Consider the following 120,482-nt stretch of genomic DNA (forward strand, 5'->3'; position numbering starts at 1 on the left):
ACTTCAACTAAGGACTGATGTTTTCAACATTAAGTGGACACCGGTAATACTACAGCTATCGAGACTGACTAAGGACACAACTTCTCCGTAATCTTAGTGGAGGAGAGGAGTTCGACTGGTGCCGTCTACATGTAATTGGAGTCACGTATACAGATGTGACTGTGATTGTGTATAAGTGCATGTATAGTGATGGTACAGTGACAAACTATTTGAGATCTCTCCTGACCCTCTCTTCTTTAAGATCCAGAGTTTCCCAACGGGCATATGAAGAAGTGTATGGTTAAACATATGGGTGATTACATACTGATTAGAACAAGGTTAATTGGGTGCCTATGTCTGTGATGCCTCTTTGAATAGAACCGGAATAAGATAGGTCGATGCGATGCTTACATTTGTTATGTGATTTATGTATCATGTTTGTATGTTCACTTCTATATGATTGCATATGGAAATAAAGGTTAAGTGCAAAAAAAAAAAAAAAATCTTTACATTTCCAGGCACTTCCTTGTTTTCTTCTTCAGTGGTCATAACTTCAACAGTTGAACTTTATGGCACGTACTGCCACCACACGGCCGAAACAGGAAATGACAGTATAGACATGGTGAAAACTTGGCGCCATAGCCTTTATATCTGGTTATGTTGCACAACACAGCACAGTGCCTTTTGCAGTGTTGATAAACATGAGCTATATTCTATGCAAAAAAGGTGTGATTCACAATTTTTTATTCAAGTACAATAAAAAAAAAAAAAAAAGTATATATATGTTTTTAAAGATGTTCAACATCTGATGATTGGCACCTGTGTAGTATACATAACAAAACTAAAGACATTAAAGTCACTGTAGGCTTCCAGTAAGTTTGTTTTAGATCCCACTAAAATTTAATGAAACTGATCAGTGGGTCTTGACCTCTTTGGCCTGTGACCAACAAAATTATAACTTGTAATATCCTGATGTGTGCTTGAACAGAGTGATGAATTGATTATTTTATAAAAAAGTAAGCATTGGTATAAGACTGAGACATGATAATACAGCTCAATATAAGAAATATGATGTATGCATCCCATAAATCATTCCTCTTTCAGGCCTGTTGATTTGTTTTAACATTACGTATCTAGCATCAATGCGCTCTCATTCTGGACTTCAGATTTCTCATCCTGCTTGTCCTCTTTGCTGGTGTTGGTACTCGTTAATGTTAGTTGCTGTGGTGGCCGCTGGGTTTTCACTTTGAATACGTCCCACCTCCCAGGGATCAGCCCGTTGTTGAAGAGCAGTGAAGCCAGCCAGGAGAACGTCAGAGTAGCGAAGATGGTAGACAGCATGCAGATGGTCCTGATGGGGGAGTGCTGGACGTAAACACCGTCCTCCAGAGTGCACCCTGGGAAGTGGAGGACGGTCGGTAGCCCTAGAAACGGATCCCCGCACAACACTCTCAGCGACACCCCGATCAGAAAGCCCATGACGGAGCCGTAGCCGTTGGAGATGCTGAAGAAGAGGACGCAGACGAGTTGAGGGAACATGATGGTGTAGGTTATGTCTGAGCCCAGGATCCAGAACACCATGATGCTGTTGTCTAGGAAGGTGAGCGCCGTGCCGGCCAAGCCCACCAATACCACCGTGACTCGGATCACCCACTGGAGCTCCCTGTCTGATGCCTGGAGGGAAGGGAGACACAGGGACAAAAACACCTGGAGGCTTTTCTCTCACCTTCTGATCTCTCTCAGACACGGTAAATTACCCCTGGACCATCTTACCTTGGTCCTCACGATGTTCTTGTAGATGTTGGTGGAGAAGATGGAAGTGGCCGACAACAGAGCAGAGTCTGTCGACGACATCGCCGCGGCGGCTACAGCTCCGATACCGATGATGGCGATGTAGTTTGGGGTGAGGTGCTGCAGAGCGATGGGCAGGACCAGACCGGCCTCCCCACGCTCGTACGGAGAAGGGGAGCCGTACGAGGTCAAGTTCCAGTCTGAGACCCAAACATACAACTGGGACATCAGGCAAAATAGCAAGTCCAGGGCCTAGCGTGTAAGCTTAGTGTGTGGACACACTTTCACTATCTAAGGTGGGGAAGAAAGAATGTTTAAAAAATGAGGATGGTTACACTATTCTGTTCTGTTCTGTTCTACTGTAATAAATCCATTGTACCTGTTGATGCTGCGACTGCTCCGATCAACACTGAAGGGATTCCGAAGATGAAGATGACAGCAGCTGCAGTGAAGCAGGTGATCCTGGCTGTGGCTGAAGACGAGGCTGACAGGGTCCGCTGGTGGAAGTCCTGATAGCCCAGGTTACCAAAAGCCTCATAAAAAAAAACAGTGGAAACCACTGTTACTACATTTGCTTTGAGCCATATTATTCACTTTCCAAATTAAAAGAAAGGATTGGACTGAAGGAGTGGCCCCCAAAACATCCATCCTCACAACTCCAAAAGTCCTTGCAACTCAAAAAGCATGTACGTTTTTGAAGGGTTGCATGTAGTGTCTGAAATTAACTTTTTGGCTCACCTGTCAAGAACTGATAAACGAAAAAGCAATTATTTGCCAAGAATAATTTTTACCAGACAAAATAATTAATTAACATGTTTTCATAGAAATGTGTCATCCTACCCATTGTCAATGCTATTTTATGTATAGAATGTTAACTGAAATTTTTTTTGCATGTGTGCAGGCCTATTCCTATATGTGGCAATGTCTATAAATCTCTGTGTGAGAATGAATACTAGGTATATGTAATGAAGTGAAAATAACTTGCTGGCAGATAATCTAACTGCAGTAAAGTGAAAAGTAGATCTCATATCAAAAAGACTTGCTACTCCTAGATTATCTGCAGTGCTCATGGACGTTTGCATGTGTCCCGACCTGAAAACTGAAGCATGTAAGCCTTACCAGCAGTAAGAAATTATCAATCCACCTCCAGGCTCTTTCTGCTTCCAATGTACCGACCCAGGGGGCCTGGAAGGTAAAGTTGAATGCAGTCTTGGTGATGTCAGCTGATGAGGGGTTCATCAGGATGAAAGGGACACACAGCCACTGCATGAAACACAAGGAACCACTGACATAAACATTTGGGGGGGAAATGCACTTGATATACTCTGCTACATGATGAGTTTTGGTAAAAAGACATTCTTCCCTTGCTGAGTGTGAAACCTGCTTCTGTGACTTGTTACCAAACGCCCAATCGTGCAATTTTAGCATGAGACCGTCATATTTGGTGAAGACATCAGAATAACTCACCATACTGATGAATATGAGAATTAGTTGTATGATGTCTGTGTAGGCTACAGAGTAGAGGCCTCCCAGCAGTGTATACACAATGGCTACTGCAGCGGAGATCCAGATGCAAACAGTGTAGGGCAAATCCAGAATCACACTCATGGTCGCACCTACAAAGGTAATTCAGAAACAAGTCAGCATGTTTCCTATGAAAAGAAAAATGATCAGAAAACCAGCAAGATGGCTGACTTGAGGTGACAGTTGAGTGCTTTTCCCTAAGGATAACTGTTTGACAGTGGTTGGTTCGTGGCAGAGCACCCAGTCAAAGTTGGGAGAGGTATATTTGTTTAATACCATGTATGCTGAAAAATCTGTATACGAATATAAATGAGTACAATCACTGAATATCTGTCATCTCCTTTTGTATAGGCTATATCTGTGTTTTGGACGCATGCGGTCTAGAGTTTTGTGTATTTGACTCTGTCGCCATGAAAACAAAGTACTGTCTGTAAGCAGCACACTTCAGCCTGCTTCAACACTTCACTGGCTGATATGCTCAGAATTCTTCCTGCAATTCTGCACAGACGGAAAGACATTCACTGCTGCCTCTTAAAATCACAAATGGCGGTAATGAATGCAGCACACATAGGATGATAAGACACAGCTTGGGCTTCCTAGAAGTAGGACTATCATACTACAAAAGGGAATTCATAATCAGCGGCGCCTTGTGCCAGTTTTTTAGGCTAATTTTCTCTCGCCCTCTGGCTACTTTCCTGGTTGGATTGAACAAACATTGAAACAGGATTCCTTTTTATGTAAAACAACTAAAAGCAAAGAGACAAGTTATGTAGACAGAAACGCTTACAAGTGCACTCATTTATGATTCAAATAATTTATTTATTAATCAATAACTAATAGTGTTGTAGCCAATTTTGATGTGTGCTATATGTTGTGTGTGTGGTAAGTTGTGTAAATGTTGTTGTTGCTACTTCACCTGCGCACTAGAGGGCATAGGCAGGTAATCACAGTAGTCACATAGCCTACAGGTAGTCACAGGTGAACAGCTGCAGGGAGTTAGGAACTGAGGAAGCCACACAGTTTTTCAACCGTGTGTGGGCGCCTGTGCTTTTTTGTTTTGTTTCATATCGAGCTTGTTTTTATATCACTCATTCAGTGCACCCGGCCTTTGTAGGTGACTTTAGATATATATATATATATATATATATATATATATATATATATATATATATATAAATAAAGTGTCAAACGCATATTCCATGGCAGACCTCATTTTTTGCACCACCACGCGTTGAAAATGCCTTCAAATTCCCTCAAGTGGCCTTTTTTGTTGTTCGATTGCCACTATAAATAGTATACACTGCATGGAGAATTAAACAGTCCATGAATATGCATTACAAGTGAGAAGGCCAGTAGCTCGCTGTAAAGCTGAATGACAGGCGGAGATTTCTTTTTCTATTGATGAGACAGGGTTTATCCATGAAGAGTATTTTTCTGCTAAATGCATGCAACCCTTCAATAGCAAACATACAGTCTTAAGTCTTTTACCAATATGAAAACAATTTACCAAAAAACGTGCTCAACCCTCTGTTATTTATGTGGGTGCTGAATCCTCAAAAAATTTGTAACGAAATACTCCAGGACAGCACTCCAATTAATTAATTTATATTTTTTGCCACTCAGACATTTTGGGCAAGACGCCCTTCTTCAGTGCGCTTTTTAGGCAAACAAACTGAATCGGTCACTCGCAGGTGACTCTTATTGGTAATCAGGCTGACGCAGCAGCTTCCAAAAAAATCACAAATTAGTTATATCATTTTTTAGATGTACTAACAACAACACTCAGAGGACATAAGGTGTAATCGTAACAACACTCAGGGACATGAAACAACCTCTAGGCTATTCCAACAATAAGCAAATATTTATGTAGTCCTATACGTTGCAAAATAGCCTAATTAATTAATTTTCTTCATCCATGCATAGCCTAAACATGATCTAGGTTAGGCATACCTACATGTTTTAACATAACAGAAAAATATCACAAAAAAAACTCACAAAAAACAAGATAAAGACAACTCTTCATTGAGTCCCCTTGGCTCCAGTGTATCAAGAAAATGTATCCAAAAACATTCCTTTTCAAGAAGGATTCTTTTCCTTTTAATATAGGTTACATGGGCATTTTAATAGATATACAACAAATTTAGTATTGCATGTTATTCTGCCTCTAACATTTACAGCAGTTCCAGTCTTAGGATGGGGAAAGTGATTACCTCTAATCAGACCATGACACTGAACACAATTAAAACAGGGAAAGTTCCCACTTGGGATACTAGACAAGAAGTGAGAAGACCTCTTTGGTGAATCAGATCTCACCAGGTAGTTACGCAGATTAGACTGCCTTTTATAGAAAAATCTTGTTGTGTTCAATCCGCAATCATGATGTAAAATCATCGGTTGCTAGGCGTTTCAACAGCCACCACCACACAACAGGAGATCTCAGATACATGGGCATTGAGACTGTTAAAACTCCACCTAGAGGTGGGGATCGGGAAAGAATCCTTCTTCAAAAGGAATGTTTTTGGATACATTTTCTTGATACACTGGAGCCAAGGGGACTCAATGAAGAGTTGTCTTTATCTTGTTTTTTGTGAGTTTTTTTTGTGATATTTTTCTGTTATGTTAAAACATGTAGGTATGCCTAACCTAGATCATGTTTAGGCTATGCATGGATGAAGAAAATTAATTAATTAGGCTATTTTGCAATGTATAGGACTACATAAATATTTGCTTATTATTGGAATAGCCTAGAGGTTGTTTCATGTCCCTGAGTATTGTTAGGATTACACCTTATGTCCTCTGAGTGTTGTTGTTAGTACATCTAAAAAATGATATAACTAATTTGTGATTTTTTTGGAAGCTGCTGCGTCAGCCTGATTACCAATAAGAGTCACCTGCGATTTACCAGTATGAGACATGACAGAACCGATCAATATGGTGTAATTTATGTGTAATTTCATGTGAGATGCAAAATAACTTAATAACTGTATCTTTTTGCACATTTACATTTTATATTTACACCATGGCATTATTGCTACAGTGCATGGTCAAAGAAGAGAGGCAAATTCAGGTCAGTCAGTCAGGGATGAGACACGTCACTCCTCAAACTTCATGGTCACTTTCTACAAATCATATCTGTTTAGAAGGAAGTACAAGTTCTACTATTGTGAAACTTTACCTTTAAAACTTTATCTTTGATGTCAATGTCACTTACCTAAGCCGATCAGAGTTCCAGTCACCCAGATGATATCAGATATAAGCGGCGCCACAGACAGGACTCCACTCAGGACCTTCCCATACTTGATCTGGAACGGGTCCATCATGGTCACATATTTTTTGTCTCGCATTGGTTTGGCAAAGAAAAGTCCACCTTTATAATTCAACCACAGAAAGCAAAATAGATTTGCATTGGTGTGGCTGTCACTACGACACAACATCACAGACAAATATTTGGTGCAGAAACCTCATATCTCCAAATTTTTCCAAACCCCCCCCCCCCCCCCCCCCCCCCCGAGTAATACGTCACTGTGATCACGCCCAGAATATGACCTTATTGACTGGCAGGATGGCAGGCAATTAGTGTAAAATGTATCACTCCTGTCAAATTGTTTGGCTAATATGATTTGCAGGATGGGTCTATTTGAATTCCAATATCTCCAATTCTGTATAGTAATTCTCATCAAAGAAGTCAGCATGGGCCTTACATTTTCTCTTCATAATGCATTAGTGAATTACCTCAGCAGGTGGATGAGGCCGTGCAGCTAGGTGGAGCAACAGAGCCACAGGTGAGATCTCAAACAGGCTATATGGCATTTTCCTGCACTGGGCCATGTTTCTGTTAGTGCAGTAAAAACTTTGGTTTTCCAGATCTGAGGCATCTGATCCACAGACTTGTTTTGAATTTCCTTGCACTGCATGCTTTTAAAGGCATTCCAACAACCATTTAGACTGTGCAGGACATTGTGGAATGCATGATATGTTTCATATTTTGATCGATGTTTGTCCTTCAGATCAGAGATTTGGTGCAGTTTTGACCAATAATTCCCCTCACTCTCTCTGATTCCTGCATACTTTGCTCATATAAATTTGTATTTTTTTCAAATTCATTTCAGATTCAATCTTGCTGATGAAGTGAGAGAAAGCAGAGTTGCATTTAGGCTGCTACTAAGGATGTCAGTGTGATTTGCTGTCCAGTTGAAATGAAACCTACACCATTGCTGATGATTGACTTTTCATTGCACAGTATTCAGTTATTGACTTCTTGTCTCATCCTATGAACTGATGTTTGTCCGTATAGTATCTCCCGTACTCGTCAATAAAGTGCTAGTCTTAATAGCTTCTCAGAATTGATAACTATTTAGATTCTAACTACTTATCAAACTGGTATTGTCATTAAAAGCTCGTCTTACCCACAGTGAAAGACAGGGCTGCTGTTACTGGCATGACAGCCCAGGTCAGTCCCATACTAGGAGTGTAAACTGCTTCTGTCAGACCAAGGATGAAGCCCCCTCCGACAAATGTAGCTGTAGGAAGCACAATGCGCGCATGCACACACACACACACACACACACACACACACACACACACACACACACACACACACACACACACACACACACACACAGATTAATGCAAAACTCAGTTCTCCCTCTGAAGTTACATCTGTGAGATAAATTTTCTGCAGCATATACAAACCACCAATGGTCAAGTTGTAGCTGCTTACGGCCGAAATACATGGGACACGGACGCGGCGCGACACGTCTGCGGCAGAATGCCCGCAGCTGAGCGCGTCCAGTATAATCAACTGAAGCTGCTACACTGACCACGGAAGCCGCGCGCACCCGCGCGGGCATCGCGTGGCTCATCTCTAGTTTTGCGCGTCTGGTCTATTTTTTCCCCTCTACGCGTGGCTACGCGGCCCTCAAACAGGTAAAAACTCCATAGAACTGTGTAAAAAACGAGTACAATCTGTTTAAAAATGATTAAAATAAATACCTCATTGTACCAGAGGCAATGTGACGCAGCAGAGCAACCTTGTGGGTGTTTTTACATTGCACATTAAAATAAATCAATCAAATCAATGTGTATCCATGATCCTGTAGTTAAAACGATCTAGTTAATTAATTCAGTACCAGTTAATATAGCCTACACTTCCAAACCCTGCATAACCAACTGCATTATCACTTGGCAAAACTCAACTTGATATCTCCTCAAACCACGGCTGGCATGCAACCACACCTACAAAGACGAAGTCTGTGTAGCAGGTAAAGACCCTGCTCCGTCCGATTTCGGCCGTAAGCTGACTGGAGATAACCAAAACATTGTAAATATATTATAGCAGAATACAGAACTCTTCCATTTCCCTGAGTGATTCAAAGTTGTTTCCTACATCGTTGTATTTGCTCACACTGATGTGTATCCCTCATGAAAAAGACCTAATATTAATCCAATTCTACACAGACATCACAGCAAAACCACAGGCCTACACTAAGTCCCTATATGAAGATTATATACCATAGGAGATAAAAATGCCATAAAGTATGTCCAATAAGGTCACTATACACTATAGGTTCCTATACAAATACGATTCTTTTGGTTAAGGGCATTTCATTGTTCTGTGGACCCAGGTAGGGTAGCTAATGGTGATATTTCCACACTAATACAAATCAAATATATCCAACAGGTGTAGGCTACTGTATGTGCAGCCATAATAAATCATTTCAGTCACAACAGTCGCCCTACTGTAGATTGCACTGGTCCAATCCGACACCATGCAGCTTCTATACTCACCTGTCATGGTGAAGATTCCCACCACCAAGCTGATCCCACGGTTCCCCAGCAGAGTCATCTCGGTCCGGTCTCCCTGGCTCCTCTCCTCCACCCGCCTGGACTGGACCGAGGCCCAGATGCCGGTGCCCAGCACCAGCAGGTAGAAGAGCACCATCACCACCAGTCCTGGGATGTTCAGGCTCATGTTGGCAGAGTCTGACTGACTGCCTCACTGGCTCACTGGAGGAAACACACGATTAGCTACGTTGGAACAAGAAGAACCAGTTTCCACTGAAAAAAAATAACCACTTACTAGGTTTCCACTCTCCATTTTATCAATACCTGCAAGGGAAATCAGGGCTTATGTTTTTTTATTTTTATTTTTATTTTTTTTAGCGTGAATCTATCTTCGAACAATTGTTGACGCTACAGAAGTGAGTGATGAAAAACTACGAGGCTGTTATATCAAGGCCAGGACTACGGAAAAGGATTAGGGCCATATTCTGAGTTAAAGTCAGAATTCTGAATTTAAAATCAGAACTGAAATACATTTTTAAAATATGGCCCTAATCCTCTTCCATACAGGTGTAGCACTCGTGTCACTGTATCACAGGCAACTATAATAAACTTTATTTATATAGTAACTATAAGCCACTGGACCAGTTCTAGGTTCGAAGGAGTGATTGAGTTAAATAAAATAGTAGACCAGAGACCAGAGACCAGAGACTCACATTTTGATTGGATCGCGCCCCTTGTTACGTATGAAAGTCATTTTTAATCCCACAACCACAAAAAACGGTTCCTAAATTCATTGTCAGAGTTTAGTGACGTTTTCACACTCAAAGATGACAAAAATAGCCATTTTAATGAGTGATTGAATATCATCACTGTCAGGTGTTTGTATTGCCAAAATGTCAACTTTTCAGGTTCTAAGAAAAACAGCCATGGTTTAACTAGATAACAACGCATTTTGACATTATCCGATGGGTTTTAAAAGGGTCTCATAAGTGCAGGAGGTCGGGGAATTTTCTCAACCCATAGAGAAGCATGGAACCCTTCGACTGAAGTGAAAATATTAAAATCACCAAAATTTGGGTTACAAGGTTTTTATATGACAACAGTGATATTTTCGCCCCTCCTGTTATGTTAGCAAATCTGTTGCATCTCTTTATCTCTTGACCCGGAATGGCTGAACCAGCTCAGCAGTCACAATACATATTTTATTCCCCAATAGTAATTTACCTTATTTAACCCAACTCGTCACCCATCGGTTTTTTGTATTTCATAGTCCATACAGACTGTATTTCCTTTATGATACATCACTCATTTTCATTAGAAAACACACATTTTGCAGCATCTTATTGATTATATTGACTGTAATAGATGTAGGATGCATATTTCGTATTTGACTATGTCTAGTATGTGTGCACTTTACAGATATTTTGTCTTGATATAATTGACTTGACATAATCGAGGCATACACAACATTTATGCTACAGAGGTGTGTGTCTGTGTGCGTGTGTGTATACAACCTGAACCATGTGTTCACAGGAGACAATATTTGTTTTGTGTGTGTGTGTGTGTGTGTGTGTGTGCTTGACCCATCTGGACAATGATTCACATGAGAAAGTTTGCATATCCAAATTTCTTGACCAATGGGTCAAATTTGACCTCTAGTATAATCTTTGGACCCACATGGTGTAGAGACTTTATAAAATTATTTATGTGGACAATGTTTCACTTTTTGTAATGGGGTGGCCACTCAAAATTTCATGCAGAAAAAATAAAATATATGGGGTTTTCACTGCTGTTTAAGTCAGAAACTGACTGAAACAAACTAACTTTTGTTAATGTCTCATTAAATTATTGCATCAGAGCTACGAGTGTGCGGCTACTTTCACCATTTTTATGCTTGTTTTCGCTGGCCAGCACCTCATCACTACAGGTGTGCGTTTCACCTACTTTAAGTCAGAAACTGATCAATTTTGACCCTGACATAATAGGAGGGTTAAGACACAAAATGCTGTGCTCACATTCAAAACTTTAAATCACATGCTCAAATGTCAGAATGCAACCACCTCAGATACAATACAATGTTCAAATGCTTCTTACCAGATATGCAGATAGCTCAGTCAATGCAACATGTGTTTTCAGTCATGCCTCATTACTTCGGTTGTGTTACATTTCTTAATATTATGACTATTCCATGATGAGCCCGCAGTACTTGTCCTAGTGATAACCTATCTGTCACAAACACATCTTCATAGTGTCAGCTGTGTCAGTGCCAGCCTTAATCAACACTGCCCTTCACGGTCTCCTCTGCTGTGTCAGTTGCACATCGGCTCCTTGCTCTGTAGTTGTATGATTTACTCAAACACCCCGTCATTCACAAACACTAATCCTAGTGCACATATGTACACGTAGCCACAAATACACACACGCACCCAAACATACACACATTACATCATCAGCTATCTTCCATCACTCAGCCCTCAGACACTGTTTCCAAGCTATATTTGTTCTTGTCCTATTACTACATGAGCACAAAACGGTATGCTAGCTTATCTTTGTTTAATATATAAGTCAGTGTTACAACTCCTCTGTGTGCATGTATGTACCTTTCTGTGAAAACGTCATCTTCCATTAAAACTTTGGTCAACTTTCATGCTGCTTCCTGTTCCTCATCCTGACCACATTTGTACAGTTACATTCTCATTACCATTTTTCATCTTTTAGTGATCCCACCTTCTCCCTAACTTAGCGAGCAACTTCCTAATACTGTGATAAAAATGGGTCATATAATGGATCCTCAGAGAAGAGAATTAGTTTGACTCGTGGGCTCAATGAACCTTCAACACAATGTCACAACAGGTGTGTTTTTTATGCTGTAAAGCTAGTCCTACCCACAGTGAAGTACAGGGCTTTTGTTAATGGCATGTGTAGAAAAGGCTCTGGCAGAGCACCCGTTAACGAGCCAATAAATCGCCATAGCAACCCCAGCCCAGGCAGGCTCTGAAAATCCCCCGTGCCACGCAGCAGACAGCCTCTTCAGATGGTCACTTCAAGGACTTAAAACTGAGTAAACTTTACCTGTTGTGTGCATAGATGACCAAATGTAAGTAGAATGTGTCAGTTAACAGTTATGGAAATTGGTGTAAGGTTAAATTGATGTTAAGGAGATAATTATATTGAGTTGGACCCACATTGCCTGTTTGTTGCTTGGTGTTTGCTTGCGCTAGTCTGAGCTATGGTTAGAGAGCCTTGTTAAGTTTAATAACTAAGCTATGTGGAACTTGTTAGCCTTCATGTTGCACACCCAGTATTTTGATGAGAGATGTATCCATGTTGTGTGGACTTTTCCCTCACCGCTACCTACTGAGAGTTACTTTATGTTTTTCATGCTGATTACCTTATTACTATTTGGATAGTAATTCTCGTGCATTCCTTGTTTAATTCCATTAGTAATGATAATTACTCTCCTGTTTTAGACCACACACAAACCCACCATCACATCCCTGTATTGTGGCATGCCGATGGATAGGATGGAGAGACTATAAGCAATTGTTGTGCCTATGTACCTGATGCCTTAAACCTTCAGTAAAGTTCTATGCATCGAAGTCCAGTCTCCGTGTCCTGACCCGACACCCAATATTGGTGAACACTCCTGAGCCAGCTAAATAGTTCAGTACAGCATGACAGCCCAGGTCAGACTGCCTCTATCACACCAACATTAGTCATGTTGAAAACCTCTTGTTCATTGCTCTTTGGGTAATTTGAGATATTCTGTTTTGATGAGATTGTTTTTTTGTTTGTTGACATGATTAGATAATAACTACTTTAGTATTGAATTTTGCATTAACAGTTTTGCACATTGAAATTCAAATTACAGTTTTTTGATATCAAGTTGATATAGACCCAAATAACAGTATGAAATGGAGTAGCTAATATAAAGATTTTTGTTACCATGTTGATGCTCATGTCTGTTCGGTCTCTCTGGCTCCTCTTCTCTTCCAGGAACCCACAGGTAGAAATCTTTGCCTGGCAGACTGCCAGAGAAGATAAATATATGGAAGACATGCTGGACAGTAATGTTATTTATGACAGTGTGAATGTGACTTATACTGTATGCTCCATTTGTTTTCTAGATTGCCCAGGTATTTTGACCCGCCCTTACCTATCCACTTTATTTAAACTTTGCTGTTCACACAAACACATGGACTAGGGGTTTGACCAGTATGGGGTTTTTGAAGGCTGATACTGATATTTTGACACCTAAAAATTACAAGTAATCCAGTGTGTCCCCCAGAATTGTATTCTTGTCAGGGTGGAAAAGCCTCTGAAGCAGCATGTAGACCATCATGGGACACTAAAACTCCATTGAAACCCAGGCTGTTTAAATAATTTTAGGGTTAGCAGCTCTTTAAGGCAGAGGCAGCTCTTTAAATGGCATATTGATAAGTAATATGCATTTCTGAAGCTGAAACATTTGTTTATTTTTCATTAGAGTGGTCCATTGGAAGTTGGATCCATTTTCCTTGACTTGACATTTGCTTTAGCACTGGCTCTGGGAAATCCAATGCAGTGGGAAATTTCATATATAAGGATGATGAATGAAAAATGCAGATTATTTTGTTTTACCTCACTTTTTTCATCTTATATCAGCATCTTGACTATTTTCAAGTACAGTTGGATGTTCTAACTGAAATGAAACAATGAACTGTTGCTGATTTATCAATGCAATCTATCAATCCATCTAACCCTGACATGTCATGCCATGTATAATATAAGATTTTATCTCCTCCTGTTGAGTCAGGTAAGGTATTTACAAAGGTCCATCAGCTACAGCTAATGTGCATCCATCAGAAGCTTGTCAGACTGTCGTCATTGGCAGACATGTCAGGTTGTCATTGCACTGGGTAATTACTCCACCTTGAGTAATCCATTCCAGTTTTACTAGGTAAGCATCCCTATCCTACACAGCCTGCCTCAGTTTTCATCCTTCATCACTATATCTGCGACTTGTAAATGTCACAGATTTGTGAAAGGATCCAAAATTCTGGCACTCATCAGTCAGCTCCAGGCTTGTCTCAACCAACAGAGCATGGGCAGGTGACCAACAGCCTCTGGTGTATTCAGGAAACATCGCTGGCATTGTATTTACCGCATTCCTTCTTTTGACAGTCAGGGCTATACCGCTATCTACAATCACTGTAGACTTACCCTGACCCAGTGGTTGTCAATGCTGGTCTTCAGCACCCAGGGTGCTGCTGCTTTTCTATCCTACCAGGTAGTTAATTGCAGTCACCTGGTGTCCCAGGTGTAAATCAGTCCCTGATTAGATGGGTAGAATGAAAACCAGCAGGACTCTAGGTCCTGAGGACGAGGACTGAGAACCAATGTCTAGGCCTGTGCCAATATGAAAATTTCATAGTACGATTATCTTGGCCAAAATTATCTCAATATACAATATTATCTCGATAATTATTGAAAACCTTAAAAACAGTACTATATGCTTCAATTACTTAAAAACGAATTTGTCATATCAATCACAAGACATTTTAATCTAGAACATGTAGCAGAACCAGGTCTCCACAGCACAAAATGGACCCTTGAGTAACATTCTTTCCCAGGAACAAAAATGACCCTTCACCTTTAAAGCTACAAAAGTGTCACCTTGACGCTGACCAAGTCTAAGGGGGATCTCCTCCACCAATCAGACAACTCTTCTGAAATGTACAAGTTTTATCTACAAGCCACATCAGACTGCAGACCAGGATCTCCCTCAGACACACAGACTCACACAAAATAAGATTTCTTTTTATCTGGACCAGAAGACAGAGTTCTATTGAAATGATGTTGGACAATTAGTCACATTAGATAATTAAATACATTTTGTTACCAAAAGGATCAGGAATTGCTTTCTCCCTTCTCTTTTTAGTTCTGTAGGAAACCCCACCTTTCTGGATAGAGCCATAAAAGTCGTAAATCCATAAATTCTTTTCATTCTTGTATTTCCTAATGTCTCCAATGAGTTTTTAGAATAGTGTGAATTATATACTAAATTGGTTAATCATATGCTTAAGTTTTTTAATTATCCTCCCAATAGTTGGACCCAGTTATTCCCCTGGGACACACTGCTACCTAAGGTCTGATTATATTTACCCATTCTTGGCCCCCACATCGATAATTATATTTCTATTTCTATTATGTTCTATTTCACCAAAGTTACTATGTATTTGTGATTTAAATATTAAGATTATAAAGAATGTATCTAGGCTATTCTGCTAAAGCAACTCAGTTCACTGCAAAGTTTGAACAGTAAAAGTTTTATTGTCTAATCATGTTTCATGTAATGGTTTTATGCAATCCATAAGTGTTTGTTTACAGGTTTCATAATGTTCACCGATTGACAACAGTAATTGGTTGAGTATGTAAAATCCAAACGCGTTATTCTAAATCTTTATCATTACATAGGCTAGTTACTAAAGTACCGTAGTTGAGAGAGATATCCTCTTGTGTCACGGGCGTTGCCTGTCTCCAGAACAAAGAAATGTAGGCGGAATCTCCAAAACCGCGCGAAGCATCTTTTTACACTGCAAAACCCCGCCTTGGAATTCGGAAAAACTGTAAAACTCTGAGTTCTTTGTCACCTTGGGCGCTTCATGCCTCGAGCTTCATGCCGAAAGCTACGATGCCGATCCAAACTTAGAGAACTAAGTGCTTCACGCCCTAATTTAATGAATATATTAAGACTCTCAAACTTATAAACACAAAAAAAATCGTATTCTTGTTTCTTTGTATACTACTATGCTGAGCACATGTCTGCAGTGTTTGTATATTTGAATGTTTTTTTCAATAAAGATAAAAAATAAAAAATAAAAATAAAAAGTGCTTCACGCCCCGAGCTCTATGCCGGAGGCCACGAACGCCGACACCAACGCCAAGACTTAGCAGGAGCGGAGATTCAGATCTCGCTGCCTTGTAGCTACTCTGTCACTAATGTGATCCTGCTTTTTTACAAGCCGTTCATACTAGGAAGTTGAGCCTCGCTTTTTAATAGATATCATCACCAGAACCGCGAAGACTGTTACAAAGTTATTTTAAGAACGAGTTGTTAATCCGTTAATTAGTAAAAGTTAGAGAAGCCAGAAGCTCCAGTCAACTCTCTCAGCTGACCACCGACCAGCCTGCCGAAGCCTCCTGCTCCATCCTGCCTGGAGTCCGGTCGACAGCGGAAAGCCAGTCGCAAGGACATCCACCTGAAAGAGCGTCTTTTTCAGAAGACCCGCTCCCACTCCATCGTTTGCCGTTGCCAGGCGACCCGACTATTGCCGAGTTTACCAGACTCGCTGATCTTCGGGAAACCTGATTCTACACGGTCGAAACCTCCTGATGGACCCGGCAAGTAGGCTGAAACATTTTCCATGTCTTTCTGCTGAGAGTTGATGCAAAAGCTTTACTAAAATTAGGCTATCACTTAATCCAATCAGGAAAGTTAGTATAGTCTGATTGATCCCTTAGAGCGACCCGCCTCGTTTCTCCGGTTTATTGATCTAAATTGACATAACACTATTTACTGTTGCCAATAATTCTCATTTCATTTTCATTCCAATATTCCTTTCCTTCTCATTTTATTTTCATTTCATTCTCATTTCATTATTCAACCTATAGTTTAGTGTTTTATTCTGGTATCATCTGTCCATTTGTCACACATTTCCCCCGTTTCATGTATTAGATGGTTTGTTTGTTTGTCTATCTAGTAGGTAGTTAATAAATATATTCATTCACTATAAAGTTGGTTGTTCTGTATTTCCTTCTCTGCAGAGAAAAGTAATCCCTGAACTGAAAAGATCTCATGATCTTCAGATTGATGACTGATTAGTATAGCCAAGTAAAGGTCTGTTTTTCCTTCATCTATGAAGGTGGTGCCCCTACGAGTGTAGTTTGATATCTTGATCAAAGTTTCATATTTCCATACCTTTACTAAATTCGATATTTTCGACTCTACACGCTACAAACATATGTAAAATATTGATGTAAAATAAGTGGCCAAAACCACGGGTGAATTTTGAAGCCAATAAGGAAAAGTGGCTGAAAGCTGCAGTTCCTCTACCGTCCACTAGGGTCGGCTCCAAAAAGACTCGCCTAACTCCATTCATGTCTATGGGACCACGGCACAACTTCTCACTCAAAATATAAAGTCAATAATTTTTTTCGACAAGAGGTTGTGGTCTCAGTAGCTAATTTCACTTCTTCTAATATGTGTTCATTTGGCGATTTTCAAAATAACTGCGTCATTAACGGGATATAACGGTTATAAAACGGGGTAATTTTCCGAGTGACTGACAGGTCGCCTGTCCAGTGATCGCGCAGCTCGCCGATCACGGACCAATAGCAGGCGGCGCTGGTTGGGTGACGTCACACTAACTACGTCCATATTTTTTTTTACAGTCAAATGTAAAATATGTATGATGTAATTATGATGTAAAATATTTGACTTTTTTTCTTAAAAACAAAATTATAAAATGCTGGTTTAGCTTATAAAAACTATAAGGATAGTTTTAAACAACATATAAAAATCAAATTAACAGCATCTAAAATAAAGTCAAATGAGTCTCAAAAAAAGTTACCAGCCTGCATCCAACCGAGGGGGGTCTGGCTGCAGACCTCCACTGTCAGGCCAATCTCCGCTGTCAGGCCAGCTCCTCAGGTCTCTTCGTCAGTTATTTTGAACTCCCAGTACCCTCTCAAGCTGAAGTTCTGTGAAACTCGCCACAATTTCATTTCCAGCCTTGTCGTCTAAGCGCATTTTCTTTTCAAAATAAAAGCCCCGCGAGGCTGCCACAAAAAACACGGTTGTGAGTTGTGAAATCTCCCCAATTAATGATTTGGCAAAATGTTTAGGGGGACAACGTAGGCTATATCATGACTCTCTTATGATTTGGGGATAGTGCTAACCGGGAGAGATGAAATATCAGAACAATAGAAGTTGCAGATATCTTATCCTTCCCCTCCGTTTCTAGCTGATGTTTTCATTAATTTTGTTTACTGCTTGTTTTCATTCATTCATGCATTCGCTTAATTATTCACACGTACAAAAAAAATGCATTAGACACATCATTTCAAACAAAAACATTGATTAACCGACCTACAACAACGTCGGAAAAAGACAGTAGTGGCCATAGAGATATAACACCTCTATGGTAGTGGCATTGTCCTGACAGCGGAGGTAAAGAGAGCAATTAAAATAACCAACGATGAAGAAGAATGTTGGGCTGCGTCATTAGAATGAGAGAAGAAGAGACCTGAGCGTGGAGCTGGCTTGACTCCTTGGCCTGACCATGGATGTATTAAACTAGGGCCTGACAGCGGAGGTTAGCTTGACAGTGGAGGTCTGCAGCCAGACCCTTTTTGGGGGGGTGATCCAACCAGCAACATGAATATAACAACTATAACAAAGAGCGATTAGTCTTCTCAGACACAAAGATAAAGGCTTTAGTTCCGTAAGGATTGCCTGAAGAGCACAGACTTGTACAGATTCTTGATGTCTCAAACCTGCTGACTTTCAAGTTAGTTGTCAGGGCGACCAAATCCATATCATGCCTCAATATTTTCATAAGGCAAATTTAATGAACACATTTCAAGGTGAAATGTTGAGCAATGGAATATAGCGATACTGTCTCAGGCATTCATCAGTTTTTCATTGGATTGAACTAATTAGATGACTGTGTTGGGTAAAGTAGTTTCGTTCTGGACAATACATGATGCTGTTTTATCAACTAATGACAGTTCAATGGGATTACATCTTGGGAAGGACTGTGGCCTTTCAAAGACGTTGTGCTTTGTTAGAGTCAGTTAAAGATTGCATCATTGTAAACAAAATGGCTCTTGTGTCTCCAGTCTGCCAGCTGGTTAGTCAATCAGTTCCTGAAGTCCGGTCTTGTCAGGCTCATCCTCCCATTCAACTCGATTTGTTTGACCTGCTGAACACTATTTGCATAAAAACTGCTTCCCTCCACATGAAACATCTGTAACATTTCAGCTTCAATCCTTAAAGTCGAGATGAAATGAAAAATGCCTTTTTAACCCTTTTAGATCACATCCCCGGTCATATTGTGCACCTATTTAACAATATATGCCAAAAAAAATACAAAAAATCAATTTCTTTGTGTTCTTATATCAAAATTCAATCATGTTTTCTTCCTGTAAAACAAAATATGCCGTGTGCTTACGTAAGCATGCCCATAACCAATTTCAACCAATAATATCATGACATCCACCCATCAATCAATCTTCAACTTTTAGCGCACAGAGCTAAGAGGCTAAGATTCATTAGTTAGCTAGCTAGCAACAGCATGGTACTTCGGTGTGTCTTCGGGTGTTATGACACACCCACTTTTCAACGTTCAAATCAAATTCCTCCCAACGTTATGTCCCGCCTGTCTTTCCTGTTTCACTCGGAAATACGTCACGATACGGAAGTTAGATACTCTCGAAATGCCGTTTCACCTCGACTTTAAATGTGAGGAAATGTGTCTAAAAAATGAAACTTTGAATTTGTGCCTCTCTATATTTTACTAATGCAATAGATGAGGCTTTTCACCCAGGCCATGGCATCATGATTTGCTACGGTTACTGCAGCTATGATGTAGCATGGGAAAATATCAGAGGAGAGTAGCAGTCTTCAACAGACAAGAGCATCTGCTGTCTGTAGCGGAGTGACCTAGTCTCAACAAGAAGGTGAAGACAGAACATGTATAGAGAGACAGAAGGGCAATGTGCGTATTTATCCCAGGAGAGGATGTGCACTGCCTCAGGGACAGGTACATCATGACATAAGTTGTTGGCAACAGACCTTGAGCACATGAACTGTGTTGAGGTTACTACCACTTAAAGTCTTTTTCTCAAGAGAAAAGAAATGCTGTTAACACATGCAGTACATAATGTCTCTGTGGATTTGTCATTTTCATAGACCCTGTGCAAGTGTATTGTAGGTATTCCAGTAATCTCCTCTCGTAGACTTAAAGTCAGATATCTTTGCGATTACATGTGTCAAGAGTCTGGTGGAAGTTTCTGCCTACATTCCTATAGACCGGGGTAAACGCAGGTGTAATTAATAACATTAATGATGGTTCCATTCCGTAGCTGTTCCAGTGCCATTCCAATGAGCCAGCATGCACAATAGCAGGGCCCTGGCACTTGAACACCTAAATGGAACCATCATTAATGTTGTTAGTTACACCTGTGTTTACCCTGCTATGACACATCAAAATGGCTGCTGTGACAAAGGTCTATTGTCTGTGCTGAAAGTCTGAACACAGTTGGGATAAAAGTGCTTGGAACTCCCTAAAAAAAAAAAAAGTGAAACTGGATCACCTATAGTATCACTTAGGGAATTTAAAAACCTCATCAAGGGCCTTGAGGCAAATTTCTTTTTAAACTGTTCCTGCTTTTTATAGGCTATATTGAGTATTTATTTTATTTCTGTAATTTTGTATGTCAGTGTATTTTGGTTTGATGTTGGTTGTCTGCATCTTTTATGTACAGTTTTGTGCTGCTGTTTTTGGCCAGTGTGGAAGAAATTAAGCTTTAATCATTTATATATGCGTTAAGTAGGCTATATCATTCTTTCTTTAGTGTGTAACGAAGGCGCACTTCGTTACTAATCCTTTGCACTATTTGCACATTTGTATTGTACACTTATTGAATAGTTTGCACAGCGTAATTTGCACAGCATTAATAATTGCACAGTCATGATTTTAGTGAATATACATTTTACTAAACATTTTAAGTTTAGTTGTGTGAGTTATTTTATCTTGTCCTGCTGGATCAGCTACTCAGCATGGGCAACGATAATCTCCACCTGTAGAAGCAAACAAATGTTCAGTACTTCAGAACTTTTCATTGTTTGGTTGAATGTCATGATTTGGTATGGGCAAGTGCAATACTACACTGGTGCAATGTAAGGGTTTTAATTGTTGGTTCATGCAATCACTTACCTGTGCTGTCTTGTCTGTGTTCCAGGGTGTCCGAGCACCTATATATAGTCCGGGAGGGACCATATGATGGGATAGCAGAGGGGGGTTGTTGTGTGTTTGTTTGGACTAAAATGTATATTGTTTATATGTTGCAGTATTTATTGTTTGAGAGCAACATCTGTTTAATTGTACAGTATGTATTAGATAGATATGTAAAATGGTATTTTAAAGGGGAAGTATATTGAATTGTTGAATGTCATTAAGTACACCCCTATAGTTGGCAGCATCCAGGTTAATTACCTAAGGCAGAGTATAAAAGGCTGCCAGTGTTTATCTGACTCTGCTGTTGGTAGGACCCTGGAGAGCTGCTCGCAGCTATGCCTCTCATTTTTGCTAACTAGTTTTGTTTTTGTCTTGTTATGTCATCTTTGTGGGTGAATAAACACCTTTTGGTTGCACCGTACCACCGCCTCTTTTGCTGTGAATCCAGCCGCTAATCGGGTCAAGCCTAACAGTGTGTATCTGTTCAGAGTAGAAAACTACTGAATCTCTCATTTAACTTGTTTACCAGCTGTTAGTGCTCCGGTCCTGTCTCCAGAAGACAGTCAAGGACACAGGACTGATAAGACGGTGCCCTTATATCATTTTCTCTGCTTCTCTATTTAGAGAGCAAACGTATAAAGTTACTCAACTACAAGAGAACTGGAACTCAGCGGGTTTATTGTAAGTTTAGTTTTATTTGTCATATGTAGGTTAACACAGGGTCAACAATACAATGAAAAGTACTGGACGAGAGTCAGGTCAGCTCAGCAGATAAGGCGACACGATAAGCAAAAAAAAATAATTTGACAAAATATAAGCAAAATATTAACAGAATATATACAAAATACAAAAATAGCAAAATATTAACAAAATATATATGCAGCAACCTTGGTGTTGCAGGAACAACAGTGCATTTGCGTGTGTGTGAGTGTTTGTGTATGTGTGCAATGTCGTTTGGAAAGTTGGTGAGTATGGGGGAGGAGGAGTAGGAGGAAATCCCTGACCTGGGCCTTTCACTCCTGCTTTTTCCTTCCCCTTTGTTTTGAGATATGTACATAAAAATGACAGTGTATTGCACAGAGGGTATGTATCAGTCCTGGTTGAATAGCAGCAGTCCGTGGAATAGTGCAATTATTATCTAAATAGTGCAGACAAGCAGAAATGCAATGAGGGGTACCAATTTTATGAGTTCAGAAGTCTGATGGCCTGGTGGTAAAAACTGTTTTTAAGTCTGGTGGTGCGTGCAGCCATGCTCCAGTATCGTCTGCCAGACGGTAGCAAGGAGAACAGTCTGTGTGCTGGGTGGCTGTGGTCCTTGATGATATTGTGTGCCTTCCGCAGGCACCGCTGGTGGAAGATGTCCTGAATGGCAGGGAGTCCGTTGCCAGTGATGTGCTGTGCCGCTTTCACTACTCTCTGTAGTGATTTGCGACTGTGGGCAGAACAGTTTCCATACCACACTGTGATGCAGCCGGTCAGCAAGCTCTCGATGGTGCTTCTGTAGAAGTTTGTGAGGATGTTGGCGTTCATACCAGACTTCCTCAGGAAATACAGCTGCTGGCGAGCTTTCTTGACAACGGTGTCTGTGTGTAGGTTCCAGGAGAGGTCCTCAGAGATGTGAACTCCGAGGAACTTGAAGCTGCTGACCCTTTCAATTGATAACCCTGACTGGTTATCAATAAACCCAGGTCTCTCTTGTAAAAGAGATTTTTAATCTCAATGGAACTTCCTGGTTGAATAAAGACTAATATAATATATTACAATATATATATATATATATACACTCACCGGCCACTTCATTAGGTACACCTTACTAATACTGGGTAGGTATCAGCTTTCAGCTCAGTGTCAACCGGCTACCAAAGTGACATCTGCCTCAAGGTTGGACGTGTTGCATTCTGAGATGCTTTTCTGCTCACCACAGTTGTAAAGAGGTTATCTGAGTTACTGTTGCCTTTCTATCAGCTCGAACCAGTCTGGCCATTCTCCTCTGACCTCTGCCATCAACAAGGCATTTTTGCCCAGAGAACTGCCGCTCACTGGATATTTTCTCTTTTTCGGACCGTTCTCTGTAAACCCTAGAGATGGTTGTGCGTGAAAATCCCAGTAGATCAGCAGTTTCTGAATTACTCAAACCAGCCCGTCTGGCACCAACAACCATGCCACGTTCAAAGTCACTTAAATCACCTTTCTTCCCCATTCTGATGCTTGGTTTGAACTTCAGCAGATCGTCTTGACCATGTCTACATGCCTAAATGCATTGAGTTGCTGCCACGTGATTGGCTGATTAGATAGTTGTGTTAACAAGCAGTTGAACAGATGTACCTAATGAAGTGGCCAGTGAGTGTATATATATATATATATATATATATATATATATATATATATTGAGTTAGTGAAATATAAAGAGGCACAACCTTTGATTAAATTTGACAGAGATAAGGAGTGATCAACACATACTACCATATATCATATAGCCTTCAAAGTTTTATATATTCATTGATAGCTGTCTCTCTTAATCCTTTTCACAACCTGGACTGACAAACAAGTGATGACAGACGAAGAGATGAGGGGGAGGAGAGACAAAAGAGGCAAGAGAAGAATTCAGAACAGGTGGAGAGAGAAGAGAGACAGACAGCACACTACAATATATCACTGTAGGCCTGTATACAGACTGCTGTTTCATTTACAATGTTTGTGTTTTACTATGTATGTTAACATCAAAGAGCACCAGACTGATCCAACCTGACTGCTACTATTTTTCAGAAATGTTAGGTGAGCAAAACCATGCTCATTTCTCATTGAATTGTATTTCCTGAGATGGTTAGAAGAGAAAAATGTAGACAGCCCTTTTTCTGAATCTATATTCTAATTGTAGATGTTTACAGGGAAGTGACAACCAACCAACTCAGGCAATGCAATGTGATGATTTCATAGAATTGGATTTTCCTTGATCTTGTAAGCTCATTTCTTCAAAATAACGTGAAAGAAAAAAATCTTGGTAAAATTTTGAAAATGTCCTCTTTTGTAGAATAATGTCAAAGTAAAGTTTTGGTGAATTTTGGTGATTGCCACTCAAACAGCAGTCAAATTTAATCACCATAAATGTTAAATGGAAAAATTTGAGAGAGAGAGAGAGAGAGAGAGAGAGAGAGAGAGAGAGAGAGAGAGAGAGAGAGAGAGAGAGAGAGAGAGAGAGAGAGAGAGAGAGAGAGAGAGAGAGAGGGAGAGGGAGAGGGAGAGGGAGAGGGAGAGATCACATTTGCCGAGATGAGATCATCTGTAGCTAGGCAGCCTTGGCTTGCACTAAAACGCTACTTTTATTCTGAAAAGGTGACTGTGGAACGTGATGGCAGTTGTGCGCAGCCGCAGTGGCACTTCACACAACTGCATCAAGCAAACATGGCGGCGGCCGTCGACAGTGTTGTGAAAGTGTAAGTTTACCTTTATTTACTGGAAGAGTACAAACACGCAGTAGCCATACAGTGGCGAATGTTGAATTGGTTAATTAACATGGTAGTGTAAAGTGCAGAAAAATGTAAACGCATCATCCACAATCTTGAAGATAATATTTGTCCCCAGAGAATAACGTTATCCACTGAGCTAGCTAGCTAGCTTTGGTCAGATATGAATGAGGCTACCTCAATGTGGACATGTATTGTCTTTCCCCACTTACTCGACCAGTCAGCCCGGCAGGGGTGTGTTTTGATGATATAATATACAATATCACCAAATTGTTGCCACTTAGTCGCTCAAAGATGAAGGGGAGACTTAATTTATCAGTTATTTGCCAGCTTGGCGGGCGCATTGTTGAGACGAGAGGCTTGCTAACAATCAACCTTTTGTTCTGATACCCGTCCATCGGCACTGTTGCGTTAGTTATCACAGTGAATCAGACTTAGTTATCCGTGTCCTATTATAAATGCTGAGATCGCATGGGCAAAACTTCACTCTCTGATTTGTTGATACAACAATACGACAAAATTGGTTATATATGGAGCCGAAAATACACATTATAGAACTGAGGAATTGGAAGGGCACTCACTCGTATATCATGGTAATATTTCATCTTGGCTACACCTAAGATGGCTGCCATATAATTGTCGCGAGAATGTTGTAATATGCAACAAAACATCATTGCAGTACACTTCCAAATCATGCTTTTGTAATGGTTACATTTCACTTTTGTGGTATACTTCCGCCAAAGCCAATTTCCATGATTGCATATGAAAGTTGCAATCACAGCTGTCTGAGCAGTGCCAGCCGCAATCGCCATTCAGGAAAATGTATTTTAGGCTAATTGTAATATCTTCCATTTTTTCAGATTCTGCTGTGTACACACACATATACACATACACACACACACACCCTCTTCATTATCATCATCTTTGGGCGACACTACAGCCATGCACATTATCATTGTCACTGTATAAGACAAGATAAGATGAAACTTTATTGATCCCCATGGTGAAATGAGGTCATTGCAGCAGCAAAAGCAATAGGATTCAGCAGGGCAAAGAAAATAGAATATAAGCATACAAATAGAATATAAAATAAGCAAAGAAAAGAAATATTAAAAAAATACAAAAACAAATAAGCAATACAATAAAATAAAAAAAATTGTAGAGTAATTTAAACATATGCTGCTGACAGTTTCAACACCTTAGGTTGACTGGAAGAGCGGGAAGTATGGGAAAGAGCATGGATTACTTACATGTAGGGATTTACTTACAGATATTACTTACAAATATTATTAGCTCTGCACAATATTTATTCAGCAGCGATCATTAACAATTTGTTCCTCTTTGACTTGTTGGTATCCACCTTCCACATTTCAGGCTGGGAGAGCAGTATTACAAAGATGCTATGGAGCAGTGCCATAGCTACAATGCCCGTCTGTGTGCCGAGCGCAGCATCCTCATGCCTTTCCTGGACTCTCAGACCGGCGTGGCCCAGTCCAACTGCTACATCTGGATGGAGAAGAGACACAGGAGCGCAGGTCTGGATCAGTAGTAGGGCTGGTGTAGAAACATTGCTAGAAGCGTTCATATTTCCATGTGACATTCAGGCATTTTTCCCTAACCAATTTTGACTTGGATTTACTTCAACTGGGTGAAGCATTCAAAACATAGGCTGCACAATACACATTTTACAACTCTCTATCCGACTGGTCAGGCATACTCCTTTGTCTGTTCAAAACTCCATAGGATTATTGGCTTCTGATTGGTCAGCAAGTTAAAATTGTGCATACACGCTGTGAAAGACAGACATTTCTGTCCAGGAAGTGTAATTGATAATGTCTAAAATGGCAGATAACAATTTTCAGCTTTTAACTGCACAAATACCAATTTTATTTTTATTTGGATGTATTGTGCCACCGTAACAGCAGCATTGCGTCATCTTTCCAGAACCTACACCATAGACGATACCAAAAGCCCTTTGTGAACATTTGTTTTCACAGTTTTAAGTGTGCTCACGCCAAAACCTACTTAACTTGTTCATTCTTCCATTTGCATTTGTGTGTGTCATCAGGGGTAGCACCAGGACAGCTCTACACCTACCCAGCCCGTCGCTGGAGGAAGAAACGGCGTGCCCACCCCCCCGAGGATCCCCGCCTGGCCTTCCCCCCCCTCAAAGCAGGTACCAGAGCCATCCAGCGGCCCGTCTAGTCGGACAACAACTTGTTTCCCCACCAGGAAAACAGTTTCTGGGTTGATAGAGCTGTGCACTTGTCTTTTCTTTGCGTCTGTGAAACATTGTGCCCGTGTTGATCTTATTGATCAACCATAAATTGTTGCTCACCCTTGCACAGGCACGCTAAACTACTGGTTATCACCAAAGTGAACCCATCATTCATTTAGTTAATGAACATTCTAAAAACCATGTTCCAAACGCATCCATTGCTTTTACTGAACATTGTAGACTTAAACCATTGGTTTTGCGGTCATTACACAGTTAAAGACATCTAAGATCATTCTCTGTGTGAAAGAAGGAAGAAAAACAAGTTGCTTTGCTATGATTTCTGACAAGTTGCATATGGTGTCGTATTTTAGCACTGTGGAAATTATCCAATAAAAATACGCTGTTTTTTGCTTGGTATCAGCCTGATGTCTCACACATACTGTACATTCCTAGGTGACAGTGTGCGATATCAGCTGAGAGTGTAAGGGCTTGTTTGGACGGGATGCGGAACGGCAGCGCAGTGCGATTTACACACGCGAGTCGCAGCTGGGCTGTTTAGACCCGAAGCGTATTTGTAATGCACTAAATGGAGGAGAAATACCCCGTGACAATAGGCTGTACTTATATTGTACTTACAGCCGAAGCAACTACATTCCAAGCCTCATCTTTTTTCACTGTTGTCTGTGTAGAAACAAAGCTGACGCTTCTCCCTTTCTCCACAGACTTTCGTGTTTTGACTTGCATCAAAACACATTTATTTGTTGAGGATCTTTCTCAGCCAGTGTCGTGACTTGTGATTAGGCAATCTTTGGGCAAGCCTAAGTGTCTCTCTCTCTCGCCCAAATATTTACAAAACATTTCATTCATTTGACATGTGATATTTCAAAAGCAGATGCATCATCTGCTTACAATGAATTTGATGTTTGTGTGTGTCTGTGTTTTCATGTGACATGTCCGCATGGTTCTCTTTCAACTGTGCGTGTGTTGATGTGCATGTCTCATTGTCCACCTTGGTGTGTGTAGCAGATCTGGAACTGGGTCTGAAGCGTGATGCCTTGGGGGCGGTGGACGGCAGCAGCTTGGAGGCGCTGCTCAAGGGCGAGCCCCTGGACAGGAGGGGCGGTGTGTCGGACGCCCGCGGCCCCGAGGACGACCCGGCCACAGCGGAGCCCGCCGCCGCTTCCGCGTCCAGCCACACCTCCTCCGGACGGATCCGCAAGGTCAGGCTCGGGGCCGGCCGGCCACTCCCGTGTTTTCTGCCAGTGCGATTGACAGATCTAGCGCGATAGAACTAATCAGATTTTCACAAAAGGGCAAATCCCACCCAGCCGTCGCTCCAGGCAGGCTGAAGCAAACCCTCAGTGTCTCTGAAAGGATTTCAATTAATGACCCAGGTCCTTCATGAATGAACACAGATTCAGATGTCTACAGTTGGTTTGTTTTTATAGAGTTGCCTCTGGCTTAGCAGAGGAAATGAGCAGAAGGAGTAAAGAATGCAGGTTTTGCTCAATATGCACCAATCGGATTAACCAGTTCTTCCATGTAGTTTTGCTCATCTCTAGTGTAGCGAACAGACAATTGAAGTTAGTTTTCACTAGAACCATCACTTTTCTCAACAAGCAGAAGTAGTTAGATCGGCACATGGTAATGAGTGCCTGCTGTTTTTACTGCCTATGTGATTTTCGATGATATTTGCATTCAGTACAAATAACTTCTGAATGAAGCTATCAAAAAACAGCCACAAAAAGCTCAACAACATGAATGAATAAATTACCAAGCAGTGGCACTATAGCACCCATGGATGTTGGATGCTCAAAAGTATGGAAGTATTTATATATAAAAGACAGTTAGTCAGTGTCCCTGTCCTAACCCCACCCACCCACCCCTGCAGAGAGTCCTGGACCATGACGACTACCTGGATGACCTGGACGACGAGGACTTCGAGGACGAGACCCCCAAGAGACGAGGCAAGAGCAAGTCCAAGGTGAGTATCATACTGTGTCTAATCCCTCAAAGGATCCCAGGAGATCAGCGCGTGAGGGGAAAACACAGCAATATTATCCAAATCCCTTTCCCACTGGCTGGTTCCCATAGTGGCTAAACTGTGTAGTGTTGCCGCTGCAGTAGCGTTATCCATCTCAACCGTCGCCGCTTCTCCATGGGTTCCCCAGGGTCGCAGTGAGAGGAATGGCAAGAAGAAGACGGAGGCGGCGGCTGCAGCGCTGGAGGAGAGGGACAAGCCGTACGCCTGCGACAGTGAGTACCGGCTTCCCTAGAGAACGTCCGCTGGTGTGCGTGTTGCATGTCAGAAAGAGAGGCGGTTGTGTTTTTAATATCTTTTTTTTTTTTCTTTACGTGAAAGCGTAAGATGTGTGCGCCCGTGAAAGAGAAACCTGCCGCCGTGCATGCTTTGACCCGAAAGACCCCATCTGGAACTGAAGTCCGACAACATAGAAATTGGAAAAGTTGCTGGATGTTTTTCTTTTTTTTTTCTTTTTTTTTTCTTTTTAAATACCACTCTGTGTGCTCAGTAACTCCCTGCTCCCTGCACAGCTCCGCGGTATGAGTTTGCGAGTGGCGTTTTCGGATGAAAAATAAACGTAAAAACAAAACAACAACAACAAAAAACGTAAACAAAGCCGGTTGTGGGACGATGAGTGGCGCTGTTTACCGGTTCCACCTTGGGCCTTTTTGGACGGTAGTCGTAGTTGGTAGCCGCCAGTTGCTGTAACACTTTTGTATCACCGTGTGTGTGTGTGTGTCAGTCTGTGGGAAGCGCTACAAGAACCGTCCGGGCCTGAGCTACCACTACACACACTCTCACCTGGCCGAGGAGGAGGGCGAGGACCGAGAGGAGATCGAGGCACCACCCACTCCTCGCCAGCCTGAGGAGCAGAAGAGTGAGTCACACTCTACTGGCGAGAGAGAGAGAGAGAGAGGGGCGGGGGGGTTTGGGTGCATGCGTACTAGTGTGTGTGCGCTTGTACAAGGGCAGTCTCTCTCATTCTTTTTCTTTTTTTCCCCCCTTTTTTTCATTTTTTTGATTTTCCAAATCATTTTCAGTCACCCTACAGAAGTTTAATGGGAAATGAGACTCGATGTTCCTGCACAGTTGGGATCCCCGGCGTTCATTCAGCATCTCATCCATGATATTGTTTTTCAACACATCCATCACATTGCTTCTGTTTTCTTTGGTGCACACAGCACTGTGGCAGTAAATGCTTCGAATCAGAGCGAATTGCCAATTGACACGCTTTCATTAGTTCCGACTGTACTTTACAGCGTAGTTTCAGCAGACTAGCTGAAATAAGGCAGTGTATTTGGTTGATATGGTTTGCAGAGGTTTGTAGGACTTAACTTACAAGGCAATTTTGATTTCTTAACTCTTAATTTAGCACATTTCCCTTGATAACAAAATCTTTTAATAAAGTGACTGTCACTAGCATACACTGAACGGTTTCTTCCACCATAGCACCTAAGAAGGGTCCCAACGGACTGGCCCTGCCCAACGACTACTGTGACTTCTGCCTGGGAGACTCCACCCTAAACCAGAAGACTGGCCAGTCAGAAGAACTGGTATCCTGCTCAGACTGTGGACGCTCAGGTACGGACCAATCACGTCTCCCTCTATCGCTAATTGCGCTAGAAAGCCTAAGCATTATTTTGACACCCTCAGCCGGTGTTATGTTTTAGTTATCTTTTTGATTGCATTTCTCCCCGTGTTCTGATGTTCTCCGTCTTTCCCCCCAGGCCACCCGACATGCCTGCAGTTCACAGCAGTGATGATGGCTGCGGTGAAGACCTACCGCTGGCAGTGCATTGAGTGCAAGTGCTGCAACGTCTGCGGCACCTCAGAGAACGACGTGAGCACCTCTACCATATTTACTGCACCCCTGGCCCTCAGTGTTTTCTGCATATTCATGTCGCAGTGGAGTGTCACGATGGCAAAAAAGTTGACACTACTGCCAACACGCAAACGTGTAGGCCCAGCGTTTAGAAATAATCCTTTTAAAGAGAACCACTGCAACAAAAATGATCCAGGAAATCTAGATCTTTTACTTCTAGTGTCTCTCTCCTGACTCACTGGTCGTTGACGTGAATCAGACGATTACATATCTGATTATGTATTTCCTGTTGAAGCGATAAGTAAGGTGTAGTTTCACTTTGCAACTAAAACACTGACGATACTACAGACCTCTTGGTTTGAAAGAATTTTTGCGATGTTGCATATTGCAAGCTATACAGATTTACAGTTTGCTTTTGCAGCAGTCCAAGAACCAAGTGAGAAATTTGGTCTCTTGTCCTGGTGCCCATTGTCATTTAAACATATTGGATGTTTTGTCTTGTGGAATCTGTCAACAATAGGCCCACAGCCCCTTGTGAGTCATTACCCAGGGTTAAATATCTTGATGACAGCTTTGTCTGTTGCGTTTACCAGGTGTGGGCCTGTTGTTGATGACAGCTTTGTCTATTTTTGTGAACCGTCATCCAAAATTTTCCCCTATAGCATCAGAGAAATACACTCACTCTCATGACGTGAATGTTCAACATGTAGCAAAGCCTGCTACACCCGTCAAAGAAAGTTGACTAAGTTACAAGTGCTGGGAAAACACCAAGCCTTAGACTAATTTTGTTTGGGAACTGTCTTACTTTCTTTGCTTGTCCAGTTGCTAGACTGCACCTCATGCCATTTCGCTGTGTTTCCACAGGACCAGCTGCTGTTCTGCGATGACTGCGACCGAGGCTACCACATGTACTGTCTCAGCCCCCCCATGACTGAACCCCCAGAGGGTAAGCTGACACTGAAGACTCCCAAGTGAATTAGAAATTCAGAAACTGAAGGGACACGCATGCAGCTGTATGGCCCAGAAAGCCTCACTGTGCTGGGTCGGGTGTTGCTGCCAGGCCAGTCGCCTAGTGAGCGGGTTCGGCCTGATTTGTTGCCTTGTTCTCTAATCAATCAAGCACAGAAGTGTGAAAGCTCAGCACAATACTACATGCTCTGCAGTCCCACGGTGCAGCTGTAGTTTTGCAGGCTGCGGCTAGAATCTCAAAACACATGGTAAAAGGTATCAGCCAAAATCCATATCAGACAGGGTTCTGAATTTCAATCGAGAAGTCCAAGCTTTTGGTAAAAAACAGAAATCAGATTTTTCCTCAGATGTTGATTTGAGTAATCAAAGATGGAGTAGATGGAATTGTAGGACTGCAGGAGTTGTGAAAATTCCAAGCTAAGTTGTGAGGATATAGTTTAAGTGAAATTTTAACAATAATAGAACTTTTACATCCTTTTATTACATAGATGCTGCTCAAGAAACAACAGACATGATCTGTAGTCAGTTATTTTCTGAAAATCAGCTGTAAATCATAGTGAAGTTTGTGAGTCGCAGTGGGAAAAACATTAGACTAAAAGCTGTGTCTTTGTGTGTGTGTGTTTTCCAGGGAGCTGGAGCTGCCACCTGTGCCTGGCTCTGCTGAAGGATAAAGCCTCCATATACCAGCAGAACCAGAGCTCCACCCCCGAGTGACGTCCACAACGCCAAGCCCCGCCCCCTCGGCAACGGGACCCCACCCCCTCCCACTCCGGCGCTGCAGGGCTCTGTCCGGACGCGGCAGAGCCGGAGCGCAGATCAGCTATAGTAGCACTGTTTGTATCTACAGCATCAAAGGGGGATCCTCCCAAAACGGACCCCAGATCAGTCAACACGGGGATCAAAGTTACTCATTTGATCATCACTACCAACCTGCCAGCCAAGTCCCCAAGGCTTGCTTTCAAACACACATACATATATATGCACACACCCACACACTCCTCTGGACTGTTACACACCCTAGATAAAGAGACAGAGCGCATGCAGTTACCATAGCAACCGCTGTCTCCATGGGAGCTCCCAGGAGCAAATGGATTAGCATCACAGCTAATTTATCTGTACCCTTATACACTCAGAGACGCAGTGTGGACTGTTAAGACAGTTTGTTTTTTTCCTGCCAAATTATCTATTTTTGCTCCCTGGATGGGGAGAACAGCATCACACATATTTCAAAATGAATCCCGTTGTCGAGGGATATTATTATTGTTATTATTATTATTGTTCTTATTACTAGTGGACTTTTGTAGTGGCATTTGTCTGTGTACTTCTGTCTGATCTATTAGAGCATTTATCTATTGAAGAGGTTTCCCTGTGGGGAACCAGTCAGTGCCAAGGTCCATCATCACACGAAATACACACGTCATGTCATGACCCCTACCCATCGCTCCGCTCAACAGAGTTCCTCAGAAGCATTCAGGCCATCTTTGTTTCATTCTGAATCAATGGGACAAAGACGGTCTGAAGAAGCCTTTCGGGGAAGCCGACCCTTAATTTTAGAGCTAGACTCAACAGTTTGAAAGAGCTAGTAACATGGACTCTTCCTCTACACTATAGTGACACACGACTATTCCTGCCACCAACAAGATTATGGCTTTGAGTCGTTATTAGCACAAACTTGTAATCTACAGAGAGATGCACCAAAACCAAGTCTTCATCGCTGTACTAAACTCTGCTGATACAGAGTACCCATCGGATCAATTACTTTTACCAAACGGTATACGGCTAGACAAATAGTTTGGAGTCATAAGAGCAAAATGAATTTATTATAATCCCATTACTCTCCATTAGAGCTAACATCCCTTAATGTGGACAAAGGCAGAAAATCCAGTTGCTTTGTTTTGATTTCTGTTATGTCAGATGTTGCTGTTGGTATCAGATTTTAGTATTGGAAAAGTTCTGTGATACAAATACCCCATTTTAGCCTGATCTGGGTCCAATATATGAAACATTAATGGTGCATCTTTTTCCGGAAGATGTCTTGTGCTAGCTTTTTAGGAACAATTTGGCAGTGACATCATCCTTTACAACCCCTTCATACCAATTGCTGTCAAACTGATTAGTCTATCCTCAACTGTTCTCAGCTGTCACATGGAATCGATTACAAACTGTAGCTGCTTTTATCATTTGTCACACTGAGGCAGATTTGCATGCAAATTGCACCTGTATGAATGCACACACACTTCACAATTCTGTTTTTTGTTTGTATTTTTTTTTTTTTTACATTTTGTATACAGTATATTACTTGATATTCCATTGGTATTGGGAGTTTTTTCTAGTAGAATTTTGTAAAGTATACGGTATAGCTAACAGTTCAAGTACAGCTACTAATGCATCGTATGTATTGTATTGACTTTTTCTATTTTGTTATGACTGTGACATTTTTGAATTTCTTTGGTGATTATTCTGATATGTCATAGACCTCCATTATGAGTATTTGTAAAATGATGTACTTTGTTGTACTATTTTTTTTACATTTCTTTGGTATTGAAGCTGATTTAGCCCGACTGAAATAAAAATGTCCATGTATTTGAGTTACATGTCTGTAATTAATACTTTGACATTCATAAAACCATTCACATTTAAAGGGAAATGTTTAAAACAATTATTGATCGCATGTATTACACCCCCCCCCCCCCAACCCATTTATAAGTCCCATTTAGCTTTGTGCCTGTCAATCTAAATACTGTGAAATGTATAACAGATTTTATGATTTTATTTTATGGCCTTGGACACTTTAATTAGTGTTTATGAACATGAACAATTCCCTTGCAAAGCCTGAGTCCAGTCTGTGATATTATGTGACCTCTTCTTCCATTGGGAATGAGAGGCAGGTTAGAGAATGTTTGAGCTGTTATGAGTTTTATTTCACAGCAGCGCTAAAGGCTCTGAATCAGAAAATGCACCATATTCTAAGAAAATCACCCTGGCTGCAGTCACACTGTTTACAAAACTGTCTCTTTTTCATCATCAAAAGAGCAGCTTTAAGTGTCAGTAAGCTTTAAGTGGACATTAAATAATCTATTACCTCTATTGGCAACCAGTAGGAATTGCATTGAACATTAATAAAACTTGAGGCAGTAAAAATCTTACTAATTACCCCTTTAATTATGAAAAAGTAGAGTCTTGAGTCTCTCTTTTTCTATCTTTGGATGAGATTTATTCAAATACCCAAACCCCTAAATTAAAATATCCAAGACAACAGATCTAATCTGAATCATGTTTGAGGATGGATTCTCAGAAATATGGAGTTTTTAATATTTTGCCTGGAGTGGAATGCACCAATACCAATTTCTCATTGATAATACTGATTCTGATTACTAAACCTGCATCGGTGGATACCGAGCTCCCTGATCCATTACTATTACCGAACACTATACAGTTACAGCACTAGTTTGGGAGTCATCAGATAAAAACGAGTTGAAATCCATTATTCTCCATTAGAAAGATCTAACATCCCTGTGTGGAAAATGCTGTCAATAAGACTGCTTTGGTTTGACTTCTAATATCTTGCTCTTGGTATCAGATTTCAGTATTGGAGAAGTTCTCTGAAAACCTATTTACAATTTACAATTTCCCATTTGGCAGACGCTTTTATCCAAAGCGACGTACATATGAGATTTTAATACCTGGCATTGGCCCCATATCTAAAACTACTGTCAGTATTGGTGCATCAATACTTTTTCTGCAGGTAGAATAGGGAGTTTGTTGGAAACTTATTTGTGAACACAAACCAAATCATCCAAGATCGTAGATATAACATGAATGATAATGTAGTGTGGATTTGCTCAGAAATGTGCAGCTTATCTCCAGGAAGTGAGAAGAAAACGTCTCTAATTGACAATCATGCATTTTTGAGATTATACTATGCATTTTGAGTTGGTTTTTTTGTCTTTAATTGATTTTAGGACACAAAGTCCCATATAAACTTTTAGTTGTGTAGAAATTTTTCAAAAACATCACAATTGAACTTATGAAGTTTCTTCACAAAAGCAGCAGCTTATATGAGCAATAATTGTATTTATATATCAAACCGTCAGACTGTCAAATGTGAAAAGTAGAAGAAAAAGATCTCACAGAACACGGTACTTTATTGCACTCAACAACATACACTCAGATTTCTCTCCAAACACAGACGTTCAAATTTCACCCCCCCCAAAAAAACCCTTAGCATACAGCCGACTTTGTCCCACTGTGATCCGGCACAAAAACATCATCTTTGTGCTAAGAAGCTTTTAGCTATATTATTTACAAGGCCAAAGACAACAGTGGCTTAGTGCAATCATCTGGAGCGTGTAGATCAGCCATGCTATATATCATATACGACTACACACACACAGGCGTGATGAGAAGTCTACATTAAAACCAATACGAAAAACAAGCGCACTGACTGAGAAGCGACTATATGCTGAATAAACCTACACTGATGATCATCTGGTCACTGAGGTTACTTGCGGCAGTCGTAAAAGTAATACACTTTGGGGGTTTCCTTACACAATTTTCTTGGTTTCCAAACAACACCCTCGCGGTACAAGGAAAGTTAAGTGTAGCTACAATACAAATTCAATACTTTATAAATTTGTGGCGTGGACGCAGTGCATTGTCAGGTGACGGTGGGGCCAATATCACAAAATCTGGGCCGGAGGTGCTCGGTATAAAACGATGTAAAATTCTCGTCGGTTATCAAAGGTAAACCATGTAGCTTTCAGGCAGCCGATGTCGTTGTAATGCCGCAATGAAACGCAAACTCGCCTGTCCGTACACGCTCGATCGATAATGGCAGCAGTGAATGCGGAAAACAAATCGGACCGTTTGGCGTCCATTTGTATCACTCTATATACTGTATATAAGTGTGTGTGTGTGTGTGTGTGTGTCCTCTACAGCCTTTCGAAGCCGATGGAGCAGAGGAGGAAGATGGCATACAGCAGTATGAGACAGAGGCCCAGCCTGCGGTCCAGCCTCCAGCGGTTCAGATGGACACTCAGGACCTGGGGAGCGGGTGAGAGAGGGTGTCGTGTCAGGGTGTCATATACTGCGGTGAGTACAATCAAGGCGGAGAGCGGAGGTCTACTCACGGTGAGCGTGACCGAGGCCAGCAGCAGGATCACCGAGTACACCAGGCCCTTGCTGTTGATGTACACCTACAACACACAGGCAGCAAAACCTGAACGCACCGATTGCACCGTCACTTCAAGGAAAACAGTGTGAAAAGGCAGAGAACCACTGCTGTATGGGATGTATATGGGATTATTAGGCTAGTAGCCGGTGTTACCACTGATCCATAGTTGACGATGAGAGTCCTCAGGGCCCAGGGGAAGCCCAGGCCCAGCAGCACATCAAAGATATTACTGCCGATGGAGTTGGACACGGCCATGTCCCCCATGCCTGCAACAACACACATGAAGACACACAAAACAAAATTCATGTGAAAATACATACTGAAAAGAGGGCATCACAGTGACATTAGAGGTCATGTTATAGAGTATAGAGGGTTCACTATCCAGTCCCTTTTTCTGTCCGTTTTCTTCATTGACCTCCATAGTAAAATTAGAGAAGAGAAAGATAATGCACCCGCTATTCTTTTATAGTGATGAAGGAATGATAGTTTTTTTTTCTTTGAGACCTCAGAAACCGACACTAAATGTCACCCATAAGTGGCAAAGATTTTCCCACACTGCTCCAGTATTGTGAAGCAAAAAACACCCTACAACCTAAATTCCCATTAAGATGTATTGAAGGGACTTGGGATAATACTTTCTGGCAAGAGTCAAATATTGAAATTTTGAAAACAAACTGTTATTCAAAATGTCTACCTAGAAGATGGATGAATGAATAATACATATTATGAAATGTTTTGCCAGAGAAACAATATAGCCCAAGAGAGTAAAGGGGTTGAATGCTTTTGCAAACTACATTTTCCCGTTATTGGAATTTTATGGTTTGACATAAATATCTTGAATTTCTGTTTCTACTTGGATAGAAAGGACTGCTTGAATAAATCTAAAACACCCCAAATGTCATATAAATGTATTTTGAAGAAATATTGTAGTAAATACTTCTTATAGCCACTGTACATATGTGGAGACGGGGATATATATACACACACACCCACACACCTTGGCGGGCGACGATGAGGCTGGCCATGCAGTCCGGAACGCTGGTGCCGGCTGCCAGGAAGGTGATGCCCATGATGACCTCCGGGATTCCAAGTGTGAAGCTGATTATGGTCACCTAGACAGAGGCAGGGAGGTAAGAGGCTGTCCGTGTGTGTGTGTCTGTCTACGTGTGTGTGTGTGTGTGTGTTTCGTACCATCCAGACCATGAGGTAGGAGAAGAGGGCTATCCAGAGAGTGGAGGACAGGAAGGTGAGCAGGTACCAGCGCTCCCACTGGGGCAGGGTGCAGTCGGGCACGCTGCAGTGGAGCAGCACGCTCACAGGCCAGGAAACCAGCCACTTCAGACGAGCACACCAAGAATCTGAGGAAACACACACACACACGCACGCACACACACACACACCCAAATTACCCAATTTCCCCGCAGGGATCATTAAAGTTTCATCTAAGCTCCTAAATTATCCATGTGGTAAGGCTTGTGTGCGTTTGTGAGTGTGTGTGTGTGTGTGTGTGTGTGTGTGTGTCTACTGGAATTAATATTATCCTTTTTAATTAGCTCCAGCAGTGCATCCATCTATCATGCTGGCAAACAGGAGGCTCGTGTGGAAGAAATAGGAGGCAGTAATGTTTTAGTTACACACAGTGTTACCAACTCTCTACCAAAGGGAAACAGCTGTTGCTAGAAGTTGCGAAATGTATATATACATATACTAATTTGCATATCAACATATTCTGGTGGTTCTTTGGCTCCGCCCATCGAGGTTTAACCCAGCCGATGCGATTATTTCTAGTATAGTAAAACTCCAATCTGCATCTGTGTGTGTGTGTGTGTGTGTGTGCGCTCGCATTGGCCCCTCACCTGGAAAGACAAAGGGTTTGAAAGGGGACTTGTCGTCCTCCTCCTCCTCTTGCTCCTCCTCCTCTTCCTCCTCCTCTTTAGGCTGCGCTCCCCCTCCTCCCGTCTCCCCCCCCACCTCCTTCTCCCTCTCCCTCTCTCCCTCCGGCGGCGGCCTGTCTCCCTCGGCCGCCGCCCCGTTCTCCCTGCCCCACGGCCCGCCGGCGCCCGCCCCGCCCTCCTCCCCGGTACCCCCCGCCTCCTCCGGGCCCCCCCGAGCCCGGATCAGCCTCTGCCTCTGTGGGGGGGGGGGAGGGGGAGGGGGAGGGGGATGGGGGATGGGGGTGCAGTCGGAGAAAAGCAAGCAAGAGAGAAAGACAGAAAGAGGAAGAAGACATGACTCGTAACAATATGAGCACTGGCAGCAGGAGTGATCTGACAGCCAGGCATGTGTTCAGATACACCTGGAGGCATTTGGAGCAGACGTGCGGGGCACAGGGGGCATGGCAGAGAGCAGGGGACAGCACTGGCATCGGCAAAGGCATGCAAACATGCAACAGAGCCCAGAGTGAGGGAGCAGATTTGAGGATTGGGTTGCTGTGTGCTTTCGTGTCCAGGATAATATCATGCATTACGCCAAGCAGTGGTCTGTATGTGTGTGTGTGTGTCTGATTATTGTCGTCTCCACGAGGACAAGCTATTGTGTAATATGGCAATACGTATCTGTCTCTCTCTTTCTGTTTGCCTGCCTGTCCTGCCAACCTACGTAAAGGTGCTTTGTGCAGTATTTTAACATCAATAAATCATTACCACATTCATTTTGAGACATTAGGAACATTTCTGTAAACAAATGAGACCACCGCAGAGAAGATTGGCAGCCTCTACCGGCCTCTACACTGCATTTTACATTGTGTGACACTGAGTCAGATTTGGCGGGAAATCTGCTGGATTGCTTTATGGCACAAAACAGGAAGAGGGTGCTGAAGAGGGTACAAATTAAGCTAAAGCTTTCAGAGTTTCTGGCAATGGCAGATAATGGAAGGAGTGAAAGGCAGATGGAAAAATCACTTCCAACATGTTTATCCTCTTCAGAAAAGCAAAAGAAAAACAAACAAACAGAGCGATGCCAGGGAGGTGGAGGGGAGACGTGCGTTGTACCTCGTTGATGACCATGCGTCCTGCCATGCGCAGGCGGGTGAAGGGGGGGAAATGCGGGGTGATGAGAAGGCGGAGGCTTGCCTCTGAGAAGGAGAGCTGGTGGGGGTGCAGGCTCAGCAGCTCGTCCACCATCACCACCCCCGAGTCCTGGCCCGCCACCACACACGAGTCTGGGGAGGGGAGGTGGAGGGAGGGCAGGATGGAGAGGGAGAGAGGTATTGAGGCATTGAGTAGTAGAGTGATAGATAGAGGGATGAATAGAAGGTTGGGAAGATGGGGGTTAAGAAAGAAGGCGGCAGAGATGGAGATATACAGAGATGGAAATATTGATGGTAGACGGACAGATGGATGATAAAGGATGGATGGATGAATGGATGAATAGACAGATGGATGTTAAGTCAAAGGGTTTGGAATAGGCGAGGAGGAGTTGGCAGCAGAAGAGAGAAAAGTGGAAAGGAGACGACAGTTAAATGAGAGAAACAGCATGATAAAGAAAAAAGACAAAAGGAAAGAGGAAAGAGAAAGCGAGAGAAGGGCTATGCCAAGAAATGGAGGAGAGAGTGAGGGAGAGAAAAGCTTGTCCATCAAGGTGGACTAGTTCTATTTCAGCTTGTTGGAAATCCACAGGGGAACAGAAATGGGTTTGACTGGCAGTCTAAACTGTGTCACCAGGACTGTCTGACATGCTTCAAAAACTGAGAGGAGTTTTAGATGTTTTAGATGTGCGCGCACACACACACACACACACACACACACACACACACACATTTAATGTTTCTGTTTTGCTACTCTCTATCACTGATTGATATAACACAGTAGTGATTCAACCTATAGACTTATGTCTCTCTCTCTCTCTCTCTCCTTCTCTCTCTCCTTCTCTCTCTCTCTCTCCTTCTCTCTCTCTCTCTCTCTCTCTCTCACACACACACACGCAAACACATGTACCTGGCTTCAGCGGCACCATGTCGGTGTCACAGTCTCCAATATGTCCGACAGCGGTGGTGCGTCGCAGGCTGCTCAGGCATGGCTGACCTCCTCTGCTGCAGTGTCTCTCCACCCAGCTACACAGAGACCTGTTGAACCTGCACGCACACACACACACACACACACACACACACACACACACACAAAGAGCTACAGTGTATGTGGTGGTTTGATACAGTTAGGCAAAACAACATGGGAAAGTGCCATTGACAGAACACAGAGAGAGAGAGAGAGAGAGAGAGAGACTCACTTCATGATGAGGATGTAGATTCCATACATAGAGATCAGGAGGATGGTCTCCCACCTGCAACATGCGCACAAACACACACACACACACACACATTCACAAATATCACATTCGTCACACTGAAAATCAGCTATCTTTCAAGCTGGTCTAGTATCCAAGCAACAGTTGCTGCTGAGCTATAAAAAGGGTTTTCTCATGATCTTACCATATGACTTTCTCATCATAAATCACCTGCAAATCAAATCAAAATATACTTTGATTATACTTCAAAAAAGTACACATGAACTTTTTCCATGTCTGATCAAAGGAACATCAAGGAACATCAATCTCAGATTCATAAGATTGAGATTTATCAAATGTATAAAGTGGCTAGGTCCTCACTGGCAGTAACAGAATGTAGCTTGCTGTCCTGCAGTTCTAAATCAAACCATGCTTCTACTTCTTCTAGGTAATTATTGATTAAAATAACCTCCATTTAATTTGCTTTAGTCTTCCTGGTGTGACTAGTAGGCAGAAGTTGCACTTCAGGAGGAAAACAAATTGGTTCCTTTGTGCCAATGTAACATGACATGATACTGTGTGATACATTGTGATATAGCTGTTTTAGCAAAATGACTGCTGTACACAAATACTCCCACTTCCCCCACTTGAAATGGCAGATCAGATATGACGGTGCATATTCAACATTTGTGGTCACGGTGCTGAGTGGAGGGCTCATAATTAAAGCTGAGTCATTTCAAGGCTGAGTGCTGAGCGTCAAGTGCCTGCCAGCGGCCGCAGACCGGCAGTTACACAACGAGACATCGATCAATCCTAGGAAGTCTATCGGCTTTTTGAATCCGTGTCAAACAGTGAGAGGAGCCCGGCCTGAGTGTTGCTATAGTTTTACTGTAGGGTTTCTCACCAGGATAAGCACCACGATGGACAGGATGTAGAAGACAGAATCGCGGAACAGAGGCCACCAGCTCAGAGAGATGGGCTAGGGGCGTGGACACACACACACACACACACACACACACACACACACACACACACACACACAATTAGATCAAGTGAAAGATTAAAATTTGGTCTATTTCAGCTCAGTAGAGTGAGGTTGGTCCTGGTTGTCTCCTGTCTGGACACAGTAAGTGTGTGTACCTGTCCAGAGAAGATGCCACAAATGCCAATGATGACCAGGATGTTAAAGACAGCTGATCCTACGATGGTTCCCACACCCAGGTCTCCCTTGGTGATAAACACTCCTAGAGAGAGAGAGAGAGAGAGAGAGAGAGAGAGTAAGAATCATCAGTAGAGATGGTATGTAACAAGCCTTCTTCTGTCTAAATTTCACCATGGAAATTTTTTATCTTGTTGATTATCTTACACAAGGAAAATTGCAGTAGCCTATTGTATGTCCAAATCCATACCAGTAAACTGCCAGTATGTGTAGTATGTGACAGTGGTAAAATGCTAGCATTCCTTCTCCATTCAGTGGAATTATACACAAGGCAGCTGGCCGGTCAACTGAGCAGCTTTGACCTACATACACTTGACTTTCCTCAGTCCTAATCAGGTGGAGATCCATATGATTGCAGGTGATGATGGAGCAATCAATGAGGTTGATTGGACTGATTAGACAAGTGTCATACTGACCAATCAGGGAGGTGAAGAGCTCGGGGGCGGAGCTCCCAGCTGCCATGAAGGTTGCCCCGGCAACATCCTCACTCAGTTGAAGGTTCTAGAGAGAGAGAGAGAGAGAGAGAGAGAGAGAGAGAGAGAGAGAGAGATAAAACTCTGAAGATTGAGATTAGGAGATTCAGAAAACACATTACTGCTGTGGTAAATGCTCAGTAAGCACCTGCAGAACATGGAGAGAACATGAAATATTGACTCCCACATTCTCAAAAACCACAAAATGTAGACTCAAAAAACAAAGCAAAGCACAAAACTATATTTTAATTTATTTTAATTCATTTATAACCACTTTAGGTCATACCTCAGAGATCTTTTCCAGTGACGGCACAAAGTAAACGTCACACACAATGGCCAGGGCGTGAAACATGTAGACGGCCTAGGAAGTACAGGAGACAGCTTATTGGCCAGATGGCTTAACTTTGTATGTTTGTGTGTGGTGTGTGTTTTTTGTGTCTTTGTGTGTGTGTGTGTGTGTGTGTGTGTGCTTGTGTGCCACAATGCAAGCATATAAGCAGAGCCATTACTCACACAGAGAACATGAAGGAGTACCGCTCCCTGTCTCCTCTGCTTCAGAGTAAAGACATCCTGTGGAAACTCATGGATAGCTGGGAAAAAGAGAGAGGGAGAGAGAGAGAGAGAGAGAGAAAGAGAGAGAGAGAGACTCACTTCATGATGGGGTAGAGGTGTGTGAAATGAGGGAAGGTTAAATCATTTAAACAAGAGACATTAGCCCCTGAAACTCCAGTCATTGAGGTGTGTGTGTGTGTGTGTGTGTGTGTGTATGATTGTGTGGGATGTGGGTCCTGCTGTATCCCTTAGCAACAAGGACCCAGGCGGCTTGAGGTTAAAGTGGTGCCACTGTCACGTGACCCAGCCAGCTCAGTTCCATTACAATAAGACTTTTTCCTCTTCTCATTACTTTACACTATTCCTTGTGGCATCTACATCTCGTTATCTGAGTTACATTAATACTGTTTTCCCCTACTTTTCCAGAAGCCATTGATTCCTATTAAATCCTACGCAGTATAAAAACAACTTTCAGAGGCATCTAATTTGGCTGAGTTGGGTGATCCATCACCATCAGCCCCTTTCCAACTGCAGGGAAGTGTTTTGCCAGACGGAGCTTTCAGCCGTCTCGCGCCGCTTCACAATAAAAGTTCAAACAAATGCCACGACACGCTGTGCGCCTCTGCAAAGCTTTTATTATGAGGCGGCGCGACGCAACAGTCGGGGCCGGCCGCTCCACCGTGCAGCTGGCGGAAGGCTGGCGACTTCACAAGTGATTTTCGCTCATGTGGTTTCTGCTTTTTTTTTTTTTTTTTCTAAAACTGCCACCGAGGATGAGGGGTCATTAGAGGCTGAAAAGCGGAGTGGAAAAAGTGTAGGAGGACAAAGAAGGGGAGGTGGGAGATGCGTCAGAGGCAAAAATGCACAAGAGTAACATTGAGCAGAGGGCTGATATTGTTTTGATACACTGATACCAGGCATCTACAGCATATTTTTATTTCCAAGGATGAGATTATTTTATTTTATAAAGGGATGCTCTTAACACGGTCCTTTAAAGAGAGCTTGAATGTCTGGAAGGCCCTGAAGTTCATCTCATAATTGATTCATGGCTTTTTACCTATAAGTGTGAGTGACTTTGTCTCTTTATTTCCCTGAGGCAGTAGGTCAGGAAAACCTTTTTTTTTCCATCTGAGCTGCCTCTCCTTCCCCATGCAATATTCATGACAAATAACATCCAGTACAATCACACTGAAATCACTGAAATACATACAGTATGTTCAGTGTAATTGGCTACAAATTCTCCTTATCACACTGTGGACACTGCAAAATATTATGAATTGCATTTATTATCGTAGCTGTGTATCATGATAGAGGCAATTCCAACCACTCCCATGTATTAATATACACAGACAAGCTCTCTCGTTCTCTCTCTCTCTCTCAAATACATGCAAGCGACACGAGTGATGAGAGTGCTGCTGATGAGAGTGTACTAATCAGTAGGTCATTACGACCGGCCGGGCACTTTGAACGGCTCCAGATGCACACGGCGTCCAACCAGAAACTCGGCATTCAGTTTCCTAGCAACCAGGTCCTCAAAGGCCTAACTGTGTTTAAGCATCTATGTGCAGACTTTAAAGAAATCAAGACAGACAGAGCGAGGCTGACTGCTGAGGTAGATCGATGCACGGATGAGAGAGAGCGGGATTAAACAGATTAATAGAGACGGGGCCCACACACACTCTTCCCATGCCCCTAGTCCTCTCACACACACACGTCCTGGTGTTGCTATACTTGTGCGGGCAAGAAAGTAAAAACAGTCTTCTCTCTCTCTCTCCCCCTCTCCCTCTCTCTCACACACACACACACACATAAGGGCAACATGTCCCACCAGCTCTAGAAGGAGTGTTGGAGGTCTGGTTGTCCTCTCCGCTCTCCTGGTTGAGCTCTCTCTTGGACCAGAGTGACACACCATCCACAGTGGGTCCATGGGAGCCTACACAGGAGGGATTAACATAAATACATAGATATATGTAAATATACTGATTTTTTTTATTCATGCATGGAGATCCATTACAGATTGAGCTTCATTGTCACCATTTTGATTGATTGCTGTGCAAATAAGCTTCATCCTGGACCAAGATAGGTAATCCACATTGTTTGGGGCTTAACCCAAACAATAAAACACCATATTTCCATATTACCATAGGGAAGAGTGTCGGTGGAAGTCAATAATGAGTTTAGTATGACCTTACTTCGTGGTATTTTTTTTTAAAAAATCTCCTATGATATCACTATAATATTCCTATAGGGAGTCTATAGTATCCTTTAGTTTTATCATTATAGGTTAAGCTAGTTCTTTTTCGTAATTTATATGGCTAATCCATAGTCAACACAGGTAATCGATCAGCCTAAAGATGAAATCAAGATAGTTTTATCTGATTTTTTTTTTTTGGGAGGCACCTGTGACATCAAGGAAGTGCACGATCCAGGCGGCTGCAAGCAGACCGACTCCACAGACGCAGAACCGCGGGAGGAGCCGCGTCCTCCTCGGTCTCCTCGGCGCCTTCATCCCGCCACCCGCCGCCGCTCTCCGGGTCTCCGCTCAGAACATGTCGCCGCTGGTCCTCACGCCGGTCCGGCTCCCTGGTTAATAGACTGGATAGGTTGTTGTTGTTGTTGTTGTTGTTGTTGTTGTTTTAAGTTATTGCCTTTCAGCTGTTCTGGCAGTGGGCTCCATCCACGTACAGGAGGCAGTCGGAGGTTATCACCAGCATCTCAGCATCTAGTCCATCAGCACCAACGCAGCATCCTCCTCCAAAGCGCGCCGCTCAGGAACGAATTACAATAGACGCGCACGGAAAACGAACCACCGACCAGCCAGTGGCTCCAATATACAAAATTAATCCTCGATTCAGACCTTCGTCGCACCCCCTCTGCCCTAAATCTGATTCCCGTTGCCGTCTCTCCGGCCGGGAGGGGGGGTGTTTTCCTGGTGTCGCTCACAAGACCACCAGGGAGCGCCTTTGGGTGGGGCGCCCAAGTGTGTTGTCTCTGTTTAAGAGACTGGCATCACGGGAAGGCTTCAGCCATGGGGAAATGTAAATAGATGCACTTTAACAGATGCTTTATTGCTATCATCATCCATCCAGCTGGAACTGACTGTCATCCCACCACTACTGTGACAGTCTAGTTACATAATGCCTGGTGTCGTTTGCACCATCTTGCTCTACTTATAATGTCTGCACAAGTCTTTAAACACGAAGCCACTTTAACCTCAGGAACTACTGCATGTCCACACTGATCAGAACTTATCCCATGCATTTCCATCCCGCTTGGCTGGATGGAAATGCATAGCACAAGCAGTTGAATGACCTGACCATAAGGATGTAATGGCTAGTAGAACTAGGATTAAGTGTAGGTTATTTTACACTGATGCTGCTGTGACAAGGGGAAACTGAGGATGTCTTTTAGTTTTATTAAATATACATTGAAAATATTAGGGGCATTTGCTCGTTTCATGAAGTGTATAGATGAGGTGAATCCAGGTTTAAGCCATTATCCCTTATTGATTTCTCTTACTAAAGGGATAAATCACTTCTGACAATTCCTCTTTTAAGGCTTGCTTATCTTAAACACTGGCTTCTGAATTCTTTTATGTTTTTGTATTATTTTGCTTTGCTTTTACATGAACAGCGGCGTTTGAAGTCTTGTTTCCTTATCTCGCTCCACTTCTGCTTTTAATTATTGTCATATTTTTTCCTTCTCTTGTTGGATTTCAAACTTTTTTGTGAAGTACTTTGTAAGTGTGTTTTGATAAGTGCTATATAAATGAAGTTTATTATTATTATTATTATAAATCTCTACCAATCACAGCGGAGGAGATGTAGATAAAGAGAAGCAGATGAGAAGAATGTTTAAGCTTTGAGATAATTGTGATGTGGATTGTACAAAGGGGTTGAAACTCAAAATTGGGAAGATGTACCTAAAATACTTTCAGTGTGAGTGGTGCTGTGGTTCATTTGAGCTTTGTAGCACTAAGGACATCCTTGGTGGATGAGAAGTGATGCTAGTAGTGCAAGTACCAGGTATTTTGGAAATGATCAGGTAGTAAAATAAATAACTCCATAAGTTAAACACTGGATTTGCATAGTTTTTTGTAAATCCTTAACAGAAATAAAGACAAAACAAGGAGTATAATATTGAGCTCACATCTAAGTCTCAGGATCTTTATGGTAAAATATGGTACAGCATATTTTGTACAAATGCTTTAAGTGCCTGATTATAGGTGGTAGGCTGTGATGAATGCTGGCTGAGGTGATGCTATCAGGACGTCTATCACACTGTGACACTACTGACACTGATGGCACTGAGGAAGCTGTATCTCTGTAATATTTTACTCAATAAAGATTTCAAAGTGATGGATTGTGGTCATTGCTAGCGGGTGTTTTTGTTGTTCCTGTATCAGCTCAAACACTAGTGATGAATGGAGAATTTGAATGGAAAACTAGATTTAATACAAAATGTTCTTTTTACGTTTCAGGGGGTGGCAGCAGATACCTGTACAACAGCTACATCACTGTTAGAGCAAAAGAGTGTATTGATACCCAAATACCTACAGAGCTCATTGAAAGTTGGCAGTCCTATAACAGTTTCATGGTAAAATGATGTAGGCTCCATTCACTACAAATAAAGAACATCCAAGGCATACCATCAATCAAATCTAATCTAAATTAAATGAAATGATGGGGCAATGGCCAGACAGGTTCTCGAGGCGACAGTGAGCCTTTGGCGGAATGGGGTCAGTGGGTTTGGGGCTTCTGCTTCTAGCAAGGATCCTCTTGAGAGATGAGAAGAAAGACAGTTCTGACCGAGTGATACAGTTGTCTGCTAGTTCCATTCTGATGACCTTTCTGTCTAATGTGTATTTAAAATGTGCAAATAAATACCAGATTAAAGCTTTAAGAATCAAATAAAACCATGCTCCGACCAGTGAGATGCATGTACATTTTATTGGATAATAAAGCTGACGGAGGATGAGCGAGTGGCTCCTATCAGTTAGGTGGGAGGTGAGCCCACATAGTGCACGCTGCAGTAAGGAAGCAGTAAATACTGTGTGCTGCTCCAGAGGGAGTTGATGGAGAAAAAGTCAGAGTTTCCTCCAAAGCTTCCAGACGCCACAGAGACTAAAACACCAAGAGAGACGAGGAAGCCCAGGGTGAAAGTTCCTGCTTTCAGGACTCCTCCTGCCAGGCTGTCTGCACGACTACACCACCATCTGAACACACACACACACGCACACACACACACACACACACACACACACACACACACACACACACACACACACACACACACACACACACACACACACACACGCATGAAGACAAGATGGAGATACCAGAAGAAGAAGAAAGTGTGAATAAGATTCATAGCCCATTCAGTAAAAGGAAAATCTAATCTTCTGACAGTAGATCTTGTCCCAAAGCCTATCAGAGCTTCTCATCATGTGAAACCTCAGTACCTTTTGGTGTGAACCTTGACAGCTGGACTCTCCAGCTCCAGGTCTGGTTGCTCCTCAGCCTCGGTGCTCTCCTGAGTGGACAGAGGTCTGCAGTACAGATCTGATCTAGTTCACAACACATCTACAGCCACACAGCAGCTTCCTGACAAGACCTGAACCTGGGGCCCGGGCTGTATGTGGGGCGCTCTAGTGGTCACTTGTGGAAGTACAAGGTAATCACAGTAACACAACTATCATTAGTTCTGCATTCTTTCTGGTTCAATGGTCTAAAAACAGGGTGAGACAGTTCAATACATGTGTTGTATCTACAATGTCTACTATTCTACCTCAACCACAATTTGTGCTGATCAAATGAAAAAGCAGGTCACAAGACATTAACTTTATTTCCATAACAACGTCAGATACATGATTCACCTGGTGGTAACGTGATGTTTTTGTTTTGTTTTTGTCAAATAAATGTAGGTTATATAAACAAACAATAGATAGATGCATGCATGTTTCATGTACCACTGGTTTGGGTTTCTGTGTATTTTAGAGAAGAGTGCCTGCCTCCGCTTTGTTGTGATTGGCTGACCATGTCAGGTGTGATCTACTAAAACAAACATTTCTCAGCTTTATAAAGCGCGGCTGTTCTCTGGTATAATTAAAGTACAAAAGTGAAGACATCCTGACTCACCACAGCTGCAGAGGCCAGCAGCTCCACTTCCTCTGCAAAGGACAGCGGGCGTCCAGGTGATCCATAGTTTCCTGCCATAAAGTCTTCCAGCCCAGCACTGGAAACCAGTAGCAGACATATGAGTGAAAACAGAGGAGTCAGCGTAAATCATTAAATTTAGCTATAAGATGAAGAATCACTGATATAAAAAGCGTTTGTCTTACCATGAGGCGTCATCCTGCCTGACCTCCAGCTGGTTCTTGAGGTCCTGGATCCTCAGCCTGAGGTCCTGGAGGAGACGAGAGATCAGACAGCTGGGTCACTACCTGGTTACTACATGCATGGAAACATAACCATGATGCACATTTCCACCCTGAATATTGTTCCTGCACTGGACTGTGCATTTGTAAATCTGTAAGCTGCAAACATCTGAAATCTGTCATTAGTCAACAGAGTGAGAATTCTTTCAAGCCAACAGGAGCTTTGTATTGCTTTGATCTTCTTCACACATCATCATGACATCATCTTCAATATGTTCTACTTGTATTTGTATCTATATTTTATTCTTTGCATTCTTTGAATAAGTTTAATGAGTCCAGGACCTACAAACCTGTTCAGAATGGATCCTATAATGTCAAATGAATGGCAGTGAATCTAACAACACAGCTGCTTTTCTTCAAGTCTGAAATGTGACTTTTGGGAGATTTTTTGTGCTGAATGCATCTGAATGTCCGCACCCTTATGATGTTGGAAGACTCTTCTGTTGATTCCTCCAAGTGCCTCAATTGCAGGTTTTGCTTCCAGACACACACACACACACACACACACACACACCAAACATTGTTTAAAATGTTGAAAGATATTAAAACATTCACTGACTTCTGATGATCTGAATGCTAAAATATGAAGAGAAAAACTTAATTTCTATCAGAATATATATAGTTTATATAATTTTTGATGAAGCATTGCTTGTCACTTGCGTCTGGCTCCTCTTTCCTACCTGATGGATGACATCGTCCCTCAGCTTCAGCTCTAGCTGAGTCTCTTCCATTTCAGACTGAAGAAACACAACATAACAAATCAGAAACTGACTGATGTTAAATGATGTTCAGATAACCAGAGAGGGAGAGAGAGAGAGAGAGAGAGAGAGAGAGAGAGAAAGAAGACTTGGTTTTACCTGAAGAGTTTGCAGTGCAGCTCTGAGGCTGCAGATGTTGATCTTGTCTTCGTCTCTCTGGTGCTGCAGGCTGTTCAGCTGAAGACAACCAGGTCAGAATGAGGAGAGAACACACAGTTTTTACATTTCTGTCACATTTCTGATCTCAACTACTGAACTACTGAACTACTGAACTACTGAACTACTGAACTGCCACACAGCTGGTAAACAAGTGCTGCTCAGAATAAGATTCATGTTTTCAAAACCCATGACTGCATCCCTTGTTGTGAGAGGTGAAGCTGACCAAGTGGTGAAAACAGAAGAACACTGAAGGACAGTTCATCAGTGGCCCAGGTTTCCATTCAAAGACCTAAGTGAGTGTTACTGTGCCTCAGTGGGATCCTGGTGTTTCACCACTTGATGGCTACATCCTTCCAGTGAGGAAGACAGGGGGAACAGACAGATGAACCAACTCAACCTGCTAACAGAGAGTTTCACTTCTGAAAGCTAACAGACTTCATACCTCAGCAGTGAGCTTCTCAGTCTGCTGCCTCAGGATGTTTTGTTCGTTCTCCTGCACAAAACAAAAACAAGATGAAGGGTCATCAGCAAATAGTTTGAATTACAATGGTATGACACCTACATTACTGGCTGAAGTTGGACTGTGTGTCTACCACAGATCTATCTTAAAATCCCCGGTGTCAGTATTTCCCAGTGAAAATGATGAGGAGGAAAACAAAGCATTCAATGAAAAATAACAGAAATCATAAAAGTTGCTGCTGCTTCAAGGCACTGCCACTGAGAGCAGAGCAAAATATTTGAACTCAGGCTACAGTCTTTGAAGCAGATTTTCAGTAGCAACACTGTCATGAGAAACTCTTCCTCATGCTTCTGCTGAGAGCTGCAGCTTCAACAAGAAGACACAAGGCCTTTCTCTGGGTAAGAGTTTGACTAATGTGCCAGATTGATGAGTATGCAGCAGAATGTGACTCATTTTCTTTACCATGAGAGTCATGAAAGGACAAGATAAGGCAGTGAGGAAATGTCTGGTCACCCACCCATTGCTGGATCTCCTTCTCACAGCGTCTCTTCATCTCCTGTTGCTCAGCCAGGAGGCTCCTGACCCTGCAGAGCTCTGCTTCAGCCAGTTCTGCATCGCTGATGGACTTCTCCAGGCTGGAGACAAACACACAGGTCTACTAGCTCCGGACAGTTTATCCACCACAGTGTTCAGCCACTGGACCCACAGCACTAACCACTGTGTGGGACCGGTAATGTGGAGTTTGATAGTCAGAGTACAGATACACCTACTGCTAAGGAAAACAGAGGGATTGATGTGTGACTGGTTACGTTTTCACTTGGTTTGAGAGCGCAGCGTTCTCCAAGCGCAGCTTCGCCACTTCATCATCTGCTACTTCCAGCCACTGCCTCATCTCAGCATTCAGTTTCTTAAGCTGGTTCTGGCTGTGCTCAAGCTCAGCTATTCTTTCAAACGTCTCCTTTAATTCCCTACACACACACACACACACACACACACACACACACACCAGAGAAGTTTCATAAATATTGCTGCCAAGACTCCCTGGTTTCCTTTGTTGAGTTCAATTTTAATTGTATTTCCATCCTTTTCAAGAGCTCTTAGGAAAAACTAAATTATTTTCACTAATCAGGTTTGGTTTTGATCAAAATCAACAGATACAGATCTATATTGCAAAAAAAAAAAAAAAAAAAGTTCATCAACCAAATGTATACTGAAACCACAGTGTGGGTTCAGTGAACCACACTCACATGTTTTCTTCTTCTGCTTGGTTTTCTTCCATCCTGCTTGGTTCCTCCTCCTTTAGGACTGTCCAAATGATCATAAAACACAACTTACACACAGCTATAAAGGTTTATTTTTCCACCCTCCTAACTTATTTACTTCCAGAAAAAAAACACATTTAGCCTATGCATGATATGAAAACACTATATCCAGTGTCACGGCAATAAGGTGATGCAGTGCCAATGGGAAGTTATTTTGTCTACAGTGGGATTCTCTGCATTAATAACGAGACATTAAATGTGGAAATAAATGAGCAACATTGTAAACTATCACAAAGGGGGTAAATATTTTCTCACGGCACTGTATGTGATTTCTCTTATCACTACTACCCGCAAACCAAAGGGTTAAAAACACATACACACTCAGAAAATGCCATGAGAATATTATATGCTCCCCAGAAAGAAACCAGGCAGAATAGTAGCCTATGAAATATCCTCATTAATGTTTAAGCTAATAATTTTAATGTAAGCGTATAACTGGCCTAGCTACATGACAGGATTCAGAAGCCATAATGTATGAGCAAGACGATAATTTTATGAATAGGTTAGTTGTTAATAGATGTAGGCAACAAATAATGTTACTGCAGAGACTCATCGCACCTGAGGAGCATTTTTTTCAGCGTTTCTATTGTTAAAAACAAAGTTCCCATCACACTAAACTCACCTCCCACTGCTGCTTGTAAAGTTTGTTCATCTGAAACAGTCAACATTAGCTAGAGATGAGTAGCCTCTGAAAATTAAGCTAACATGGACCGTAGTAGTGTAACTCAGCAAAGCGGAACTCACTGTGTCCCTTTGCTTTTCCTCTCTTTCCTTTCTTTCTTTTCTCTTCTGATGCCAGATTGTGAACTTTTTAAGATTTTCCATTTCTGATGTGACAGAGTTGCTGCTCCCGCCGGGAAGACACTGCCGTCGACCTAAAAAATAACACTGCTGACACAAAACATTTTAATGATGATGCAGGTCTTTGATAACTGTGAAAAGGTAACGACAAATTATTTACATCATATACATTTCACATAAATTATCAGAATACAGAAAAAACACAGAAAATGTTTAGTTTTTGTTTTGCCCATAGAAATACAGCGGGGCATAGCGCTTGTGGCCTGTTTGGAATCTTTCGAATCTTGCCAACTTTTCTCAACCAATTGGCTTTCACGCTGCCTGATGACGTCGTTTTTTTTATGACGCAATTGGAACGCCAGTAGAAGCCTATAAAAGAGGCTGCTACCGCGATCGAGGCTCTGTGTGGGAAAAGACGGTGAAAGAGTACTACGGGAAGAGAGAGCATACAGGATATTACTAGAGACAGCATACCATTAGATACAGACTACTGTTGGAGGCCTTCTCAGAGAGAAGGTTCTTCTGAAGACATGGAGCAGAAAGAACAGCTCCACGATGAGGAGACCATGGATCCCATCGAGCTAGCCAGGAAGCTGAAGGCGTGTGAGGCAGAGAAGGCGGGCCTCCGCCGAAACTACAAAGATCTGGCCTCCGAACACGAGGACCAAATACATGAAAATATGGGTCTGCAGCATCAACTGAAGGCACTCAAGAAAGAGATGGCCCAATGCAGGCGCGGGCAGCCTAAGGCAGACAAGGACTATGAGTTCCTCCGCCGAGAGAACGAGGAGCTCCATAGGAAAATGAAGGACCAGGCCATGAAACTGGAGGCCAGCGAGAAGGAGGATATGGCCCTCCAGAATGAAAAGGAGTGGCCCAGTCTTCCCCAGAGAGACAATCCCTTTCGCAGACGTGAGCAGTCCACGGCAGGCAAGGAGAACGCATGGGACCTCCGTGGGAAAATGAAGGAGCAGGCCATGAAACTTGAGGCCTGCAAGAAGGAGATTATGGCCCTCCAGAAAGAACGTGAGCAGGCCGCTAACCCTCATGCAGAGAAGGAGGAGTTCCTCCGCCAAGAGAACGAGGAGCTCCGCAGGAAAATGAAGGAGCAGGCCGTGAATGTCAAGGCCTGCGAGAAGGAGGATCTGGCCATCCAGGACGACAAGGAGTGGCCCAGTCTTCCCCAGAGAGAGAAGGCCTTTTGCGGACGTGAGCAGTCCGAGGCAGAAAAGGAGAACGAGTGGGACCTCCGCAGGAAAAGGAAGGAGCAGGCCATGAAAGTCAAGGCCTGCGAGAAGGAGGATACGGCTCTCCTGAATGAAAAGGAGTGGCCCAGTCTTCCCCAGAGAGAGAAGGCCTTTTGCGGACGTGAGCAGGCAGAGAACGAGGAGTTCCTCCGCCAAGAGAACGATAAGCTTCGCAAAGAAGCAAAGGAGCAGGCCATAAAACTGGAGGCCTGCGAGAAGGACCATATGGCTCTCAAGAAAGAACAGGAGCGGGCCACTAACCTTCAGGCAGAGAAAGAGGAGATCCTCCGCCGAGAGAACGATAAGCTTCGCAAAGAAGCAAAGGAGCAGGCCATAAAACTGGAGGCCTGCGAGAAGGAGATCATGGCCCTCCAGAAAGACAAGGAGGGGCTCAGAGAGCAGGCCACTAACCTTCAGGCAGAGAAAGAGGAGATCCTCCGCCGAGAGAACGAGGAGCTCCGTAGGGAAATGAAGGAGTGGAAAGACAAGCTTCAGAGTGCCCATGAGCTGGAGAACATTCATCGGCAGGAAATGGAGAAGATGAAGACGCTCCAGAAGGAGCTCACCTTGATCACTGAAAAGCTGACTATCAAGCTCAAGGAACAGATTGAGGAGAAGAAAGCCCTCCACCAGGAGAAGAAGGCCCTCCTGAATCTGAATGAAAACCTTGAGAAAGAGAAGGCTTTGAGCCACCGTGAGCAGACCATGAGGCTCCAGCAGGTGGAGAGTCTGGTGAAGGCACTCCAAAAAGAAAATGAAGAGCTGAAAACGCTCCATGCAGAGGAGGCCTTGACCACGCAGAACCTCTCCATCGATCTCAAGGCAGAGAAGAAGGAGAAGATGGAAGATGAAGCCCTCAAATCCACCAACAGAGAGGCAGAGGTGGGAGGATCTGGAGAGAAAGATGGAGAGCTCCCCAAAAAACCCAAGAAGGCTTCCATGATGAGAAGATTCATCAAGCTCTTTACCCGTCAGGGGAAGGAGAAAAAAAAGGAGAAGAAAAAGGAGAAGATGGAGTCCGCTTGAGTTGCTTCAAGCCAAGAACCTCAGCACACTGACGCCTGTGCTCACTCCCTCTCCTCTCTCCTCACCCACAAACACACCCTTACACTACACCCTCTTCCAACCCACCGTCCCCACACACACCCCACCACCCATTTGCAACCCACCTCCTGACACCTCCTCCCCCCTTTACCTTCTATTTTCCCTTAATAAAAGATATCACCTTTGATATCTTAAAAATAATGCACCGCCTGTATTGTTTTCATTCTGTAAGTGGCTCTACAGCCAACATTGTATGCAGAGGATTTAAGACAGCTGGACATACAATGATGTAGAGAAAATATCAAAGCTGTGTTGGATCTAAAGTTGTTTTTATGTTTTTATCGTATCGATTGTGTGGTTTTGCAATTTAAATGCTGTTGTCAAACTGAGAAATGAAAGTGGAACTGCTGTGGTACATTTACCTCATCCTGATGTCACATCATGACCTTGGAATAATAAGGTATCATCTGACATTTTAGTCAAAAATAAGTTATTTATATAATGCAGCTCTAAAACATGTCTTAACATGTTGCTGAATATAGATGGGATAAGTATGTGATTGAGACAGATTGAGACTTGATTTAGACAGAGGATGGTATCGTTCCTACATTGTTATATTTGACAGAAAACTGTCTGACCAAGAAACTAATGGTCAGTTCTCTGTTAGTTGTTGCAGTGGGTCTGATGTCAACCACTAAGCTGCATTCACATCGCTATTCTGTACATCCACTGCTGAAGAAATGAGCCTCTCTCTGGTTAGGTGTTGTTCAGCAAAGTCTTTATTATTACATCTATGGAGAACAGCATACAGAGATAGAACAAGTGAACTGAACTCATGGGAAACTACAATAGTTTCATACAAAGAGACAAACAAGGGTGGAAACGAGTTTGGGGAGTGTATTTAGACCAGTGGTACAGACAGTTAGAGCTGAGTGTGTCTGTTATGAGTTGTGCCTCCTCTACCAGGACAGAGATGTCCGCCTGTCAAAGTCCATGTCCTACGCTCTGCGCCATGGAGCCAACCAGATGGCTCTTCAAATGAGTGCAGGTGAGACGCTCACAAACTGGTCTAGGTAAACACCAAGATCACTTTGTATTGCTGCAATTTAATACCTACACAGTTAATGTGACATTTTGAATGGGGTTTGCTTGGGTTCATTCTTATTTATCTAAAAACAGGAAAAACCCTGTTGAAGCTGGGAAAATGAAGCTTCCCCTGCATAAGAGGAGGAAATACAGACCTTACAACATGGCAGTTATAATGTACTACTTTATTTTAATCGCTTTAATCAACAGCTGTTTCACAAATGTTTGATGCTGTAGCAAAGTATTTGATTATTATTATCAGGCTGAATTCACATCAGAAAATAAATGTTCACTTCTCCCAACATTTAATTCAGAGTTTTAGGCCAAAATCACAGCTACTAATTGAGCCATTTGGTTTAGGAGCCATAGTTGAAGTTACCTAAATGTCTAAAAATAGATGTGATAATTTGACAATACCCGTTTACTTTTTTGGGTCTTACTAAATATTTACATGACCATGTGACCTGACCTTTAACCCTACTGTACATTGGTATTCTTATTAGTTCTGTGACTGTGGCCCCAGGGGTCAAAGGTTATCTTCATGCCAGATTGTGCCTGGATAGACGTTTTACAATCCAGAAAATTAATCGTATGACGCATCAGTCTGATATGAAGATGCTTGGCTGATGGAATGTGACCGTAACCATGACAACTCTCATCCATAGATGGCTTCCTGTTTGTGGAGGACCTCCTGGCTCACCCGCAGTTCCGCTCCTACTCATTGGAGGACGTGGAGAGAGTCGTCGCCACCAATGACAAGCGGCGCTTCAAGCTCCGCCCCCACCCGGAGGACGGCCGTCTGCAGATTCGAGTGCAACCTTACATCAGCAGTCTTTAGTCTTGATAAAGGTTTGTGAAGTTTAAAAATGAGTGTGCATAGATGAGTGCTTAGTGAAATGATTAGTAGCTGTGAGAATCAATAGGAGTATATAAAAATGTTTCTCAAGCACACATGATCAAAGTGATTTCAACAGCTCTCTATAAGGTCCGGTTTTCAAACCCCAATTTTATTACAGTATATCAACAGAACCTAATCCACAACAAATCAAAGAGAGTGTATGAAGACACCAAATAAAATCCCAAAACGATTTTCAATGGTTCCTTAAGTTCCCTTAAGAGAATTTACTTAAGCACTTTGAAATTTAAAGGCCCAATAACTTTCAGATCATTCAAATGACAAAATCAAACATGGATCACATCATAAATAGACTATATGAAATTGTAAAATTTCAGGAGAAACACACTTTAACAGGCAAAACAACATACAATATTTACAAAGAACAATATTTTTGGCTGTACTGTAAATTTTAGACTAAGACAAGCAAAAGCACCTGCCAAAATAAAGGCTTATCATTTCAGATTGCATTTCAAGGCCAGGAGAATAAGAAGAGGCTACAAAAACAATTTTAAGTGCATAAGAGAAAATTTGCAGCAAGTGATGTAAGACAAGTTGTTGGATCAGTTGAGGTCATGTTGGAACACAGCAGGTAAGTCTTACAGTTTGGCCTGTAATAGTCGCTTACTGACAGCATGGCCAATGTAATGTGAGGCAGAGCTCAGTGGGTGGCTGAAGCCATGGAGTAAACCTGCTCACATTCCCATAGTCAGATTTTAAACACTGTATCCAATAAACTTTCAATGGCTATCCCACATACCCTGTCTGTATACTGTCTGCAACACTACACTTCATACACATACCACTTCTGTCTGGGGTTTTCATGTTTGCACATGTTGTCCCATAGCTGCAATTTAACAAAGTGGACATCATTGTGAATCCCTACTCATTGCCCCCAAAGCAATATCCAGTGAATAGCTGAAAACAGTTCTGATCCCAGAGAAAGCCCAGTGTAAGCCCTGCTGGAGCCTGGGAGTGGATGCGGCTAATGCATAACACTGGATAAGAGGCAAATGGTGGTGTTTCTGGGATCAGTGCAAGCCAAACTAATGTGGCTCTCAGAATCAGGCATCCTAACTTTGTACAGTAAAATTCCAACCAAGCGCCTACTACTACCAGTTCCTTCATGAAACACTGACATCAACAAAAATCACAAGAGTCCCAATACCAAGAGTCATTGTTAGGGAGCGTGAGTAAAGATTCTTGTTGAGTGAGGATTAAAAATTTGGAAATCATCACAATCAATAAAAGAACTTTCACGTTCCTGTGTTTTTATTTTCCCATACATCTTCAGTGCTCAGGATTCCAAAGGAACACTGCAGATTTCATTGTTTATCTTCTGAGGCCGGCCTTGTTAAGCGGTGCAGAGATAACCTTCAGGTCAAGGCTAATGTACCTTCAACAACAGACCCATCATCTCTTTCTCTTGGCACAGGGTGGGACAGTGAGTCAAAGAGGCTGGAAGAAATTCATACCCAGTAAGATCTCAAACACAGGTCTGTTATAGCTGCTTCCCTACCCAAGCGACCCCGTCTTGAACCGAGGTGAATCTCCACAACACCTACTCTCACCTTCTCCTATCCTCTCCTTACCTGATCTTCCCTCTTCGCTGCTCCTCCTAACAACATTCCCCCATGACGACTAAAAGGGAAAAGGGACGGCCTGTCGACGTCCGGCCGATCCCCCGCTACCGGATGGGCTCCAGCGACCCTGTGACCTGGAAGTGCAGTCCGTCCCCGGGGAGAGGCGACGGGATGAGCGGAGAGAGCCAGCAGAGGTACCAGCGGAGGCCCAGGCCGTGACGCAGGTTCCCCACGACTCCCAGGTTGTAGGGCCGGCGGGACGAGTACCACTCCCTGGTGGTCTGGCCACGCAGCAGCAGGAAGACGTGGAAGAAGAGGAAGGCGGAGACAAGCAGTAAGCCCACCACGCACGTGTCGGCGATGAAGGCGAAGGCAAAGGCGCGCGCCGAGACCTGGCCTGGGGAGAGAGGAGGGACAGCAGCTTCGTTTATATCACAGCCAGAGATAACACACCATACTTGGGTTGAATTACTTCTTGAAATACACTCAGTTACATTCCTAACAACGTTGTGCTGTGTTTTTCGGACAAACCAGATCCAACCTGAGACTAGCATGATCCAGGGTATGAGCAGCAGCAGCACGCTGTGCACGGTCACGCCCTCCTTCAGGATGACGATGAAGACCTCGGCGTTCATCACCACAGCGTACAGCAGCCCCGACCACATGAACAGCAAGCAGCTCAGGAAGTAGCGGTAGTTACGGAAGCCCACGCACTGGCCAAAGAAGACGCAGTGGTGGTCCCGCCGCAGCACGCACACCTTGCAGTCGTAGCAGTGGGAGCAGCGCGGCGGAGTATGCGTCTCGCACGTGTAGCAGTACCTGTGGAAAGAGAGAGGAGAGGTTTATTTATGGCCAGAGATGCACCTAAGATATGTTTTACAGGTGATGCCGAGTACAGGTCTGATTCATTACTGAGACAGACACTGATCATTAGTTTGGGGTCTCAACAATGGATGAGATGTAATCCATTCTAGGAACAACTGGTAGCTAACACCCTTATAAACCAAAAAAGCAGAAAATCAGGTTGGTTTGCTGCGATTACTCATGGTTCTCGGTGTTGGATTTTACTAGTACTAGACAAATCTCTGATACAGATCACCTACATTAGCATGGTATTGGACTGATATCTGTTATTGGTGCATCCATTATATATATTATAACAATGTTGTCCCATATTCAACATGTAGGGCAAGCATGTTCTACTGCACTAATCCCAATTCAAAACTGCACATTGTGAATCTGCACCTAGGCTAGGCAAAATATTCTAACAATTGCTCAATGTAATTAATGAAAAGCTACAACTTATTCAATTTTGTGACAGATATTGATTGACAAATATTGATGCTACACACTTTCTAGTTCTGTCCCAAGATATCCACCTTCTGGACAGGCATTTTCCAATGGTATGTTAGGTTTATGATAGGTTAATATGTTACCCAACTGTTCAGTGTACAACTATTCACGACAGCCGGGATAGTATGCAATTTCACAACTAAACTACAAATATAGCTACACCCTTAATTTTCTTTCCTGTGACAATCCCCACAGCTTGTATTTACCTCCACCCCTGGCCCATGCCTTCTCCTCCCAGGAACACCCCCCTGATGCTGGGGCTGGTTTTGAGGAAGAGGGAGGCGTTCCAGCAGATATTCCCCAGCATGAAGTACTGGGCCAGCAGGTGGACCGCCTTCCACCAGGCGGACCACTCGGTCTTCTTCTGGTCCGCCTCCAGCGGAGCCTCGACCAGCACCAGGTAGCTCACCTCCCCCGTGATGGAGAAGACCAGGAAGGTGTTGAGGACCACGGGGAGGTGGCGACACACCCGCTCGACCCGGCAAAACACGTTACTGGCAAAGCTGGTCATGTTTCCTGCCTTGCCACCTTTCCGTGTTGTTTTTAATTTAAGGCTTGAAAGGTGAAGTAGGCAATGGGAGGACTGGTTTCATAGACGGACTATGCTAACTGCTAGCTTAGCTAGCTAACTAACAGCAACGTCACGTGTCTGTTCTGGGTTAAATGAACGGCATGACATTCATAATAACTCAAATAACTGCAGTGCAAAGGGCTGTAATGTAATAGTTGACTTCAGATGCTGTTAGTCTTGGCAAACCTCCCTTCCTGTCGTGATCAGGTGCTACAAGAAAACAACCTGTGTTACATGAAAATGCATCCCCAGATACCCAGGAGCTGCACACTATGTGTTCCGCGGGTAACAGCGTTCTGTTTTAGGCTACTACAGTATGTGAATCTAAATGGGGTTACAAGAATCAGGTGCTAATTTCAAATACTGATTAAAATTGTATTTTGAACTTTGAATGTTGTTTTGCTTTTGTACATTGTGATATGTTGTTTGCCTGTAGCTTTTATAAGAAAAAAAAAGAAAGAAAGCAAGCAAGCTGTTTGTCCAAGTATTTTTTGCAGCGTTCAGCAGATGAAAAGATTGTCGCAACCGCTGTGATTGGTCAATGCAACATTATTTTAGTCGTTAAATCATAGCCTGATGAATGTATACAACTTTCTGAATAAAACTGGCATGTTATGAACTATATGGTCCGGATTATATTTTCACTTGTTTTATAGAAACTCTCTTTAATTGGATGTGTTATTTTCAACATATCTCCTGGGACAACACACATTTACGTTTCTTTTCAGTAAACTACATGCAAGTACTAATATGTGATTTATATGCTATTGGTACTATTGATATGTGTCGTGTTGAAAAACATTCTTTTTTCCAAGATTTCCAAGCCATTTTTTTTTTTGCATGAAATTGCATAATCAAAAATGTGTGTTCAAACTTCCACTATCAGCACACACATAGACCTTTCTCTAACTTGGTTACCTACAGCATGCTGATCTCTGGATTGGCAGCAGGTCTCCGGTTCCTCCCCCAAAGCACAGACCTTAATCCCTGTTAATCTGACCGTCGACTGAAAGCCTGTGGTGATGGCCGCACTGAAAGAGAATTCACTGTCTCCCTGGCATCTGACCCACACAGACAGAGAGACACGCAGTACTTCTACTCAACGGCGAGAACAGAGTCCAAAAAAGAGGTGAGGTCCTGTATGGAGACATGGGGTGATGGTGGGGGGTCTTACACTTTTGTTTTTTAACCACACCAGAATCATTCAGTATTTACAATAATTAACAGCCCTAACAAAAAAATACCATATTATTACTATACAGATTTATATTGAGTCTGTGGTATTCAAATGGGTTTATAGAGTACTTCATGCTATTTTTATATGGTATCATTAAGAGGCTATATATAGTTTGCAGTTTTGCTGTGATTTGTAATCTTCTAAAATGTCTTATAAGATAGTTATTTTTCATGAGGGAGATCTGGGTATTCATATTTTGAAATAATACTATTGTAGGTACTGTTGAATCTTCTCACATGTAGAAGTTCAGTGTTGTTTTTGCAAGTGGTAAAATCCAGCAAGCAAATGTTGTAATGTCAGATCAATAGTTTGCTGTTTGGCATTGATTGTCAACCCATGGCTGTACTGAATGTGAGATGAGGATTTAGGGTGATGAAGGGGAGGGGTGTGTGTGTGTGTGTGTGTGTGTGACTGATCTGTGCACTATGATGCTCTGTCCCTGTCTCTCAGTGAGCCCAGGAGGATGGAGCTGCGAGGTGAAACCTTTCAGAGGGACCAACATCTGTAAGTGCACAGACAGCAGGAAGGCAATGTTATGCATCAATATGTGTGTAAGTGTGAATGCTTTTTAATCTGTGTGACTCTGTGTGTGTGTGTGTGTGTGTGTTTCCTGCAGCAGGGCGGTACAGCTGCAGCGACGCTGGCAGGAGCTGGTGGAGAGAGAACACAAGGCCCGGCAGCACAACAGGCAGCTGCTGCAGGAGTTTGACAAAGCCCAGGACACACTGAGGGAGATGGTGGCCCGCACTGCTGCCATGAACACTATCCGGGTGCGAGAACACACACACACACACACACACACACACACACACACACACACACACACACACACACAGGCAAATGTAGTAGGTTAGAATCACTTTCCTCCTCTCTGACACCCTCCTGAACCTCTTCCTTGACGTTTCACCCCTACAGATGGAGTATGAGAGGTACCTGGAGGAGAGCTCCCCCCGCTGGCAGCAGCAACTCGAGGAGAAAACGCTGTCTGCTCAGAAGAAGGTGTCTGCTAGTTCTCGCATTTTAATAGAAGCATCTAAATAGGACGCAGTTTAGAGCAAAACGAAATCTTCTGGTACTCTTGTTATGAGATTGGACCCTAAGCACAAATTCTTCAACCCCCCTCCGTCCCAGTTTGAAGGAAAACACTAGGGTAAACACTGGTGTGGAATTTGCATAATCCCAGAAAATAAGGCAGTCGTTCCTGTTCTGCCTACCATTAATAATCATTTAACTATTTGTAGCTAAATATTCTCTGGTATTCCTGTGGAAATGCATGATATGAAGAGTAAATAATTTGTTTACAGGTCTTATATGTAAAAGACAATAGTGTTGATCCTTTACTGTATGCCATGCAGTCTGATCTGTGAGACAAACAATACCGTTTCTTCAGCAGGAGATGGAGGAGTATTTGACGGAGTATCTGAGGATAGAAGAAGAGCAAGTGACGAGGTCCTCCGCTCAAGCCCAGCCTTCACCTTCACAAGGTTCGTTCTCTCTTTCGCTCTCATTTTAAGAAATTATATTGTCACATTTATCAGGGTTCCCACCGGTCATGACATTTCTGGAATATCATGGAATTTTGAGTGATGTAGTCCAGACTGGGAGAGTCAGGGAATTTGATAAATTCTCTGGGCAAGTCGGGGAATATCATGGAATTTTACAAATGGGTCACTTTACAGGAATATACCAGAATGTATTTTCCAACTTGTTTCACACTCATTGCATTAGATGGTGGTTTTCAGCTGCCCAAATGTAGTGGAAACCAGATGGTTCAACCCTTTAGACCTTTTCTGGGCTGAAAAACATTAAGGAATCATATTGTTAGATAATGGAAATGCTTTGACTTAGTTACAGAAATTCATGGAAAAGTCATGGAATTTTAGGTAGATTTTAGTTCCTTTCTCCTGTTTTGTTGTGAGATGTTTCATTAAAGAACATCAAACGTCAAGCCCATCTCACTGACATTTATTACTGTTCCTTAGGACCCAGCAAGCAGCCAAAGAAAGCTGCTGCACCTCAAGAGTACTACAGCCAACATAGCCATGTAGACTACAACCAAGATGGCTCTTCTCGTCCCGGAATCCCCTCCACGCAGTCTTCCTGGTTGACCCAAACTCGTTCCCAGTTCGCTAGTTTTCCTAGCAGGACGTCCTGTCACCCCCAGAGTTCCTCCCATGTCCCTCCATCCTTCCACCCTCCACCTCACCCATTCCAGCCTCACCAACTCGCTTCCACACCCAGCCATCGTCACTCCAGCCAGGCCCGGGTCGCCCCCCAGACCGACTACCCCGGTTCCTGGCCTGCTGGTGTAGCCGGGTTCCCCTCGGGCCTTCAGGCGCTCTGGACGAGGCCCTCCATGGCTGAGAGGGGCACAGGACCAAGCCCAGAGAGAGCTGGAGGAGGCAGGAGCAGTGGCTTGTCCCAGGAACTGGACATTAAACCAGGTGAGACAATATGACAAGTCAACCTTTGCTCCTGATACAGCAGGCAGAACAAGCTCTTAATGTCTCCATCTGTCTGCATACTTGTCTGTTTTTATGCCTTTATCTTTTCTGTCCTATGCCTCTGTGTTATGGGCTGTCATTTGTGTATGTGCATGCACGAATACCCAGTTCGTCTGTCCAGCGGCCACGGAGAGAGCAGTGAGAGCGGCAGGGACTCCAGTCAGGCAAGCAGAAAGAACAGCAGCAGAGGGAAGAGGGAGAAGAGAGGAAGAACAGAGCATAGCTCCACAGACAAAGAAGAGGGCAGCTCTCAGGAGTGAGTAATTATCGACTCTTCCCCATTTACCTACCCGTCTTCCAGTCTTTCATACATACTGTACCTACCTACTAACCTTCCTCCCTCCCTACCTGCCTGTCTACTTTGTCAACCTTTCTACCTACCAACAAACCTTCCTATCATGCCTACCTACCAAACATATGTATGCGTACATAAGTACTAGCTACCATAATGACCCACCAATGTACCATCCTACCGACTTAGCTTATACCAACACAACCTTACGTTCTCTCATACTTTCTTTCAGGTCATCTAGGACTTCTAGTGCCGTTGTTGTTGCCTCGGCTTCAGTGGCCCAAGGCTCAGGAAGCGACACCTCATCAGAGAAAGGTAGCAGCGGCAGCAGCAGGAGGAAGAGTGGAGGACTGTCTGTCAAACCGCCAAGGATGGAGAAGAAGCCGAGGGAAAGGACCAGGAGCAAGGAAGATGACTCAGGGAGTTGCAAGGAGGAGAGTCCAACTACTGAGGAGGAGTCCAGGAGTGAAATAAAGGGGAATCAAAGTCCTGTCGACAAATCGGAGAGTTCTACAGAGGAGTCAGGGAGTCCGAGGGAGGAGCTGGAGAATCGAGTGGAGGAATCAGGGAGCGTCAGTGTAAAGATCGAAGATGGAGGCGCCGAGGAAACAGAAGAAGAGGAGAGTGGTGGCGCTGAGCAAAGCAGCACAGGGGAAAAGGACGAGGGAGAAGAGGGGCAGGAGGAAGAATTGGAAGAAACGGACCGAGATGTAGAGCAAGTTGATGATGATGATGCTGCTGAGGAAAATGAGGAGAGCAGCCAGGGAGATGAAGAAGACAAAGGGGGGGAGGATGATGAGGATGGGCAGGAGTCAGAGGGTCAGGGAGAGAACGAAGAGCAGTCGGACAGAGAGAATGACGAAGAGAGTGAGAACGTAAAAGAGGGTTCTGCCACTTCTCAGGATGGAGAGATGGAAGAAGATGACGGTAAAGGAAGTCCGGACAACATAGAGGATGACGAGGAGGGGTCTGATGAAGAGGAGGAAGAAGGAGGAGAGGAGGAAGAGGAGCAGAGGAGTGAAGAAGCGGGGGAGCAGGAGGAGGAGAGAGATTCAGAGGACAGCATCATCTCACCACAGGAGCACAGGTCAACTAAGGATGATTTCAACAATCATGCCATGCTTCTGCTTCTGAAAGTGATGAAGAGGATGATAATAGTGGAAATAACGATATGCAATCTTTTATTTTCAGCTCTAAAAACAAGATACACAATATTCCTGAGGAAGAGGAGGCAATTGGTGATGACGATGATGATGGACAAGAAGAGAGTAAGAGGGAATACTCTGACGACTCCTCAAATGAATTCAAGGATGAGGACTACGACATTGAAAGTCTCCTCGCACCTCAAGCAGAAACGCCGAAAAAAGAGTGAGTGGTGTTTCTACCGCTTCCTCTGATGGCAAATGTCTGCTCTTAGATTATACATCTCACATTTGTTGTTTCTTACTTTCAGAGAAAAGGACCCGAAAGCTGATGACAAACCTAAAGGTACTCTCACTCATTACAATCACAAGATAAAGTAGAATTACAAAAAAAGCGGATGATAATTTCTGATCTATGCTCCATTTTATTTTCAGCCATAAGTGAAGACTTGGAGAATTTCTCTGTGGAGCTGGACAGAGAGACAAAGGCAGCCCAAGACACCGACTCTGACGAGTTTGACCACTTCTATGACTAACAAAACGTGCAGGTCCAGGTCAAAGATCTCAGAATAAAAGGACAAAACTTACCTCAGTCATTTAGGGTTGAATGTATTACATTAAAACAAGGGATGAAAAAGACTTTGAATTCCTCTAGGCTATACTAAAGTGACCAAATGTTTTTGGTGCAACTTGGAATAGACAAGAGGAGAGAGAAATCAGGATAGTCTGTTTCAGCATCATAGATGATGTTGATTTTTGGATCTTGGACCTTTGATGAAACTCATACCGATTGTTATCAGCATTAAAGTAATCAAATATTGAGTGGTTGTGTTCTAACATGTTATTCTAAATGTTGCATTATTCTCACCAAACATCTCTCACACTGTGTTTGATTGAACTATGCTGCACACATGTCAAACAATAACGTCATTTTATTCTTGGAGTTGGTACACTTAAGCAGCCTCCACCAAAACAAATTAGATGATTCTTAAGCAGGCTCTCTCCTCCATAACTGAGACAACCACAGTGGCAGAGAGATACATGTCTGCGTTACAGAGGAAAGATAAGAGGAGCAAAGGAGCATTTCTGACTTTTGGAATGTACAAAAATCTAATTGAAGAGTATACAAAACTATACATTGGGAGAGAATAATTTATTGAAAAAGAAAGGATTGTGACTGCTGCTATATTTGAGTGATTGATGCTCCACCGCAACCGAGACAGCATCATACAAAGTACATTAACTGCTGCACAGGCCACCCGGCACACTGCTTGTCGTACAAAAATAAACCAATGGATGAGTTGGATTTTATGCTCCAGTGGGTTCTTATTTACATCAGCATGCCTGAAGAGGGCAGTCTAGCCTCTCAGAATAGATTACTAAATTGAACAAATTAAGTGCACCCAGCATTCCAGATGGCGTGCAAATTGAACCCACCAAATGTTTCAGGGTCCTTATATGACAGCTCATCTCTGATAATGATGAGCATTTAAAGACTCCGTTCGCGTTAGATCTTCACCACCTGACCGGCCAAACAGGGGCTGACTCTCTTCCCATCCTCCAATGGGGAGCTGCGCTGGATGAGCAGCCTGCCGTAGGTCCCGCCCACCTGCCCCTTGGTCAGCCGTCCGGGATTGACGCATATGCAGCCAATCACATCCTAGGGACAGGTGAAGGTGAGGTTTTAAGAAGGCATAATGTTCAAGGAATCAAGGCAAAAGATCAAGGCATGTGAAAAACAAATTCAAGTCTTGCAGAAATTAATCCCATTGCACTCAACTGTCCTCTATATAGATTGTCTGTGCACTGTGGTTTTGACGCTTGCACTCCTTACTACACTTAAGAAAATGCGCATCTTAACTTTTAGTGTCATTCAGTTATAAAATCTTAATTTTCTTACAAGTGAAAAATTCTTCAAATGGGGATATCGAGACCACTTTTTTCCTCAATGAAGTTTCACTTGTTTAGGAATTTTCTAGAAACAACTGTCCCTATCTTGAAACAGTCAGAAGTCAGAATAAGGCAGATCCACTCCACTAGCATCAAAATAATTTTTGAAATAAGTAGATTTTTAGTGGAAACAAGTGGAATTATCTCCCCCCTTTGGTAGAATTTTTCATCCGTTTTAAAATGTTTCTTCAAGACTCAATACTAGATTAAATAACTTGTTAAAATGGGTGATTTGCATTACATTGATAGCTTGGAATACTGCCAATCTAACAATTTAAGCTTATGCTGCTGTTGCACTCACTGTGAATCACTCTGGAAAAAGAGTGCAAGCTAAATGTCTGTGTGTGTGTGTGTGTGTGTGTGTATAGGCTGTTAACAGGAACGGAAGCTCTGTACCTTGATGAAGTAGCGTAGCTCAGAGGGAATGATGAGGACATCGGGAGTGAGGGGCATCTGGCTGTAGCTCTGGAACTTCTCATAGTCCATGTTCACCTCCTCCACCGGTGGGTACAGTGGGTAGTAGCTACACACACACACACACACACACACACAGGACAGGGGTTAACAATGTGGCGCGGCTTCAGAACAAAAGACTAAATTATGAACTCTGGTTACATTGCTTCTCCTACCTCCTCTGGGTCAGCATGTGCTTCAGGATGCGTGAGAATCGGTCCGATCCAGTAATGCTGCAACACAAACCAATGTTATTTTTAACGTAACATTGTGTAATGATGGCATGCATTACAATTTTTTACCAATACACAGGATTTGATATAACTATCCCTTGTGCTATTTGAATGATCACCAATGTAGAAACCTAGCTTGGAAGTTAGAGAAAAGAAGGCTGGTTGAGAGCAGGTTTTTTTTATGTTGAATGAATAATGTTAAAGTGAGCGAGTGAGTCACAAATTCATTTCTAACATAGCCCTAGGTCTAGAACTATTAGAAATTGATGGTTCAATTTGAAGCACTGGACTTCAACACCCGTATACACACAGATTTCCTCACCAGCTGATCTCCTCTGCGCCCATGTGGAACAGGATGTCAGTGGAGGTCAGGCCAAAGGTCACACCCTCGATCAGCAGGGTGCAGGGGTCAGGGACCAAGGTCACACGCTGCACAACACATACAGACAAGTGTTACAAAGCACATGTGACTGAGTAAGTGGTAAAAGTAATCGGCCACATTCTGTTGATTTTTTGCATGCAGTTACTCTTAAAAGAAAAACTTGGAGAGAGAGGACAAAAATCAAGCAAATCAACCCTCTAGATATGAGCCTATGAGCCTATGGTCCAGTGTGTGTGTGTGTGTGTGTGTGTGTGTCTGACCTGGGCCTGGTCCTTGCTGAGGTCTGGCAGGGTGAAGGGAGGCTGTGGGTAGATGAAGTGGTGGTGGATGTCTCTCTGGGAGGGCACAAACACCAGCCGACAGCCAACACTGGAGAGAGGGGAGCACAGCAAGGCTTACACACCAACAAAGGCACAGCTTCAACAGTGAGAAACACACACTTTAGGTGGTCTTGTAGTAAATGAGGAAGATGCTTATTTCCCCTCTGAGTAGTGTGAGGAGATGTACCTTTTGGTGCCTTCCACGATGCTTTCGACACATCTCGAGAAAATGGCCTCAAATGTCTCAGTCACTTGGGCTTTCTGGTGGAGAAACAGTGAGATGGTCATTTGAAGAAGTGCAGTGCATCATTATGGATGACAGGATGTGTAGCAGAATAGCTTTGCTCTGAAGCTTAATGTCTTTGCCTGGAGCCTGGTTCAAATCAGACAAAACTTTAATTCCTCCCAGGGTTTTGGGACAAAGTTGGTGAAAACAAGCATTGGTTATCTGGGGTGAAGATAACCACTGTTGAACCTACCTCAATTTGTTCATGTTTAGAATCCACAAATGGGCCCAGCTGAGGAAGAGAGAATAGTGAAGAGTTGAAGAACACATAACATACAGTCATGTGAGGAATGTGTGTCTGTCTGTCTGTCTGTATGCTGGTGAATTGAGATAGAGGGGTAGATATAGGCATTTTGCAAAACGTGCATAGTTTGACTGTATGTGGGAGAACTAGAGATTACGATGCAGCAGAAAGAGTGAACATACCAGCAGGCAGACATCGGGACGGTCCCTGACGATGACGGTGATCAGGTCCAGGAGAGGGTCATAGGTCAGGCTGTCAGAAGGGGTGTACGGTCCACAAGCCACCAGCACACTCACCGGCTCTGGAACTGCAAGAGAGGGCGAGTGAGTGTGAGAGGTAGAGAAAACTAAAAGGGTGTAGCCAAACTAATTAGTCCTTTTTTTTTTACTGCACACACCTCCTTAAGTAATCAAAAACTGCATTGTACAGTTTCAACCTGATATCATTCCTTACCTTCATCCATCTCCTGTTTCACCTCAGAGGAGTAGAAGGGAAGAGGGACTGCCTAAAAAAAAAAAGAAAAACAAAAAAAAAAGACAATCAAGACTATCAAGAGGATACAGAAACGGGCCCTAACTCAAGGTCAAGTTACTTTGATCCATCTAACTTGGATATAGACACAAAGATTTAACAAATTAACATTATTTTAAAGACAGTATCTTTGGTTCTTTTAATGTGTCAGCACTTAGCAAATGTGTTAGGACAAGTAGAGAGCTGCTGACCTCGTAGAGTTTAGAAGCCACCAGCTTCCTTCCTGTTGTGTTCATCCCCTCCATCACTACCACCTGGGTGAAGAGAGGACAGACATGGGAATGAGTTGAACTCCAAGATAAATACTTGCCTTCAGCTGACAGTAGTTTGGCAGGGAGCCAGTTGTTTTATGCTATGTGGGAATAGGGCTGTCGCGGTGAAGGAATTTCCCCTGCGGTGATTTAGGGTGGCTCAACAGCGCGGTATGCGGTGTATGCGATAAGAAGTCGCCGGATGATGTCACATGCTAATTTGCATATCAATATATAACCTACAGTCTCCGCTCGCAGCGGAGGGGGGGGGGCTACGCTGTGTGTGGGAAGCGCTGTGATCATCAGACCTCTCTGGATGACAAGCAAGTAGAGCAAAACGGCATCAGCTGTACCAATTTACTGGCAAATGCTTTGCTTTCTCAAACGGAATGAAATTTCATTCGGATCGGCCAGTTTTTTCTGATTGAGGCGTTTATATGAGGCATTTTTATTCTGATTGGGCTACTATTCTGATTAAAAGGCTCCATGTAAACGCTGTTGGTGGGAAACAATACACTCTTATTGTTTTCATTATGAATTTATTTAACATTCAATACACACGCATTGAAGTGTAAAAGAAGAAGTGCCTAAAAACGTGAACACAGCGCGGTTGTGGCAGTTGCTTGCCATCCACCGCGGTTGGCTTGTCTATAGCGCGGTATTGCAATATTGCGGTTATTGCGACAGCCCTATGTGGGAACTGTTGCTGTCAGAGTTCTCGGTCAGACGCTGGGAGAGTCTCCTTCCCAGGTCCTTGGCATGCTCTGTTACTCTAGGTGGCCCTATAACCTGCTGCACACGAGCCTCAGTGCACAGGCAAAGGAGAGACCACCACTCAGTGTGTGTGTGTGTGTGTACAATTACACTGCAATTAGCTGGCGCTCCAACGCATGCAACAGTATTGTATGCTTACATTTTTTCCAGTCTCTAACATTACAAGCAGCCTATAGTTAACAGTGTGTCAAGGGTCAGAGTCATGATTGCACCCTGACAATATGTATCAAATACTTTTGTGTCCCTAGAATATTTTTTGAATAAACGAAAAGTGCTAAGTAAAGAAATGAGAGCCAGGCAGATCAACTATAAATGTCTCTGGGATTTTTGTGCTTTAGCACAAGCATCATACAGTATAGCATTATCCACTGTTGAAGTCATGCATTAGTACTGCAGGATTTTCCAAACAATTAGGAAGGTAGTTGTGTGAAAAGGTAGTGGCCACATCGGCAAGTTGCTCTGACGAGTTGCCCTCTGCTCACCTGACCAGGAAACAGGGAGTATTCTCTGAGCTCTGATAGGTCAACAGGGACTTGCTGACCGCCTTGCTCCGGCCCTGCCTCCAACAGAACTGACTGAGCGTTCAGTTTTCCATTACTGTCGCAGCACACCTGACCCAACACAGTTACACTGTCCTAGAGGTGGAGAGATATCAACACACACCAAACTGACCAGTCAGGCAATTATTAATTATACAAAGACAATTATTAATTTCTATGAAGTCTAAGTCAGGTGGAATAAGAGATGGAGAGCACATAGAAAAAACATGGTTCCTACTAATAATAACCAGACATGGAAGGTATTATTTAACTGTGGGGTTCCTACATATATTTGCTAGCCTCATTCCATGACATATGGGGAAATTTCCATGACCAATATTGGCTTGCATCCAAGTTGAAATTAGATTTTTGGTGAATTGCTAATTTGAATGTCCAAGGTTTTGCTTTGGCTAGCTACAGTGACCACCTTGAATTTGTTTGATCAGTAAATGTGTTACTACTTGGTTTATTATTCCCACAAAGGTTTGTACATCTACCAGCAGCCTAGTTTGAAATTGACTGACTGAGTATAATCAACTTTCCATGATTTTTTCTATGTATAATTTTGCAAACAATTTTGAACCTCCATGACCTCTGTACCTGAGCAGGCAGAGAGACGGGGGAGAAATCCTCGATGTTGAAGTGAGACCTCAGCCCCTCCCCCAGCTCCTCGATCTTCTCTGTCAACACTGGGGAGGACAGACACGGACGGCTTAATTATCACCAATATGTGAACATCATGTATCCATAACACTAATGCTGAAATAAATGTTCAAATATCAGTACTCCTATTCTTATTAGTTTTATGAACACACGGGCAGGCTATTCCCTTTTTGGCTCTCACCGTTTCGAACATCGCGGAGCCTCTGGAACATGAACTTGTAGCTGCAGCGGAGCGTGTCTTCAGGTCCTTCCAGCAGATCCAACTGGACCCCCGAGCCCGGACCCTTCCTCCCCGCCCAGCGAGTGCCCTGGACGGCCCCGAACGTGACCACCACCTCCCCCTTAGCCCCACGCTGGCTGTACTTCTGGGAGGGAGTTGCACTGCAGAGAGAGAGAGAGGGGGACAGAGTTGGGTCAAAGCAAAGTATACTGCAAAAAAAAAAATGATGATGATGATTACATGGAGTTCCATGTGTTTCCAGCAGTGGGTGTTGGTTTGTGTTGCTGTGTACCTGGGAGAGAAGCTGGCAGGAGACAGCAGCAGGCCCGGGCTGGACAGCAGAGCTGCACTCCTCTTAGAGTGGGGGTGTTCTGGGGTGGTGAGAGCACGCTTCTGAGAGCCCTGCACACACACACACACAGGACCAGCTTGTTATCCACATTTTGAATTAAAGCTCAGCCATGCTAGTGCAGATCCCAATAGAAATTATACCTTGAAATAAAAATAGGCCGTTTTTTAAACTGTTTGAAAAAAGTTATCTTTTAAATGGCCACATTTGAGATTTCAGATGTAGAAAGAAAGAGTCCACACACTTATCTGCTGTAAATGTATTAATACCTAATATACAGGTGATGTTTCAAGCATGCTGCTCTTCATCAGATGATCTGATGGGAGCATATATGACTGTGCAGACCTCATTTCATTCTTCATGTTTGGGATGCTGTTTTGTTGATTGTGGTGTGTGTTCCTGTCCTTTTCAATGACTTCAGATTTAACACTAACGATTCTTTGTCAATTCAAACTGAGAGCTTACCTTAGCAGGAGTAGAGTAGGAGTCTAGTAGATTCTCCTCCTCTTCCTCAGCTTTGATTCTGGACAAACTATGTCAGGGTTTATAACACACAGACAATACAAGACTCTCTGACCAAACAATAGATACCTAAAGAAAGGGCTGCTGCTGTGTGTGTGTGTGGTGCGTTCACTGTGGAGGATACAAGTCCTGCAGTGAGTGGATGTCTCTGGTTCTGTTATGCGGTTCATCCCTCTTGAAGCTCTGTTTGGATTTGCTCTTCTTGTTTAAAACCTGCCGAGCAGACAGACACACACACACACATACAATGAATACACATTTATTTTCCTAGCTGATGATGAGGACAGTGCAGCTACTGATAGCAGTGTGCCAAGGTGGAATCAACAATATTAGTAGCATAACCCATATAGCAAGTGATACTCTAATGGCTTCCTTTGGCCACTTCAAACAGCGGATTACTTCAAGGATAGGAATGAGAGACACAGGCACACTTTGGACTATTCAAATAAAGTCAGTCTGTTATCGTCACCTCGTGTTCGAATTGGTCCAGGGTGTCCAAACTGAGTTTCAGTCCATTTTTAGTGGTGCTGAAGGCCACCCACTCCAGCACAATCTCATCCCCCTGTATCCTGTTACAGATACACTGCTCCAACACTGAGTAGAGAGGAGGAGGAAGGGAAAGGAAGGAGATGAGGGGAAAAGGGACATGATGTATGTGAGCAGGTGAAAACTGACAAATATAATACTGACAAATCAATCAGGCATGTACACTAAACAACATAAATGGAAGCAATGACTATCAAATTATTTAAAAGGACATCCCAATAATATAGACAGTTAGCTTCATAATTTAAATCATAATTTCCGTTGGAAATCGCCTTTCTGCTTGGATACTTCTTTAGTGAGAGTCTTACTTTTACTTGCATAGTTTTCTTGGCAAATAGTCTTACTCAAATCAGTTTACAATGTACAGTTACCACCTAACGTTAGCTAGCGCTACTTACTCTTGTCCACTATGGATTCGTCCTGGCAGGCGATGTCGAACATTTCCAGCTCTGACTTTATGGTTTCTACAGTGACTGCTGCCATTGCTTTGCGTTGTTTGTTGGTTATCTCAGTTTGCAGTACGACTGATTCAACAGACAGCTAGAAGGTCCAATGTTGTGATGATAGTTTGCTAGTTTGGCAGCTTTGCTCTCACCTCCGTCGTGTCATAACAACGCCAACGACCTGATTCTCTTACAAATGCTGCTATGTTTAATTACTACAGCAAATTCTACTCTGACTAAGCAGCAATGTCAAATTAAATTTGCTGTCCCTGTGTATTTCATTTTGCCGCGAAAAAGTGCTGTCGGTGTTGGCGGCCGGAATTTACGTCACGGCCAAAACAATGTAAAGCGGAAGTCAGAACCACAAAACCAGAGAAGCCGCCGGTCAGTGGCGCCACCTAGCGGCCACTCCGAGGACGTTTCTCTAACTTTCCCGCATGCCTGTCACACTGATTTCTTGTTCAACAGGTTTAACCTTCTCAGGCCAGTCTGGTTATCCCAGCTGAACTTGTTTCACACCTCAGTCAAAACTATTCTTGATATAAAGACAAAATCTTTATCAAGGCTCTTGCCCTGAAGCTGTTGTAAAAAAACAAACAAACACCCATGTATATTTATGCTGTTTTTCGACCTCAGAAAAGTTCTGAGGGGTTTAATAAACCGTATTTGCACAGTCTTCTCAAAATATGTGTATACTTTTTTTGGACTTACAACCATGTACATGGAATTAGTGTTTAGTGCAGGGTTTCTAAATCATTTGAATGCCCAAATAGACACACATTGGGCCACAGATCCTCATTTGTTATGTTTTAATCCCTAGGACCCCCTTACAGGAGACTTTTGTTGTGGATTTAGTACTGACTAAACTGTCTACACTGTATATGGAGAGATAATAGTGGTGAGTGAAACCTATGGTTAGAAGTGTCATTCTTGTACATTCTCTAATTTGAATAATTCCTAGTGAATTAAATTCTATTGAAATTAAACTGTTCCTTATTTTGCTGGGACCCACTGGGTGTGCGCGAACCCCACTTTGAGAACCACTGGTTTATTGTACTGTTTATACTGTGTAAATCACCAGCCTCTATGTACATTGTGTCGGTTAATGTCTGTTTACTTTGCTGTATTCATGTTATAAACACAAAGGGGCAAATATGAAGTACATGCAAATGCAGCCGCCACGTAAACTAATTATTATTCTGAATTGACTGGTTATTATTACTAGAGGGCTGAAGCCAGGGCTTTAGTCATTTCATTTTTTTGCAACATCTTGTCACCTACAGACATGCTTTGTTAGCTGGGCAGTAGTTTCCAATGACTACATAGCTTTTTCAATCCTGTGCTCATTTTGTGTTAAACCTGTAAACCCTTGTCTGTGGAAATGTGGCAATTGAATATAAAAAATAGCTATTGAATCTCTAAAAAGTCCATGAAATTCCCAGATCAGTGGCAGCAGTTCACTGTAGGAACACATGACAGAAAAAAAGAATCAACATAGAATCACTCAGACCTAAAAACTCAGTTCAGTGAAGATCGCTGTTGGAATGTTTCTTAGTTGTACTAAAATCCATGTCTGTGAAACAGGTTATGACAATAAAAACAAATGTATTTGATAAAGTTTTAACAGACATTTTAATTGCAACAATATTCACTCCAAAGGGAAAAGCCTCCACAGCATTTACTCCAAAACAAAACTCTGTCAAAGAAAATGCAGCCATCCTCAGATTTCTTTCTTGGTGGGCTCATTACTATCAGGAGGTTTTTCCATCTGTGGAAGTAATGAATGAACATAGAGTTAAATTTTAGTTCAGTTTGAAGTCCGTGGAAGAAGTTAAGTGCTGATGTAGTAACTGTTTGGTGACTGTGACCCATGATCAGCACTTGAACGTCCCACTCACCTGTGCAGAGTAGCACCTGCCCCTGGGAATACATTTCAGTGATGTCACCCTCCTCAGCGATTCATGAAGGGATGCTGAGAGCTCATGAGTGTCACCTACCTGGGATGCAGACATGTAGTACTTAAAGTGATATTTCATTTTAGTAACACGCATACCAGATCTCAAGATGAGTTTATGAAACAGACAACCAAGACCACTGGCTCCCCTGGCTATCTGTAGTGATGTTGCTCACTTGATTTTATTCTGAAAACCTGGTCATGAACATGTATACTAACTGTACATGTGCAGTGGCCTGTTTGACCTGTTTGCATTTATCCATAACAAGGCTAAGAATACCACAGCATTTAATGTGAGTGTCTGACTGTTCATGAGCTCCAATAAACAAAAGAATAGATTATATTCCTTTCTCCCTAGCGTACCTTCATGTTGTCCAGACAGGCGCTTCTGAAACCCACGTTACTGCTGCAGCTCACAATACTGATAGCAGAGCTGAGCATCACCTCAAGGGCCGAGCACAGCTTCTTTTGGTTCTGATATAGCACACACACAACACCCAAACACACACTATTATATAAACTGTACATTATACAAAGCCACACTATTAAACAGAGATTCCTACCCTGGCAGTTGGTGTGTGTGTGTGTGTGTGTGTGTGTGCGTCTCAGACTTGACTTGCCTTGCTTCTCTGACTTTGGGCTTTCAGTGTGTTCTTTAGCTCAGTCTGAAGAGCCGTTGTCACCGCCTGCCTGTTGTTGTTCAGAATATCCTCAAGGTGGAGCTCTAAAAGCTCCTCTGTGGCTGCAGGAGGTTCACAAACATCCCTGTTGTCAGTACTGCACATTGTAGGATGGATATTAACATGGTCAATCTTGTTAGGCTGTTGTTCTACTGTAAATACAGTGTACATAACTTTTGTTGTTATGTTATATATTAAAGTTATGGTAACTTAAGCTGTGACTCTCCATTTTGAGAGTATTGTACTGTGTATATACTCCAGTATCAATCAACTGAGGGCTCTACTTCTCTGCTGCTGGTGACAGTAACATAGCACATGTACGGCTTGTTCTTGGAAATGCAGAAACCAAATTATGGCTTTAGAACATAGTTTGAAATATGAAAGAATTGCCAACTTCAACCCAGCAAATTATAGTGTTGAGGCTATGTGCTGCAGCTGCATGCAGCTGTCTCTCACCCGTAACATCAGCGAGCTGAGAGGTGAAGGGGTCGCTGTGCTGCAGGAAGAGGAAAAGCGAGAGACTCTGCTGCACCGGGGCAAGACTCCATTCTGGTTCTGGCTCCTCACAGTTTCCGTGCTCTACGGTGTACACAGTGCCACCGCTGTGCACAAGATCTGCAGAGGAAGTGTTAAAAATGATTTTTGCATGGTAAAATTCTGAAGAAAAGGAAATGGGGAAAAAAACATAACTACCATTTATGATGACACTCGGTTTCAACAGTGGACAAACTCTGCGAGTCTACACTGGTTGAAGCCACATGGGTATTTCATCAGGCTGTAGCAATTACCGCATGTACGTAATACTGTGGTAATGGAAGGTTGGCTGAATGTTGTGTAATTTAGGTGAAACGAACATCTTCTTACAATGCAAAACCAATTTCTGAGAAATCAGGCAAATACCTGTACCCGTACCATATCTTATTCTATTGTGTGTGCAACTCAGCATGATGATGGCTAACTAACACAATATACAGTACAGTACCTTGTTTCTTGTTTAAGTTTCTTGTTTATTTTATTATTATAAGGACAACACACATTAATCAACATTTCTGTATATGTGCCAGTGTTAGCCAGCTGGCTAATTTTCAACTGCAGTCCTTTTGGCGAGATGTTTTAAAACCTATAAAGTGATAAAATTTACAGAACGAAGACAACAAGACGCCATAGAGACAGCAACAGCAACAAAACAAGAACTCTCAAGACAGAACACAAGCCATGCAAAGCAACAGGAAACAGCAAAACATCAGCACAACAATACAGCAACAACAAACACCATTTCGGCATATACAGCCATGCAAGCAACACGAAGCAACAACACACAGCCAAGCAATACTGACCACAACCAACCTCAGGTAGATGACCCCCCAAAATGTATTAAGACCATCAGTATGTATGCATCTTTTCCAGCAATGGTTGCTACTGACCTGTGGAGGAGGAGCAGTGAAGGCCCTGCAGGCCCAGCTCCTGACAGTCCATGTAAGCAGGAAGGTGGTGGAGGAAGGCTGAGGGGCCTGGGACAGGAACGTTACTGGGGCTGTACACCAACACCTGGCCACATGTGGAGTCAAGGAAGAGTGTGTGCTTGTATGTGTCCTTGTCTGTATGTGTGTGTGCCCATCCCACATGACACAATCAGTAAAGGATATTTGTATGTGAGTGAGTTGGGTTGCCAGGTTGGGGTACTGCAGCACACAGGGGCTCAGCAGGGTGACTAGCTGGAGGCTGAGCTCCCCGTACAGGCCTCGGTCCATGGCTGCTGGGGGGATACTGAGTGGAAACCTGGCTCCAAGGACAGGGTGACCCCCCTCACACCAGGCTCCTTTCTCCACACACACCGGAGGCCTTGAAACAACCGAGGAGAGAATCGCTGTTTGAATCACACAGACACAAGCATGCATACATACTCCAGTGTTTCTAATGTTTTTGTAGCAATGGTGGCTGAGGATAATATTAGTTTTGGGTCCACACCTGTAACTGTTTTGGCTTTTTTCTACTCTGGGTACACACATACACACATAATCACAGATGTATTAATATGAACATCAGTGCTACTGACTGTGTACTGCAGGTGACATCCAAGATCACTGGTGGTTGGTCTTTCTGCACAATTTTACGCTGGATCTTCACGCTGCAAGAACACATGCATAATGTTATCACTTTACAAAATGCATTACCACATCAAGTTCTATGCAATGCACAGTGTTGGAAGACATAACAGCAGAATGCACATGTGAAGGAGTAGAAGAAGGTGGTTAAATTCATTCCAGTAGCATGGTTTTGAATTAGCTTGATCCATGGCAAGGTCATCTTTCAGGCGGGAGAGTCTTGCTACACTGACATTAGGTAATGATTTACCCAGAGAGGAAGCTATAATCGCATTACCGACACCTTCAACACACAGTAGGCTGTCATACCTAAACACTCGTTGGACGTTCTCCTGATCCGATTTGAATGTGAAGTGGATTTTAACCTGCGCAAAAGATGAGGACAGTCAACATTTTGGTGACAATCTGTAAAGCACGTGAATGTGGATAACTCGTCCTTTCCTACCCCTGTGTTAGCCAGACTGAATCTGTGTAGGAATGCCTCTGCATGAGAACGCCACTCTGGACTGAACTGTCTTGCGTCTCTCACCTGCACAGCCCAAAGGAATAAGCAGAGATAACACATCGTTCCGACACAGGCTCACTGATCATAAATCACATCTTTAAGGGAATATGGGAAATTCAAGATTCTCACTATTAGGTGTAATGTTAATGGGTTTTTAGTAAAATTTAGTGAAGTATTACGCAATTTCAATCAGGAAGACTACTTATCATTCATTCATGCTTTCTCTTTACCCAATCAGAGTTGGTGAACACTTTCCCTCTTTTTCCAGAGAACCAATCGGAGTTAGCCGTCACTTCCCTCTCTTTTTCAAAGAGCCAATCGTCTAAGTGACGGGAGTATATACACGTCACCTTCTATGCTATTGCCCTTCTCTCAGATCTATGCTGTATGCTGCTGTCATTCCAGTCACTGTGCTTACCTTCGTCCCTCCACCACCCCATCACCACCAATGTCCAGGCTCCAGAGGAACTCCCCAGGGGGACATCCTAATTCCTACGTCTATCCCGGATGTACTCCTAACTTCACGAATGGGAGGAGTTCCTCCATGGAGCTTACGCCAAAGTTTACATCTTGTTTCATGTCATGAATAAAGTTTTTCATTCGAGCATTCATCCTAGTCTCTCCTGATTGAAGGTCCAATTTAGTTACAATCAGTGGCATTTGGGATAATTCCAGTCTTGCTCTAATGTATAAGATCAGGAAGGTGGGGACTGGAGACTTTCTTAGAGCACCCCATTCTTAGAAATTATGTTAGGAAGTGAACTATAGTGCTTAATATGTTCAAGAAGTTTCAGAGAGCAATTATCCTTGAGGCCAATGGGATGTTTGTACAGGATCTTTGTTTGCATTATAATGTTCAAGCACAGCCACCTGAAAGGAGAGGAGGAATCGGAGGGAACCGTGTACGTCAGTGAAGGCACACAGTTCCTCTGGGTCAGGCTCGGGGCAGGGGCCGGCACAGGGACACAGTTTCTGATGTAATTCTGTGAGAACTGACGCAGCAAAAAGGCAAATAGAAGTGATGCAGTGAATCAGAAGATGTGTGTATGTGTTTATGTGTGTGTACATACCAGGTTGGAGTGTTTCCATTTTAACACCTGCACACCAGGGACCAGCAGCTGCAACTGTACCACAAATGGTAACACTGTTAGTTTTGGGGCTACTAGGAACATCTGGGACAGTTTTGCAGATGCTGAAGCATTTGGGGTGGGTGGGACTTAGTACTGTAGACCTATCTGCATTAACTTCTTTGGAACAAGAAAACAAGTACTTATGGCAACATGACTCATTCCTGGCCCAAACATTAGACAAGACAACTTGCACAGATGAAAACAGTTTGTTCCACAGATGAAAACAGTTTGTTCCACAGATTAAAACAGTTTGTTCATCTGCTACTAGAGCAGATGCTGACACACGGACATTTTACATAGTTCAGATAGACAGGTCATGGTGTCATATCAGACGGCCATCTTTAAGCACTTGGCCCTCTAGGAACTATTTAATGTGGAACTTCCTTAGCCTTACCAGTGCAGTTTTGGCTTTGGTTATTAGTGCCTGGTCCAGTCCACAGTAGTACCAAAAGTCCTCCTGCAGTCTTCCCACCCTGCTGCCCGTTCTGCTTTCTCAAAAGCATGAGCAACCTGACAACCTGAAATGGCAATTACAAAGACAAAGCTGGCTACCGGTAACATTGACGAGCCTAGGTTAGCCTAGGTTAATTAGATAAATTAGCTAGCAGGTGGCTAGCCTTCCTGTGAGCTTGACTGCTTCGAACGTTAGTAAAGTTTGCCATTTATCTGCTTCTAGCTGAATACAACACTAACCCAACTCTAATGTTAAACACACAGTAGGTAACTAACTGTAAACGTAAAAATTACCCGCTGTATTTCTTTGAGCATCTTCAATGTCGTGACTTTCCTGTCACCGTTTATGCACTGGCACTGACTGAGCGAGCACGTGCCCAGTCTTCTTTCTCTTTTCTTTTTTTAAATACTAGGTGTAACCAGAGCCATATAGAGATAATCCATCGTTACTTAAAGTGGGACACTAATGTTAATTACTTGTGTTAAGGAAGAATTCATATTTCAACACATTCTGCTTTTTTTTTTTTTTTTTAAACAAGCCACACACATGAGCTCAGAAGCTGCAGCATAATTAATTCAGAGGTGCTCTTGAGCCTGTCGGGGTTAAAAGTCATGTACACTCAGTTCTCATGGCCAGGCTATAAAATGCTAGGAAATGGCGCTTCTACTGTGTCTTTAATAATAGACATAGGTTTATGCCTACCTACACCCATGTATGCTTACTGTACAAGCTAGTGTACAATCCCCCACAACAGGATATAGATCTGTATCATACAGAGGAGTTCTACAGTTTCACTATAAAGCAGAGGGGGAAGTTAAAAGAGATGTGATTGGGTTAGGGATCCGCAGAGCTTAATTTGATCATTATATTCCCATCTCACTCAGAGGTAATTAAATCTTCACATACAGATGAAACTAGTGGGAACTGACATATTACAATGTTGGTGTCATGTTCTCTCAAGTGATCCACACAAGTATGGACTAAAGAATTAGGAATCTGAGCAAACACATTTTATTTGTTAACATTTTAAATAGAGTGGATATACTGTACATCTATGACATATAAAACAGTATCAAAAGAGATGAAAAGAAAAACAGAAAAATATTTGTCTATTTTGTCAGTTTAGCTTTCACATTTGCCATTTGTGAAGATATTATGCATTAGGCTCTCCATCAACACCAATCATTTTCCCTCTTTCTCAGACCACTCCTTGTATCCTCCGGCATAATTACGTGCACTGAAACAGAAGAAAAGAGGCAGAGAAGATAAGAGTTGTCATCAATACACAGCTATTGTATAATGACATGCAAGATGAGCTGTGTGTGTTATGCACAGTAAGCGATAACTTATTTACCTCTGGTATCCTAGTTCGTGTGCCTTGTCTGTGGCCACTCCCCCTCGCCTGCCCATCTGGCAGTGAAACACCAGCTCTGGGGCGTCCAGCGGTGGCTTGGTCACCCCGTATTTGACCTTGAATTCTGCAGGATCCAGTGCAAGAGCACTCTCCACTGTATCGACTAGGGAAGCAAGGAAGGGGAAAAGGGATGAAGGAAGGAAAGAAGAATATTCTTCAATCAACTAGGAGAGGGACAGAAACAGCTATTCTGAAACCTTCATAACCTGAAAAACAGGCCTACACCAATACCATTCACCACTGCAAACTGTTGCATTTCCAGTATTCCAAGTGAAACCTGCATACTGTTTACTGTGCATGACAACTGCTACTTTTCAACATCAAAAAAGAAAATGAAGTACTGAAAATGAAGTAGTCCTTCAAAGCTATTTTTTGACTATGGATATTCTTTTCCCCCCACATAAATGACTGTGAGTGAAGCTCACCTGGGATGTGGATAGATCCTGGGATGTGTCCTTTATCCACTTCCTCTTTAGAGCGGACATCGACCAAAAGGAGGCTCTGGCTCTTCGCCAGGAGTACTTTGAGATCTGCATAGGAGATCTCCTGCTTGTCTGGTAATGGGAGAGGCATAAAACTGATTTAGGTTTGAGCTTGAGAAGACATTGTTGGATACCCAACATGCACTGTCTGTTTTTTTAAGACAGATTAGGCTACTGCTGATAAGACAGCTTTACTGACACAAACTTTCTATATCAACCACCTTATTTCCAAAAGAGTTGGCTATGTTTTAGATGCTTGGCCATAACCATTTTGTAACCCTGGAGTATGATACATAGAGAGTGCAGGACAAACTTGTACACAGAGGTACAAGCATGGATATGAAAGGTGCTGAACACAGATAAAAACTCTGACTCCCACCTCCACTTTCAGGGCACATTCCATTCCAGAAAATTGTTCCCCCATGTTTGCATTCATTCTTCCTTTTAGATCAAGCGGTGTGTGTGTGTGTGTGTGTGTGTGTGTGTGCGTGTGTGTGTGTGTGCGTGTATTAGGAGTAAGGGCGCAATGCCCTCAGTCACCTTTGATATAGTACAGCATGCAAACGCTCACTCAATATGTTTATAAGGGTGAAACTCTAAAGCTGAGAGATTTTGTGTACAGTCTCCCCATTAGGATTGGTTTATTTTAGCTAAATACTGTGGTCAAAAGAGACAGGAAGCAGTTTGGCAGCGTATCAAGAACTCATAAATAGATGCAACAAAGCATGAAACAAAAACTTTGGATGCTTTTTGTCCAAACTCGTAACGAGCTGTTCCATGCGTTGTAACTACCTGTGGCGTTAATTGACTGCTGGCTATTTGCTTTCCCAACGTTTTTTTTGTGCTGAGTCATTCTGACTGTGTGTGAGACATATTCATAAGATAATGATTACTTAATATTCTAACAGCAAGGACTATTTTCCTCACTTAGTATTTGTTAGTTTGGAGAATTTCACGTGTGCAACAAGTAGCCTACTGCCCCAAACTGTAACTGTTAATCCGGCAGACAAGCACTGTCAATGTCACTCTCACCGCGATAATTGGGTCATGTAACTAATTACAGTTGGCTAACGTTGGATTTTTTACGTCATTCACAAATTCACGTGTTAAAACCAAAACTCAGATATCAGTAGGCTAAAACAGTCGCACTGACGAACTGTAAGTCAAATGAAACAAAAGGCTTCTTGCACAGTGTGCAAACTCACCTGCGTTTGCCATTTTGATTGTGTGTGCTGTGTGTATGAATCAATTGTATTTTCATATGCTGTTAAAAAAAATGTTCTTCCTGCCATCGTTTGCTGAAAAATCATTGGTTTAGATACCGAGGGAAGGCGGGACCTAGCTTAATTGACTTAAACCTTTAGCCAATCAGATCAAGTTCCCACTTTCACTGTTCTCGGCAAGAGTTTCAAAATAAAAGTTCAGCCGTATACTTCGGCGGGCTGGGTCTCTCAACTCTTTCCATTGAAAACAATGATTCAAACAAGACTTTTTACAAGCTTTTATTAAAAAGACGTTAAAAGACGTTTTTAGTTTATTACAAAAGTTTCTGTCAGTATATCTTAAAGATTAATATTTACAATTAAATTCATCTGCCATAGAATTAAAACACTGTAATAAGCCTACAGAAGTTAATTTGCCAGCAAATAAACCTGTAGTTTTTCTAGGCACAAAACCAACCGGCTGACCATTTGTTAGTGTTATTCCACTAAGTTCTTATTTCAGCATATTTCAATCCTAATAAAAGAAAATACAATAAAAAAAAAAAGAAAATACAATAATTGTATATTCCTTGAAACAGGAACATAAACAACTTCTGAATTGTATCATTAATCACAGCACCATCCCACTTGAGTTTTTGAGTTTTGTTCCTCAACAGCCTGTATCTGTCTCTGCACCGCTCCGGCTCACAGGTTTCCCTCTGTGGCGTACGAGGGGTTCCCCAGTCCCTCAGTGGAGTCCCTCTTGGATTTTCCACACACTTGGTACTTCCAGAGGATCACGGCCGCCACACAGAGGACTAGGAGGAAGGCCACTCCCCCCCCTATGACCCCTGCCCTCAGCGCATGGTCGGAGGAATCAGGGAGGGTGTAGCGCTGGCAGGAGAACTCTGAGGGGGTGCTGTGTCCCACCTTGTTCACCGCCTCCACACACACCTTGGCCCCGGCCTCCAAGGACCCCACCAGCCCCCGCCGCATCGCTTCCCCAAACTCCAGCGGTTCCCTTCCACTTCCCTCCACTACCACTCTGTACCCAGATACCGCTGAAGAAGGGGCACACCAATGGACCTCCACCTTCCCTCCGCCGTCCCCATCGCTGACCAGCGCTTTGAGGTGTGGAGCATGAGGGGGCTCTTCAGGCCCACTGAAGCCGGGGCAGAGGCACCCGGTCTGGGCTGCAAGACGGGTGCAGGGCTCCTGGTTCTCCAGGCAGGAGTCGTACTGGCAGAGCTGCGTTTCGCGGTGGAGTGGAGGCTTAGCGGAGGAAGGCACGACAGGAGGGGGGCTGTGACGGTCCAAGACGTCTTCGTAGTCTTCTGTGCCCCCACCAGTCACAAACAAGATTGGCGGGAGGGTGATGGGAGGGGAAGTGGGTACGGCATGGGCAAAGAGGAGAGGCGAGGAAAAACGGAGGAAGGGGTCAGGGGTCAGAAAAAGTAGAAGCACAGCCAGGTTCCTGCACAGTGACATCATCTCTGTGGACAGAAAGGACAAGATGAAGATAAGAATTTGTGTGGGAAAACAGTGGTCACCGCAAAAATCACTCATGGGTCACCAACACAGTTAAAATTATGTTTGCCCACAGAAAATCATAAGAAAACATAAGAAAATCTGTCTTCCTTCATTCTTTCTCAGATGTAGCTTTGCCCTTGTGTGTCAGAAATATTCCTGTAGGTGCCAGTTCTGAGAAGAGGCTTAAAGACAGGAGGTGGAGACTGGTGTGGTAAGGTGGAAAAGAGGAACTGGTATTAACAAAGAAGCAAAAGCTGTGTAGCAGTTGGCGTATTGTAGCAACAGTAGTAATAGTGACTCAACACTCAAAGCAGCACAGAAAACAGAAGATGGAACGCTGACATGTCGGTCACAGTAGAGAAGAAGGCAAAACTAGGCATACCAATAATGAACCACAGTGGTACTAAAGATTTTTTATGTGTGTTATCTTTATTGGATAGATCACAGTAGAGAAAGACAGGAAAGAACGGGAAAGAGAGAGGTATGATGTGACAAAGGTCCCAGGCCAGATTGGAGCCACCAGGACGCCACCAGAAACTACTTTTAAATCACAGTTTATCTTTAAATGGCTTTGTGTATAATGAAACATGTTTGTGACATGTAAATATGCTTGTGATATGTATTAGTTTACATACTGAAGACAGCTCTGGATGAATAAATGCTGAGCGTTGGAAGATAAAAGCAAAGCATTGGTGACCCCATCAGTGTTTCATTCTCTGCTGGCAGCGAGCCAGACGGTTTCTGTGGGAACCTGAATTCGACTGCAAAGGCTTTTACCCTTGTTTTTTAAGGAAGATCAGCTTACACTGTCTGGTTTGTTTTGTAACACGCAACTACCCAGAAGAACTTTTTTCCAAACCACCGACGAGCACATCTCTACCAAGAAACATGCACACACTTATCACCATAGGGATGGAGGGATTGAGAAGAAAAGTGAACCAAAGTGCTGAAAAGGGTTTACTGTACCTGTTGGATGGGGATGGATATAGTTCACGTCTGTTCTCTCTCTGTTTCTTCTTCTTCTTCTTCTTCTCTCACGTCGCCTGCTTGCTGGCTTCCCTCTCTAGAGCGTCTCCTGGTCTCACCGTCTTATTTTGTTCCCATCAAACTCTCTCCTCCTCCTCCTCAACACCCCCTCTGTGCCTCTCCCTCTCTCTCCCTCTCTCTCTCTCTCTCTCTCTGTCTTTTTCCACTTCTTGCCTCTCTCTCATACATCACCACCCCGCCCCCCGTCCCACCCACCCCCGTCATTGCTCCTTTATAGTTCCTTCACAGTGTGTATGTGTGTGTGGAGAGGGGTGGGAGTGTGTCAGTGTTTGCCTGTGTGCTGCATAGCATATTAATTTGCTCGGCAGCAGCAGGAGGCAGGCTTATGCTTGTTGCAGCTATGTGTTTGTGAAATCGTTATAGCGTATAGGTGTCTGTTTTTGATTATTTGGTCTTAAAGCTATGGTAAAAGCTCTGAGGGTGTTCTCACTTAAATTGTGTGAAAACAAAACATAGACTCGTTTCAGTGTGTGTGTGTGTGTGTGTGGGGGGGGGGGGTGAAGAATGCATCTTGTATGTTTATTATAACCCCCCCACCCCCACCCCCTCCACCCCCATCACCCCCATTGTGACGAGCAGGAGGGGAAGGATAAAGCCTTTTACGGGGCAGAGCTGGCAAACCGAACAAGTTGTTACGTATCCCAGGAACCCGCATGGCAGGGATGAGCAGAGCAGAGCCAGGAGGCAGGAGTCTTCTTCTTCTCTGGTTTATTCCACTCAACGCCAACCTCAACCAAAACTCAACAGATGTACTGTGGTGGGGACACTTTACTTGGATAGTCCAATGTTGAAACGGAACTCTCAGATGTTCAACAAAGCGTCACTTGCCTATTTGCTGCATCTCCACAGACCATGTAACCCAAACCTTGACCTTATTTCTAACCCCGACCCTAACATTAACCCAGATACTGAATATCTATACTTTTCACACTATTATGAGTATCACGTGAAACCCAGTAGGCGTTTTACTGACACATTACAGCCCCTTGATACTCTGAGCTGAGTATCAGGTTTGGATTATACATATAATGTGTTACCAATTAAGGTAACACAGTTTGTCCCAAAACAAAACCGCTTTTAGCTTGAGGTTCAGGCGTCCCACACTCATTACTGTGGAATCAACACAATGCCAGATGACTCCCATCTTTTCTTGTAATATACTCCTTCCTTTGAATGAGTTGAATTGACCGAATGTTACATGCGGTTTCTGAAATTCACCAGAAGTTTAAGCGATTCATTACAACTCCTGTTTGAGACAATGTGTTTCAAGGAACTATGTGTTCAAATTCCTGATTTCTTTTCGCCGACGGATACAGAAATGCTCTCTCTCAACACATTTCTAACATGGTAATAATTAGTACACAGTAAATGAACCAGCAGCTGCATCATTTCCAGCTAGCGAGTTTATGAGACTATAATGATCTAAGCCTGGCTTTACTTGAATGGAAGACATTTCAAAAACAAACCTACAAGCATACAGACACAAACACAAACATATAACAAACTTTTATCCTCGTTTGTGTCCCATTTCCTTTACACTGCATCACACATACACTTAAAAATGTATTACTAAATTTGTGGTGACAAAGTAAGTATGTCACTGTCACTGTGGTTGAAACATTGAGCAATTAGTCTGTGACCAATTAACCTATTTATAACGTGCGTGAGTGTCTATGGGAAGAGGTAGGCCTATACATAGACGTTAAGAAGGCTACAACAGTGTCACATGCTATTTGTATGTGTGAGCTCATACTTATGCATAGGCAAGGATATGTTACACATACACACACACACACACACACACACACACACACACACACACACATACACACACTCATCACAATGAAAACTAATAGGGCTCTGGACATTTTCGCTGTGTATTCTTTTATTCCAGCGGTGCAGTGAAGAGATTCAGACTCCCAAATATTCTATGAACTCTATTCTGATATAATGTATAACATGCAGTAGGTTACTTGAAACAACTTTCAAGCCAATTCAGTTTGTCATATAATTAGCTGACCCGGGTATTTGACTGATCGATAAATACTTGTTCACATCAAGGTTATTACCGTAAATTAGAAAAACTAAAACTAAGATGAAAACTATAGGTGTTTAAAAAAAAGATTATCATGAACTGAAATAAAAATAAAAACTAGACTTTGTGGTAAAGCTAAAACTGAACTAAAACTGTCTAGGTATATGTCTAGGTATAAATCTAACTAAAATAAAATGTTTATGTGAAGTGCTTTTAGTTTTATGTGCCGTATAAAAAAAAGAGAAAGAAGTATTTTGAAGTGGTCCCAACTTTAAGTTAGTTGAGGATGTATTGAAAAATGAATGTAAAATTGAAAAAACATATAGGCAAAATACCTATTTTGAACTTCTATCATTATACCTTTAAAAATACTACACCTACTAAAATAGTAAAACTAAAACTGAAACTAAACAGAAACTGAAATAAAAATGGAAAACAATGTAAAAATAAAAACTAATAATAAAACTTCCAAAACTATAATAAAGTTAAACAGAAAGTGAAGACTCATGATCATGGCCAGGTTGTTGACTGAGTGATGAATGTATGGAGTCACGTATCCAGGTCTCAGGTGGAACGGAGCATGGATTAGGAGTCAAACTGCACCCAGATTGTTGCCGCTGATAAGCTGCATTGTTTTGTCTCCGATGGTTTTCCATCGTGCCCACATGTACCGGTGACTCAAGACGCTTCGGCGCTCACATGTGACCCGTCCCTCGATGCTTTTGTTGTAATCCAACAACATCATAGACATCCTGAAAGAGTTAGAGTCTCCCCTCCCTCCGCCTCTGACAGCTGCGGGGCGACCTGCTGAATTTTTTACAAAGTGTGAGAGTGTGAGTCACGGTAGATAATGACTAACCATGCCAGCTCCTATCCCCACTCCCACTACCACGGCATGTCGGAGCATGCTGGACATGCATCAGATAACCTGCACGTCGTCTTACCAACGCCAAACCGACCGCCGTGAACCCACCGCAATACATTCCTGTTCAATTTCTTTCATTCTTAAATCGACCAAACAAGATATCGGTAAAAAAGGCGGGAATTTCACTCCACCCGTCTGGTGCGCCGAGCGGGTTAAAACCAAACACCTTTTCGTTCCCGCTCGCTCTCTCGCTCCCTCCGTCTCTCAGAGCGTGACAGCATGACTTTATCAGACTCAGAAATGTGTGGGCCTCCGGACGTCCCACTGACGTTACGCAATGGCTCATTCCCTCTCCTACCCACACCTCTCTGAGGAAATCAAGAATTCTACTTTAAACAGGAAGCTATATTGAACATATCCCCCATGACCTTTGACCCCCCCCCCCACTTCATACAATAGGAATCCTGGGGGTAGTATTGGAATTCCTCGAACGGCTATTTTTAGCCGTAACATTGTGGAGGCAGTGCGGGCTTCGCGATCTCGCTGTTCCTCACGCGGCTAATTGGAAACAGGCCTGATGATGAGGTCGTCTTGTTTGAAGACAAATTCCCATGAAATCTGAGTCCATTTGCATCTGTGTGTGATTCAAGACAATTTAGGGCTGGCAGAGACCACCCTTCAACAGGAGGACTTGATTTCGAGTCTCCGTGTAAGCAAGCATCCGCCCAGCTGAAGTGACCTGAAGCAAAACACTGAATCTTTACCTCCTCTGACCTCAGTGGAGTGGGGGCAGGCAAAAAGAGAAATTTCCAACGAGGGCTGATTAAGTTTCTTATCATTATTATACAAGACAACTCAGTGAAGATTTGGTTTGATTGGATCAAGCGGTGCGGCTGAGGGAGCAAATAGGCATGACGTGCGTTCAGACATCTCTGTTCAGTGGTGAAGAACAGAACGCACCACACCTCACTCACGTCACAATGTACCAGGCTGTGAGGAGGAGGTGACGACACACAGCGGCACCTTATTTGTTTCACATTTGGAGTGGGAAGCCATCATGTTCACCTACTGTTCATCTACTGGCTGGCTGATTGTACTGCCGCTGTCCTTATTTTTATCGGACGAACTGAGTTACAATAGGCATTGGTAAGTTACCTGCCAATGTATCTGGTGATCTAGATTAAAATCACAACCAATATCTACAGCCTATACATTACAGCTTGTCCTGGTGGCTGATATCAAAGGGGCACCTTGATGAAAAATAAAGATCATTTACATGTGCGTAGTCTCAACCATATCTCACAATTTTAAGCAACCTTACTCAAATTCATTTTTGTATTGAAAGTAAAGGAGACCATTTACTTCATGTAATATTAGACAGCTTAATGAAATCATGTCAGTGACATAGCTGGCCTACAACCTAGGATGCTGTAGTGGGGGGAATAGGGGTACTGAATACCCAGGGCCCCAAGCTGAGAGGGGGCCCCCAAAGTGTCTGGACTAAAATGCCCTTTGTGCTCCTCAAGTGTATATTCATAAATGTTTTATACTTCTCTGTCACACTGCTCTTCTTTGAAACAGTGTTTGGTTGAAATGAATTGGCAAAACTGCAAACAAATACTGCTTTTCTCAAAAACATGATACGAATATGATATGAATATGAAACATTTGATACTGCAAGTGTTGTGTTATAAGTTATTCCTGTGAAGACTAAAACAAAATTAGTTCTCCCTAGACAGATTTTGAACAGCACTGTAAAAAAAAAAAGCTTGTCCCAACTTAAAATCCTTTGCTAACTGTTTACACACAGCTTCTTGAGTTAGCTCAACTTCTTGACAAAAAGATCTCATAACTAGAGATTGAAAGTGCGGAACAAGTTGTAATGTTGGCTTAACAAATACTGTTCATTTCACATGAAGTAAGTGGATGCAACAAAACCTAGTGAGCTGTACGAACTCCATATTTGTCAAACAAAAAAAATGTAGTTGGATGTTGAAGTTGAGAAACCTCAAGCTTGTAAACAGTGCATTGTAAACAGTTACCAAAACATTTTATGTTGTGCAAGCAAACTTAAAATAGGTATTTTAATAAATAACAAATCATGTTAAGTATGTGAATGAATAAACACAACAACATTTTAAGAGAAATATAATTTATTTTAACACCCGTTTCCCACAGGCGACTACTGGTGAAAGTATGGTTATGATGACAGCCAATGCTGATCTAGCACCATCAGGGTAGCGCCAAAAACCCATCACTTTAATTAGGGATGTGTCCGATAATTGATCAGTAAATGAATGTATGGAGCTGAGTTTCTGTAGTGGTTGGGTAGATGTATAGATGTTTGTCTTAGATGGAATAATGGTGGTGTGGGGACGAGAGGAAAGTGGAGCGGGCCCAGAGTCACCTCCTGTGCCTATAACTCCTAGCTACACCCCTGCCTGCCACCTGTTGGGCTACTGGTGGGAAAACATTGTTTGTAGAGTGATAAGGGATTTTTAGGAATTCAAATCAAAGTCAAGTCTTGAAACTGAATAGCTACTAACCATTGACCACTAAACTAATAACCATTATGAGAATCTTCCTTGGAGAATCAACTGCACTGAAAGCTAACTAGAGGTTAGAAGATGGGTGAAATGTCCCTTTAACCTCCATACTTGTTCAGGTCCTTACAGTCCTGAATAACTCCAGCTGTGGAGTTGTAGCTCCGCTCAGTGGTGAACGCTTGTTATTGTAAGTCAAACTATTTCATTTTCGAGAAGATCAATGGGAGAATACATAAGAAGGGCTATTTGGATCGTATAAAAACGAGAAATTCTTTAAGAGGATCCCTGGGGAAATTCAATAACGGTTCCTTTCCTGCTTGAGGTGGGCTAACTGATTGGTCAATAAATGCAAAATGTTTGCTTAGTGGTGGGAAAACAGGTGGAAATGAGCTCCATACATGATCTACGATAGCTTAAATATAGGCTAAAGACGATGATTCAAGGAACTCCTAATCAACTGATTTGACATTTTTGATTCAATGTCGACATATGAACATAATTTTTTTCCAGTAGCCTATAAGTAATTCTCCATATATTTACGAGACATACTTGCGACTCTTTCATCCCAATGTAAAAGAAAAAAAGCATGTAGGCTTTGGTGTAATCAAAGAAAATAATATTTTTTGCTCGGACAGTGTGAGTTTGTCCTCGTGCAGGTGCTTTGCTACTCTCTCTCTCTCCTCCCCCTCTCTCGCTCTCACTTCATAATGATGAATCATCTTCATGCATAGACCATGACAAAGAAATATTTAATTTGTTTGAAACTATATATGGTACATGGTTTCAAACAAAACAATCATCTCAGCATGATTCCATGTATTAACTCTTGTTAGGTTTTTTAAAATGTATATTTTGTATACCGTTTTGGCAATATTGTTTCTGATAAAGAGTCATGCTAATAAAGTAACTTCATTTAATTGATAAACACCTTAAACTTAAACTTAAACTTAACGCTCAAGATAGTTTCATCCCATTCCTTGCTCCACCCCTTGTCTGCTACACCGGAACAGCATAGGGGCGGGAAATCATTTCACACATGCGTACAACTGACTATAATGAGAAACGCTAAGGCATACAGCAGCTAACCTAGCTAAGAGCACGTTATTATAGTACGCATGCGCGAAAAAGAAGCACCTGCTTGCTAATATGCTATACTCATTCAGAAATTTGAAGACTAGTCTCTTACAGTCACGCTTATGATCTTAAACATTACGCGGTTGGGCTAAACCAAATTAGCCTCTAACAGAAAAAAGATAGTCCTATTCAACAGATCAACAACTCGCTGATTTGTCTCATCTGCGTCTGCTTAACGGAATTTAGGCGAATACGGAAATAGGCAGGAGTGAAACCTCTCGCTTAGCTTGGCTACTCTCTGAAAACGATACATAGCCTTTGTACAGGTAAACATGATAATATACGGAAGTTACAATGTTGCGACGCCTGGACATGATACATTCCACAAGTTGTCATCTACATTTCTTACGAGTCGGCCTATTTTATCCGAAACAGTTGTCAATTGTCTGTGCAGTTGACGGGCGGTTTTATGCTGATGCACGTTCGGCTCTGCTTTAGCAGTCAGACAATGTAGTCTCAAATGACGCTGCAAAACACTCGGCTCTCTTCGTGAGTCCGGTAACGGACGAAGTATAAACCCGTCCCACAGCCCGTACGGCGCGCGGCCATTGGTGCCGCCAGTCAGTCCGCCGGGGGGAGGGGGCGGGGGCAAGCTGTTGAATGAAGGCCGTATTCAGTGTTGACACTTTGGTCGAGACAACCTCCGGGACCTACACGGGCCTACCTATTTCATATTTATCCTGTATAAACATATCAAATGAAAGAGGAGGAGCCCGCCACCATTTCTTTACAGCTCGTGGGATGTTGTGGACCGTGTTTTTTGGACTGCGCGAGCGGACGATACTGTGTCGAGGCGGAGCGGACGCTTTCACAGGTTGATGATCCTTTTTTGGCACCGAGCAGGGAAGCCAAAAGTAAATACATGTTTTTGGCCTCTATACATTGTCCCTGGACTTACGGGGTTTCTGTATACTGAGAAATAGGTGGTGCCTGCTAATTCTTTGTAAAATCCAGACTGCGCGCGGCCAGAATGATACACTTCACGTCTGCACGTTGGGGTCTTGGTGAAGTTGAAGCTCAGACTTGGACTACAAGCGGCGTGTGAGGGGGCTCGTCTGTCTGCAGCCTAGAGGACCGTCTGTTGTAGCACATTTTTGACAGACACGGCCAATCAAATCCGTACTCTTATGTCAGTGACCTATATCTGATGCGTGTGCGCGAAGAGCCCGCAGTAACCTCTCCACCGGACCAGACAGCATGGGGATCAACGGGATAGACAACCAAGCCGAGCCGTCCAGCGGAGAGTCCCGGACGGAGCAGCAGGCTGCGGATCCGGAGATGGAGCAGAGAGATGCTGCCCGAGACCCGGAGAGGAGCCCGGCTGAGCAGACGGCGGACAGCGAGTGTAAAATCGCCCAGGAGGACAGCACGGTGCAGCTGATCGAGGCGGGGTGCAAGCCGCCCCTCTCCCCGGCGTCGGAGCCCCAGTCCGGGGCCCAGATGCGGGGGCCCGGAGCCGGCTTCGTCCCGCCCGACGGTGGGTTCGGCTGGCTGGTGGTTTTTGCCGCAACCTGGTGCAACGGGTCGATCTTCGGGATTCAGAACTCTTTCGGCATCCTGCACACGATGCTGGCGGAGGAGCACAAGGAGCACGAGGACCCAAACGACAAGACGTCTCAGTTCAAAGTGGGTGAGTACCAGGGTGTCTGCTGAGGTGATTGATTGGTTCATGTGAGGAGAAGGCGCTCAGTGCATCCATGTTTCTATGGTTTCCACAAATAAGACATCAGCTGGCAGACAGAATTGTTTTGTCAAGGATGCTGTGTCTGGTTAGAACCACTGATGCAGAGGCAAATAGAAAGGTGGGTAAGCTGTGACATCCAGTCTGGGATCATAATCATGAAGCAAACGACCACCAATATAACAAAATATCAATTATATTTTCAGAAATGCATCCCCCCTTAAAATACTCTATCTTCATATAATTTACACCAGTTTGATATGACTATGTTATTAGTATGATGTATCATATGAGTTCATGTCAGTCTAAACATGTGTGTCCAAATCAAAAGGTGGATGAGCTGAGTTGTGGCTTTACCCTGCATCCCTGGTTATGAGTGGCACGCTCAGCACAGAGTAAAATGCCACAAGTGTCTGGCTTATCAATACAGTTTAAAACAAGTCTGCTTGTTATTTTCATTCACTGCTGAGTGTTGAAGATGCTTTGAAAATCCTTCACCCTGCCCTATATTCCCCCGGCTCCCCTTAGCAGACTTGGTCTAGACCATCTTATGGAGAGCCCCCTCACTCATGGTAATGGTAAATGTTTAACAGGCATTTAACTGACTGGGAACAAATAGTGTACCTGCTATCTATTCATTAACACCAGTGTTATTCCTCCTCCCTTAACCAGCTTTGTCATTTAGCACTGAGAATTTAGCACATGTGGGATACGTAGGCTGTTATGTCTTGCTAAAATCTGCTTTTGTGTGTCTTATGCTTTTCCTGAGGTTTGTCCTATATCATTCTGTTCTGTGGTTGACTGTTGATCAGTTAGGCTCATTCTCTGTAAAGTCCTTTGAGACATGCAGGTGATAAATTGCTATACAAAATAAATGAACTTGAACTTGAGCACATTCATTTTGCATTTAGCACTTCATTCATTGTGAATGAAAAGTGCAGTACAAATAAAATGCAATATTATTATTATTTATTATGATGAATAGCCCCTTCAGGAAGCCTTTTCCCTGTAGGCTAAACAATATAACATTGTCCCATAGACGTTTAGACTCCAGACAATTTGTGCCTCTGTGAGCGTAACTTAAAAGTGTGACCCAACCAATCTAAGTAATGAGCTAGGGTTTCCAAAGTGGGGCCTGAAATTTTTTTGGCCCTCCTAAGTGTTCCAAAGAATGTAAAATATTCCATATTTGATTATTAGGTTTTTTTGGCGCCATTTGCCTTTATTGGATAGGTCACAGGAGAGAGAGACAGGAAATATTGGGAAAGAGAGAGAGGCATGACATGTGACAAAGGTCCTAGGCCAGATTCTAACCCAGGACATCTTGGGTACATGGTGTGCGCCTCAGCTAACTGAGCCACAAGGAGGATGAAACTGATTAAAAATAGATCAAATATACCCATATTTGATCTATTTTGATTCAGTTTCATAACATCTAAGGAGTTATTTTGAGAAAAATGATCAATATGCATCTTGATGATGGATAGCCTAATAAGCTATTTTTTACTCATTAAACTAAAAAAATAATAAACACTGGAGCAGTAGTTTTGGCCTGCAGCTGGCTAGCCTTGCTAAATTTTGGCCCTTGGCCCTCTGTGCCAAACGTCTCAGTACCCCTTAAGTGAGCCTTTTGCTTACAGTTTATCAGTGGTTAATGTAGATGTGTGTCAAATTGCTGTCATTATTTATGTACTTCATGTATAAGTCCTCATGTGTCCTACCATGACCAGAATAAGGCCAATGTTTACCCCACTGTCTCTCTCAGTGCTTTGCTTTGTTATTGCGCCCTTGATGTTCTGAGCCAATCTGTTGAGGATTATATCACAAGCTTTTACTATAGTTGATGTTCAGTTCATCTCTCCCTCTCTTGCCTGGCTGCTTCTAATGGTGATTGGCTGTGATACAGCCATATAGAAATGGAAGAGGCAGGATGGAAAACAGACGCGAAAATCCACCGTAACACAGAAATCACTGATGTTACTCCGAGTATATCAGACGGTTCAGTCTGGTTTGTGCAGATGAATTAGTCCCTAGATGAAAGTTGGAAACGAGGGGAACGAGGATCTCTTGATGATGTCATCAGGAGACAAAACCTGGTAATGCTGCCTTGACAGTGAATGGGAGACTTGATTATGACATTTTCTGGCTCTTGCCTGTTGGCACGATAACAAAATTCATATTCATTGTCAAGGGAGCAGCTCCAGGGCTTGGATCTCTAGAGGTGTGGTCTCTTGATGGCATCACATATTAGAACCTCGGCCTTTAGCTTAGGGCAGAGTTGTTCATATTCACAAGTACCGATCCAATGAATAATTATGTGGATTCTATTTTGGGATGGATTTTCTTGTTGAGCAAACCGTTCTACACCCTTGGGAGTCGGTGTAAAACGGTGAACCGAGCGATCCTGTTTTTGAGGGGAAAGAAATGTTGTGGACCAGTGGGGCAGCTTACAGTAATAGTAGTAGACATTGTTCTTGCTTTCTGACAAGTCCCACTGTCACCAGCGAGGGTTATGGGTCAGGATGTGGGAAGGGATTATGGTTTTCAGAACGTTCCCTGGAACAAATTCAACCCAGGAGCGTGGAGGAGAACTACGGGGAAGAGAAAACTCGGCCCGGGTGGCAAACCAAAAGTTCAGACATCATCAGTTTCATTTCAGCTGAAGAGTTAAGTACAGGTTGGCCTCTTTGTGAATTCACTCGCAGCTGCAGCTTGAGCTGTCTGTAAAGGAAATTGCCGTGTTTGGGGGCATTGCGAGTAGGCATCACTTTATTTTCAAATTTTGTGAGACAGAAAGTTTGAGAAAAAATGATCTTGGTGAGTCTGAAGATGAGAAAAATTCAGTAACACCAGTGTTTTCCATCAGAAGTTCCATGTACATAATAGTCCCATTTAAGCAGTTCAATATCCAATGAATTGGCACTGTCTTCAATTATATAAGTTGCTCATGTATACACAAAGATACAACTCTTTATTTTTTTTATTTTTTACAATCCTCCAAGACATTCCTCATGTCTTGTAAGCATCAGAGAGGGCAGCTGCTATCAAGACATTTCCGTCCTCATCTTGTTGTTTCCTTTGTTTCGGGCTCGTCGAGGATTTCATGTCCAGCAGGTCCTTGGATTGGATTCTTGGAAAAGGTTGTTCACTGTTCTCATATGTGAAAGGATTAAACAAGTAGGCTGAGTCGTGACCCTCCCCCTCAGCAACAGCACAAAACAGAGGAGAAGAGCTTAGCGGCAATACAGTAGTTGTAGTCGTAATGGCTCCTTGTTGCACACTGTGCAGTCTGAGACAGTGCAGTTTATAAAAATCTAATTTATGTGTGTAGAACGTTTGAAAACAATGTCAGAATGCTTTGCAGACAATTAACTAATAGTAAATTAAACAGACAATAAGATAAACAATAAAAATACCAGGCATGAATTGCAAAAATGGTTACAAAAGAATAAAAAAGATGAGACTGATTTAGATAACAGCAAAGAGTGCGTAAACACACTGTTTTCAGCCAGTCTCCACCTAGTACACAATTTTGAAAGATGTGAAAAAAGTGAGGTGGTTGCGTGAGAGCGAATGGGGGAATGTGTGTGTGATAAACGGATCAGCCATCTCTACTTGGAGGTGGTAGCAATTTTCTGCAGAGCATTTGATGCTGCCAAAGGCAAAATACCGGCCTTGACATCACTGATAGGAGTGTGGACAGAAGTGCAACATGGTTGAAATTTCAGAAACTGAAATGTTTTGCTAGACACATTTCTGGCTCAGAAATAAACATAATTCTGCACAGTCAGACTTTGTTGTCATTAAACTTTTATTTATTACATTGTATCATGGTTGTATCAAATCATGAACCCCATATCGCATATCAAATCATATCGTGAGATAAGTATATCGTCCCATTGCTACTATATAGAAACCATATATGGATGTTTACAGCTCAAAAAACATGATTTAGGACTACACAGATTGACAGTATAGGGACAAGTGGGAGGGGAAGGGGGGGTGACAAGGAAAGAGTAGAATAGAGTAAAAAAAAAATGCACTCATGATACTGCAAGGTGCTTTGGATAAAAACATCATCAGATAGCTTACGTTACGTTAAAAGCACGATTGACCCAGGAGTGATGATTGATGAAGGGTTTTCCAAAACAGCCACTGTATAACAGCCATGATTTAGCACAGAAAAGTGCTGGAGGGTCAAAGTATGTATCAAGTACCAAAGTATCAAATACAACATTCCTGTGAAATTACTGCTTGGTGCTGACATAATCAGTGGGGAGTAAACCCCTAGCGGAGTGATTTGTGATTGAACGTGGGTGTGCCGAGTGTCGGGAGAAGGGTTGAGCTCAAGCTGCAGCAGCGTTTCTGGCTCAGCAGAGTTTGCATAACTGGGAATGCTGGTGGGAGTGCGGAAGAAAGGGATTGCGTGAGCGAGTGATGAATTTTTCATTGATCCCTGAAATAATTTCCGTCTATCCGCCAGACGGATCGGCAGCAAGACTGTGACAAGACCAAGAAACGGAGCCTCGTTTGAGTCTCAATGTGGAGTTGCAGTCCCTAGGAGAAGATGGGTGCCTTGCTGTAGCATGTAGGCAAGGATGACACCCCAGGCTCCATCAGTAATGAAATGGATAGGGCAGGTTTTCTGACTATAACTCCAGCCTGAACAGGACGGGCTAATAATCACTCTGCCAGTGGCATTTGGGCACTAAGAGGCTTACAAATTCCATTAAACCGAACATGTGCTATTCCTGGGCCAAAACCTTAATTCTTGAAACAGAAACACATTGATTTCACTCAAACTCATACATGTACTCAAACCCAGGTCTTGCACATGGGAAAACAAACATGTAACAGTTGGAAGGGAATATGGTCAATGGCTATATTCAGGCTATATCCAAGGTGTCAGGCGTGACTTCTCTGCTACGCATACACATGAATCATGTACAGTAGTTCAGAATGGCTGATAATGACTGCAGTGAGGTGTGCGACTTTGAAGAACAGCGGTAACACACTGTTACATTTCAGAGTCAGGGATTGGCACGTGATATCGAAGTGATCCGACATGGCTAATGCCTTTTTTACAAACCACAAAGATTAGCGTGGCTGTTACGACGGAGGACTGCAGCTACTGCGGCGTTTTTATGAGCACAGGAAAACAAGGTCATATATGTGCTCTCTGAAAATCCATAGAAAACCATGTAACACAGTCTGGAGTCAACTGTGTCCATTAATTATTACAGTCTATGCCATAAATAGATAGCATATCTCCTTGTGTGAATCTTCATTTCATGGGTGTCGTCTCACTATATTGTATAAGGGCTGCTTCCTGTTTGGAGGCTAATGTATGTCTTTTTTTAAACCTTTATTTACCCATAGAAGACCGGGTGGTGCTTTTCTCAGCACCACCCAGCTCCACGCTCACTCTGTTACCTGGGAGCTGCCCCGTAGACAGCCACAATCCTCTGCTGTTGGGGATTACATGCTTTGCTCATGGGACCTGTGTCAGCAGTGTGCCACCCTCATGGCTGCGTCTTTGTTGACGCCGCTGTCCTCTTCTTCCCTTGCGAGTAAAGTTAATATTAATAGGGTTTAACCAATATGGGTTTTACAGATATTTTTGTGTTGACGTTGCTGATAGCTGATATTCAGTTTCTTCAAATCTTACTGTTTTCATGCCAGAAACCACAAGGATTCAGTGTTTTCGCTGGAATTTCGCTCTTGGCAGCTTCTGAAACAGCATTTAGACCATGGGACACCAAAACTCCATTAAAACCCAGACTAATGAAATTCTTTTAGGATTAGCAACTCTTTAAAACAGGATTCCCACCCCACCTATTCAGTGGTAGGGGAAACTATGGGATCCATTAGGCCTGTTAAATGAATAATTCATTTTGCATTAAGAAGAAAATCAAATTTCATGTCAGGTTTTACAGACTGTTTTTCTGTAGCTGTGGTCGGGGAGGGACCTCCAACGTGTCAGATGCGGTTAACACTGAGGGAATGAGCGTCTCCTTCACTTCCCCTGCCCGGATTTTCCCAACCAGGATTCAAACAGGTGACTCTCCTGCCACAAGCTCGCCTCTCTAACCGTAATGCTGCTTCTCTCTGTGCAGTGCAGCCCCGCTCTCCCCGATTTCACCAGCATCTCCAGGGCAGCTACAAATCCCAGGTTGGCAGATCAGGGAGTTCTGTGGCATGTTTGGCATTCCAGTGGGCAGGGGAACGGGTTCAGATCGGATCAGGGGTCTTTGTGCACTGAAACTCTACACACTCATAAGCAGGTACACACAGAGGGACGGACAGACAGATGGACACACATACACAAATGTATTTATTTCAATAAATCATTACCGCATTAATTTTGAGACATTAGTAGAATAACCGTAAACAAACGAGACAAGAAGATTGTCAGCCTCTACCAGCCTCTGCACTGCATTTTACATTGTGTGCCACCGGGTCGGATTATGCGGGAAATCTGCTATATTGATTTACAGCACAAAGGGATATTGCTTTATGGCACAAAACAGGAAGAGGGCGCTGTTCTTCCAGTGCAAACACAGCTAAAGCTGTCAGAGTGTCTGGCAATGGCAGATGGTGTAAAGGGTGAAAGGTTGATGGAAAAATCACTTCCAACATGCTTATCTTCTTAAGTAAAGCAAAAGAAAAAACAACGCACTGACTCTGACCGATGCCGGGAAGCAGGGTCAAGTAGCAATGGGGTTTATGGGAAACGTAGTCTTAATTTTGAGAAACACTAGCAGTAACAACAACGCTGACGTGAGATAGAGGCTACCAATCGTCTCGACCATGTTCTCATTTGTTTATCACAATTATTTTGACGCAATTAATTTGACAATGATATATTGATGGTGAACTGCCACTTTCAAGCAGGAAAAACTATTTTAAAATTGTGTGCAAGGGCTATCTGTTTTTGGCTTGTTTGGGGATAAATATCGCTGTTAAGCGATATTATATTCTTGTGAGCAAAAGAACAATGGATGGTTGAGGGTTTTATAGACCAAAGATAAATGATTCTGGCAGCTGGCCATAAAGTGAGGCTTGTGACGCTGGCCATGCTTTTAGTTTTAGTCAAAACAGACATGACTCACATGTGAACATAAAGGGCCTTTTTTAACCTTTAGTCACAATACTGATTTTAGAAAACATCTTCTATAAAGGCATGGCACTCTCACTAATGAATGCATGTACAGAACTCCTCATGGACAAGAAGCCTGTGATGCAAATTTTCTATTTCGCTAGGAGCAACATACGGTTTGTTTACCTTTCTTATCATCTGGTAACACTGACGCAAGATAATGTCATCTTTTGATTTATTTTCATATGAGAACTCGCACACACTGAGGCCTTATTTATCTGGATCTGCTTTCAAACGGCTGAAACCGATCGGGCATGCGGTATTGCACTATTCACATAATTTGATACGAATTTCCCTGTTGATGTATTCAATTAAAGGCATTTCAACTTGATTTTAGATTTGGATTCTTTTAGACATTCCCTCCTGAGCAAATACATGATGGTTTTGTATTCACATTTGGAGCAAATCAGTGCAGTAAAATGCATTGTAAAGAGGCTGGATTTTAGTGAGAACTTTAACCTGTTGATTCATCAAGAATCTCTATCTATCAAAGAATGACTGGGTGCAGAATAAACTCTCACACTTGTAATGAGAGCCCATTAAGAGGCTGTGTAAAAATGCCGCTGCGGTACGGTGTACACTCCTTGTTTTTCTCTGGCTAATTGTGTGTGTTTTCTAGCTGTCGTGGCCCTGCGCGCTAATAGGCATCACTGCGTAGTGAGAAGTCCTGAAAGACGCCGCCGCACGCTCACAGTGGAAGCGGAGCCAGATTCATTTGGCAAGCGGGCTGTTTATGAAGACACCGAACTCATCCAGGATCTGCTCCTGCTCTGTACACACAGATGACAGTGCTGGCACTCAGAATACACACATACTCAGGCATGCATAGATAGAAATATGAACATATTTACCCAAGCACATATGCATATGTACTAGGGCTGAAAGATATTGACAAAAAATCTAATTGCGATTATTTGACAGAATATTGCAATTGCGATTTAAAGTTTTTCTCATCATACATTTTGGAGAATTTTAAAATTGCTTAAAGAAAAGCAATTTTGTTAAAAAAACATAGTGAGCAGGATTTACTGAGTTTGAGTATAATGAAAGGTTTACTTTTCACCAGTACTGTACTTGATTCATGGACCAAAGATTACCTGGAGTTCTAAAACACCTTCAGAAATCCATTTTGGACACAACTCTCTCTTAAGCGATGAATTGCAGCCTCTGCGATTTGGAAATTGCAAAAGTTCATATTGCGATTTCGATTTATTTATTTTTATTAATTGTCAACCCTAACCCTCTAATATATAGAAGCAGGTGCTGCCTATAATGTAGTCTTGTCCACGTGCGCCAGTGTGTGCAACCTAATGTGAATGTGCCCATGTGTGAATCTGAGCACACAGATGCACTGAGCAGATGGGAGTCTCCCTGTTGCTATCAGCTGATGAGCGACGACACTGTCTCTTTAAATACCAGACAGCATTGCCCTGGCACAAGAGGTTCCTCCAATGTACAGATGGGTCTTGGAGGGTCTCTCTCTCTCTCTCTCTCTCTCTCTCTCTCTCTCTCTCTCTCTCTCTCTCTCTCTCTCTCTCTCTCTCTCTCTCTCTCTCTCTCTCTCTCTCTCTCTCTCTCTCTCTCTCTCTCTCTCTCTCTCTCGCTGTCAGACTGCATTCATCACATAAAGAGAGAGACGCTTGTTTGCCCTCCCCCCACACACACACACATCTCTTCCCCTTTTCCCTACCGTCTCCCTCGCTATGTTCTTTCTCTTTGTTTTGAAGTGTTCAGACCTAATTCTCCGTAATGAGTGCACTGCGTTCACTCCATTAAAATCCTCTGCATGTGCCAGGGCAGAGGAAAGAGGGGGCAAAACAGGGTGGCCAGAAAAGAGAGGAGAGGGTGGGTAGAGGGATGAGACACGGTGGCACCTTTTTTGTTCGATCCCCTGATCCTAGATTTGACCTCGGATGAGTTTTCTGCTGACATCGTATTTCTCCTGTCACACAGACATCTTCCTCCACACCGGATCAACCAAGAAAAACCTTTCGGTGGGTGCAGGCCCGGGCGAAATAACTATCCGAAATAATGTCAGCGATATTTCTAGGATCGTTTAATCTGTCATGATATAATCAGAACCATCAGTATTGCCTTTGGGATTGAGTAGGCTGAAGCAACTGCTCATACTGCTCCAGATCTGGATCGGCGCTGCCTCCAGTCAGCCAGTCAGTTCCCTAGAAAAGACGTAGAGTTCTGGAGAGTGAAGGGGGGGATTTGCTGGAAATAAAGCCTTGAGCTTAGTCAAGGTTTCCTGGGCCTCCACAAAATGCTGCCTATCTTTTTCTCTATAGAGGTTGTTCCACATTACTCTACTGTCTGTCTGCAGCATCCGTCTCCCTCTATTCATCTCACTCTAGTCAAAAGACATCTTTGGCACCAAGTCATTGCTGTGGTGTTTTTGCTCTTTTCTTCCCACAGATCACTTGTCAAACAGTGCGTACAGTACTGTGACGTCTTTTTCCTTGGATTTTCTGTTGATGTTGAAGTTTGAGTGTCTTTTCTTTGTCTGTTCAGCCATGGTGGCTATCACTGCTCACGCTAACCACCCAGTTCTTCTTCTATTTATTCCAAACAAACAGGAAACATAAAACGCATCACCTCCGGTGTGCCAGAGGATTTTTTCAGAGGAAGATCTACCAGACACCGGCTGTTTAGAACAGCAAATGTAAAAGCTTTCATGAACTGGATATACTGTAGGTTGAATCACTATTGTGTTAAATCAGTCAGCCATGAAGAGAAACAATACAGACGTGGGTTTCTGTGAAAATGTTTTAGATTATTGCTGTAGATATTTGTGTTTAAACATCATACACAGACTTTTGAGTGATGGCTGTTAAAATGGTTTGAACCTCTCCCTCTCCTCGACCCTAAACTCGTTGACTCCTGAACAGCCTAATTCTTGTAAAACAACGTATTACTACTGTATTGTTGTTAGACTTTTCTGTACTCTACCTGTATCTAACTCGCTCCTGCTCCACCTCGTGGGAAAACACTCTCTTGTCATTAGCATTGTGTTTTTGTCCCTTGCACTTGTTCTTTACCGAATTTCTAGCGATTCCCTGATTCACAGATACTGACTTTTTTTCTACCCGTTCTAAGTCACTCTGGATAAGGTCGTCAGCTAAATGCCGAAAACATTAATTATACCGTGACACATTTGCTGCATTCAAACGGAGAGAACAGAACTGCACTGAGGTGCCTTGAGGCTAGTCGTTTCCATACTGGGAAGCGATACATTAGGCCCCACAGAGCAAATGGGACAAGGACTTAATAGCATGAATGTGTATTACAGCATAACGTGACATAGATTTTGTTGTACAACACAACTTTGGAGCTTGATGTGTGTATCTTAAGATTTTACATGTGAAAAGCAGCCATGGAAGTGTTATGAGGGCTTCTCTATGGCTCTGCTCTGTTTAAAGCAGGAACTAAATAGAGTCCAGGTTTCCCTAAACCGTCTTAACACTGAGATACTCTTAGTTCCACAGCAGTTAAATGGAGCAATGGGGGTTGCATAGGTGCTTTTGGGATGCCAAACCCAAGTGAATAAATCTGATCTGATGCAACCTTGCCATTGCTTTCTCTTGTACTCCATGGAATATATTTTGATTTATAATGGTTGAGCTGAGTTGAGTGTGGTTGGAGGCCAACATAAAACAATCCTTTGAAATCCTTTAAACGTGTTTTTTTGCACCTTTTGTATTTCACTCCTGAATGAGAGCATCTGCTAAATGCCTGAGATGAAATATCATGTAAAACGTCCTCTGAAGACCAATAAATCTAAGTTTTTTTTGTGGATGTTGGGTCTCAAGGTGAAACTCTGAACTTGGAACAAAAACAGCAGGACCAGGTTTCGCACGGCAAATTCATCTCCAGTCCACTTCAGGCCACTGGACTAAGTTTGACCTCTGTTTTGTCGGGGAAGTCGGCCCCTAATCCCCGTCCTGAGGCCTAGCCCTTTGTGCTTGAGCAAACACCAACAAAATGGTAGGGGACATCAGCATGGTGTATGAAGTACACGTTAAATGGGAGAATTCCTCCTTTCTTCTCACATTTGGATAAACAAACCATAGAAAGGCCAGGGTACAGTCCCTCCCTAAAACGCTACAGAAATTGACTTTGTAGTCTCAGTGAGCAGCGCTGTACACTGTGTACCAGCAGATGTATAGATGGTAGGGCTGTCAAAATTGATTACTCCTTCTAAAAAAAACACATAGGTTCGAACCATTCGAATATCTATTTTTGTGCATTATGTCCATAAGAGGGCAAACCAATACAACGAGAGACATAACCACTTGTATAGGTATATTTATTTCAACATAAACATGTCTTTTAAAAGATCTACATACCTACACATTACAAAATAAACAAATAAAATAACGTTCTATACCGTAAAACTTCATTTAAAGACCTCTCTCTCTCTCTCTCTCTCTGCGCCGTGGTTGGTGCTAGAGTGAGAACTGAGAACGTCTCTCGGAGCGAGATCAAATGAATGATTCGTAATTGATATGTTATTCGATAGCCTAATTTTTATACAGGTTAGGTAATATTCATACTGGTTTAAATAAACAATTTGATACAACTTTATCTCGAGGTTCCACAATTTTGCCGTCTGACCAAAATCCGAAGTATTTCCAAACAGAGCTTTTTAGATTGCTCGGAGGGGGTTGTGAACTCTCTGCCATCATTACCACACGGTTGTTGTTGAATTATTCGCTCGTTTCAGCGTGACCTACATTTCATTTTCAATCAATGAAAGTGACGTTGTGTGACTTCTGTCCGTCATGCAGTGCATTCAGTGCAGTGGCCCAGGCGTTAGTGCTGCTTTTTTTTTTTCACAATCGAATATTAATTTTCACAATCAAATGTCTGTTGTTTTTTTTACAATTCGATTATATAATCGAATTTAGAATATTCGTTGACAGCCCTAATAGATGGAGTACAGTGTGTTTTGGTCAACTCCCACAACAGAGACAGGGATTGCTGATTCTCTTTGTGTAGTGCTCTAGTGCTCACACTTCACACTGAGCTTGGGGTGTGTGTGTGTGTGTGTGTGTGTGTGTGTGTGTGTGTGTGTGTGTGTGTGTGTGTGTGTGTGCGCATGTTCATCGGTCCGTCCACCTCTCCGCCAGTCTCTAAATAGCTGGCTCCATCCCATCTCAATCCCATCGACCTGTTGGGCCGGTGTGGCCCACAGTCCAGACACCATGGCAGACATTAAAGCTACCTTTGCTCCCCAGGAGACTGGACCCAGACAATTGTTTGTTTTCACTTCAGGGTACAGGCTGTCCCCGTCGGAGGACTGTGCCTATTTATTCTTTAACTTTGGATGGATATTACACCACAGACCGATCCACTTTTGATCCGCTTAATCGCCTGGAGAAATCTTGGGTGATGTGGTGAAACCGAGAGAAGCGTAGATTAAAAGAAATGTCTAATGTTTCCACACAATCTCTTTCATCTTTTGAAAGCTGCCGCAAATTTGACATTGACATGGCTTCAAGGAATTTGTTGTGTCTGATTCATGAAATTTGCCTACACGCTGATGTAAGTGCAAGACTGAACGTGAAGGGCACGCTTACAAGAACAGACACACCTGACTGTGAGATCACAGGTGGCACGTGAGCATGCAGCCGAATAAATGTGTAGTGTATGCAGGGTGTCTGTTGGTCCTGAAAACATCCTAATATGGTGATTTGCATGCTAGTGTGGAGACACACGCATAGTCGCCATGCTGTTTTGATTGATGCATATTTTCTCTCTGGGCTGGGTGACATCAATTATGCAAAAGGTATTGTTTTGTCCTTCTGTGTTTTCTCATCCTTCCACTTTAACAAATGTCTTTCCTACCCTTCATTTCATGTGAGGCGGCCTAAATACAGTTTATAACAATCGCTTGACTATTTAACAGGTTAGTAAGTACTAAAGCTGCTTTGAGGCAAATCCTCCAGCTGCATTTTTTGTGGGGAATGGGTTTAAATATGAACTGTAGATATTGTGTTTGAAGATTGCGCTTAACACAATGTCTAGACATGGCAGGATCAATATATTGTTGCCATGGTGATGCCACCAAGACGTTTCCTATAGAAAGGGAATCCATATGTCCTTATCGGTTATCAGTTACATATCTTAATGTTAGTAAGTACAGCACACAGTTCATTTCATGGCGCATGGACTTTGATCCTGGCTTGATGTACAAACAGATGCAAGATTGTCTTTTATTTGCTCTAGGTGATAGCTAGAGGATATGAGGTTTCCACATGATTTTGATGATGATTATCGTCGGATTATATTGACTTGTTGAATTCTCTCTCTTCTCCTTTCCTCTCCTCTTCCTCTCCTTCTCCTTTTTCTGTTCTTCTTCCTTCTTGTCTTCCTCTTCCTCTCCCTCTCCAGCCTGGGTGGGGGCCCTGGCCATGGGGATGATCTTCTTCTGTTCCCCGGTGGTCAGCATGTTCACAGACCACTTTGGCTGTAGGAAGACGGCGGTTGGCGGGGCTACCTTGGCCTTCATCGGGCTGCTCAGTACAGCCTTTGCAACGTAAGAGAAGTTTATTGAGGAACTTGGCTATGTTCACACTGCAGCTGAAAATGTCCCCAGTTATGTTTTTTCCCCTCACATATGACAGATCTGATGTTTTCTAATCGGCATGAACAGCAAAAAGCTGTATTTTTTCAATTCTTATCTGCACCACATGGATATGTCTGCATCCTGAGGCATGTGACCTACATGCAACTTGTATTTGAATGCTCAAATCTGTCAGTGTTGCCATGACAATAAGTAAATCTTATGTTATTCACCTTAGACATTTGTCATAATTTTGGCAGTGAACGTAGTCAAAATTACACGCCATGTGATTATTTTTCATACTGTTTAACTGCAAGAACTGGTTTTTACCAAATGTGTACCTCATGATCCTTTATAGCTTGTTTTTGTACAATCACTTCACAATTGTAGAGCAGTGCAAATCATCAAATTATTATTAAATCATTTCAAAATGATTTCAAAATTCTACTTCTATTCAACCTATTCTTATCTCATCCTGATCCTCATACCATCTCATCTTTCTCCACCTTTTTTTTCTCTCGCTCTTTCTCAGCTCCCTGAGCCTTCGCTATTTCACCTACGGCATATTGTTTGGCTGCGGCTCCTCCTTCGCCTTCCAGCCCTCGCTGGTGATCCTGGGCCACTACTTCCGCCAGCGCCTGGGCCTGGCCAACGGCGTGGTGACGGCCGGAGCCAGCCTCTTCTCCATGGTCCTCCCGGTTCTCCTCAAGACGGTGGTGGAGCCTCTGGGCCTCTGCAGGACCTTCCAGATCCTCAGCCTCTTCATGTTCGTCCAGGCCCTGCTGGCCTTCACGTTCAAGCCTTTACTACCTGCCGGAGGAGGCATGGGACCTCCAGGCATGGGTCCTCCCGGCCCCGCCGAGCCCCAAACCCAGCCGGGGGCCACCGGCCAGGGGGCAAGCCGGTGGAGCAAGGCCCTGGTTCAGGTCAGGAAGTACTTCAACCTGCGTGTGTTCCACATCGTCACCTACAGGGTGTGGGCGTTTGGAGTCGCCACAGCTGTGCTCGGCTACTTTGTGCCATATATCTATCTGGTAAGAGCTTCATATAGGGACATTTCTTGTGTATGTATTGAAAGTGTAGTGTATGCAGGGTGTCTGTTGGTCCTGAAAACATCCTAATATGTCTTCAATCTCAAAACTCAAGGCTGTAAAAGGTCTTAAATACAATTAACTAAAGCAATTAACTTCAAGTCTTAAAGTCACTTTTAGAGGTGTTAATGTTGCAGTTTCTTGGTGCATTTTTCCAGTCACAAATTATCCCAGTCACACAGACTTATATTCTGATAAGTCTATAGTTGTTTTCATTTTCATTTGTATTTCAACTGTGAAATTGGTCTTTATACTTCATCATAACTGGCAAGACAAAGATCTTCATAATGCAAACATTTAGCTTTAAGAAACTTGCAGACACCCTGTTATGGTACTCTATGTTAACAAAGTCAATGTTATGTTAGATTATGTTAACATTTGATAGATACTAATGTTAAATTGTATATAGATACTCAACGAACCTATCCATATGTTCAGCTTTGTGTACTTTACAATCTTCCCTTGGTGACAGTTCTGTTTAAACATTGCCTAAACTGGAAGACCCACCATAATGTTCTTGGAGATTTTTGGAATGGGACTTCCATGAAAATGTATGGATCACTACTTCTTTTTTTAAAATTATATAAGGCTATATAAACAAAGTTGTGGTGTTGATTAATAGGAGTTGCTTAAAATCATGTATGATATATAAATGATGTAGTTCAGCTGACTTGCTATTTAATGTGAAATTTTCAGCAGAAATGTATGGAAAGCGGGCAGGAGAGAGACAAAAGTGTGTGTGAGAGAGAAAGAGAGAGAGAGACAAGAGAGAAAAAGAGAGACACAGAGAGAGGGAGCGAGATATTTATGTGGCGTGGTGGGCGGTCTGCTGCCATTCATTTTCTGTGGGGCTCAGGGAGAGGGCAGTGGAATGCGTGACAGCAGGGTAAGAGAGCTGGTGAAAAGTGAAGATCTGGCTCGTTCATATCAATAAAAGCTGATGAAAGTGAGAAACGCGGCCAATCGACAACCAGGTGTGGTGTCGTTAATAACAACAGGATCAGTTGAAACGCACTCAAATCACTCCCAAGTCAAAGTACAATACTCCTACTGAGGTGCATTGGCAGAAGCTGTACAGGTCCCATGACACTAATCAGATTTTAGTAGGATGGAAGAGAGTGAGATAGTGAGTGAAGGACGAGGATAGAGTGTAAAGCTGCAGTGTGAAACTGTAAAGTTGGGTCTTTCTCCATCCAGATGTCGGATGTTCCCGCTCCGGCCTCCCTCTGTCAGGCCTGTTGTTTCAGGCCCGGGCCCAGATGTAAACAAAGCCCCGGCCTTTGTATTGGCTCAACCACCTCAGGAAACCTCTCCTGTATGGCCTCCCTGTATCCCTAAACATGCCTATCCTATGGCCATTGATGTCAGCCCCTGGCATGTAGCGGCCTTCAAAGCAGAGCAAATAGTTCACAGGGACCAGTTCAGGAAGGACTTCAGAGGGAGGTTTCATGTTTTGGATCTGATTCGGGGGTCGGGGCGGAGGGGAGTGGGAGTGTCTGACCTATATGCGTTGGGTCTTCCTGTCCCGCTGTTCCAAAGGTCTGTGGATGAAGAGATTTGTTATTCCAAGACCTTTGCTTTGGGGGTTATGGATGGAGAATTCCCCTCCGCTCGCCCAAATGCACAGCCACTCCCCGAATTCATTGACTTCTTAGGCAGGGAGCGTTAAGTTATTCGAAAAACACGTGAAAGAGCTCATCTGTTACATACAGGTTGGGTGATATATTCGTTGCTCGTCCTTATATTATCAGCAGCATTTGGTTTCTCCAAGCACAGTCACAATATCCACCTTTCCCAAAGTCAAGGCTCTGTTTCTGTCTGTGTCCCAGATCAGCTTTGTCAAGGAGCAGTTCAAGGGCACTCAGAGGGAATGGGTGCTGCTGGTGTGCATAGGGGCGTCGTCCGGGGTGGGCCGCCTCGCCTTCGGCAAGATCGGGGACCTCATCCCCGGGATCCAGAAGATCTACATGCAGGTGAGGAAAGACCTGAAGCCACCATCAGTGTCCTTATAGAGTGTGGGCAGTCCACTTCTTTTTCAGCATTTTAGTAGTTAGAAATGGGACAATATATCGAAATTCAATATATTGCGATACAAAAATGTATGTAATATGTATCGTGGGGCAGAAAAATGAATCGCAATATATGTTTTTTCCCTCACTGCCTGGAGCCTTTCTGTGCACATTTATAGCACAATGAGGGGGCAGAAATGTGACCTTTTAGCATGAAACCAGCATCAAAGTCAGTCAGTTTGACAGTTTACTTGAGAAGCAATGGGCCATTTTGTTTTTGTTCTTTTGTCATGTTTCAACTTTTTCTTGAGTAATGTGGGAGTTTGGAAAAAGTCTCTTGTCATCTAAATACACACAAAACAAGAACGCTTGATATTACCCTGAACACATTCGTAAGAGCTTCATAACAACTACAAGGCGCATTCCCGAGTAATGAGACGATTATGCAGTTGCAAAAGCAGTGGAACAGTGTGTTAATTAATAGAGCGAAAGTTTTAAAATAAAAGTCCTCTTGACAATTTTTAACTGAAACACATGTCTTGGGGTTAGCTATGAAAATTAATATTTTGAGACTGCACTGTATAGCCTTTGTTAAATGCACTATCCCTTTGTAGTCCCCACCTCTCTGGCACTCACATCAGCATGCTCAGCTTCCATCATGGTGCCAAGGTTAGTCCAATATTATACTGGGCTGAAATTGAGATTATTTTATTTGGAATCAGGGTAAATTAGTCTCGTTAATGCCCTATTAGGCTGCAGATAAACATGTCTCACATTCTAATTTGGACACTTTTTTTCAGTCTGAGAATCAAAACAAGCTGTAATGCTGCCAAAAGAATTATACAGCTTGATCCTGGTGGGGATGATTCAGCCCCAAGAAAATAGAAGGATAATAGCACTGCACTTAAGAACAGTATGAGAGGCGAATATAAATAGGAACTGACATTTACCGCTCCATTTCTTACTGGCGTACAGTTCCTGCTAAGTGCAAACACACATGTAATGCAAAGAGTGTGTTGGCCGGCACGGTCACGCTCACACCCCGTGTTGTTAATGAGGTGTGCAGTTCAGCACGGGGATACTGCATCAATGACAGCTTATCTAACATTTTTGCACAGTTACAACATGTGGTAGTCTGTGTCATATGAAAAAAATATGGATTTCTAGTCCTGTACTTGTGTTATTGGCCTTTTAGACTGTGCAAGGACATAAGCAGCGGTAAACAGACAGGGGTTTCATGGCCTATTGAGAAAGAGAATGTGTTTACAGTGAGCTGCTCCGAGTTTCTCCCCCGCGGCCTCAATAAAGAAACATACTGGCTGGGAAGAAATCTTTTATGAGATGGAAAGCCTTGTTTGTTGAAGGCTTTGTTACTGAAATACCATCCTTTTTAACCAGCGCGGAATAATCATTGTACTTTTTCTACAATGTGGTTATTGTGAAGGGATTGAAGGTAACACCTTTTTGCTTATTTAAGCACAAAACCCTCCTTCACAGTTCGCAGTAATACACTGGTGAACTCTGAGCTTGGTGTAATGTGACAGTATCAGCTGATTGTTTAATGTGTAGAAACTAAGAGCTAACAGTTACATTAGGTTGGCAGGCAGCTTCTGCAGCAACTGTGTAAACACTCAAAGCACGTGGCTTAATGCCTCGCTTAACCTGTGATTGAGGTGGATAAATTATGTTTCCTCAGTCTTTTGTTCCCTTAGCTTAGTTATAATCCTCAGATAATTATCAAATCTTTCTCTCATGTAAAAACATACATTAAACAGTTGTTCAGAGATCCACAATCTCTAAGTAATGGTTGTGTACTACTGTGTCTGTTCAAAAGAATGGGGTTGCATTCAACCAAGGCTGTAGTGAAGATCACCATAATCAAGTCCAAGATTAAGTCAGATCGAATTTGACTCAAGACCAAAAGAGGTCAGAGATCAGGTGAAAAAAAGCATGTTGTGCATCTTTTAAAAAATCATAGATACGCTGAGAAAAAAGTCGAGTTAGGCAAAAGTTTTCAGCCCTTCAACAGTGTCTGTGGATAAAAGTTCATCTTCTGTCTTGAAGTACCTGTTGATCATAGGTGAATCAACTCAGCTCAATCAGATTGTTCTCACCTCATACAGGTTTGCATCAAGTCATAATGACAATGCACATATGAAATATCACATATCTCTGTTGGTTGCCTCATGTTGCTTTGAAAACTACTGACAGCTACGCCTCTTTCAGCTGACACATACTGCTAATTGGCATTCAACTTAATATGACTTGCCTGTGTGGCTGCCTTTGTGGTTGTGATTTAGTTACTTCAAAGTTAATGTTGTTTTTCATGTGGTGTTTCCCTTATTTTATCCACCCTCTATACAGCTTCAGCAGACACCACAAGATTAATAAACTAAAAGACACCAAACGTCACCCTCCCAATATCTCTTTATTATGTGGTTTATTATGGGTTTTTTTTACAATGCACATCAGTTGGCATTACTGTAAATGTAGCAATTTTAGCTGTCTGTTTTCAAGCATCATGTTAAACACAAATCCAAGTGCACTAAATAATGAATAGAGACAATAAAGAGAATAAAATCTTATTAATGTCTCTCCAATCCATTTCAGGTGGCGTCCTTCATGGCTCTGGGCCTGATGTCCATGATGATTCCTCAGTGCTCGGTGTTCGAGGGGCTGGTGGTGGTGTGTGTGTTCCTGGGCCTGTGTGACGGCTGCTTTCTCACCATCATGGCTCCCATAGCGTTCGAGCTGGTGGGGCCCATGCAGGCCTCGCAGGCCATAGGCTACCTTCTGGGCCTCATGGCCATTCCCATGACAGCGGGGCCGCCCATTGCCGGTGAGGAGCTCGCTCCTCTTTTTCTCCTCTTTTTCCCACCTAGAGGTAGCACAACTCCCATTTGAATTTTACAGAATTGACTATCAGCACTGACTTCAGTACCTTGGCGGTAACGGTAGACGGCGAGTTGATTGATGCTAGTAGAATGTAAAAAAGAACAGTTGAGCAAGGATAGAAAAGTAAGGAAGAGAGGGCAGAGAGGGGAAAGTAGACACACAGATGGCAGAGTACAGTAGACAGAGGATAGTATTTACACTTCTGGGCCCATGGCCAGGGACAGGCTGTCTCTGGTGATTTGTCTTCAGGAAGAGGCACATACAGAGGCGGACTCAGGCCAAGTACTCTATGGATGCAGTATGGGTTCTGCTGCCCGTGGTACTAAACTCTGTGCTGCTTCTCTCCCTGCCCTTCCTCAGTTCTCTACTCCCTTCACATCTCCTCCCATTTCTTCTATCCATCCATCTTAGCCACCTCCCTCTCTTCTGGGCCGTTCTCTTCTCCCTCTGTCTCCCTCTCCAGTAGTGGGAGAGTAGCCAAAGGCGCTGGGGGTCAGAGCATTAATTTGATGACTCAGGCGTCCTCCCGCTCCTTCTGGCCAAACTTCTGTCAGCCCTCGCACATACCTGGACTGCATTCCTTACCAAACGCTGCGGCCTCAGCATATAGCTCTCCATTTCTGGATGTTGTGCAATATTTCCATGTAGGGTTTTTCTCAATTGATTTGACACGTTGTAATCAATGACTCTATTCATCATCAACCCTTTCATTTTTGTGAGGGTCTATTGGCTTTGCAAAAGTATAAAGTGTTCAGACTGCTGGAGCGCTTTTGAGAGGATGGGCCTTCGTTCTGAGGCTTTTATGAGTAGTGTTTGGAAAAATAGTATATGCAGTTTTGAATTTTGCGTTAAAAAAGTATGAAAATGTACAATCAGTTGGACCTTCTGTCTCATAGATGCCTGTCTCTGTCCCTGCCAGTGTCTACCACCACTGTCAGAGGACAGGATTTTTAGCGTCTAGTGCTTCAATCTAAGATGCTATATCTAGGGGACTTATTTGCCAAATTATTCACCCTGCACACAGAGACCAACATTCAGACATAATTACATAATTCTAAGTGCTACGTAGGCTTTTAATTTTCCTTTCAAATCATTAGAGACACTAGTTAAATGGGTAATTGACAGATTTGCAGTAAAAATGATTATCTGGGGTTGGGACTACACAAAGATTCAAACTCCAAAAATGTTACTGCACATCCAAAACAAAGGCAACTAGGCAACTCAGAGTCAGTTACTTTGTTGTTTAAAAATAAGATTATCACTCGTTTCTACATATTAGATGGTTCTGGTACAGTATGTGCTTGAGCAGGAATGCATCTGTAACAGTCTTAACACAGTTAACACAGTGAAACTGTACACCCTCTCACTTCTCTCATATCCTCTATATAGTGCCAAGTCACAAGTTCAGCAGTAGATTAAACGTACAGTGGAACATATGTTGAACTTGTTGACCTCGCTTCATCGCTGTGAGCTACAGTTTGCTTTTCTTCAGGCAGGCTACTATAGGATAAAACATTCACAGGGTGAACTTTCAGCATCCAATTATGCCACAACTCTCCAATTTCCCTGCTGACTTCCATTGTAAAATTATAAAAGACTTCACTGAAAGAGCATATCTTTTCCTATAGTAGTAGCAGGAGCTGGAGACCAACCTACAGTAAACCCTCTGATATGCATTGAAGAAAGCCACTGTTAGTTTGTTGGCAAAACAGCTGAAACTAAACAATTCTGAGGGGGAACATATTCAAAACAAGAAAATGTAAGTTGATACAACATATTGTAAAATATTTAGTTATAATGCCAGTTTGTACATGATTCTATTCATTCAACTGAGTGTTAGGCCTTTTTCTCTAAAGATTCCCACCGGCTTTTAAAATGTATAACAGGCTGTGGTCCATTAATTATACAAAATAATTATATAAAACAATAAAACAAGTTTTGCTTTATTGAATGCTGAATTTTAAAATCTAAATGAATAATCCATCTTTGGTATTTTCTTACAAGTCATTCAGATCTTTCCTTTGCTAAAAGAGCTTTGTCAGACAAAAGCACTCACTTTTGTGCTTCTTTTCGTTGGCAAACTACAAATGCATGTTCAGAATTTTGAAGCTGAAGAATAATGCTAGCAAAATCAACAAATGTTTTCAAATTGCTATATGTACAAACTATGTATGGTATCCATTTATTTTTAGGCATGCCAGCAGGGTAAACATCCACATTTAGATCCCTCTGTATCTGCTGAAGTCGCTAAGTGACTGTAGTGTTTTTATTAGATCCTTGTTGAACTGCATGTCTGAAATGCCTGAGGACAGCTCTGCAGTTGCAACACATTCACTAACCATCTGACTATCAACACTTAATATTTACAATTACATATGTAGGAGTAACATACTATGATGATAAAGACATGACTACACATCATTTGACAACTGAATGACTGACTGCCTCATGTAAGATCACTCAAGACACAACGTTGTGTGACAAACGTGGTTACAAAAACTGTCCCTCGAGATCATTTAAAACTCACTCAACACATAAACTAACCAGCTTTATTGAAAATTACTTAAACGTCTTAGATAATTTCAACTGCCATGTCTAAACTTCAGTAATACAATTAAATTATAACTTGCTACTCTGCACTAATCTTCTAGTTGACAGTTGATATGATGGAATATGCAATATAGGACATCTAGTGTAGGCCCTAGTGTAGACATCTAGTATAATAATCACTCTCCACAACCTTGCCATTGTATAAAACTTACTGTAGGCCAACCTCATGAATCCCGACATCATGAAATATACTGGTCCCATCCCACAAAAGCTTAATGGACTACTACCACAATTACAATCATGGCATACAGTAAATAACTCCTCACAGACAAATACATCAAAATAAAACTTCAAACTCCAACTAAAAAATGTAAGAAAATAGAACAGAATTCTGAACAAAATAGCCTATGTAATGCTTTTCTACCTAAACAAATTACAAACTACTCAAGTGTGTTACAACCTCATCAAATATTCTCACCTAATATGCTCAGTTGTTTAGTGAAATAGATTGACCCAAGCAATTACTCAAACACACATTATCACACATCCACACACTTTTTGTTAAACTTACTTATAATAATCATTATATTTCAGTTGCAATGTACTGTAATAAATGAGATCATCAGTACATTTTGTTGTTCTCTATGCCCAACCTAGACTGTAAACAAATATTTCTACTCCCAATACTCCCTGCAGGGAGTATTGTAGGGTTTCACATGCCTAATGAAACCGTTTCTTATCAGTGTATGCTAATAAAACAGAACATATTTTATGAGATAATATGGTGTCAACCTCAGTGACTTGGCTAATGTATAGTTTCAACAAAGTCTCTTGTTCTATAAAATCTTCAAAGACGTTCCTTTTCCTCCCTTCCCTTCTCCTCCCCAGCCCACGCCCTTCTCTTACCCGCTTCAATCCATCTTTTATGTCTTCCTTCCCTCCTTTGATGCCTATTTGCCATCAGGGATTGATTGTGAAAGCGACCTTGTGTTTCAGTAGGACAGGCAGGATAACTTGACTTCTCTCCCCCTGCCCCTGTCCCGGCCAGGTCTCCTCCATGACTACTTTGGGAACTACATGGTGGCCTTCTATCTGGCCGGGGTGCCTCCTATGGTGGGGGGCGTGGTGCTGTTCTTTGTGCCCCTGATACACCGCCGGCTCCAGCGAGGCCAGGCCGGGGCGGCCCCGGAGGAGCTGGCCACGACTGCCCACATGCTGCCCTCTGCCCCGCCAGCGGGGGCGCTGAAGAGCTGCTCCAACGGAGACATCCTGCCCGGCTACACTGATGTGGAGACGCACATCTGAGTAGCACTATACAAAGGTAACATATGTGTACACGTGTGCATTTGGAAATTCACATCACACATGTATCCGCACTTATGTATGTGTAAGTATGTAAACACACACATTTCTCTTTCCTTATTCTTCTATTTTACTTTGCTTTCTTTAGGGATTCAGCCCACCAGCACCTTTTGCCCATCCTCGCACCGCCCTCCTCCAGACCAGAGCCCTACATATGTGGGCTGCAGGCTCCATATATAGGGCTCTGCTCCGGCCCCCTAACCCTCAACCATGGACTTCCTGTCGGCTGACCTTTAACCTCTCACCCTACGGACTCTCCTCTTCCTCAGTGGCTCCTTGTCATTGTGAGGCGGAGAGAAGAGGAAAAGCTCACTGTAGCTAAAAGCTACTGAGAAGCTACGAGGACAAAAAGAAATCAAAATCAAAGTCATAGATGGAAATCTGTGACTAGGAGAAGCGTTAACACAATCTCAACCATTGTTTTATGTTCTAATCACCTGGGATTCTAAGGTCATTTTATTCAGTCGAAAACCTGAATTGTACACACAGGCCATGTGTTGCTTAAGACCTCCAAGAGAAGAGAAATGAAAAGAGATTTTAATTGACAATTGTAGCTTCTGACATCGGAGCATTTATCTTACTACCTTTGCTTTTTGAGTCTGTAAATGATTAATATGCTTTATTTTTAGATTTCATAATGACAATTTATTAAGAAAGAGGTATAGAAAATAAGAGTTACTGAAGGGATAAATTCACATCCTCTTTATGCAGCACCTTATGCATTTCATTTTTTTTGAATGCGATGTGTTTTGTAGTATTTTATTTAGGTCTAGTCAGTTTCTGTAGGTGTATAGCTCATCATGATCAATTTGCAGGTCCATTCTATTGTGTTCTATCGTCGGTGTCTACTGTGACAGCTGCAAGGGGAACGTACCTGCTGTTAATGTCACAGCAGGTAACAGACAAGTCTTTTCAGAGAGATCAGCCACCAGACACGGTCACCTCAACTCAGCCACACACTGTACAGCCACACACTCTATACTGTAGTTCACACCGAGGGTCAAACCTCATCGAACCGACTTCAACTGATCTGCCAGCCAGCCCACATGGGTGCCAGATGTGTGACTGTGGCAGCCGCTGATTCCACTGTGCCAGGCAAACTGATTCCAACACCAAGTACACAAGTGTTTGATAGGATTTTTTCCACATTTTTTGATATAGGTCAGTCGTGAATATGCACGTTACGGCAGATGTACTTATGCAATGCAAAGTCAATAGATGGTGTGCCATGTCAGAGCTGTGAGTCTGCTGCCTGAACCAAGGAAACTAAA

At 42.8% G+C, this 120,482-nt stretch overlaps 9 protein-coding genes across 15 annotated transcripts; 2 read left to right on the top strand and 7 right to left on the bottom strand.

Annotated features, from left to right (window-relative positions):
• Positions 1-706: 706 nt before the first annotated feature.
• On the bottom strand, positions 707-17,789 carry LOC139910451 (high-affinity choline transporter 1-like). 4 transcript variants are annotated; one of them, XM_078289087.1, is made up of 10 exons: positions 17,691-17,789; positions 13,024-13,106; positions 9,082-9,300; positions 7,701-7,814; positions 6,506-6,661; positions 3,238-3,386; positions 2,890-3,033; positions 2,150-2,303; positions 1,753-1,970; positions 707-1,653 (listed from the first exon to the last, which is right to left on the bottom strand). In XM_078289087.1, exons 3-10 carry the CDS (start codon positions 9,263-9,265, stop codon positions 1,105-1,107), a joined length of 1,668 nt encoding a protein of 555 aa, XP_078145213.1. In that variant the 5' UTR covers positions 9,266-9,300; positions 13,024-13,106; positions 17,691-17,789; the 3' UTR covers positions 707-1,104. The 4 variants fall into 4 exon arrangements, with proteins under 4 accessions (XP_078145213.1, XP_078145215.1, XP_071753843.2 ...); XM_078289089.1 differs by lacking the exon at positions 13,024-13,106 and having other exon boundaries at positions 17,691-17,744; XM_071897742.2 differs by lacking the exons at positions 13,024-13,106; positions 17,691-17,789 and adding an exon at positions 11,173-11,238 and having other exon boundaries at positions 9,082-9,292.
• Positions 17,790-24,479: 6,690 nt separating this feature from the next.
• Positions 24,480-34,333, top strand: dpf2l (D4, zinc and double PHD fingers family 2, like). Of its 3 annotated transcripts, none has more exons than XM_071897748.2 (11): positions 24,480-24,514; positions 25,919-26,079; positions 26,613-26,720; positions 27,786-27,982; positions 28,654-28,746; positions 28,934-29,018; positions 29,528-29,662; positions 30,235-30,366; positions 30,513-30,625; positions 31,472-31,553; positions 32,205-34,333. In XM_071897748.2, exons 1-11 carry the CDS (start codon positions 24,483-24,485, stop codon positions 32,288-32,290), a joined length of 1,224 nt encoding a protein of 407 aa, XP_071753849.1. In that variant the 5' UTR covers positions 24,480-24,482; the 3' UTR covers positions 32,291-34,333. The 3 variants fall into 3 exon arrangements, with proteins under 3 accessions (XP_071753849.1, XP_071753850.1, XP_078145217.1); XM_071897749.2 differs by having other exon boundaries at positions 27,789-27,982; XM_078289091.1 differs by lacking the exon at positions 29,528-29,662.
• Positions 34,334-36,507: 2,174 nt separating this feature from the next.
• Positions 36,508-45,723, bottom strand: LOC139910458 (sodium/potassium/calcium exchanger 3-like). Its single transcript, XM_071897750.2, has 17 exons — positions 45,615-45,723; positions 45,043-45,147; positions 43,176-43,252; positions 42,949-43,023; positions 42,606-42,690; positions 42,111-42,214; positions 41,875-41,949; positions 41,176-41,201; positions 40,974-41,027; positions 40,685-40,821; positions 39,740-39,909; positions 38,606-38,879; positions 37,941-38,107; positions 37,747-37,861; positions 36,903-37,015; positions 36,706-36,771; positions 36,508-36,618 (listed from the first exon to the last, which is right to left on the bottom strand). Exons 1-17 carry the CDS (start codon positions 45,721-45,723, stop codon positions 36,508-36,510), a joined length of 1,863 nt encoding a protein of 620 aa, XP_071753851.1.
• Positions 45,724-57,513: 11,790 nt separating this feature from the next.
• Positions 57,514-61,147, bottom strand: zdhhc24 (zDHHC palmitoyltransferase 24). Of its 2 annotated transcripts, XM_071897756.2 has the most exons (3): positions 60,565-61,147; positions 59,547-59,824; positions 57,514-59,402 (listed from the first exon to the last, which is right to left on the bottom strand). In XM_071897756.2, the coding sequence occupies exons 1-3, from the start codon at positions 60,867-60,869 to the stop codon at positions 59,110-59,112; spliced, it is 876 nt and encodes a 291-aa protein (XP_071753857.1). In that variant the 5' UTR covers positions 60,870-61,147; the 3' UTR covers positions 57,514-59,109. The 2 variants fall into 2 exon arrangements, with proteins under 2 accessions (XP_071753857.1, XP_071753856.1); XM_071897755.2 differs by having other exon boundaries at positions 57,514-59,824.
• A 6,091-nt stretch (positions 61,148-67,238) lies between these two features.
• Positions 67,239-75,104, bottom strand: pola2 (polymerase (DNA directed), alpha 2). The gene is made up of 18 exons (XM_071897753.2): positions 74,766-75,104; positions 74,291-74,415; positions 73,946-74,034; positions 73,765-73,822; positions 73,243-73,352; positions 72,912-73,111; positions 72,668-72,756; positions 72,011-72,163; positions 70,695-70,757; positions 70,426-70,477; positions 70,155-70,279; positions 69,922-69,960; positions 69,630-69,703; positions 69,383-69,491; positions 69,063-69,169; positions 68,684-68,740; positions 68,451-68,577; positions 67,239-67,764 (listed from the first exon to the last, which is right to left on the bottom strand). Exons 1-18 carry the CDS (start codon positions 74,848-74,850, stop codon positions 67,612-67,614), a joined length of 1,815 nt encoding a protein of 604 aa, XP_071753854.2. The 5' UTR covers positions 74,851-75,104; the 3' UTR covers positions 67,239-67,611.
• Positions 75,105-76,449: 1,345 nt separating this feature from the next.
• top6bl (TOP6B like initiator of meiotic double strand breaks) lies at positions 76,450-81,952 on the bottom strand. Its single transcript, XM_071897746.2, has 14 exons — positions 81,932-81,952; positions 81,579-81,702; positions 81,125-81,178; positions 80,925-81,037; positions 79,995-80,078; positions 79,859-79,914; positions 79,501-79,572; positions 79,073-79,286; positions 78,869-78,992; positions 77,901-78,059; positions 77,385-77,506; positions 77,128-77,238; positions 76,709-76,807; positions 76,450-76,578 (listed from the first exon to the last, which is right to left on the bottom strand). Exons 1-14 carry the CDS (start codon positions 81,950-81,952, stop codon positions 76,531-76,533), a joined length of 1,401 nt encoding a protein of 466 aa, XP_071753847.2. The 3' UTR covers positions 76,450-76,530.
• Positions 81,953-82,626: 674 nt separating this feature from the next.
• On the bottom strand, positions 82,627-84,836 carry tstd1 (thiosulfate sulfurtransferase like domain containing 1). Its single transcript, XM_071897761.2, has 4 exons — positions 84,740-84,836; positions 83,478-83,606; positions 82,993-83,155; positions 82,627-82,875 (listed from the first exon to the last, which is right to left on the bottom strand). Exons 1-4 carry the CDS (start codon positions 84,750-84,752, stop codon positions 82,821-82,823), a joined length of 360 nt encoding a protein of 119 aa, XP_071753862.1. The 5' UTR covers positions 84,753-84,836; the 3' UTR covers positions 82,627-82,820.
• A 184-nt stretch (positions 84,837-85,020) lies between these two features.
• On the bottom strand, positions 85,021-87,424 carry LOC139910464 (LRRN4 C-terminal-like protein). Its single transcript, XM_078289059.1, has 2 exons — positions 87,233-87,424; positions 85,021-86,229 (listed from the first exon to the last, which is right to left on the bottom strand). The coding sequence occupies exon 2, from the start codon at positions 86,225-86,227 to the stop codon at positions 85,442-85,444; it is 786 nt and encodes a 261-aa protein (XP_078145185.1). The 5' UTR covers positions 86,228-86,229; positions 87,233-87,424; the 3' UTR covers positions 85,021-85,441.
• Positions 87,425-94,587: 7,163 nt separating this feature from the next.
• slc16a2 (solute carrier family 16 member 2) lies at positions 94,588-119,682 on the top strand. Its single transcript, XM_071897759.1, has 7 exons — positions 94,588-95,523; positions 109,133-109,277; positions 109,837-110,338; positions 112,225-112,368; positions 115,015-115,243; positions 118,898-119,170; positions 119,300-119,682. Exons 1-6 carry the CDS (start codon positions 95,091-95,093, stop codon positions 119,152-119,154), a joined length of 1,710 nt encoding a protein of 569 aa, XP_071753860.1. The 5' UTR covers positions 94,588-95,090; the 3' UTR covers positions 119,155-119,170; positions 119,300-119,682.
• Positions 119,683-120,482: the final 800 nt, after the last annotated feature.

The sequence above is a fragment of the Centroberyx gerrardi genome, chromosome 16, assembly GCF_048128805.1.
Source record: "Centroberyx gerrardi isolate f3 chromosome 16, fCenGer3.hap1.cur.20231027, whole genome shotgun sequence".
NCBI lineage: Eukaryota > Metazoa > Chordata > Actinopteri > Beryciformes > Berycidae > Centroberyx > Centroberyx gerrardi.

Bases quoted from the DNA above. Each gene is read 5' to 3' on its own strand.
- slc16a2 (XM_071897759.1), top strand. From the start codon at position 95,091: ATGGGGATCAACGGGATAGACAACCAAGCCGAGCCGTCCAGCGGAGAG. The intron at 95,524-109,132 runs GTGAGTACCAGG...CTCCCTCTCCAG, and splicing joins GACGTCTCAGTTCAAAGTGG to CCTGGGTGGGGGCCCTGGCC. The intron at 112,369-115,014 runs GTGAGGAAAGAC...AATCCATTTCAG, and splicing joins TCCAGAAGATCTACATGCAG to GTGGCGTCCTTCATGGCTCT.
- top6bl (XM_071897746.2), bottom strand. From the start codon at position 81,952: ATGCTCAAAGAAATACAGCGG. The intron at 78,060-78,868 runs GTCAGTAGCAAC...CTTCCTCTGCAG, and splicing joins TCACTGCTCCTCCTCCACAG to ATCTTGTGCACAGCGGTGGC. The intron at 76,579-76,708 runs GTGAGTGGGACG...TTACTTCCACAG, and splicing joins GCAGGTGCTACTCTGCACAG to ATGGAAAAACCTCCTGATAG.
- dpf2l (XM_071897748.2), top strand. From the start codon at position 24,483: ATGGCGGCGGCCGTCGACAGTGTTGTGAAAGT. The intron at 28,747-28,933 runs GTGAGTATCATA...TGGGTTCCCCAG, and splicing joins GAGGCAAGAGCAAGTCCAAG to GGTCGCAGTGAGAGGAATGG. The intron at 29,663-30,234 runs GTGAGTCACACT...CTTCCACCATAG, and splicing joins CCAGCCTGAGGAGCAGAAGA to CACCTAAGAAGGGTCCCAAC.
- tstd1 (XM_071897761.2), bottom strand. The intron at 83,156-83,477 runs GTGAGCTTCACT...TTGCTTCCCTAG, and splicing joins AGGATCTATCCACATCCCAG to TCGATACAGTGGAGAGTGCT. The intron at 82,876-82,992 runs GTAAATAAGTTA...CTTCTGTTTCAG, and splicing joins CACGAACTAGGATACCAGAG to TGCACGTAATTATGCCGGAG.
- pola2 (XM_071897753.2), bottom strand. From the start codon at position 74,850: ATGGCAGCAGTCACTGTAGAAACCATAAAGTCAGAGCTGGAAATGTTC. The intron at 73,353-73,764 runs GTAAGCTCTCAG...GTGTGTGTGCAG, and splicing joins CCTACTCTACTCCTGCTAAG to GGCTCTCAGAAGCGTGCTCT. The intron at 73,112-73,242 runs GTACACAGCAAC...CTCTCTCTGCAG, and splicing joins CCTGCCAGCTTCTCTCCCAG to TGCAACTCCCTCCCAGAAGT.
- LOC139910451 (XM_078289087.1), bottom strand. From the start codon at position 9,265: ATGAGCCTGAACATCCCAGGACTGGTGGTGATGGTGCTCTTCTACCTG. The intron at 3,387-6,505 runs GTAAGTGACATT...TTACCTTTGTAG, and splicing joins TGGAACTCTGATCGGCTTAG to GTGCGACCATGAGTGTGATT. The intron at 1,971-2,149 runs GTACAATGGATT...TTTGGGTCTCAG, and splicing joins AGCAGTCGCAGCATCAACAG to ACTGGAACTTGACCTCGTAC.
- LOC139910458 (XM_071897750.2), bottom strand. From the start codon at position 45,723: ATGAAGGCGCCGAGGAGACCGAGGAGGACGCGGCTCCTCCCGCGGTTC. The intron at 42,215-42,605 runs GTCAGTATGACA...CTCTCTCTCTAG, and splicing joins GCTCTTCACCTCCCTGATTG to GAGTGTTTATCACCAAGGGA. The intron at 36,619-36,705 runs GTGAGTAGACCT...CCCGCTCCCCAG, and splicing joins TGGCCTCGGTCACGCTCACC to GTCCTGAGTGTCCATCTGAA.
- zdhhc24 (XM_071897755.2), bottom strand. From the start codon at position 60,869: ATGACCAGCTTTGCCAGTAACGTGTTTTGCCGGGTCGAGCGGGTGTGT. The intron at 59,825-60,564 runs GTAAATACAAGC...CTCTTTCCACAG, and splicing joins GGCATGGGCCAGGGGTGGAG to GTACTGCTACACGTGCGAGA.
- LOC139910464 (XM_078289059.1), bottom strand. From the start codon at position 86,227: ATGATGTCACTGTGCAGGAACCTGGCTGTGCTTCTACTTTTTCTGACC.